At 39.3% G+C, this 121,896-nt stretch overlaps 3 protein-coding genes across 13 annotated transcripts; 2 read left to right on the top strand and 1 right to left on the bottom strand.

The window, feature by feature from the left end:
* The first annotated feature begins 9,276 nt into the window (after positions 1-9,276).
* Positions 9,277-76,577, top strand: NR2C2 (nuclear receptor subfamily 2 group C member 2). 11 transcript variants are annotated; one of them, XM_050958391.1, is made up of 18 exons: positions 12,355-12,367; positions 22,531-22,614; positions 23,942-24,041; positions 35,504-36,040; positions 36,608-36,671; positions 37,964-38,074; positions 42,315-42,515; positions 44,968-45,070; positions 46,560-46,739; positions 49,425-49,572; positions 51,348-51,441; positions 52,469-52,602; positions 54,166-54,343; positions 55,423-55,544; positions 56,023-56,162; positions 60,418-60,555; positions 62,960-63,065; positions 64,639-66,350. In XM_050958391.1, the coding sequence occupies exons 6-18, from the start codon at positions 38,003-38,005 to the stop codon at positions 64,811-64,813; spliced, it is 1,791 nt and encodes a 596-aa protein (XP_050814348.1). In that variant the 5' UTR covers positions 12,355-12,367; positions 22,531-22,614; positions 23,942-24,041; positions 35,504-36,040; positions 36,608-36,671; positions 37,964-38,002; the 3' UTR covers positions 64,814-66,350. The 11 variants fall into 11 exon arrangements, 10 of the variants coding, with proteins under 10 accessions (XP_050814345.1, XP_050814347.1, XP_050814353.1 ...); XR_007775075.1 differs by lacking the exons at positions 23,942-24,041; positions 35,504-36,040; positions 36,608-36,671 and adding exons at positions 75,923-76,037; positions 76,491-76,577 and having other exon boundaries at positions 9,277-12,367; positions 64,639-64,905; XM_050958394.1 differs by lacking the exon at positions 36,608-36,671.
* A 4,842-nt stretch (positions 76,578-81,419) lies between these two features.
* MRPS25 (mitochondrial ribosomal protein S25) lies at positions 81,420-84,371 on the top strand. The gene is made up of 4 exons (XM_050958408.1): positions 81,420-81,684; positions 81,952-82,058; positions 83,136-83,223; positions 83,955-84,371. Exons 1-4 carry the CDS (start codon positions 81,551-81,553, stop codon positions 84,145-84,147), a joined length of 522 nt encoding a protein of 173 aa, XP_050814365.1. The 5' UTR covers positions 81,420-81,550; the 3' UTR covers positions 84,148-84,371.
* A 5,814-nt stretch (positions 84,372-90,185) lies between these two features.
* RBSN (rabenosyn, RAB effector) lies at positions 90,186-112,432 on the bottom strand. The gene is made up of 12 exons (XM_050958370.1): positions 112,327-112,432; positions 110,011-110,326; positions 104,748-104,891; positions 102,701-102,801; positions 101,885-101,930; positions 101,611-101,772; positions 100,154-100,395; positions 99,051-99,121; positions 96,316-96,402; positions 93,678-93,780; positions 92,927-93,031; positions 90,186-91,383 (listed from the first exon to the last, which is right to left on the bottom strand). Exons 2-12 carry the CDS (start codon positions 110,171-110,173, stop codon positions 90,235-90,237), a joined length of 2,373 nt encoding a protein of 790 aa, XP_050814327.1. The 5' UTR covers positions 110,174-110,326; positions 112,327-112,432; the 3' UTR covers positions 90,186-90,234.
* Between the last annotated feature and the right edge of the window lie 9,464 nt (positions 112,433-121,896).

The following is a 121,896-nucleotide window of genomic DNA, read 5'->3' as shown; positions in this document are numbered from 1 at the left end:
TTGGGAGGAATAATTTGATTGCAGACATCAAGCTTCTTTTTGCCCTGCATGCAGTTTACCTGAGCAGATTTTATGAGCTGCACCTCCTTCCTAAACAGTAACGGTCTGACAAGGTGTCTGTTAATTCTCCACTGTAACCCTTATGAAATCTGTATCTTGCACTGAAAAACTAAGCCAATGTTAGTATTAATCTTTATGAAAAGGATGACAAAATACTCCATATTATGTTAGGCATCAAAATTCGCACCAATTAATATGACTTTTCAGTGGATCATAATTAGAAGGGGTGTAAGAGTGTATATGGCATATAACCTATATTAGCATAAAGGATCATAAGCAAGCAAGATTAAGAACTATACACAGAATGGTTCCTAAACCACAGATGGAGAGGATACAATACTTACTGCTGGGAAGACAAGCCTCACTGATTGGGCATCATGTGAACCTTCTATGTACTATACCTAATTCACAGTAGAGCTGGTCAGAATTTTTTTTTTTTTTTTTTTTTTTAAACAAAAACCTATTCTGATGAAAAAGATGTTTTCACAAAGCCAAAAAATTTTATGGAGACAAATTTTGACCACGTTTTCAATGAGGTTTCTTAGGTCCAGGATGATGTTAAAGAGACCTGAATTTAAACAACCACCATCACAAACACCACCACACAAAAAAAAAACCCCAACCCTGACTTCTGACACAATTGTGTTTCATGAAAACATTTAAGAAGTTTTGTTTCCATCCCACTATAGAATGAAAACAAGTTTCAAGGCCTTAAAAGTGGTCATGAAAAGGAAGTGTTTTCCAACCAGCTCTATTTCTAATATCACCACTTACGTTTTGCAAATGAGACTTTTAAAATCAGAGTTTGTAGCCCCATTCACATGTTGGTGAGTGAGTGTTGGAGCTATGCTCTGTGACGAAGATTGCTTTAGGACTTTTATTCATGGGATACATTTCTCCACTGTTTTCCTTTCACCTTTGTGTCCTTTTCTCTCTCATTAACATGCACAGACCACAAAAATGAAAATCTATTTTAAAAGAAATTGTATGGACAGCTTAAATAAAAGGATGTGTAAAGTGTTATCAGTTTATCTTACCAGTTTAAAAGGGGCCAGATCAATCAGAAAATGCACTATTGTTGTAATCAAGTTGCTAACAGACAGTGCCCTCATAATGAAAGAGCCACAGGAACTGGAAATAATTTGAACCCACACTGACACCCCCAACAGAATAAAAGTACTGCATCGTCTCAAACGAGTTTGTCATGCTGAGAGGTCATATATGCAGGTGAGTGTTGGGGTACACTGAATGGACAGTGATTAAAAAGTTGCACTGCTGGTGCTTTTGATTTATCATTTCTGTAGACAAAGGAATTTAGTTTCAAGGGATAAGAGATCATTAACAAGCACTAAACGTCTTACAAAAAAATCTTTCACGATACAAGAAGTTACAACAAAAGGGAACAATTATTTCCACTCTATAGCTTGTGGTATTTCACTTCAAAAATGCAGCTCACTGCAACATACTGACAAAGAGCAAAGATTTGTTTGGAAATAAGAACCTCACTCCCATGGCTAGCAAAGAAGATAGTAACAAGATCTACCGCCTCATCCAAAGCCTACTGAAGCCAATGGAAAAGACTCTTGGGGTAGGTCTACACTGGAATAAAAAAACCTGCATAGCATGAGCGTGGCTTGCCGAGGTTAGTTAACTCAGGCTCATAGAGTTAAAAATTGCTGTGTAGACATTTCTGCTGCGGCTGCAGCCCAGGCTCTAGAACCCTCTCCCCTCACAGGTCCAGGAGCTCCGGTTGCAGCCCAACCTCTACACAGCAATTGTACAGCCCAGCAGCCCAAGCCCAACTTAGCTGACCCAGGCCAACCATGGATATCTCCTTACTGGCCTCAATGAGAGTTGAGTCAGCGCCCTAGCATCATGTTCTCTTCCCAATAAGTTTTTTTCCTTTGTTAAGATAGCAGTTCTGAAACTGTTTAGGGTTTGCTTAATATGACTATTTAATATTTGGTTTAAAAAACAGAATTCAAATTAATATTGGATCAATTCTGTAGCAGATCTACAAGCTCCAGGAATATTGTCAACTGTTATTCCTTGTAATGAGAAGTCTTTAGTCTACCATCAACATTGCCTTTTCCTTTCCCAAATATTCTTAGAAAACAAATCAGTTTAATAAAAATAGAATTGTCCAATTGTACTATGAGTGCCACAATCCAATATTTGATACAACTGCTCCTTCCTTTTCTTCTTAAATTAGAGTGATAATTTCTGGATGTTTATGGGACTGAGACAGGAATTGCTGGGTGAAATTCTACTGTTTTATGCAGGAAGTCAGACTAGATCAGAGGGTCGCAAACTGGGGGGTCAGGACCCCTCAGGGGGTCATGGAGGGGTTGCAAGCTGTCAGCCTCCACCCCAAACCCTACTTTGCTTCCAGCAATTATAATGGTGTTAAATACACAAAAAAAAGTGTTTTTTATTTGGGGGAGGGGGTTCTCCAGACTCAGAGGCTTGCTATGTGAAAGGGGTCACCAGTACAAAAGTTTGCGAACCAGTGGACTAGATGATTACAAAGGTGGCTTCTGTCCTTAATCTATAAATCTAGAAACCCCTTGTACTGTTGTGTTTATTTTTTATAGTGCCCACAAGTATAGTAGATGCATCACAGAAGACATACAAAGACGTGATCTGTCCCTCAGAGCATCTATAATCTAAATAGAAGATAAGACACAATGAGATGACGACACAAAAGGAAGGGATGAGGGGGAAAAGGCATATAACAATAGCCCCACAAACTTTATTTTTGCATATGCACACCTTGATAATTCTTCAAAGTGTATATGTATACATACAGAGATATGTAAAGATTAACCAAAATAGTAGTATTGGCTCACTTCTTGTGTTTCTGATGACCTGTTGTTCCACACTGAGAACTGCCCCTTCAGCAGTATGAATTGAACACACTTAGGTATATCACACCACGTCAATCCATTACATACTTTTTACTGTCAAAAACACTGATCTCAGATCTACAGAAAATATACACACAGAGAAGCTACAATCATCTTCTCCTAGTAAACAAAGTTTATTTTAAAGGTGCTAGCAGACAATCAAGATAATAAATTAATTTGATCAAGTTGTCCCAGCAACTGAAATACAAATTATCTAGAGCAATCCATGCAAATTATGGACAAATCTTTTTTCAAGTCTACTCAAATAGTATTATTGGTGTAATGAAGAGGGAAAAGCAATAAAGAAATTACTGAATAGTTAGGATACTGGTGTATATATACCCATACATACACACACACACACACACACACACACACAAAAATAGAAAATGAATGCCTTTCATGAATCTATGCAAACTGAGAATGCTGGAGTTCAGTAGGAACATAAGCATTCCCCAATCATTTGCAGTCAAGACAGGTTGATGCATTTTAATTTTAAATGAAGTTTCTTAAACATTTTAAAAAACTTATTTACTTTACATACAATAATAGATTATATTATAGACTTATAGAAAGAGACCTTCTAAAAGCGTTAAAATGTATTACTGGCACACGAAACCTTAAATCAGAGTGAATAAATGAAGACTTGGCATACCACTTCTGAAAGGCTGCCGACCCCTGGTCTATAGAAAGGGTTGCCTAACACTTTTCATTATAACAGCCTGTTTTCAGTTACTTAGAGCTTTGCCCAACTTAAACTATTTAGGCTGAAATTTTCCATACTAAACATCTCCCTCATTCTAAAAAAATTGTTTTTTTGTTTTTTGGAATTTAGGAAGTTTCACAAAAAATTGTTTAGACCGTTCTGAGAAAGAGGCTAAGGAAAACTCGTATTTTGCCACGTTAAATAATCATTACAACCACTTCATGGAGGGGACATTTTGGCATCAGGCATCAGAAATGAAAGGAAGGAGACTTTTTTCTGTGTGCTTAATGTTCCTCCTGCAATGGAAAAAGAAAGCATCCTAACTCAAATGAAGAATGGTAGACACCATGGGCAGACAGTAGGACAAGCTAAAGAGTGTGTAGGCTGGAAGAACAATACAAATACAAGGGAAAACAAGAAAGAAGGGGAAAACAGGGAAAGAGGGCCTATCGCCACTAGACTAGAGCACGTTCCCCTCCAAACCTCAAAAAGAATCCAGAATTGTTAAGTCACAAAATTCCCCTGCTTTACACAAACATATTTGAAACACACTAGCGAAATGTACGTGGCATCCACCTTTAGTGCCTTGCCCACTTAAAAGATAATAGCCTACCACCACCACCATCAGTTACTCTGTTATTTCAATTGGTAGAAGTCTGTGCTGTGGCATTAAAGGTTCCAAATTTGCCGGTGACTTATACAGAGATTTATATGGTTCCACATAACAGAATTAATTTTTGCTTAACTATCTTGTTTTTTCAAAAAGTAACATTAAAAAAACTACAGTAAAAGAATGTTATGGCTGCACAGTCAGGAACTCAGAAGTCAGGAAGTGCCTCCATTAAAGTCAAATGTAAAGCCATAATTCGCCTATGAAAATGCATTGTGATAAATCTTTCATTATATGATCACATACTACTTTTTCCACATGACTCCTTGTCTCACTGAAGGCATACTTACAAATTACCCATTCAATCATCACAGTAGTTTTCAGCCTGTGGTCTGCAGACCCACACATTTAAGATTTCCAAAGGGGTCTGTACCTCCATTCAAAATTTTCTATGGGCCCACAAATGACAAAAAAAGGGTTGCAAAAATCACTGAATTAGCACAATATATCCCGTGCACTGAATGAGAAATAGGTCCTGTGGAAGAAACATTGAACAAAAGACTATCAGCAACACATATGCACGAGCGGACCAAATTAAGTTTGCAGTGCTGTATATCCCTGACTCCTGTGACACCTACTGTTGTGTAGTCACCATACCAATTGGCCATTTTGAATTTTACAAAGAACTCCAAAAAAAAAAAAAGTTCCTACAAATATTGTTGACACACTAGGTGGTATGGCTAGTTTCAAAGCATTGAAATGATATCCGCAATAAACTATTACATCACAGGTAATAAATTTTGGCTAAAAGTTGTTCCTTGTCATTGACTAACAGCCTGGAGATAATAATGGGTGTCACTTTACTTTTTACTTGAGATGTTATTGAAGCAGTACAGCAGGAGTAAGAAGGAACAATAGACAATAACGGAACACTATCAATGAGATTTATAAAATATAAAAACTCAGTACTGCATAGGATATTTGGCATAAAGTCAGCATGTTCTGAGGACAAATACAATACATATAGGACAAATATACATATACTGCACCTGTATGAGTGTCTATTTGATTAATCTTTCCTAATTACTGACAAATTCTGCAAGGATTTTTTCATTAAACAATCTCTACCTGTAAGCATTCTATTGTATGATATAGCTATGATGTACCCTAAAGTAACAATTGTCAGACTCTCTTTCTTCAGTCGTCATTAGGTCTTTAGAACTAGCTCAGCTACTGTTATTATCACATTTCAATCACCTTTTTGTTTTTTAAATATACGGTAACACAAATTGTCTCAAGTAGCAAAAAGAATGGAACTACTCTATAAAGTTTTTAATATACCACTGTGTCCAACAGAGACTAAACTTGGCTTGTAGTGAAATGTGCAATTCTACAGACGGTATCTCCAATTCCACAAGTTCTATTTGTTCAAGAGATTTAGCTCCATTCTGACAGATATTGTATTGTAACTACTGCTAGAATATTTTTTGCAAGACAACATTAAATAGTTCCTATTCAGTTTTCTTTCAACTGACTGTCCAGAACATATTCTTTATTATAATGTCTTCAGACTTGTTTAGCATGGCATATCATTTTCCACAATAAGTTTATTACATATTCATTTCCAGTACCAGTCTCATAATATTTATCTGATAAACAGAAATGGTTTAAAGATGTGTTTTGGTCTTCTGTGCCCTCAAGCAGTATTAGTAGTTCATTCAATCATTTACAAAATTCAAAGCTACATGAGAATTTGCTTCAACACATTAGCCCATTAGTCCAAGTTCAATATACTGCCTCTAATAGTTGTCCTGACCTTCGGATTTAAAATTAAATAAAAAAATTAATGAAATGTATACTCAATTGTACAATGCAGTAAGATATGACCTTATGGCCACTGTATTAATTTAAACCCTGAAACAAGAGATTTGATTAAACCGTTTCGTACCAAATACAATTATTAATTTACTTACTACAGGTCATAAAAATATTCAACTTTTAGGAAAAACATCTGCACTGTTTAAATATATGACCTCGGTTACCACAAGTGCAGCTCTTAAACAGGCAGTGCACTCAGCCACATCTTCAGGGGGAACAACCTACTATCAGTGATGTACAGATGCTCTATGGCAGTGGTCCCCAACCAGGGGTATGTGTACCCCTGGGGGTACACAGAGGTCTTCCAGGGAACACATCAACTCATCTAGATATTTGCGTAGTTTTACAACAGGCTACATAAAAAGCACTAGCAAAGTCAGTACAAAATAAAATTTCAAGCGGACCGTGATTGTTTATACTGCTCTATATACTACTATACACTGAAATGGAAGCACAATGTTTATATTCCAATTGATTTATTTTATAATTATAAAGGTAAAAATGAGAAAGTAAACAATTTTTCAGTAATAGTGTGCTGGGACACTTTTGTATTTTTGTGTCTGATTTTCTAAGCAAGTAGTTTTTAAAGTGAGGTGAAACTTGGGAGTATGCAAGACAAATCAGACTCCTGAAAGGGGTACAGCAGTCTGGAAAGGTTGAGAGCCCTTGCTGTATAGTCTCTACACTGTGTGCATCATCCATACCTAGCTCATAGTGTTGACACCCATTCAGGGCCATAGTGGGGTAAGATTTCTATACTGATACAAATATTAATTTAGCTGAGTGACACCTTGTTCTCACATTGTGGAAGATTTTTTTTTTTTTCTTACATAAACAAAAAAGTTTCTATAATCCCTTTAAGTCTCCTTAATGTAAACTATTTAGCAAAGCATCTCCAACTGATTAATATGAATTAGCAAGATTCTATTGTTTCTTTTAATGTGATACTGACATTATCAAATAATATTGTTCTTTACCTTAGTTTCAATTTTTTTCTGAAGAACAGAATTGTTTGTTGCATGTAAAGACTGAGGAGAAAATAACATTTGCTTAATATGTTGATTTGACAAATTTGTAAATAAAAAGGAATGTCCCACTGTGACATAAATCCCTTACTTATTACTTACGAGTTTATTAATTAAGACTTCCACACACCTTAGGAGTTATTTAAGAAAGAATACAATGGTGGATAAAACTTTCAATACAGTAAATATCATGAGATGGGGGTGTTTATAGCCCTGCTCGTGGACCAAAAAAAAAAAAAAAAAGTTTAATAGCATGTCTGCTAAACTGTGATCAGACCCGCAACCAGTTAATAATTCAACAATAGGATATTAGAAATCCCACCCAACATTGATCTCCGATTTAATTGGTGGAGCAAGGAACATATTTTCGTTAAATGCTTTGAAAAAAGCAATCTTTGCAGCAAAAACTATCAATAAAATCTATAATTTATAGTTTATAATTTTCATCACTGCCTCCCATTGAATAAAAGTCCATACTTAGTTGAATGACAAATACTGGAGTGAAACTTAACACCACAGACAAAACAATTTAACTCACTTTTACCAAAAGACAAAATGATTTGAGTCTTTTTTCCCTTTTCTATTGTTAGATAACAATAGCTAATAAAAAGGGTAACCAAACATTTGAATTTGCCATGGTTTACATGAAAAACAGCAAGGTGTGTGTGGGTTTTAAGATACACTCAGAGTAAAGGCTACCCATTGTACCTTCCACTGCCACTGTGAGAGTTTTCCCCAAGTAAAAGCTGCAGTTATGAGTCTGAGGTGCATGGCTTTGGTGCACTGTTAAGCATAAAAGAACAAGCAGAAGGCTTAAAGGCAGTCAGACAAGAATCTTGTGGTTTTGGTATGTATGTTCTAGGGAGCAACCTTCCTAACTACAAGGCCAAGGTGCTGACACTACAGTAAAGCAGAACACTGTTATTATTTCTGTATTACTGTAGACTTCAGGACCTGTGGTCACAGAGCAGGACTCCCTTGTGCTAGGCAGTGCAGAAACAGGAAAGTGAGGGGGGAGAGAGAGTCCCTGCACCAATTTAAGTATAGGCCAGGAGATAACATTGATATATATAAAGACCAAGGGGGAAGTAACAAGGAAACAATGACACAGTAGTAGACAGCAACACAGTACAATACAGTAAAAGAAATCAACTTGAGCTAAATCGATAAGACACTCCAACCAAAATAAAAAAGTGTCCAACATAGGGATTGCCCCAATTTAACTTAATCAGTTTCTGAGCTAATGTATTAAAATGCGTGTAATTCTCTCATGTGACAGGCCTCTAATAAAGCTTTCCCATCATAACTAAAATACTTCATACAATGAAAAAAACCCTCTCCCCTCATTAAACCCTCTTCACCCCCGGAAAAGAGACAACCCAACTTGAAGCAGTTACAAAACATTTATAAAAATGCATTAAATAAATACACATTGACAAGTTTCTGAAGACTTTACTTTTATATGTGTATTCAGAGACTAGGTCTATACACAAGATGCCTTTCTGCTATGACAGTCAAGATTTGGTAAGGAGAAGAAAGAAGTGGGTGAATAGAAATAGAGTAAACTGTTAATCCAGGAGTCTTACCTAGACACATGGTTCTAATGTGTTTTGAGGAGGTTTTGGAAGAAATTGATAAACTAAACAGTAATAAAAGTCACCAGGACCAGATGGTATTCACCCAAGAATTCTAAAGAAACTTAAATGTGAAATTGCAGGACTACTAACTGTTGTCAGTAACCCATCACTTAAATCAGCTTCTGAACCAAATGACTGGAGGATAGCTAATATGATGCCAATTTTTAAAAAGAGGGCTCCAGAGGAGACCCTGGCAATTACAGACCAGTAAACCTGACTTCAGTACCCAGCAAACTGCTTGAAAAATATAGTAAAGAACAAAACTGTCAAGACATCTAGATAAACATAATTTGTTAGGGAATACTCAACATGGTTTTTGTAAAGGGGAATCATGCCTCAGCAATCTACTAGAATTCTTTGAGGGGGTCAACAAGAATGTGGACAAGGGGGATCCAGTGGACAAAGTGTACTTAGATTTTTAGAAAGCCTTTGACAAGGTCAATCACCAAAGGCTTTTATGGAAAGTAGGCGGTCATGGGATAAGAGGGAAGGTCCTCTCAGGGATTGGTAGCTAGTTAAAATATAGGAAACAAAGGATAGGAATAAATGGTCAGTTTTCAGAATGGAGAGAAATAAATAGTGGTATCCCTCAGGGGTCTGTACTGGGACCAGTCCTGTGCATATTCATAAATGATCTGGAAAAATAGTAAACAGTGAGGTGACAAAATTTGCAGATGATACAAAACTACTCAAGATACTTAAGTCTCAGGCAGACTGCAAAGAGCTATAAAAATCTCTAATAACTGGTTGACTAGGCAACAAAATGGCCGATGAAATTCAATGTTGATAAATGCAAAATAATGCACATTGGAAAACATAATCCCAACTATACATTTAAAATGATGGGGTCGAAATTAGCTGTTACTACTCAAGAAAGAAATCTTGGAGTCACTGTGGATAGTTCGCTGAAGACATCACCTCAATGTGCAGAGGCAGTCAAAAATGTGAACAGAATGTTGGGAATCATTAAAAAAGGAATAGATAAGACGACAGAAAATATATTCCCTCTATATAAATCAATGGTATGCCCACATCTTATATACTGCATGCAGATGTGGTCACTCCATCTCAAAACAGATATATTGTACTTGAAAAAGGTTCAAAAAAGGGAAACAAAAGTGATTTGGGGTATGGAACAGCTGCCATATGAGGAGAAATTAACAAGACTGGGACATTTCAGCTTAGAAATGACATAACTGGGGGGGGGGGATATGGAAGAGGTTTATAAAGTAAATGAGGAAATGTTTACTCCTCATAACACAAGAACTAAGGGCCACCAAATGAAATTAATAGGCAGCAAGTTAAAACAAACAAAATCAAGTATTTTTCACACAATGCACAGTCAACCTGTGGAACTCCTTGCCAGAGTATGTTGTGAAGGCCAAGACTATAACAGGGTTGAAAAAAATAAATAGATAAATTCATGACGGACAGGTCCATCAATGACTATTAGCCAGGATGGGCAAGGATGGTGTCCCTTGTCTCTGTTTGCCAGAAGCTGGGAATGGGTGACAGGGCATGGATCACTTGATGATTACCTGTTCTGTTCATTCCCTCTGGAGCACATTGGCCACTTTCAGAAGTGTCATTGGCCACTTTCAGAAGACAAGATACTGGGCTAGATGGACCTTTTGTCTGACCCAGTGCGGCTGTCCTTATGTTAATCAAGAGTATTAGCCTTTCTTCACTGAAGTAAAAAACTACATGGGCCTTGTCTCCACTAAGATTTTAAAGAGATTTCTCACTGTAAATTACACTTTTTCTGGCTGGGAAGACATAGCTTTTTAAGGTTTCATGAGCAAACTATGCTGAGTAAAAGTACAGGGCATCTCCCTCTTTGACTGTTTCCACTAGTAAAAAAAAAAAAAAGTATTTTTCAATATAGAGCTCCTCATTGTAAAAGGCACACCTTTTTACTGGTGAAGACACAGCATGGAAGTACATCTACACAGTTAACTCATACCCATTTAGACATATGCTAACTAGTTAATGTTCATAGAATCATAGACTATTAGGGTGTAAGGGACCTCAGGAGATCATCTAGTCTGACCCCCTGCTCAAAGGAGGACCAGTCCCCAGAGAGAATTTTGCCCCCAATTCCTAAATGGCCCCCTCAAGGATTGAACTCACAACCCTGAGTTTAGCAGGCCAATGCGCAAACTACTGAGCTAATCCCCCCTCAAAGGAAGAACTGAATTCAAGGAGAGTCCTCAAGAGACGCCTTCTGAAGTTGTTTGGGGATATCACAAGGGACAATGTTGCCAGCAAGAGTCCAATAGCAGTGAAGCCATGACAACACAGGTTTCAGTGCAGGCCAGCTGTTTCAGTAACTAGTACCAAGCATCCCTGGTAGGCTTACACTGTCTACACTGAAGACTGTGCTGCTCCAGCTTCACTGCTACTGGTATGCCTGTTAGGGCTGGTCTACGCATAAAACGCTGCTGTGCTTCAGTGAAGACACTACCTACATAGACAGGAGGGGTTCTTCCATTGGCATAGGTAATTCACCTCCCCCCAGAGGCAGTAGCTAGATCAATGGAAGAATTTTCGCATCAACCTAGCACTGTCTACACTGGCGGTTAGTTCAAGTTTAACTGTCACTCACAGGTGTGGATTTTTCACACTCCTGAGATGCAGTTATACTGACCTAATTTCCTAGTGTAGACCAGCCCCGTAGACTAAAGGTATCTTGACTATGCCTACTCATGCTGCAGTCACACCTCTGATTGCTATGTAGGCACAACAGGAAAGCTTTGGGATGCATCCACATTGGCCTTTACAAACCCATAGCCCACCTTAAGTTCATAGGCAACCAGTTATCTCGAAGTAGAAGAGTACACACAAACCTTACAGGTTAGGAGGTAAACCATAACTGCTCACAGTACCAGTCTGGGATAAAGGGTTTCTCCTCACAGCAAGGTGCTAAGGGTGATCTTCACATCTAGGAAGTCTCCTTAGATGCTCTCCCTGCCACAACAGTAATTGGGGGAATGAATGCATCTGCCCACCCTCAACCAAACAACAAATGGGGAGGGGGACACACACAGCTTTCCACAGTCTGAGCCACCTCTCCAGCAGCATGTGTGCGCTGGAAGCATCGCATACCACACTGCGTGCCGCTCCCTCCCCGTCTCCAGCAAGGCCGGGGAGAGGCGGTAGAAGGGGGGCAGGAAAGCGCCTATTCTGCCCCCTGGTCCGGCTGGAACGTTGGTTTGCTAACGTTCCATCCAGGCGCTCAGGTAGCCCCTCCCCGCCGCTGCCGTCCCCCGGCCCCGCCCCGCGAGGAGGCTGGAGGAGGGGGCTGTGGCCGGCGTGGGGCTGGGAAGAGGAAGCGGGGAAACGCTCCCAGGCGGCAGCAGCGGCGGGCGGGGTCACGAACTCTGACCTTTCACAGGGGCACGGCACAAAACCAAAACAAACCCCCCCACTAACAAATAACACTACCCGAGCCCCTCCCCCCTCGGGCCCGTTGCCCAGCACCGCTGCCTAAAAGGCCCGGTTGGACCCGGGGCACCGTCGGGGCACGTTTGGCGCCAAAGCCTGAGGTAAACTGTTTTTTTCTAAATCAAAATACCCTGCGCCGGCTGATCTTAACGGGGCCAGGCGGCGGGATCGCGGCCAGGCCGCCCCTGGGGAAAAGAGCACGCGCGCTTTAAGCGGCTGGGGCCCGGCTTCGCCGGCGCCCTGGTTCGGATTCCGGGCGTCGGTGGTAGCGGAGAGCCGGCCGTGCCCAGGTCTGGGTGGGCTCACAGGTGGCTCCCTGAAAGGGTCTCTCGGAGCAGCTGGGCCGATCGAGTCGGAGTCCGCTCTGGAGCCGCTCAGCGGAGTCGGGCCCGCCGAGGTTCCGAGCCGGTCTAGCGTTCGTGCGAGCAACTTGCTGTCCGGGCAGGCTGGGTGGCTGCGGGAGAAGGGGTCCGGCCACGCTGTAGAGAAACCCTGGCCACACACAGGGAAGATGGAGTCTGAGCGGGCGGAGGCGGCGGCTTGAACCCGACCCTTTTACCTTTGCCACCGGGAGGGCGGAGGGGAGGGGGCGGTGGGTATTTTGCATACGGGGCCGAGACCGCCGCCATCTTACCGGCCGCTCCCCCACAGCCGTGGCCGGGCCCTTCAGAACTCGACGGAGCGCATACCGGAGGGGGGGGTTTAATGGCGGCAGCGCTGCCTGGGACTTGGCCGTCTGCCAGCACCGCCATCTTGTGTTTTTCCGCGTCCCTCGAGTGTTTTTCTTCCTAGACGGGAGGCGGGCCAAGTCGTCTAATTGGCACATCCGTTAGCCAATCGGCTCTTTGGGGCTGGGCAGTTTTGCCTCTAAAATGAGCCGATTGGTTGGGAGAGGAGGCGGGAAAGGGAGGTGTGGTTTCCGTGGGCCCAGGGTGAAGATGCGCTTTAGACGGTTCAAGTGAGGGGGCGTGGGAAGGGCTGGGATTGCGGCGCTCAGCATTGGCCTGCGGGGCGCACAAGTGTAGCGACCAACGGGAAGAGAGCTGCGCTCTGGTCCTACCTTACTAATATGCCTCTTCCCTGGGTCCTGCACTGCCAGTTATAGTCTAACTGCTCTAAGTAGTGAAGTAGCTGCTCTTGGAGTAACTGTGTTTCACTACAGGCTTTCAGCCTCGACTCCCCAGTCCAACTGAGGAGAACCCTGATGGTCTGTCCTGGATAGTTTGTGACCTGAGCATCAGGTTTGAAGCACTGATTTCTTGGGACCTGCAAGTTCAGATCCCAGCACTGTTGGACTCTGTGTCCTTCCTCCTTGAAATCACACAGCTTCACTTCCACCCAGTGGAATAAATGGAGTATTTCACCTCAGTGCTTGTAGTTTGTGTTTGTCACTGCTTTCTTCTGAGACTAAAAACTTTATTGCATTTTTGGTAGAACAAATTTTACACTAGGTTCTTGGTCAACCCTATGTCCTTTGCTGTGTAATGAGGTGACTGCTTCTTCCACCTCTGTCGAGACAGCATTAGAGTAATGTACTTTTATGCTCAGTATTTTGCAAAGCACATTTGGATCTATCACAATGAAGTGTCACACAACTGTTGACTATGAAGATAGAAGGGGTAGGGAATGAGCTATTTATTCAATATACACACTCCTTGATGACTTGTTTTATTTAGCTGTTAAAATTTTTGTAAAATACAAACGGCACTAGGAATCTCCTCTATATGATTAAAAAAACTAATAGGGAGCGGGAGGCATGAGAGAGAGATTGCATCCCATGAAACACAAGCCCAGGGGGCATTGAAGAATTTATTGCTGAATAGTGTTATCTATTTTGCTGAATAGGGTATCTGGTATTTGGGTCTTTCATATTTGTTACAAAACTAAAAAAATGTGATGAGCACACATTAATATCTGTTCCTCCTGAGCTAAAGATGTTAAATGTCCTGGTGGAAATGGCTTGTAAACGTATATGTACAAACAGCCTGGAAAAAAAATGGAGAACTAGAAGACAATTCTGAGAAATACAAATACTGTATGGTTTTAACAGAAAACCTGTCTTATTTTTGGCCTTGTTTTATATTATGTCAAGTATTTTGTGATAGTAACATGCAAAATCATTATTTGCACGTGCAACTTACCACATTATTATTCTTATTTTCTAAAACTAATGTATTTTAACATTTATGTCTTTCAACAATGACTTTTATTAATTTAGTAGCATTTACTCCAGAAGGATTTTTCTTTGTGTTGGATAAATGCGTTTTTCTGATTAGAATTTTGATACAGGTGGTCACATTTTTGGTGTCAATGTGCAAATTATTTTAAATATGACTAGCTTGTTTCTAGTAAAATAATACAGCACAATGTAGGGAAATGAGGAATTTATCCCCATTTAGCAAGTGCTGCTGACACAGTTTACCAAGTATACTATGGAAATTTTAGTGCATGGTAGCAGAATCCACATGACATTTTAGGGCGTGGCAGGTTAGTGCACTGTAGATTTATGCCCGTGCTTGCCATGCACAAGTCTTCGTGTAGATGGGTCCTAAGTATGGGTTCCAGAATTGGACGTAATGATGTTAAATAATTTACCCAAGGTCACACAATGCCAATGCCAGAGCCAGGATTATGATTTAGGAGTACCTAGTGTTCACATTCATGTTCAATTTACTAGATAATGCTGCCTAGTTTAAAAATACAGTTTTCCAACTGCACATAATCTAGAGGTTTTTTTTAAAGGAAAGCTACAGCAAAATTGACATTCAAAAATCAATTATTTCTGAAAATCTGCAACTTTTGAGTAACTAGGTAACCACACGTTCACGTATTCATGACTAGATGCAAGTATCATGCGTATGACTGTGTAAATACTTAGCTAACTGTGTGTTCACGAATCAGGCATTTGTGCTCATGCATTTGATAGACAACAATTTGTATGCATGCATAGGGCTATGTAAATATTCACCAAGCCATGTCCATGCATGAGTCTGGGATTTGTACTCGTACTTGCTAGACTCCCATTTATGTATATGCAAATAATCACATACCTATAGGCAGTACGGTCTAGTGGTAGGTCTCTGAACTTGAACTCAGCAGATCTGGTTTCTATCTTAGCTCTGCCATTGGCCTTCAGGGTGACCTTGAGCAAGTCACTTCACCTCTTGCTCTGTGCCTCTGTTTCCCCATCTATGAAATGGGGATAATGATACCATCTTTGCTTTGCTCTGTATAAAAACTAGATATTATTACTTATTTATTACTATTACTGAAACTCAGTGTCTGCCAGAAAATAACATCTTCAGTGTGCTGGCAAATCCGGTGTATCTTAAATCCTCTTTTTCTGTGACATTTTCTCTGATGGAAAACCTCATCCCATATATATCTTAACTTTTTTTTCTGACAAATCTTTAAAGTTTCATTTATAAAAGAGTCTATGATGGCTAGTTGTTCAAATTGATTGAAAAAGATCATAAGCTACGGTTAACTTAACACCATGAAACATTAATAAATGTTCTGTTCAAGTCACAAGATTTCCCTAAATTAATATTGTGAAAACAAATATCAGAACTAATGCCTTTCTAATACTTTTGTTTGAATTAACTATATCAAATGCTGCTGGACACTGTGCATATGTCAGCAACAGACTTTCAATGGATTATCAAGCGGTAACATGTATATCTTACCAACCTAGTGGAACATGTTTCCAGATGTACTTAATTGTACAGATCGGCCTGAAACAAAACCTTGGAGCTAAACTCTATCTCCATAATTAGCTACACACAATCCCAGATGCAAATCTGAATTAAAATTTCCCCTAGTTTTGGAATGTACAGATTTAGTTTCAGATTCTGTCCATTTTAGAGAAGGATTTGAGCTGCAAACTCATAGCCAAATCTGGTGTTTAGATGCAGGGTTTTGGGTTCAGCCTCTCTCTGCTTAATATTTGGTATGGAAGGAAAACATATAAACATGGATTTTAAATGTTCTTAGAAAAATCTTATCATGTCCTTGCAAGTTAAGATAAAGATGAACAAAACTGCAGCCTTCAACTAACGTATAGATCCAGAGTGGTCACTATAAAGATTATAGGATAATAAACAAAAGCCTGCATAGAGATTGACTGTGTTTAACATTATTATTATTTATTAACAATTGCTTGAATTTTTCCATTTATTTATAGAAGTCAGTATCAGCATGCACAGTTTTTAAGTTTGATCTCATTTAGTATTATCAAAGACAGTTGTCCCAGTTAGACAGTTTTATATACCATCCAATGGATTGTGTTGTCTTTTCTAATTCAAAAGAAACCCTAACAAGTGGTATAGTTCACTTGTACATAAATTGAGAAGTTAAGTTGCTCTGTGTTGAAAATAAATTAGTGTAATCTACACTGCATTCAATGATTCCAAACATGTTTTAAGATGTTCTGTAGCTATTGTAATGAGATAATATTTTGATGCCTGTCCCTTCTTTCTACTGATGACAGTATGATAAGTGGAACAGGAAAAAGAGGGTCAGGCTTCAGGAAGACTTATTGCTTACCATCTCATTGCTTCAGTTGCGGCCCCATTTTCTCTCTCTTGTTAGAAAGAGAGTTTAGCCTTCTGGCTAAGCCAAAAATACTTCACCCCTGCAGGATAATAAAAGTCCAAAGGCTTCATCTAGACTCTTCCTTGGATCAGAATCCTCCATGGATCTGTCAGTCTTCTCTCCTCCCAAAGAATAACAACACCTCGCTCAATCTTTCTCTGGGTCTAAGCCCTCCTTCAATGGATTATGTATATTCTCTTTCCAGGATCTATCAGCAATGCTGCCTGTTTGGTCTCTCAAAGGGTTTTTCATGCTCTCCTTTTGCAAGCTCCAGCTTTGGGCCTAGATTGCCACAGTTCCTTTATTCCCCTTTCAAGATATGGCTTACTTTTTGACTGTTTTGCTAAAGCAACACTCCCTCCTAAGGGTCCCTTACTCTTGTGTCTGGCTGTCTTTATAGGTCTTTTATTGGACATTGTCACTACTTTTTTCAAAAACCCATCCCACGCTTTCCCAGGTCCTTCAACTGGAGAGACTCACAGCTCTTGTCCGTTTCCTAGTCTCTCTCTCCCTCTCTCAGAAGGGAGACTCATTTTCTTTCCCTATTTGCTCCCTGTTCTGAGGAAAGGATTGTTTATACCTCATAACACTCCTTTCTGACATTCCTTACTGCAAGGTCTACCACTGCCATCGGCCTTGGAAGTTATATCCCTTCTTCCTTCCCCCAAAATTCCCCTGCTTGGGCTGAAACTGGGAACAGGGCCCAATTTTAAAAAAGGCTCCAGAGGCAGAGCTGGTAATTACAGGCCAGTCAGTCTAATTTTGGTGCCAGGCAAATTGGGTGAAACTGTAATAAAGAACATAGTTATCAGATACATAGATGAACATAATTTATTGGGGAAGAATCAACACAGCTGTCGTAAGGTGAATCATGCATCACCAATCTATTAGAATTATTTGAAGGGGTCAACAAACATGTGGACAAGGGTTATCCAGTGGATATAGTATATTTGGACTTTCAGAAAGCATTTGACAAGGTCCCTCATCAAAGACTCTTGATCAAAGTAGGCAGTCATGGGGTAAGAGGGAAGGTCTTCTCATGGATCCATAATTGGTTAAAGAATGGGAAACAAAGAGTAGAAATAAATTAGTTTCACAATGGAGACAGGTAAATAGCAGGGTTCCCCAAGGAGCTGTACTGGAGTCAGTGTTGTTCAACATATTGATAAATGATCTGGAAAAATAGGTGAACAGTGAGATGGTGTAATTTGATGATATAAAATTACTCAAGATAGTTGAGTCCAAAGCTGAGTGTGAAGAGTTACAAAGGGATCTCACAAAACTACATGACTGGACAAGAAAATTGCAGATGAAATTCAGTGTTAAGTGCAAAGTAATGCAAATTGGAAAACATAATCCCAAATATACATACAAAATGAGTGGGCCTAAATTAGCCATTACCACTGAAGAAAGAGGTCTTGGAGTCATCGTAGATAGTTCTCTGAAAACATCTGCTCAGTGTGAAACAACAGGCAAAAAAAAAGCAGAAACAGTATTAAAAAGGGATATTCAGTGGTTCTCAAACTTCTTTTTCACGGACCACTTGAAAATTGCTGAGGGTCTCGGCAGACCACTTAATGATCTTTCCAAATGTTGTTTGTACGGGTAGCTAACCATTGTAAAATGCTTTGGATAAAAGCACTATATAAAAAAAACTTACCATATATACTTGTTCATTATCCCATTTGTTTATAAGCTGACCCCCCAAGATGGTTAGGTAAAATAGCAAAAACTGTATGACCCTTGGTGACGGAGCAGGGAGCGGGGCAGATTGACCTGGGAATGTCGTCTAGTTTTCCTGGGACTGTCTGCATGGAGGCTGGGATAGCAGTGGGTGACCTCACTTGAGGGACCATACCTGAGCCTGTAACATGAGCCAGGAGGGGGGTTGGGCCAGGTGACACCTTTGCCCAGGAAACTGGGCAAAGGCTGGAGGAGGAGCGAGGGGGAGTGAGACTGCTGGAGGGAGGTTTTCAGTCTTGGGCTGGCTGGGGAATTGGAGGGAACCCCAAGGATGGGGTCTAAGCTCCCTATCCCCCAGAAGGACCTGACTAAGGGGTCCTGTTTATGCTTACAAGCTCTGGTTTGGGCTGTGTTCCTGTCATCTAATAAACCTTCTGTTCTGCTGTCTGGCTGAGAGTCACGGTGAATAGCAGGAAGCCAGGGGTGCATGGCCTTGTCTCCCCCAAACTCCGTGACACCCTTTCATAAGCCAATCTTGTATTCCAGGGGTTGGCAAACTTTGGGTCCTGGCCCATTAGGGTAAGCCTGTAGCAGGCCTGGATGTTTTGTTTACCTGCAGTGTCTGCGGGCATGGAGCCCCTCAGCTCCCAGTGGCCACAGTTTGTTGTTCCTAGCCAACGAGAGCTGTGGGAAGTGGCGCAGCTCCCATTGGCTGGGAACGTGAACTGCAGCCACAGGGAGCTGAGGGGCTCCATGCTTGCAGACGCTCCAGGTAGACAAAACGACAATGTATTAGATATTCAATTCAATGATTCCATAGAGTTTAAAATCATCAAATTTTGGTGTACACCTTTTTATAAGCCGACGTCCCCTCTTTGATGCGTCACTTTTTTACCAAAAGTATTCAGCGTATGAATGAGTATGGTAATAATAAATTTTTTTTGTTCTACAAATAAAAGCACACAACTCATATTTTAATATCTGTAGTCTTACCTTTCTAATGCAATGGATGTGCCCTCTCTCCCCTGCCGTGGCAGCTCCCAAGCTGGGTCTGGGAAGGCGGAGGGTTTCTCGCTCGCCACAACAGGCACAGAGCTGAGGCTGGGAAGAAGAGCCATCTCTCCACAGCAGCTGCAGCCCTGGAGCTGGGAAGAGTCACCACTTTCTCTGGCCTCCGCGGCCCTGCACGTCCCAAATTCCCTCCACCCCCTCTTCTCACCCCACTTCCCCCTCCCACCTACCCCCTATTCCCCGCAAGGCCACCACCTCACCTTACATGTGTGTCTTCTCCAGGGTACAGGCACCTAATCTGTGGAGCCATGCCTGCATGCACCTTAGAGGGAACTATCTGTGGACCACCTGAATGGAGCTCATGAACCACTGGTGGTCCGCGGACCACAGTTTGAGAACCTCTGGGACAGATAATAAGATAGAAAATGTCATAATGCCATTATTTAAATCCACGGTACAACCGTATCTTGAATACTGCATGCAGTTCTGGTCACCCTCTCTCAAAAAAAGTATATTAAAATTGGAAAGAGTACAGAGAAGGGTAACAAAAATGATTAGGGAGTATGGAACAGCTTCCATATGAGGAGAGATTGAAAAGACTGAGACTGTTCAGCTTAGAAAAGAGATGACTGAAGCGGGATATAATAGAGGTCTATTAAATCACAAATAGTGTGAAGAATGTGAGTTAGGAATAAGTGAATTCTAATATATATATTTTTTGAGATGGGATGACAAGAACTGCATGCAGTATTCATGGTATGAGTGTACCATGGATTTATATAGTGGCATTATGATATTCAGGAGATGCACAGATAAAGCTCTGAACACTGAAATGACTATACTCTTACAAATCACTGGTAAAGAGGAGGAGACCATTTAAAGATGGCCCCATTGAAGTCAGTGGCAAAGCTCCCATAGACTTTAATAAGTCCATGATTCCGCTTGGAATGTGTTGAAAAGGACAAACTTTAGTCAACTGTTTCAGCTGACCATTGATAGACACTGCTCACCAGGGTTTAACAATGGCTAACCAAAATGGTGCTGAATATAATTTATTCTTTTCTAAGCTTACTGCTGTACAATATTCAGCTGCTACTGTTGCAAACAACTGTCATCTATTTCATAGTATCAGCAGGTCCCAATGCCCTCATGCAATCAACACATTTTCCTTTGGCTAGTAGACTTTTGCATATATTGTAAATACAATATTAACATAACCAGTTATAATTTGGTATGTTTAAGAGGTCTGTTTCTCTTTTCATCAGGAAGTTATTTAAATCCCTGCCCCAATCCCGCCATCTGTTTACATCATCATATTGTATACCTATTATATTAGCAAGGTCCACTGGTATATAATTCAGCATTTTATTTAACAACCTAAATCATAATCATGCTACAATAAAATGATGCAACAACAATTTATAATTCATAATGTAAATACTAACATGCAGTTACAGTAAATTCTAGTGGTATCTTCTGTTGGGATAGTAATTCACTTGTCACCACTTTTCCACATAGAGGCTGGCATCTAGTTAGAGGAATTAAACTGATATAATAACCAGGAAGAGTCCACTGAAATTAAGGTCATGACTTTCTCTAAAAATGACTTAAGATGAAAAATCAGAAATGTTTATTTTCACATTCCTAGCTTCCCTGTTTTACCAGGGATTTTTACTACTCCTAGTCAATTTCATGCTTCACTAAGATGTGTTGTGATTGTCTGTGAAGACATGGTACAAAATATTACTAGAAAACTGGAACATTTTTATTCCTCCTTAAATATCCATTTGCCATTCCTCCAGTTTCTTCAAAATCGATGTGCAAAACTTAAAGCTCAAGGGGAATATTTTGACCTTTTGAATGGTTATTTAGGTTAGGGTTTGCAACCATTTTAGTAGCAAATTGGGACTAAAAATGATTACAGACAAGTAGAGAGTCTGTTTAATATGGCTATTGCAAGAAAGAGAGGAGTTGATTATCTTATCATTATCAAGCACGTTTTGCCAGAACATTGGCCAATGGCCATCATTGGCTTTCACTGGTACTTAACTTTCTAGGGCTGATCATGCAAAGTTTTTAATATAATCATTTTTAAATAGATTGTTTCAGTTGTTACCTTTTCAGAGAGGGTACAAAAGACTTCTTAATTTAAAATAGGAATGGAGAAACCAAACCATATTAAGGACCATAGTTTTAAATTTTTCTGGACATGTTTGTCTTCTGGTCATTAATCCCTTCTTTTTGTTTTACATCTTGTTTTTCTTTGTGGGTTTGTCAGAGAATTAACTTCCAGTTACATTCACCAGTCATAGGAAGTAACCCCTTTACAGAGTTTCCTTCTCACGGTTATAATGGTATCATAGTATCATTGTAAAATATAACACAGAAGTTAAAGATTGAAAAGATGCAGGCCATTTCCCTGCCAATGCAGGATTGTGACAAAAACACAGGTGATAATGGTAGTCTGGCAAAAGAGTTCAATAAGAATTTGCTCAAATACCTTCCTCTCGTAGCCACATCCTTGTCCAGCACAGCAAGACATACAAGCTTTTCATATTAAAGCTTCTATGTATTTTTGTCCTCACCTCATACTCTTGGAATTAATTAAAGCTTTTTTTAAGAACTGTGAATTCCACAAATTGGACTGATAGTTGAAGTTCAAATTTGCCCTATGTCATTTTCAAAATAGAGATCTCTTAATTGCCAGTTTTTAAATGGTGGAGTACAAATATTTTGTGGATTAATATTACAAGGTAAAATTATATTTTTTGCTTATAATTTTAGAAGATCTGGGTCTTGAAAACAGTATTCCCATATTTGCAGTGAATATGTGCACTGCTTTCTTATTTGTCAGATGTATTTGGCAGTGGTGTAAATTCTTATAAAGCTGCACTACAGATTTAATTTTAATTAATAACAGTGACAAAAAGTCTAGTTTTCTTTGCCTGATGGAAGTTGCTGGCATCTTTCCAAACAGGTTCTCTAATGATCTTGCTTCACCATGGCAACCAATATGGAGGTGCTGGCTCAGCAGATAGTGGAGACACAGCAGGTGGCTGAGGTGAGTGGCAGATGATACTACAGTAGCTGGCACACTCGATTTTGAAAGAAAAAATATATCAGTGTTTTCCATTGTTTTCAGCAGATCAGAAATGAAGCAGAAGGTAATTATAGAACAGTAATTTTACATGAGAACATGTAAGAAATGTAGCCAATATTTGTTTCAGTCACGTTACTTCATTCTAGTGGATTCCATATTAGATGTGTAAAACAAGAAATTCACCTGTGACCTACATAGAAATTTGGTTCTTTTGCCTATTTTATAATTCTCATAATTTGAAATAAAAGATATGAGAAAACCAATGCATGTGAGTGACATAGTTTAATAAATAAGAGTTTCTACTCTTTAGTTGATACAGCATTTAAATCTTGAACCATATTGTAGTACTACCTATACTACATCGTGAATATGGTGAACATGCAGTAGTGAGAATCTTGTGAATCATAGTTTAGACTTTTGTCCCAAGTATACATGTATAAAAGCACAAAAACATTTTTAAGGTAACATTAATTAATGGCCTTAGTTATGGTCACGATAACTTGGACAGTAGAAGGCTAAAATGTCTAAAACAGCTTCTCAGTACTGAAAATGCACTTTATTATGGAAATAGAAGATAACCTACGTATTTCTTTTAGTTTGCTAATTTTAATCATGTCCTTAACTGTATAGGGTTTGTGGGTGTTTTGCTTGGCTTAATATTCTTGAGAGTTACTACAGCCTATCATATAATTACATAATTAAGGAATTTTGTAAATTATCTATATGTACTCAATAGTCTATGACATCTCCATAATCAAGGCCATGTTAGAGATTTTAGTTCATAGATCTCTGACTCAGTGAACTGTAATTACACCTTGAAGATACTCAGTTTGGTGGACTAATGTGAGAGCTGCATGTCTGAGGTAAATCCACAGGCAAAAATACTTTCAGAAGAGGATTTGCAAATACATTTTTATAGCCAATAACTTTGTCCTACAAAGAAATATTGATTTGTTCATTTTAAAATATATTTTATGGCAACAGTGATTAAGCCACAATCTGGACTAAGGGCTGCAAATTACAGCAGAATCACTTTTAAGGACTGTTTAAAGAACAAACTAAAATTTCACCTTAGAATCTGACAAATAGAATTTTTTGTTTTGTTTTATTTTGCTCTTTCAGGTGTTTGTATAGCAAGTTTCACCCCAGAATTAATTTTTACAAATTAGTCCTAGAAGAGCCCCCCCAAAAAATGTGTAATGGAAAGACAGGCAAACCCTTAGTATGAATGGTGATGCTATAATCACATCTAAGGCACATAAAATATGTGACATAATTCCTCGTGCAGGAAATGCACCGTGGTAACATAATGTGATGGTTGTATCTTGCCACTGGAGAGCTCGGTCCTTCCCAAGACCATGTGAAGCTCTGTGATTTCTTCCTGGCCGGTGGGTAACTAGGGCTTCCTCTCTTTACGCTGTTCGATTCCTCCTTAAATTATATGCTTGTCTGATGCATAACACCATGATATTTTTGTTCATGGAAAAAATATTTATTAAAAAACAACATGGTCACAACATCTGTTAATTCTTCAGGAGACAACGTTGCTTTTAAATCTTGAGCCATCTTTGTTATAAATGATTGGCATACTGCTATGTGTCCTTCTAAGTCAGATATATTTTTAGTCCAGTTTAATAAATGACTAATCTTTCTGAAATATATTAGATCTGTGTATTTGTATTCATAGTAGTTTCTTGGCAAGAAGGGAAATGATTAATTGGTTTGGGGTAGTGTAAAAATTTGGCATTTGCCTTAAAAAATGAGAGCTTTCTTCATAAGCCAGATATTTCATCAAGGAAAATTGAATTGGACGAAGAGAAATATATCCATTAATCATATACTGAATCCTAAGATATGAATTTTAAGTGGTCAGTTATGAACAAGATAATTTAATGCAAATACTGGCATGTTTAGTTATATATACAGTAATTCTTCAAACTGATTGCTGCCTATGTTGCACATGGATTTACTGGGGACCTAGATGTCAAGCAGCAAACGTTAGGTTGTCCTGTAAGGAAAGAGTTAGCAGGGCTGTGTTTTTCTCTCCTGTGCAGTAATTTGTCAGGTTTTATTGTCTCTCTGAATTATTGCTCCAACATTGCCATTAACGACACTATATCCCAATACCGTTTGTATTCTGTATACTCAGAATAAGTGAAAAACATGGAATCAGTTCTTATTTTAAGAATGGTTTTCTAAAGCAGCTCCTGTGATGGTTTCATCCACTGAGTAGTTAAAAGTTCACTGCTTATCTTTTTTCCTTTCTTTAGAGCTTATTATTGCTTGTTCCGTTTCTCCAACTTTCTACTTCCAGCTAGATGAGATGGAATGACACTTTGTGTCATTACTTACACCTTGAGGTGTTATTCAGTTGGTTTTACTCAGAATTCATTAGCTTGGAGTACAGAGAACAGCTATGCCCAAGAAAGGAAATGTCAGCAGTTGTTTCACATTCTGAGCAGCTTTTGCAAGATGTCATTTACATTTTATCCTTCTTGTACAAACTACTACTACTACTTTTCTCAATATTTTATCTTGTACTCTGAGTATGCTATACACTAGTAGTGTCCAATTTGTAGCTGAGGGACCACATGAGGCTTCAACTTCAGCCCTTGAGAGCAAGTCCATTAAGAAGAAAATTTGTATGAAAGTGTGTTTTCTGAACTGTGCCCTGCAATTTTTAAATTGAGGTGTTTCAGTCAGGCCTGTCACTCTGGACTGGAGGTAGAGGGCAGTGCCTCCCATCCCTTTCCCTGAAGCCTCAGGACCAGCTCTAATGGGAGCAAAGAGCACTATGAGCAGTTGCTGATATTGTCCCTGACCCTGTTCTAACTGCTCACTAGCTGTCCTTCTGCATCACAGTAGAGGGAGAACAAGGAGTAACGGTCTCAAGTTGCAGTGGGGGAGGTTTAGATTGGATATTAGGAAAAACTTTTTCACTAGGAGGGTGGTGAAGCACTGGAATGGGTTACCTAGGGAGGTGGTAGAATCTCCTTCCTTAGAGGTTTTTAAGATCAGGCTTGACAAAGCCCTGGCTGGGATGATTTAGTTGGGAATTGGTCCTGCTTTGAGTGGGGGGTTGGACTAGATGACCTCCTGAGGTCTCTTCCAACCCTGATATTCTATGATTCTGTGATTCTATGAGGTCAGAGCAGCATTAGCTCCTCCTTTGCCTGCTTACCTGCCAAATTGTAAAATCAAAGATCTAATTTAAGCAGTAATATTTTTGAATATAGAACTTTATAACTGTTCCAATTAAATATTTACTGTAAGCTGTACATTTTGTGAGAGTAAGTTTGTAAAATATTTAAAATTCTTGTGGAACAGTTTGATATATGTAGTCTGGGTTTGCTGTAATTATTTCGTACTTTAACTTTTATAAGAATCTCTTTTGCACTAACATTGCTCATACCTAGATTATGACAAATTAAGAGAGATTGATCACTGTATTTAAGAAATACAATTACTTTTGATCTTTAGTGATGCTTATAAAGCAAAGGCTCCTCTCCTTCAATCAGAAACACTAAATGGTGTGATGAAGTGGGACTGTTCTTAATGTTTCCTCTGAATACTGTGTGGGTGCCTCAATTTTTGGCCTACACTCTGTCTCCTGGCAACTAATGGCTTGGGCCCTTCCCCCCTGCAAGGTGATGCTAAAGAGAACAAAGAGGTCAGGTGACCTCCTGGCCTGGGAAAGGAACTCAGCAGAGAAGGAGGGGCTGGAGGGGGTTTCAGTTTGGAGCTGGCTGGGGACGGGAAGTGAGTGCAGACGGGGTTGTCTGGCTCGCTGGGCCCCAAAATGGACCCGGCTGAGGGGTCCCGTTCTCTGTACCTACAAGCTCTGTTTTAGACTGTGTTCCTGTCATCTAATAAACCTCTGTTTTTACTGGCTGGCTAAGAGTCACATCTGACTGCGAAGTGGGGGTGTGTGCAGGACCCTCTGGCTTCCCCAGGACCCCGCCGGGGTAGACTCACTGTGAGAAGCACACGGAGGTGCATATACTGAATGCTCCAAAGTCAGACCCAGGAAAGTGAAGCCATGTGAGCTTCTTGCTCTGAAGACTGTCTGCTCCAAGGGAGAGAAGACTCCCCAAAGTCCTGACTGGCTTTGTGGGGAGCAGTTCCAGAGCATCACCCAGGGACTCCATGACAACTGGCATGAGCAAAAATATCTGTAGCGATTTCTGTGAAAAAGCATGAACTCAAAAATCCATTAACTGTATTGACTATTGATTTATTCTTTCAACATATTTCTCAAATAATGTTCTCATAATCAATGTAATTGTTTGCCTTTGCAATGACCTGACTGGTAATAAACTATTGAAAAACAGGATTGAAAGTTCAATGTATAAATATGTAGAGTTATAACTTTGGAAAATGAACCTTCAGTCACACTTGCAAACTGAGATAAATATATATCTAAATATATCTCTATATAGCTACATGTACATAAAATTATGGGCAACTCACATTGGTGAATTAACATATGAACTAGGTATGCAACTGTGTAACTATGAAGAAATATTGTTACTTTCAAAGGATGGAACAGTCATGAAATGAGTTTGGGCAATCTAGGTTTCTGTTTATGCAAATTTGAATACAAGTAACTAGTCTTTTTGTTGCCGACTGGTTTTTCTAGCAGTTTTCAAATATTTAAAGCGGTCAATTTTAGTTCCACATTCTAGTCATGATTACCTTATATGAACGTTCCTAATATGTAGTGGGAAGGGGACGGGGGAGAAAGATTAAAATCCTTTCTTTAGTATTTTACATTGTGTATATTGCGTGCAGATTTGGTTGTCCCATCTCAAAAAAGATACATTAGAATGGAAAAGGTACAGAGAAGAGCAGCAAAAATTATTAGGGGTATGGAACAGCTTCCGTATGAGGAGAGATGAAAAAGCCTGGGACTTTTCAGTTTGGAAAAGAGATTACTAAGAGGGGATATGATAGAGATCTATAAAATCTTGACTGCTGTGGAGAAAGAGATTATGGAAATATTTTTTACTGCTTCACATAACACATGAATTAGGGGTTACCCAATGAAATTAATAGGCAGCAGGTTTACAACAAACAAAAGAAACACTTCTTCACACAACGCAGTCTACCTGTGGAACTTGTTGCTTGGGGATGTTGTGAGGGCCAAAACAATAACAGGGTTTAAAAAAGAACTAGATAAGTTCGTGGAGGATAGGTTCATCAGTGGCTATTAGCTGGGATGGGCAGGAATGGAACACCATGCTCTGAGTGTCCCTAGACTCTGTTTGCCAGAAGCTGGGAATGGACGACAGGAGGATAGGTCACTTAATGATTGCCGGTTCTATTCATTCCCTCTGAAGCACCTGCCATCAGTCACTGTCGGAAGACAATATATACAGGGCTAGATGGACAATTGGTCTGACCCAGTATGGCCATGCTTATGTACCCAATGAATTCAATTTATGGACTCAAACATTGAAACAGGGGGTGGGAGGTACATAATTTAGTCCATCATCAGACCAGTGTAGGATTATGCCTTATTTGTAGGTTTTAATAGTGCATTGTGCAGTCTAGATTTAAATGACAAAGGTGACTTGGTAAATTAAATAATACTGATTGTGAAACAGTAATCTTGGGTATTACATATGAAAAATTAAGGTAGGTGTTTGGGGTATTCTAAACATTATTTATGTTTTGAACACATTTAATGCTTGTCTCTTTTCAAATAAGTCCTGTATAATATATATACATTTGTTGTGGACAGTAGATGTAGGAGTATTTCTCATATTCCCAAACCATGACACTTTAAATCTCATCCTCCTTTTGTTGTAAGGAAAGGAGGAATAATTGCCATACGCAGACATGTTTGTTAGTTTGAGGCTGAGGCTGCTGTTTATCTAAGTTCTCTCAACAGAGGCTAGAGTTGACATATTATCATGTCTGATAAAATCATGCATGGCTTGCTATTGTAGCTATATATCAAAAAGAAAACCAACATACTGATTAATTCTGCTTAGAAAATTTTTCTAAGTTGTGCTCAATAAGCCTTTAATGTAGTAAATTATGTACTTTTCTTACTATAACCTTCCTATTGTATTTTTTAGGAACCTGTCACCTAGGAATGCAAAAGACAAACATAGTTATGTAAAGAATTCACAGTTTCCAAGAAGTTTCCATTTTTTTTCTGTGTTAAGTTTATGAAGGAAGTTGTTGAGAGGGGAAGGCGGGTTTATCAAAAAGATGGGACTACAATTGTGATCTGAACACAGTTAGACTTGGTTGCACAGCTGGCATCCTGCTTTGAGGGCACTTTGCCCCTCATGCTGCATTTGACATTTCCAACCTTTTTACAAAGATCCAGAATGGTCTTTTCACAGCAGTGAGAAGAGAAGAATATTTTTTATCCCTATGGAGTTGGGTTGGATTCCAACTGGTGACCTACAGTTGAAAGGCATCTGCCAGTCAGACATCATAAAACTATCTACACAACACTTCCCTTAGCAAAGTAGACATGTTAAGGCCCAGTTCAACATGGTATTTAAGTATGCATCAGATTTTAAGCACATGAGTATTACAATTGACTACAGTAGAACTACTTGCATGCATAAATTTAGGCATGTATTTAAATACCTTTCTGAATCTGGACATAGATCTGTTGACTAAATATTGCTGTTGGATCTGTGTTGCAAATATGCACCTATAGTGAGTAAGGAGAAATTATTCTATAGATGTTGCCTATAATTTTTAACTTTTCCAAATAAATAATGTTACACAGTACATAAATTGTATCTTCAGTATTTTCTCGCTATTGTGAAAAGGGCCTAATTTTAACAGTAAGCTCATTTCAATACTCAGGTTAGGAGTCCTTGAAGTTGAAATGACATATTAGTTTTACTTAAAGTCAGGTAAGTCATGTATTTGTTACATAAGCTTGAGTAATGGAAATTCACTGTAATGAAATTCATTGTCATAAAACTTTTCAAAGATTTCAGCTTCCCCTCCCCAAGTGTAGTTGATATTATGAGGGGAAAATAATTTCCTCCTTGCTGATATTTAAAAAAATTATATTATTAATAGGGTGGTGTTGCATTAATTTGCCAGATTTCACTGTAGTCTGATCCAAATGTTTTGTCAGGGAATTAAAATAATCATAACTTTCTCACATGCATCATGTATTTAATATATTAAGTCTAATATGTAATAAGACTGATTACATTACATGTGTGAGGGGCACACAGGAATTTAGAGAAGCCAATGCTCCTTTAAATACATTAGCTTAATGAACTGTAAAGATAAAGATGCTCCACGGGGAACATGGTGGTTTTCCTTTTCCATTTACTGATTTGAAAATAATTCAAGAGCAGGGCAAACTCTTTTCTCAGAGAATTCTCTTTTGCTGCCTTATGGAGAGGTAGCAGGTTTGGGGACTGAGGAAGAGAAACAAGGGAGAAAGCTTTGTAACCTGGGTACATCTTCCCCCAGATGAAATTAATCGTATTATTAGACAAACTGCTTCAGCAGCTGGCAAAACAGCAGGAACACGTCGATTCTGCTTCCTTGGTTACAGGGAGTGATAGTACACTTGACCTTCAGAGAAGCAGGGTCACAGAGAGGGCATTTTTAAACAATTCTGTCTGGTTTCAGTGATTGGAATCTTCGCTAATAGAACCTGGATGCAAATTCTGTGAATAGATTGTAATTGACCTCTGTATTCTTGTTGGATTGTTTTGGCCTGAGAGGTTTGCTGAGGAAAAATGTAAAAAAGCTGCAGGAAGGATTTGACACTGTGAGTACTAGAGTCTGTACAAAATATAACTAGGGAGCACCAGGAAGCAAACAATACAAAGGTTATTGAAGCAGATTTTCTGTCTTCCTTTGAACTATGTATATTCATTAATTTTGCTTAAAGAAATCTATTTTTGAAAAGGCCTTTTATTTAGCAAATGGATTATTTTCAGAGCAAATGTTAGTTAAAATTTTAATGATTACTTTTAAATACTTATTGATTAAACACGTTTAAAATTGAGTATGTTGAAGTTTCTTACAACTTAAGGCCTGTTTTGTTTATTTTATCATCTACTGATAGACTTCTAATTAGTTGATAATTTTTCTTTTAAAATGACAAAAAATAGAAGTCCTTGATTTTTTTAAACTCATTTTCATTCTTTGCCTAATAGATTATACCTACCGTACTTAAAGTTGATGGATTAGATTTTTGCTTACAGTTTATACAGCTTCCACTGTGGCTGCTTTAAACATGTAGTACAAGTTCCACAGTGTGTGATGTCTTTTGCACTATAAATTTGAATAGTGAATGCTAGTTATGATCTCACATCTTAAAAATAAACTTAATATCAAGAAAAACTGTTATTTGTCTCAAATAAATATTCACAGACCTTTTTTGTTGAGAATATTTTTCTCATATAAGCTGAATTCTACTTACAGCCAAATATGGTAGAAAAAACATTTTTGCGTAATAGCCATATGAAGAGAAGCTGGACAGTTTCTGATAGTAACATTACTTAAATCCATTAAAAAAAGTTTTATATATTTTTAGAGTTGTATTTTTTTCAATTAAATATTTAAAACTTGTATAGTTATAACTAATTGGTTAGGGTGGTAACACAGCATTTTAGTGTTTATACATTCTAATTCTTCGTATGTGTGTGGTAATGGTTAGGGGAGAAACTAAGCTTTACTATAGGAAGCTGCTGGATCTTTTCTCAATCCTACAATTTGATTATTTCAGAAAAACTAACCTTTTGTGCTTCTGATTCTCTAGTACACATGCTGTTCTGCTGTCAACCATTAACATTTCATTGAAATGAGTGGAATGGTAAGAGGTGTCTAGTATATTCCGTAGCACAGCAAGTGTGTTCTGTAAATGCACCTGAAATGTTCAGCAGTTGAGGCATATAAAATGATCATTATTTCATATGGCATCATATAGATGAGCCTTAAGAAGCTGTACATTAATAAGGACATAAAGAGAATCCTAAAATATAAGATACACATTCAGACAGCAATTAAGTAAACAAAATATGCAATATATCGTTTATTGATACAGCATAAGCTTTTGGGACCAAATAGTGTTTTGTTTTTCAGGTTAATCAATTTAGGTGCATAAATATTTTTCAGTTTCTGAAGAAAAATGAAAATGACACATCAATACATCACTTATGCAATGGTTCTCAAAATGTGGTCCACCGGTGGTCTACAGAACCCTTATAGGTGGACACCTAGCTGATCATATTGTACTAGCTTTCTCCTTGTTGCCATCTGCTGAATTTTCTTTAAAATAGTTAAAAATAATTCCCATAAATACTCACTAATGCTGCTTTTTCATATAAACAATCCCACAGGGAAATTATGTGTTGATGGTGAATAGGTGAGATGGTCTGCTATGCACTATACAATACAGAACACGAAGACTGACCCTGCCCCAAAGAGTTTACAGGGTTCTGTTTGCATAGTGACATTATTTCATGCGTGCCTCTGCAAATCCCCATATGTCAGGGCAAGAGTAGACTCCAGGTGCTTTTGTGGTCTAAGATAATTAAAATACTTCAAAAAAGATTAGCCTTCCACAGGTGAGGATGAAACAGCTAAAAGATCCTAACAACTAAAAATTAGGTCTTTTAAAATGTGTGGATCTCAGTTAATGACTTGGCACGCAGGATAAGGAAATTACAATTAAATTAGATCTTCCAGTAGCCTTCTGATACTAACAGTTAATTGTTTGTTGGTCAGACATCTTGTTTTCAGCTATAGGATATACTATATCTGCCAGTGATTGAGAGATCCTACTAATTGTATTCGACTTCCTACAATTTTGTGCCATTGGAATCTGTGTACACCTCTACCTTGATATAACTCTGTCCTCTGGAGCCAAAAAATCTTACCACGTTGTAGGTGAAACCGCATTAAATCGAACTTGATTTGATCCGCCGTAGCACGCAGCCCCTCCTCCCCCCCAGCGCTGCTTTACCGCTTTATATCCGAATTTGTGTTCTATCGGGTGGTGTTATAACAGAGTAGAGGTGTATGTATGAAAGATAATTATGTGAGGTACTGTCTTGCTCTTTCATGATTTAGTTTATTGGATTTGACTTCCACACTACACAGTATTACCTCTCACTGCAAGCACGAAAGAGTGAACCTGCATGAGTCAGTTAATAATAATGTTTATTTTAACAGGTTTGTCTCTGAGATATTATACAGTAATGTCTGACTTGTGCCTTAAGTTCTTCTCTTTTGTTTAAATCATAGAGTAGCTAAGCTAATTCTTTGTGTTAACCACAAAAAGTCACAGAAGGTTAAGACTTTCTATACAAACTTAGTTTATGACTAGGTGCATAGTTAACTGTTCTCCAGCAATGCAAACTTTGATCAACAGGTACTTCTGAGATTGCTTGGTAAAATTTGTAAGCTTTTGGACCTGTCATCATCACTTAAATTGAATAGATTCATATATTTCAGTTTGGAAAATCAATGGTTTTATCTCTAAATAAGATCATTCAGCGAGATAGTGAATACAAGAACAAGTCCCAAAACTACAAAAATAGTGTTTAATTATTCTCTTGAAGATTTCCAGAAAAGACATTTCCACTCAGCATTGCTAATATGAAGCCATTAGGGTCAGTCATGCACTGTAAATACAGAATTACAGACTCTTACATCAGGACAATATAAATGTGTGTTTAAAGACTATTTAAGAAACCCCATAATTTATAGAATTTTATTAGAAGAAGGGACGGACTGACATATGATTCTGAGTTAATCAACACTTCAAAATGTATGTGATAATGTTTGTGACAGGTGTTATTTAATATCGGGATCGACTTAACTAAGAATCCCAAGCTTTAAATTAATTAAGATGAAAGAACAGCTATCAGAAGGGCAGAGTTGTGGCCAATTGTGCCTCAGCTGGTTTAAAATAAATAGATATGGCAGAAACTGGAATCTTCTGTAACCCTTATTTAAGTTAAGTACGAGGTACTTATTATGGTTGTCTGTCTTGTCTATTTCTATGGCCCATATCACCTTAGTATCTGAGTTCCCCAACTGAGTTCCCTAACTGACTGTTTAATTTGTAGATTAAAGGGGATTTTTAAAAATAAATTGTCATTTTGTATCATCTGTAATAATAATTTACAGTATTAGTTATTCAAATTATGCCATGTCTATAAAATATATTGTCAGTTTTTCTACAAAAAGATAAAATGAATCAATAACAATAATAATTACTCTCAAGAAAGCATGTGACTGAAAAAAGTAATCATGTTGCAGACTATTGATTTGACAGATTGTAGTGACACCTCTGGAGCTACTACATTCTGTTGCATAAATATTTATTAACTAATTAAAATTATATTAATTTATCTTGAGAAGTTGTTGCAATGTGAAATATGAAAGCAGTGGCCTCACATCTATATCAAATCTATATGTTAACGATATTTTAAGATTTTTTTGGTGAAAAATATTGTTGCACATTCATGATATGTGATTTTCTAATCAAATTTTCACCATTGTTTTAAATTTTCTGAGAATAGGCAAAGGCATTTGTCCACATCATGAATTATTGACCTGCAAAATTTAAATGTAAAATAGAGCCATTTTTAGTGAATGCAGCACAAATAAGTATATGTAATGTTTGTACTAAAATTTTCTATAATTTGAAACTAGCTAAAGGAATTTTTAAAATTTTTTACTTAAAGTATTTTAACCTGAAATATTTTACACTAACTGTAAGCCAAGGGATTCAATCCTGCAAGCCATCCAAGTGTAGAATTCCCATTGATTTCAGATGGCATCATTTGTGTGAAAGGTTTGTAGAGCCAGGTCCTGAATTATATACAGTATATATAATAGATACACAATGGCTGTGAATGTTATTTGGGTTTAAACACAAATAGGCTTGAAAATGTTTCTATAGCATCTTCCAAATAGTGAGGAATAATATACTAGGCCCAGTTCATATTTAGATGTAAATAAGCCAAGTAAGATTAAGTAAAGTGGTTTTTAAAAGGCCCCGGTGGTCCCTAGAACTGAAGCAAATCTTAACAAAAACAAACAATGTTGGATGGCTCTGGGGATTAGTAATGGCATACAGCACCTTTTATCTGTAAAAAGAACAGGAGTTCTTGTGGCACCTTAGAGACTAACAAATTTATTTCAGCATAAGCTTTCGTGGGCTACAACTCACTTCTTCAGATGCATAGAATGGAACACACAGACAGGAGATATTTATACATACAGAGAACATGAAACGGTGGAAGTATGCATACCAACAGGAAGAGTCTAATCAATTGAGATGAGCTATCATTAGCAGGAGAAAAAAAAGTTGGAAGTGATAATTGAGATGACCCATACAAGGTGTGAGGAGAACTTAACATAGGGAAATAGATTCAATTAGTGTAATGACCCAACCTAAGTTAATTGTATCTAATTTGCATATTAATTCGAGTTCAGCAGTCTCTCTTTGGAGTCTGTTTTTGAAGTTTTTTTGTTGCAAAATTGCCACCTTCAAGTCTGTCACTGAGTGGTTAGAGAGGTTGAAGTGTTCTTCCACTGGTTTTTGAATGTTATGATTCCTGATGTCAGATTTGTGTCATAACATTCAAAAACCAGTGGGAGAACTGGGTGCCACAAGTACTCCTGTTCTATTTGCGGATACAGACAAACACAGCTGCTACTCTGAAACCTTTTATCTGTAAGTTGATTGTGACTGAAAGTCATTACCATCAGATAGCCTCTTAAGTGGCCGTTGTGAAATCCATTTGGAGGCCTTTGTCTGTTTGCTTGTGGGAAAATGTCTACCTCAAATAACCAACAATCAAAATCAGTACTGATTGTTTCCTCTTGTTGGCAGTTGCATCAACAAGGGTGAAGACTGAATAGGACATGGAGACTGAACTTTCCTGTTGTGATGGTTCCTCCGAGTTGGGGTTTAATCACAATCGACACGAGTTGTACATTTGCAAATTTGCATTGCCTGTGCTGTATAAGTTCTGTGGACTAATAGAAGTCTTCAAGATTGTCAAGCCAACATCTTTCATTCACTCTTACTTCAGTTAAAGCCCTCATCCTCAAAATCTTCTATGGGACATTCTGCCACCAACATCCTAAATCCTACATATCCTTCTGAGGGTCATCTAGAGTATATCTAGAGTCTTCCAGGGATGGAGACAGCTGCACTTCATAAGCATCCATGGGGCATCCTTCAACCTCAAACAACTGTATTTAAAATCAATTTCTGCTCTGAAAATTAACTGTAAATATAGCACTTGTTATGAAACTGATCTGCTTCCTGCATGTATCCAGAGTCAGATCTGCTTACTAACGTGACAAAATGGACTTATGCTGCATTTTACACCTGTTAGTCCTGTAGCAGGGCCAATGCAGACAGGTATTGTAGAGGGAAATGGTATCTGTTTGTTTTCGCACACCAACAGAATTGTTAACTGAACTCCAATTGGAGGGTCAATTTTTACCCTCCGTTACATCTGTGAAATCCTCACTGAGGATAATAGTAATTAAATGTTTAACTAAGGAGATAAATTGGCTGCCTAATATTAATTTCTGGTGATGATATGCAGGAAGGTAGGTCTAAGTCTGCAGCACCGATAATTAGTTAAAAAAACAGCTTTTTACACTTGCATATTGAGCAAACAATAAAATTCAAACTTCACTAAGCCATTTTTATAGAATTGCTTATCCAAACACTACTGTACTGTAAATAAATGTCTAAATAACACTCACTGCAGTTGAAAATTGCTCTCACAACAGCTTGGAAAATGAGGCTGCCACTTATTCCAAGGAGGCTACATAGTTTAACTAGATATTATGAGAGACTTTGGATTGACTACATAAGATCAGGGAAATAAAAGGGGTAAATGCCAGTTTGGGCAGATTCAAGGCTATGGACTGCCCCAGAACATTCTCCTCCTTTACCCCTAAATACCTTTTTATTTAGGTCCAGGCTAAGAGTCAAGACACCTCCTGGCTCCCAAGGATATTTTGGAGCTGCATAACAAAAGGTAGGATGGAGGAATGGAATCTGAGACAGAAAGGTCTTTCTTTTCCATCTCCAACACTGGAGAGGGTGGCTTTAAAAGCATGGTCTAGTGCAGTGGTTCTTAAACGTTTGTATTGCTGACCCCTTTCACATCGCAAGCCTCTGAGTGCAACCCCTCCCCTCCTTATAAATTAAAAACCCTTTCAAATATATTTAACACCATTATAAATACTGGATGCAAAGCAGGGTTTGGGGTGGAGGCTGACAGCTTGTGACTCCCCATGTAATAACCTCGTGACCCCCTGAGGGGTCCCGACCCCAGTTTGAGAACCCTTGGTCTAGTGGATAGAGCAGTGGTCTCAAAACTCTGCACTCTGCAGGTCACTAACCTCTGTATGCCCAGTTTTCACCATCTGTAAAATAAAAGTAACAATACTTGCCTATCTCCACAGGGTTAATGTAGGATCATAGCCAATACTTTCAAACTTGTTTGCCTAAAATTAAGCATCTAAATCCATATTCAGACACCTAACTAAAAGCCTTACATTTATTAGATGCTGAGCACTCAGCCATTCCCACTGAAATCAATGGGAGAGTCAGGCACTCAGGCCTCCGGAAAGTAGGCCACTTTTAGTTAGGGGCCTGAGTATTGATTAAGGGGTCTAATTTTTGGCAAACAAGTCTGAAAATTTTGGACTTCATTGTTCATAAAACATTTTAAGATCCTCAGATGAAAGGTGATATATTAGTACAAAATATCATTACTAATATGCTGAAAAGCTTTATTTTAAAAAGAAGCAAAAAAAGATTTATCAAGTAAATAACTGGACGTTGAAAAAATATATGTTTTTTTCATTTCAGTAATAGTGACCACACTGTTTAAGTTGTATTCCTCTTCCGAGAAGCGTGATCAAGTAATATTGTACCTAGACTTGGAAAGATTAGATTTTTACTGGTAACTGTCAGTAAACATCAGTTTCACACAGTACACATACAAACCAATGAAAAAAATTTCAATTGATATTAAGAGAAACTTACTGATAGACAAAGTAAGAAAAATGCTGCTTGACAACTTAATAGTTTGATTTAAGGGTATTATTTTACATTGTATATGTTGACATATGAAGTTGACAAATTCTGTTTTAGTGGTTATACAGCTTTAACTTTTTGACTCTCAGCGTCTATTGTCATAAAATAATTGACCTGCCCACAATTTCCTGCAATCCATGATGGAGTTGTATAATGTTTAAGATAAAAAATGTCCACTATGTTATAACAGTACATGAAGTGAAATTTCTATCTTGTTATTTACAGGTACAGACTGTTCAGACATCATTATCTGAATCTCCAGTGATGACCAGCCCCTCTCAACGTATCCAAATTATCTCTACAGACTCTTCTGTAGCTTCACCACAGCGCATTCAGGTAAAATCTTTAATTTAAATAACTCAGTCAATGGGGCCCTTATTATGAGAGCAAACATCATTCAGTTATTGTCCAGTACATAGCCATGTACAATATGTTTGAAAACTATAGTGAGCTGTTGTTTTTAATGTACCAGATATCACAGAGGTCTTTTCAGTGATTAGAATTCAAAATGACCTCTACAAAATTGAGAATTGGTATGCATTTAGCAAAATGAAATTCAGTAAAGATCAAGTGCAAATTACTTCACTTAGGAAGGAAAAGTCAAATGCACAATTACAAAATGGGGAACAACTGTGATAATACTGATGAAAAGGATCTGGAGGTTATAGTGGATCACAGATTGAGTATAGTGTCAGAGGGGTAGCCGTGTTAGTCTGGATCTGTAAAAGCAGCGGAGTCCTGTGGCACCTTATAGACTAATATGCATCCGATGAAGTGGGTATTCACACACAAAAGCTCATGCTCCAATACATCTGTTAGTCTATAAGGTGCCACAGGACTCTGCTGCTTTTACAGATAGAGTATAAGTCAACAATGTGATGCACTTGAGAAAAAGGCTAATATTCTGGGAAGTATTAACAAGAGTGTTGTATGTAAGACATGGGAGGTAATTGTCCTGTTCTACTCAGCACTGGTGATGCCTCAGCTGGAGTAACACATCCAGTTCTAGGTGCTACATTTTAGGAAAGATGTGGAGAAATTGGGGAAAGTCTAGAGGAGAGCAACAAAACTGATTAAAAAGTTTAGAAACCTGACCTGTTTGGAAACATTAAAAAAAACTGGCAATTATTTAGTCTTGAGAAAAGAAGACTGGGGGGGACCTGATAACAGACTTCAAAAATGTTAAAGGCTGTTATAAAGAATACTGTGATCAGTTGCTCTCCATGACCACTGATGGAAGACAAGAAATAATGAGTTTTATCTGCAGCAAAGGATATATAGGTTAGATATTAGGAAAAACTTTTCAAGTAAAAGAGTAGTTAAGGTCTGAAATAGGCTTCCAAGAGAGGTTGTGGAATCCCCGTCTTTGCGAGTTTTTCAGAATAGATTGAACAAACAGTCTAGGTCTGGGATGGTCTGGGTTTACTTGGTCCTGCCCCATTGCAGAGCATAGTACTTGATGTCTTCTTAAGGTCCCTTCCAGCCCTACATTTCTAGAATCTGTGATTCTGTGATTGTCATTTGTAGATAGGCACTGAGAGTTGTCCTGTGTGTGTGTGTGTGTGTGTGTGTGTGCGTGTGTGTGTGTGTGTGTGTGTGTGTGTATATATTTTGCCTATATTTTCCCTCTAAATCTAGGAAAGGAAAATTTATGCCTCTTCACTGTCTTAGGGTACGTCTACACTACCTGCCAGGTCGGCGGGTAGTGATCGATCTATCTGGGATCGATTTATTGCGTATAGTGTAGATGCGATATAATCAATCCCCGATCACTCTGCCGTCGACTCTGGAATTCCACTGCGGCGAGAGGCGGAAGCGGAGTTAATGGGGGAGCGGCAGCGATCAACTCGCCGCCGTCCTCACGGCCAGGTAAATTGACCTAAGATACACCGACTTCAGCTCTGAAGTAGTGTATCTTAGGTTGACCTTCCTCCCCAGTGTAGACCTAGCCTTACTCTCTAGATTCTGTCACTATGGAAGGATTCTCCTTTGCAGACACATTTCTGGTTAAGTAACAATAGCAAGAAACCATTTTTACCTAGCAGATCTACAATATTAGCATATATCTCACCACCTCAACATGTTTGACTGAAGAATACTAGGACATTCTGAAGCTCATAGTGCAGCTCCTCCTAGCATAACTTTAGTTATGGCCCACATGGGCAGAACAATTAATCTTGTTCCTCATATTTCTACTGCTTCTAAAGGAACCACCAGTCCATGCTGTGGGAGAATACTGGAATGGGAAAAGAACAATTCCCATCTCTGTGGAGCAGCAAGATAGCCCAGAGATTTTTTGCCTAGTGAGCTCCTTAATTATCATAATTGGCTGTTCCATATGCTTAGATTTTTTTTAATGGTGATGATAATATGTTTATTCAATAAAGATTATGTGTTCTGAGATACGAAACTTTATTCACACAAGTGGTCAGATTAGCATAGAAGCCTTAACTGTAAATTAACTACACACACACAAAATATTTTGAAATTGGTATTTATTTTTAACCAAAATAGAAGAAATCTCAGCTATAGTCATGAGGTGGAATGCTTTTCATTTTCTGTCTCTAGTATTGTGTGCACAACGCAAAAAGATAAGCCTGAGCGCTTAAATTCATAACTCTGCTAGACACTAAAAATGATGGACTCAACAGAGACACTGGATTTATGGTTTATTACAACAGTCTCTAGCCCACTAACCTCCTCTTTTTGTCCTATGGCTGCAGAGATGTTAACGGGCCACTCTACCTGTAATGGTCCCTTAGAAAATGTGCTAACTACTTATGCTAAACAATCTGTTCCACCTTGCATTTAGCTGTGACACTCAGAGTACTTTCACAGACCCAAAGAAGAGTTTTGTTTGCTCGAAAACTTGTCTCTCTCACCAGCAAAAGTTGGTCCAATAAAAAGATATTACCTGACTCACCTTGCCTCTCTGTCTCTAGTATTGACCAGAAGAGGCTAGTTTCACAGTTTACTAATACGTTTCCCTTTTTCAGAATGGATGAGTTTGACCTCATAGAGTTTTCCAAAGTATTTTTACTTTCACTTTTAATTCTTTAAGTGAGGAAACTTTATTATGATGTCAGATTAGATTTTCTATGTATGTGTACTGGATATGTGCTTGGTCATACATAACCTTGTACAATATGTTACATATTTTTCACTTAGGTGAACATAAGAACCTTGGCCATTATATTTCATTGGTATTCATTTTATACTATCTGGATCACATAAGAACATAAGAATGGCCCTACTGGGTCAGACCAAAGGTCCATCTAGCCCATTATCCTGTCTTCCGCCAGTGGCCAGTGCCAGGTGCCCCAGAGGGAATGTCTAGAACAGATAATCATCAAGTGATCCATCCCCTGTTGCTCATTCCCAGCTTCTGGCAAACAGGCCAGAAACACTGTTCCTGCCCATCCTGGCTAATAGCCATTGATGGACCTATCGTCCATGAATTTATCTAGTTCTTTTTTGAACTCTGTTATGGTCTTGACCTTCACAACATCCTCTGACAAGGAGCTCCACAGGTTGACTGTGCATTGTTTGAAGAAATACTTCCTTTTATTTGTTTTAAACCTGCTGCCTATTAATTTAATTTGGTGACCCCTAGTTCGTGTGTTATGAGAAGTAGTAAACAACACTTCCTTATCTATTTTTTCTACACCAGTCATGATTTTATAGACCTCAATCAGATCTCCCCTTAGCCATCTCTTTTCCAAACTGAAAAGTCCCAGTCTTATTAATCTCTCCTCATACGGAAGTCATTCCATACCCCTAATCATTTTTGTTACCTTTTTCTGAACCTTTTCCAAGTCCAATATATCTTTTTTGAGATGGGATGACCACATCTGCACACAATATTTATATGGATGGATTTATATGGAGGCAACATAATATTTTCTGGCTTATTATCTATCCCTTTCTTAATTATTCCCAGCATTCTATTTGGTTTTTTGACTGCTGCTGCACATTGACTGGATGTTTTCAGAGAACTATCCACAATGACACCAAGATCTCTTTCTTGAGTGGTAACAGCTAATTTAGACCCCATCATTTTATATGTATAGTTGGGATTATGGTATCCAGTGTGCATTACTTTGCATTTATCAACATTAAATTTCATCTGCCATTTTGTTGCTCAGTCACCCACTTTTGAGAAATCCTTTTGTAGCTCTTTACAGTCTGCCTGGGTCTTAACTATCTAAGTAATTTTGTATCATCTGCAAATTTTGCCACCTCACTGTTTACATATTAGAGAGATTCCTTCTTGACCTGTTTAATGTGATTTACCATAGTCCAGCTACTTCCTCACCTTTCATATCACCAATGCTTCCCATTCCACAAGTACCATTCTCTGCAGAAGCACTATGTATACAAAAAGGCCTGATTCCACTGCCTTGCACTTTGTGTCATCATTTACACTTATTTTGCACAAGTATAAATGACTATATAAGTTGCAAGGCAGTGAAGAGCCATTATCAGGTAATAAGATATAATTCTGAGATAGAACCAAAGATTTTAGAATGTTAAATCTTATATTATGCCTTATAAAATCCTTCAACATTTGTTGCAGATTGTGACAGATCAGCAAACAGGACAGAAAATCCAGATAGTTACAGCAGTGGACTCATCAGTGTCTCCGAAGCAACAGTTTATCTTGACCAGTCCAGATGGAACTGGAACAGGAAAGGTGATATTGGCAGCACCTGAAACATCTAATGCCAAGCAACTTATCTTTACTACCACTGACAACATTGTACCAGGCAGAATTCAGGTAAATACAATAATTAAAACAGGCTATCATCCGTCAATTATTGATTTAAATAGATTTAATTGTATGGTTTCAGAGTAGCAACCGTGTTAGTCTGTATCCACAAAAAGAACAGGAGTACTTGTGGCACCTTAGAGACTTATGCTCAAATAAATTTGTTATTGCTCTAAAGTACTCCTGTTCTTTTTATTTAATTGTATAATTGCTCTAACCTCCTAGAAATTTTGATAGTTTTCTAAAAGCTAAACTTTCTGTGTATGTAATTTTGAAGCTGAAAACCTGTTTTGAATCATAATTTTATTTAGTGTCTGTATTTAATGGGATGATCTGGGCATTAAAATACAGACAGACCCATAAAAGAAACAAAAATAATCATATTATATTCAGCACAAAAACAGTGGAAACATTGTACCAAAATAAACAACAATTCCTAGGAGTTAACATGAACTATAAGTGAATATTTAAAGATGAGACCTTGTTTCTTTCCAGTACTACAATGGTCTGCAACATATTATAATACACTGATTCTATGCCCCAGTTAATAAAAGCCAATAAAAGCAAGCACTGTGCTAGTATAACCTGAGTCCTGTATGTGGTTGGAAGTTTAAATTTTTTAAATTAATAAACATAATTAATTTAAAGCTGTTTTTTAAATGTTTTTTAAAAACTTTGTCAGAGAGATTAATTTTGTCAGGATTAACTTCTTTGTTGATACCATGAAAAAATTATGAGTTTATTGGATTATACTCTCTCACTTCCCTCCTTCCACTCTCTCTTCCTTTCCCCTCTCTTCCCTTTTCTTCTCTCTTAGGTTTAATCCTGCCTCTGATTTATTGGTATGGAAAGGGTTAAGGATGGACTATTTTCATCCTGTAGTTTGAACTGAACAGAATTTTATATTATTGCATTATTTAACTTCCTTTCATATAGCACTTTGTCTTGCCAAGCATTCTTGTTTATATGTTCGCATCATTGAATGATATCCACAAAGTTCTAAAACAGTGGTGGGCAACCTGTGCACATCACATTAGGTCTATTTCATTCACACTCCTTTTAGAGCAGTGGTGGGCAACCTGCGGCCCGCACGCAGCCCGTCAGGGTAATCCACTGGCAGGCCATGAGACAGTTTGTTTACATTGACCATCCGCAGGCACAGCCACCCGCAGCTCCCAGTGACCGTGGTTCACCATTCTTGGCCAATGGGAGCTGCGAGAAGTAGTGCAAGCCACAGGGACATGCTGGCTGCCATTTTCCGCAGCTCTCATTGACCGGGAACGGCAAACTGTGGCTACTGGAAGCTGCAGGTGGCTGTGCCTGCGGACGGTCAATGTAAACAAACTGTCTCACCTCCTTCCAGCGGATTACCCTGACGAGCCGCGTGCGGGCCGCAGGTTGCCCACCACTGCTCTAAAAGGAGTGTGAATGAAATAGAGCTAATGTGAGGTGCACAAAACATTGTGGACCAAGTCTTCAGCTACTGTAAACCAGCATAGCTCCATTGAAGTCAATAAAGAAATGCTGATTTATGCCAACTGACGATCTGGCCCTCTATTTTTATAGGAACTACAAATCTAGTGGATATATTTTGTTTATGGTGCCTAAAAAGAGGAGTAATAACTTTAAAACAAAACTGAACAGGCTTATATTTTCAGAAGGCTGTGTTCCCTTTTGTGAGCAAAATTTGTGTCCACAAAATTTGTACCTTCTTTTTTTTTGTACTTACACTTTATTGCAGGTATAAGTATTAGCAGTTAGATGTTTAGCTATCTGATTTACAGTGCCAAGTGACCAGTTAGCTATCCAAATGATAATATTTGCTCCTGAGGTGAAGTACATTGTCACACAGTGATCTACCTATGTGAATGGCATCAGAGGCTCAAATTCAGTGAAACAGGAGGAGCAGAAAAAAACACAGATATTATTTTATAATATATAAATTCCTTTTTCTGATTTAGTTTAATCCACTTTGGAAGTTGATTAAGATAAACTGGAAAAAGGCACTCTTATTCCAGAATAAAATTATCTTTATGGGGAAGTTATTTCAGTATAGCTATTACACTTAAATTTCTTCATTCTGCAATAACTTTTCTATGTAGACAAGCCCCCGGTCTTTGAAGGCTAAAGCAGAAGGTCTCTGCTTAAGATGAGCCCCAATCAGGAATAAATCTTTCAGTTCTGGATCAGGCCTCTGCCTAAGCTAAACTCTCAGACTGGACTCTCTCTTTTCAAACTGCAACAGGCCTCTGCCTAAACCAGGCTTCCAGACTAAATTTATAAAGGTATTTAGGTGCCTAATGGGATTTACAAAAGATTTACAACTTCTATTGCAAGTGCTAACCTGCAAGAGTTAGCAACGCTTAGCCAATCAGTTGATCTGAATATGAAATCTCTTTAGAGCTTGATTTGATGTGATATATCAAAGCAACACCTTAACTGTTCTGGCATTTTGTTTTAGATTGTGACAGACTCTGCTTCAGTGGAACGTTTGTTGGGTAAAGCTGATGTCCAGCGACCACAAGTAGTAGAATATTGTGTTGTTTGTGGAGATAAAGCGTCAGGTAAGCAAATATACTCTTGTAACAGACATGTTACTAGTAAAGATGGAGTGACGATGTGTTTATGTATAGTGAGAATAGCAATTGAGACTCGGTCAAAAGAGGATGAATTTACAGTACAGAAATGTGTTGGCTATAATCGCCTATGGCTGGTATACTTGTGGTTTGAACATAATTATGAACAAGTAAGTTAAATGACATGATACTTGACCTCAATTATGGCAAGCTGTGCTTGGTATCACACTAGTTAAACCCTCCTTGAACCAATACTAGTCTGAACTCCAGTACTGCCAAGAAAACGTTCACTTTTGACCCACTAGCAACAACACAATGTGAGGAGTGCAAGTGTCAGGGAGCCAGCTGCAGCATGGTCTGTGTCTTAGCAACACACTAGACACAGCTGATCTTAGTGGAGTAGGGGAGGGGAGAAGCTGCATGATTGATTGCGCTTCTTGATTGGTGGAGGGGAGTAGCTACCTATTATTTAACACAGCAACAGAGCTTGCTGGGTGCTCAACATGTTCCATGTCCATAGTTGTGCATGTTCCTGCTTCCTACCCAGCCTGCTCTTGTGACTGCTTCAGCCCCTGCCCTTCTGCATCCGTGGCACCCCTGGCTTCCTGACCACAACTCTGGCTCACCCATGGGCTCTAGCATTCAGCTTTTGATTCCTGTCACTGACCATCAGCTCTGCTCTTAACTATGGCCTCAGTGAATCCTGTAATCCTCCTGATCCTTGACTCCAGCTTGGCTCCAGTCTAACCTCCAGGTCTGCCTACCTTCATGGCTCCAAACATTAGGCCTGACCACACACTCCTGTCCCTGAGAGTAAGTTTGGGGTCCAGTGCTCTTTCATTTCCTGGGCAAGCTTGAGCTGAGAGTACAGTGCAGGGAGTTTGCTCAACTGGTCAGTGAGCACTTTCCATCCATTCAACACACTAAATGAGGTGGGGTCCTGTGAAAAAAGTAGTATGTGATCATGTAATTAAAGGCAGTATCATAATGCATATGCAAAAGGGTCTGAATTAATGTCGCCTAGACAACATTTATTCTGGAATTTCCTATGTTTTGAGTGATTGACTTGCAATTCTAATGTTAATGTTGTTTTTGCATGTAATATCCTTTATATATTTTGTATCCATGCATGTGACTTCATTAGCAATTATGTAGCTACACTGATCGACTCCAAGAGGAACCATTAGTCCTGGGCTGAAGTGGGTGTTCCTATTATGCATACTCTTCGTGGATGGTGGGAAATGGGCTGATCCTGGAGGATCTCCTGAAAGAAACGCAAAACAAAACTATGACATCAGACTAGAATAGTGCTTTCACCATCAGTGCCTGCAGATATGAGGAATAACCAGGAATATAAAACAAATCAAGGTGTGATTTGTCAATAGGCTCTTCCTGCTATAAATAAAATGTCGGTATTAAAAATATAAATCATTTCCTTGTGGTAACAGAGCTGCACATGCATTCCCTTTTCCTTTAGGTCGTCACTATGGCGCTGTCAGTTGCGAGGGATGCAAAGGTTTCTTTAAAAGGAGTGTAAGGAAGAATTTGACCTACAGTTGTCGTAGCAACCAGGACTGTATCATCAATAAACACCATCGGAATCGTTGCCAGTTTTGTAGGCTTAAGAAGTGCCTAGAGATGGGCATGAAAATGGAATGTGAGTGTTCATTACCCAAACTGATACTTTGTCTACCAAGTAATAAATATGTAGATGATCGGTACAGTTAAATGTATTTTCAGTTTTCTATCTCTGTCCATGTGAAACACCAAGTTCTAAGATATCCGCAATACTCTCTTGAATACAGATCAAGAAGTATCTTTGTTAAGAGTTTTTGTCATCCCAAATGTCTGCTTCACATTTTTCTTTTCTAAACCTGTTATTTGGTTACTTTTGTAGAGGAAGTTCAAGCTACAGCGATGAATAATTTGAAATCAATCTCTTACGTGTGATATTATATCACATCCCCTAAGAAGGGATCTATAGAGCCTCACTTTTAGTGCATTTGACAACTACAGTGTTTGTAATGGAGAATGACACTCCTATTTTCTGCCTGTGGCACATGTTTCTGTAGTTTCCTGTGAGTTGTAATGTTTTGGTCTAGTTTTGGTTGTTGGGTTTAGTGTGTGAATGTTGAGTGGTGTTGATGGCTTGTGATATATAGGAGGTCAGACTAGATGATGTACTGGTCCCTTCTGAAACTCTCTGGCCTCATTTTAGAATAACTTCTTCTGTATGGATAGATTTGTTTTGCTGTCAGATTTGAGGTTTATTTCTCCTGTTATAGAATAATGTACCATAAATTGCACTTGGGGCAGATTTCCCATTAAATAAGGCATATTATGTTCTGTGAGATGAGGTGCAATGTTCTCTATCTTTGTGGCATACTATTGCGTAACACTGTACTTACCCCAAATTTGTTTTATTAAAAGAAAAGACATAAAGCTACATTTTATATTCATTGCAAATCTTATTCCAATACCTTCTTTACAAGCTTGGGATTATTTTATTGTGAATATTAAATTATTTAACTCTAAAGTACCTGGAGTCAAAGGCTGTCATCAAAGAGTATACAATGCAGCTTAAGAGGGAGGTACAAAGATGTCTTTAAGACATCTTTGTGTTCTCTTGGTCCTGGGCTAGTTGTGTGCCAGTCTCCCCCTTCATGTAAATTAGAACAGTCTGAAAACTGCTCTGAATTTCTCTGCCTGCCAGTGGGCCTAAAAGGCTGTTACACCATCTGGGATCTCTGGGGCACAGAGAAGCACCAGCCACTGCCTTATCACTGGCAATGCCCTCTATCACTGGCAATGCCAGACATTGGTGGCAGAGAAGCTATTATGCTAGCTATACACCATAACAGGATCCTTCTACCTTGGGATGGGCCTCCCATGGCCAGCTGTGCCAGCTATAGGGCTCTTTTGAGCTGGCAGTTTAAAATGTCCCAATGCCACTTTTAGTGGCAAACTGCAGATGCTGCTGCATTTCTAGAGGTTGATCCAGGGTCCATTACAATCAGTTGAAAAGATTCCCATTGATTTCAGTGAACTGTGGATCAGGCTTCTGGTTAATAAATGTGAATTATTTGCACTAGCAATCATTTGAACTTAATCCAATGTTAATAAACAATACAGCAAATCCTTTCTATACAAGGTACAGTATTTATGTCATGTTCATAACCTAGTTTCTGGGCCTTATGATTGCTAACAAACGTTAGGATAATTTTCTCTCCGTCCCCAGTCAGTGGGGAATTTTTTTTTTATTTCTAAATTTTATTTTTGTTAAGGTGGGAAGGCTGGGTGGAGGAAAGTTAGATTCATGAGGCCACGAAGAAGAACTGCTTTATAGCTGATTGCTGTATGAATGTATGATTGGTACAATAATACTAGAGTAATGCTCTGTACTTATATAATGCTTTATATTTCATATTGTGCACTATCTGTATGTATAGTGTTGTACAAACATTACTAATTCTCACAACACCCTTGCGAAGAATATTAGTTTTAATATCCCAATTTTTGAGAAAATGTTTCAAGTGAGCACCATGTAGTTAAATGACTTGCCCAAAGCCACACTGCAAATTAGTGGCAGGAGTTCCTGGCTGCCAGTCCCATGCATAGTCCACTCAACTATGATGACCCAATATTACAGGGGAATAATTTTCATTTTCTTTAAAATCACAACATTAATGTTGTTTTCTGATTCTTTTGCTTGAGAGTCATCCATATCCCTTTTAGAACCTTGAACAATAAGCCTTTTTCCCTGCACTTTAAAAGGGGGGTATTTTTAATCCTGGAGAGATTTTTTTTAGGAGCCCACTAGACCATCTTAACTGGCTAGATGTGTGCATTATCTTTAAATCATTTACAGATCCACTGTGCCTAGACAGTAAATGTTTTTCTGCCATATAGCAGTGCAAACATTTCCTCTTAGTCTGCCTACTATGAATTTTAGCACTGATTTTTTAAATAAAATGTTCAAGGAATATCATTGGTCTAAAATCTACATATTCCTTTCCTCAAAATCGTAGTGTGAAAACGTTTCTTCCTGAATGCTTACTTGGTTAAATGCAGTGCAGTAGCAAGCTCTGACCCCAATCCCACAAAACACTTAAGACTATGATTAGTCCCATTGATTTCTTATTTAATAAACATGTGATTAAGTGCATTGCAACATGGGGGCCTATGTCTCTTCAGTTATCATACTGAATTTCCAATATTGCATTGAACTGAAATGAACCAACACATTTCATGCAAACTGAAATCCTGCTTTAAGATTTTCCTTTACTTTAGTTTTTGGATGAATTATTTCCTTTCAAATCTGTATATTTCTATTCTGATGAAGCTGTTCAGAGTGAAAGAAAGCCCTTTGATGTGCAACGGGAGAAACCAACCAACTGTGCAGCTTCAACTGAAAAAATCTATATCAGGAAAGACCTAAGAAGCCCTCTCATAGCAACACCAACATTTGTAGCAGATAAAGATGGTGCCCGGTAAGTTTTTAGGTGTAAAATGGGTCTGTTTAAGATGCCTTTAGACAAGAGTCTTGTGGAGTCAGTTTTATAACCAATGGACTCCAGGGCGATGTAGGAACAGGCCCCAAAAGTATGGCCTCTTTTTAATTCTAGAATGGAAGTTTCCTTCTTACATGATGGTGGTTATTCTTTGAGGGTTCAGATATCTCCAAACAAATAGGCATGGAAATACATTTGGATACAATAGTAATGAATACTATATAGCCTAACATAGATAGAAAATAGCTATCTAGCTTAAAGGCCGTATTTTCAAAAGTAGACACAATTGTATGCACAATTTTTTCTGGTATAAGTTTTGTGTGTTCTAGAGAACAATTAATATGTGCAGATAGTATTTGCAATAAGAATTGAGGCATTTAGGAGTCTGAATATTTGATGCACATATGCAATGACTTCAAAAAAAAATGCCATAGCAGTTTGGAAGGCTGGACTGGAAACTCCTTTGAAAATTTGCTGCTAAATATTTTCATTTGTGTTATGTGTGAAATTAAGTGTCTGATAAATACTGCGGTCAAACACATTTTGCTCTTTTATATTTTTTTTTGTGGCACATGCAAGATATGTTCTCCTTCACAACTCTAATAACCACATTATAATCAATAGGTATTATTGTTAATATCATGTATTTGTTATTTATATAGAACCATACATTTCCATGACATAACACAGTTGAATAATGCATGACAAGTTCCTGCCTCAGGGAGTTTACCATTTCAGTGCCAGGCCCTGAGATGATAAACTCCCTGAGGCCTGAATCTGTCATGCATTATTCATCTATATCAGGGGTCGGCAACCTTTCAGAAGTGGTAGGCAGAGTCTTTATTCATTCACGCTAATTTAAGGTTTCGTGTGCCATTAATACATTTTAAGGTTCTTAGAAGGTCTCTTTCTATAAGTCTATAATATATAACTAAATTATTGTTGTATGTAAAGTAAATAAGGTTTTTAAAATGTTTAAGAAGCTTCATTTAACATTAAATAAAATGCAGAGCCCTCCAGACCAGTGGCCAGGACCCAGGCAGTGTGAGTGCCACTGAAAATCAGCTCGCATGCTGCCTTCGGCACCCGTGCCATAGGTTGCCTACCCCTGATCTATATTGTGCCATGCAAACCTATCATGCTATATAAATAACATACATCATAATTATACTTATTGACTACAAAGCACTTCACAGATCAAGCCCTAAGTTAGGTATGGAAAAGGGAGAAAGAACATTAGACAAGGGGCATGGAAAGAGAAGGACAAAATTTAAGTAAAATTGGGATATGTGGTTTTATGTAAACATTGTTCTTTCTTTACCTCACTTCTTCATCTGATGTGTCTTTGCCCTGTCTCACTTGGAATGCCATTTACTTGGGGCATGATCCTCTGGAAGGTTCCATGCAAATTTACATAGCTAATAATGGCATACTGGTTGTAATAAAGAAGACAACACCTGCCAGCATGACAGAAGAAATCAAATCGAAAAACTAATGAGAGGGAAATTAGGTTGAGAAATCACCAGCACTTTAGCAAAAGAAAGAAAGGCATTCATTTGCAGTGGCAAAATCACCAGCCCTCCAGTTAAAGTGCAGTTTCTTCCAGGACACAAATTTTTGGAAATAGTTTTCAGCAGGACCAAATTCTGATGGATAAATTCTCAACATCACAAAACGGAGAACCCAATAAGAGTAATCCTCATTATACTGCACTGAAATAGGTTCACTCTTAGATTCTTTATATGTCTGAACAGGTCAACAGGTCTTCTTGATCCAGGAATGCTTGTGAATATTCAGCAGCCATTGATACGGGATGATGGTACAGTCCTGCTAGCTACAGACTCCAAGGTAATATTCCATTCATTTTATTACAAATCTTACATTTTATTTACTAAATTATTTTGGGTATATTTTTAAAAAGAAATCTTTCTGACACCTTTGCAGTCACCAAAGGTCCTTACCTCGGCCAAACGGTTGCTGTCCTACTGCAAAAGGGTAGAGGGCATTAGAAATTGGAGAGACCTCCACAGTGCCACAAGTGGAAAGGAGGGCGGGTCTAGTGGCTCTGTCTGTGGAGATTCACTCATGGATTATTGTCCCCTGAGGAGGAAGATGGAATGGGGAGGTTGCTGCAGGCAGCCCTGAGGTTGTTGTTGCCTTTCTGTAACATGTAGTGTGAGGTGATAATACCACTGTGTGCTGAAACAAATCCTGTATTTTGGGGGAGAGAGAATGGATGATCTAGAACAGTGGTTCTCACACTAGAGCCGCCACTTGTTCAGGGAAAGCTGATCGCGACTCCCACTAGCCGCAGTTTGCCACTCCAGTCCAGTGGGGGCTGCAGGAAGCCGTGCAGGCCGAGGGAAGTGATGGCCGCCCTTCCTGCAGCCCCCATTGGCCTGGAGCAGCAAACCGCAGCCAGTGGGAACCGCAATCGGCTGAACCTGCGGACACGGCAGGTAAACAAACCAGCCCAGCCCTCCAGGGGCTTTCCCTGAACAAGCGGTGGCCCTAGTTTGGGAACCACTGATCTAGAAGATCTTTTCCATCTTCAACATACCTGATTTAGGGGGACATACTTTTTTTCCCCAGATATAATTATGCGTGAATTTAGGTTGATAACCCTGTAGTTGATCCATCACAAAAAAACACCCCAAAAGTCAGGAGAGAAGGTTTTGGAGAATTTAATGATCATCCTTAGCCAAATGTCAACCACCGTCCTTCACTGAGGATATTCAGGAGGAAGTGAAACCTATGTGAGAACAGAAGAAGGAGATACAGAGGATTTAATAATTATGAAGTGATTACATTACATACAGCATTTCACCTAACTATATATAATTTTGATCCATTAATATGGTTTCTTTCTTTGTAGGCTGAGACAAGTCAGGGTGCTTTAGGAACACTGGCAAATGTTGTAACATCCCTTGCCAGCCTCAGTGAGTCACTTAATAATGGAGGTACTTCTGAAATCCAACAAGAGGATCAATCTGCAAGCGAGATCACTCGGTATGAATTTACTTTGGCAGCTTATTTGGAAGGTGAACCTATACATTATAGGTTCATGCCACACTAGTAATGACCTTTTTAACTCACTGTATAATTTTGTTAATTGTCCATGTTTGGCTGCTGCTATTGACCTGAACTTCTGCTACTCTGAAGAACTCTTTTCATTCATTTTACTGTTATAGATGCTCTCCCCTATTTAGTAACAAATGCAGTATAATAAAGCAGGGCTGTATTTGATATTTAATAAGTTACAGGAAAAGATAACTGGTTTGTGACACACAAATATCTTTCCTTCAAAAATGCTGAAAATCGATAACAGTTTTGTGTTATTTCCGTTTTTTACTTTGAGTGTGCATGTTTTTTTAGTGTTTGTGAAAGTAAGGAAATAATAGCTACAGTGCTGTGTCAAGTATAGTACAGGCAGATGGTGCGCAAGCTTCTCCCACACAATTGTCATGAACTTCAGTCCTGGCCTTTAATGTCTCCAGATTTACTCTTAAATTTTCCCTAAGACAAGACTGACAATGTGATTTGTAATGTGGAAAAAATTGGGATTAGGTTGACATCAACAAACCTTGTCTTTTATGGCAATCCAAGGCAGAATTTGAAGCCCAGATCTCCAAAGTTATCTCAATTTCTTGTTTATTTCAAAATCAGGAAACGGAAGTAAAATCTTGCAGCTCCATTTTTTTAATTGTTTTTTCCCTCAGAAATGGTAATATGTAATGCTAATGTATGAAAACAGGAAAAAGTTGGATTTTAAAGTAGTTCTATCCCTTCTTTTCCATATAGGTTCCTAGGTTAAAATTTTTAAAAATAAAAGCTATCTTTAGACTCCTAAATAAGCTAACTGATTTTTAAAAGTGCAGAGCACCTGGCTGCTTCTGCGGATACCAACTTTATACTTTTTAAATCTGGGTCCCAAGGAATAAATAGTTAATGTGTAAACTGATTGCTTGGAAAATAGTTGCATAACAGCATTATGAAATACCATAATGTGAATATGAGTATGAAATGGGCTCAATTCTCCTCAAAGTCTGAGCTCCGGTCATTATGGGAGTGGAGTTGTGGGGTAACCTCAAGGAGCTGGTTGCATTTCCCTGATTTTGCACTGGCCCAGCTGCAGTTTTAGTTAGAAAGAAGCCTAGGGACTGCTTAAATATATGCCATTCCCATAACATCCCCAAGAGACCTTATGCCAGTGGAGGATCCTTGTAATGAAACCTCAAGGTAAGAAAGAGGAAGGTGGGTGAGCAGTGCAGGAGCCACCGTTACTAGAATAAGAAAGAGCAGCTGGGGCAGGGCTTATGCCAGGGGAGAATTCCTCTCTGCAAGGGAATTTTCCATTAGACATATATGGCCAGAACCTACCTGGCCCCTTCACACTGCCTGAGCAGAGCAAAAGAACAGTGTATTGGAGAATCTGGCCCAGAATCTGTGCCAAAAAAGTTTCTGGCTTATATTCTAGATGGAAAAACTTGTAGTGTTTGATTTGCCCTCTACTCCAAATTTGTTAATGGTTATAACGAAATAAACTTGTATTGTTTCTTCATTTATTTGCAGGGCATTTGATACTTTAGCTAAAGCACTTAATACCACAGATGGCACAGTAGCTCAGAACTTGGCAGATGGGATGGATCCTACAGGAGGAGGGAATATTCACGTAATCAGCAGAGATCAGTCAACACCAATCATTGAAGTGGAAGGACCCCTGCTTACAGATACACATGTCACATTTAAGGTGGATGCTTCATCAAATATCTTTTGGCAAAGACATAACCTGGAATAATTTTAGTATTGTGTTTTTCTTTATCGTTGTAGTTTACCATAGTCAGTATTGTCTAGTATACTAGCTATTGTTGTTAAGGACATAATAAAATATTTCCACATTTCCCTTGCACTTTGTATCCTGGAGCACTGCATATGCACTGTCCTTGGGACCTGTCAGTTGACAGTGGGATGATGTTTGTTTTAGATTTACATACAGTACTACTGTGAATCACTTATAGTGTTAAATATAACAAATACTATCAAATGTGTAATTCATATACATTGTTACTAAATATTTTGAACTCTCGACTTTGGTTGGTTGAGGCATCCTCACATCAAGGATGTTGAAATTTGGGCCATTTTTTAAGGATTACAACTATGTTCTTGATGGTCATTATTTGGCGAACTGTTGTTATGGAATTGCAGACAGGATTGCACCTAGAAGCAGCTGTATCTTCAAGTGAATTTGAGCAAGCACATCTTTTAGATATGTTGTATGGGAGAAACCAGTAAGGATGTTCCTTCTTGCTGGCAAAGTGCATCAAGATAGCGAAATAAGCAATGTAAAGGAAAGCTAATCTGTGTACTTCAAGTAAAATTGTGTTTTTTGCAAGTGTAGATTCATATGGCATGGCTTTTCCATAATAATATAGATTTAAATAAGTTGTAATTTTAAAGAATTGCACTTAGTTTAAGATCTGATTCTCGTCCATTTTATAGTAATTGTGAAGCTAACGATGCTGCACACAGTAATGAAAATTCAGGGATAAGTGTTGTTGAATTAATATTAAAGTACTTTTACAGTAATCATCCCATTTGGTTTCCCATATTATTCCTTTCACACCTCTCCATTCCCAGCCTGTTCTTCTTACCACTACTACTGAGTTATGTGCTGAAGTTTTACTAATCTAACTCCATGATAAATGGCAATTTTCAGCAAAAGTTTCTGAATGCAGATTGCATGTTTTTATTCAAGTTTATTTCGTTCATAATAAACATTGATTTATGTCTGACCTGTACAGATGATACTGTACTCTTATTTCCGTGCAGCTAACAATGCCTAGTCCAATGCCAGAGTACCTTAATGTACATTACATCTGTGAGTCAGCATCACGACTGCTTTTCCTCTCAATGCACTGGGCTAGATCCATCCCTGCTTTTCAAGCACTTGGGTAAGTGAATATTTTTCTATTAAGTCATTATTTAAGTATTAAGCTGAACATTTTGCAACTGGGTTGATTTTTAAAAGATAAAGTTAATTAATTAGTTTATAATAAATTGTTTAAAATGTATAGAGACTATATAGCATTTTTCTACATTTTGAAGAATATGAAAAACAAGATGACTGACTTGGCATTATAGTGGGTCATGAGCCTGTATTGTGAAATTGAGTCAAAAGCAAGCGACTTATTTTTGGACATATAACTTGGCATAGATCGTTTCTCATAGCCAATGCATCCAGCCCCAAGCACTTTTGTTGATGTTTTTTACTAATTTCTGTTATTTGTCAATATCTGCGTGTTACTACGGTGACTAGAATATACTGTCATTATAATTTATAACCATAATTTTACACGTCAGACCTATAGGATAATACCAACATGAGTTTAATACTTGCTAGAATTGTTTGTTTGATTTGTGTCTTTATAGACAGGACTGTAACACAAGCCTAGTTCGTGCCTGCTGGAATGAGCTATTTACCTTAGGCCTAGCACAGTGTGCCCAGGTGATGAGTCTATCTACTATCCTAGCAGCTATCGTCAACCACCTGCAGAACAGCATACAGGAAGGTACGTGTTAGGTCATGCTAGGTATTAGGTGCATGTTAGGCAGGCATGTGCTACTTTCAGCAGTAAAGAGTTAAAAACTTGTGTCTGTACATTTTTTTTTCACAAAGTATATTCCAAGGAGGAACAGGTATTGTTCCCCCTGAGATCCAAACACAGAAGGAAGGAACCCTCCAGTATTCCTCAACAGGATGTATGAGTCAATCTTACCGACTTCACAAAGAACTCTCCATAGTTCTAGGCTACATCTACACTACAGCTGGAATCCAAGCTCTGAGATCGATCCACCGGCGGTTGATTTAGTGGGTCTAGTGAAGACATGCCAAATCGACAGCAGATCACTCTCCAGTCAACCCCTGTACTCTACCCCAGATGATCGGCCGGACCGGAGAGTTTCTCCTGTCAACCCCCTGCAGTGTAGACCCCGCAATAACTCGACCTAAGATATGTCGACTCCAGCTGCGTTATTCATGTAGGTGGAGTTGCATAGTGTAGGTCAACTTACCGTGGTAGTAAAGACATAGCTCTAGAGATCAATGCATGGGGTGGGGCCCAGGCTAGAGGGGACACACACAGTATCTCTCCTTCCTCCCTTTTATCCATCTGAAAGTCTACAAAAAAAGCTGATGCATCTCGAAGCAACATTAACTTTTCTGTGAACTGCTCTTATGGAGAGTTCCAAACAGAGTCCCCATTCGGGGTCCCTGGCAGTGCAGAGGCAGAACAGGAGTCCAGGAAGCTTAGAAGGGCACTGGAGTGTGCTAATACAGGGTTTTAGCATAGATAGTCTTCTGTGTCCAGCAGATTTCTCAAGATATGGGCTGAAATCCTGCCCACCCAACAGAAGAATTCAAAGGAAGCACTGTAGAGTGCACACCATAGAATTTTCCTCCCATCCTAGAATTTCATGTGGGTATTTTTCTTTGCTGGAGGTGATAAAACATTCTCTCTCTCTCTCTCTCACACACACACAGCACAAGTTGTTTACAGTTACACTTTTGAAATAGTTGCTGACCATCACTGCACAATAATTACTGCAAGTATATCACACTACCAAAATATAAATATTTAATTAATGGCTGTGTCACAAAGTTATATAAAAAAGCTCAAAACAAACTGCCTCTTGCATCATTAAGAAGATAGGTATCTTTTTTGATTGGTGTTAACCTGCTAATTTTTATCTCTAGAATGGAGGATGATCTGGTACAACTGGCTTTTTTTACAGGGAGGATTATGCAAATTAATATGATTGATATGAGTAACTTTTTCTTTTTTTATAAATGCGGGAAATTATTTTGTCTGTAGAAAAAAAAATCAGTAGTGACAGCCTGAAGTCTGCAAATACAATTTATCTTTACTTACAGAAGTAGAAGAACCAGACGTATATGTAGCCAGAAAATTACAGAATACTACATATGTCATGAAACTAGCAAGGATTAGTACCAGGATGAAGGTACAAAGATAAATACATTTTTAAAATCTACATAGACTGAGTAAATACCAAACCATGAAAACAGTTTAAATTTCCAGGTGACTGTAAAAAATAGTCACAGTTAAGGATAGGCAAACCTCAAATGATTTACCCTCATTAATAATCATAATTTTTCTTGGAAGGATTCTTCCATGGTGTGGATAGCCTTTAGATACAATGGAACTGATCTAATTCCACTGTTAATGTGAGGGCAACACACAAAGGGGTCAGGATTCTGTGTACTCTATATTAGATCCCAGCACATCATGGGGTTTTGAGGGGATGATGGAGAAGCAAAACCAAAGGATCTGTGACTATGTTCACTGGACATTTTTTTTTTCCCTTCCCTCCCTCACATCCATGAGGAGGATACAGGAGCTGCAGAGGTCAACTGCAGTTGCAGCTCTGAAGTAGCTGCTGTAAATTAGAGCAGCTCCTGAGGCTGTTCTAATATATTCCAGGAGCCATTCTTGCCACCAGCCAGTTCAGAATCTAGGCAGTAAAAAACTGTATTAAAGCCACCTTTGCCACTCCTCTCTGTGGGCTGTGCCTTCCATGGGTGCCTCTTGGAAGCTGAGCACAGAATCTGCATATGATTTTTAAATTCTGTCAATTTAATTTCTTAATAATAAAATGACAGCCATAGCTTACAAACTCTACTGCAGCAGCTCTACTGCAGTGGTTCTCAAGCAGGGGTCCCGGGCCCCCTGGGAGGGCACAAGCAAGTTTCTGGGGGTCCTCCAAGCAGGGCCAGCATTAGACTTGCTGGGGCCCAGGGCAGAAAACTTAGCTTTACCAGGGCCCTGTGCCATGGGGCCCCAGGCAATTGCCCTGCTTGCTACCCCACTACCACCGGCCCTGGCTTTTATATGCAGAAAACCAGTTGTTGTGGCACAGGTGGGCCATGAAGTTTTTATATCATGTTGTGGGGGCCTCAGAAAGAAAAAGGTTGAGAACCCTTGCTTTAGTGCACAGGGAGAGGGGCATGATGTGAAGAGGCAATGGAGGGGGGCTTGAATACCCTGCATTCCCTGAAGAGTGTGCCCTTCAGGTTTTCTCTGCATCTGAGAGTGGAGTGGGGCTTAAAGATGAAGGATTAGGTTACTGCCCTGCAAAGGGTTGGAGGTTACAGCAGCTCCAGGAGCCATAAAGTGGCATTATCATTCCAGAGCCTGAGTGAAAAGAATTTCATTGTCAGCCCTGACCCTTCCAGACCTCCTCAGTACCTAGCCTTGTTACTTGGGATTTGCACTGAGAAGAGGATTTGGCTCTATATAAGGTCATGTTGTGTCATTTCAAGGTTCTGACATAAGGGTATCAAGTTAAGTTTTTTACTATTATTTTAAAATGGTGAAGACAAAACACTAGAAATTTATCTAGGAAGATTATGAGTATTGTAACCATTCTGGGAAAGTCTAGAATTCCAGCTGTTTTCCCTGTGTACTTTTCCACTATTGTTTCCTATACATTTAAAAAATAAAAATGTGATAGCACCTGCATCACCCTGAATAATCACAATACAAGAATCAAAGTTTATCTATCTTAGAAATTTTATTATATTTTCATTCTCGTTTTCAAGACATTATGTGAAAATGTCTAGGTTTTTCTTTTCAATTTTTTTATTGTGGTTGCATAAAATATATACAGTAATCCTAAATTACATAAAAAATCCATTTTAGGACATCCAGGACTAAGCAAATCTATGCAGCCATTAGCAGTACAGATGATGGTAATAATACTTAAGTTATAATTATATGAAATATAAGTATTAGAAGTCATACATGGAGTAACGTTATTTTAATTTGTATTTTTTCTTCTGAAAAGTTTGATACGTGGTAGGTTTCTTGATCTGACTTAATTTGATGACGTTAATTAATGGAAATCGTGTCCAGATAGCTGTCTTAATATAATCTTATGTTTCTATCTGTCATATTTCTTTGACTGGTCTTCAAATATGCAGCCAGGGGAGGAGGAAAAGGAAAAGTGTTTCTCATTTTCTTATCAAAGTAGGAGTCTTTTCTTCCCTTTTTAGCTAACGCTTTCTGAAACAAAGTGCCCCTCATATATCTCCTCTTAGGGCTCAACTAAAACTATGGAACTTTAGAAAATTCATAATTGGTGTAGCACTTTTAAACATTTTTAAACAGAAAGGAGATGAAGCCAACACAAAGGACATGGTAATATGAAAGGCTGAGGGATCAACCTGTGTTACAGAGTTAATTGTACTCCACAAGAGGGGGAAAGGGTACATACTACAGTGAACAAACAGTTTATTTCTAAAGGAATAGATATCGAAAAAGGTGGCACGGTCATATTGCATTAGCCTTTCACTTCTGGACAGCCAGACTGACTCCCGATTGGGTCACAAGTTACAATAAGGTAATTCAATAGTCTGCACCTAATCTCTCACTTTTGTCCACCTCCTCAGAGCCCCAGTTTAATTTAAAGCACCATTCAGCACATTCTGCTTAGGAGAGGCCTATCACTGGAATAACATGAGTGTTGCTGGTTAGGGTTTAGATATATTGGCAGATCTTTGTGGAAAGATATTGCTTTATGTTTGCCAGTACTGGGCCTGACTCCAATTCATTAGTCCTCAGTCCTCACTTCCATGAGTATTAATTCATGCACAATATATTTTTATATGGTTAAAAAAAGTTTATCGTACAATTCAGAAGGTTTAAAATTTCATTTGATCTATTCCTATAAAGGGGATGGGTGTTGGTTTCATTAATTTTTCAAATGTATTTGAACTCTCTTAAGAGAGTGTGTAATGTCTGTTTGTAGATAAGCTTTCCGGAGACAGAATAAAGCAAGTCATGGAACACATCTGGAAACTTCAGGAGTTCTGTAACAGCATGGCCAAGCTTGATATTGATGGATATGAATATGCATACCTTAAAGCTATAGTCCTCTTTAGCCCTGGTAAGGCATTTGGCAACATTATAATGACCTTCCTGTGTTTCTAACTGCAGTTCAGATGCGGAACTTACAAAATATTAATCTTTTGGCACCAGGAGATTTTAAAGAGAACCAAATATCCAGTGACGAAGAGACTGTTCTACTGAGTTGTTCATAAAATAATCTCACAGCACCATAAGACTTTAGCATCAATATCCCCTTTTAAAAAATAACTTTTGGGGCACCAAATGTAATTGATTTAAGACTCCAGAAATTCCACATATTTTATACATACTTACATACATTTAAAGGCCAGATTCTCAGTCCCCCAGCTCTTTACCAAGCTGCTTTGTGATACTCTGACAGCACAAAGCCTGAAAGCTGCTCTAATAGTGCAGCTGGGGATTATCTTGTGTAAGGGGATCCCTGAGTTGCATAAAGCTGTGCTATCAGTTTCCAATCCCTCCTCTGTGGATCGGTCATGTCAGGATTGGGAGTAGGCATGTGTGACAGATGACTGGGAATTTGTCACATTTCGTTTAATATGGAATATAATTAATGGTAAGAATGGTATGGGGAAATATATCCTCTGGCTATAATGTGAGTTGAAAGTCTACTATGGTTTAGATACATCCTCCAATAAACACAATATCCCTCACCCCACCAATTTATTAATAAGGACAATGAGCATAAGAGCTGATAATTAAAAAATATATAATGGACATTGTTTATGAGATCTGAGGATTTCCTCAGAGAGGACACCTTTGTCGGGTATCCATAGGCATATCAAAGTACAAAGTTATGATCAGGCAGGGAAAGAGAAGTTAAACGTTCCTGGGACATTGAAATGGTAGATAAGAAGTGCTGACAGGCTGAGTGAGAAGGAAGCTCTTTCTTAGAAATGTAGGGTGTTTACTTTTATTTCCACTCTAACTAATTCTAACTACCTCACTGAGTTTTACAAAGTATTCAGAGTAGGGATGTCATACAAGCCTTTTCTTTTGCTTTAATATTTTCTCTATGTACTCTTAATAAATCTTGTTTTAATTAGATTAATTTATAGTCTTGGCCTGTTGCTTTGGGGACTTTCTCACAGACTGTGCCTTGGGTTTTTCTGTAGTTATAGTAATACTTAGCTCTTATCTATGAGCTTTTCATGAGCAGATCTCAAAGTTCTTTACAAGGAGGTAAGTTTCATTATCCCCATTTTACAGATGTGGAAATTGCGCCACAGGCAAGTGAAGTGACTTGCCCAAGGTCACCCAACAGGCTGTTGGCAGAGCAGAAATAGAACCTAGGTCTCTTGAGTCCTAGTTCAGTCTCTCTCCACTAGGCCACACTGTAAGAGATGCTTCTAGCTGATGAGGGAGGAGAAAGACTCCAGGCATAGGCCTGCTCTAGTCCTTTTTAAGAGAGCAAGAAGGAACATGACACTTGTGGCCCTATGAGCCTATCACTGAAGAAGTTTTTGTATAGCCACATGTATGGCATTTTTTGCCCTTCTGATCATTTGACTGCTCAGTGAGGAGCTGAAAGCATCTGGAATAGTGACAACACAAACCGGTGGAGGTTTGGAAGTCAAAATCTTGAAAGCAAGAAATTGATTACTCTGCCTAGGGAGTAGCAAAGAATCCTGTGGCACCTTATAGACTAACAGACATTTTGGAGCATGAGCTTTCGTGGGTGATGCATCTGAAGAAGTGGGTATTCACCCACGAAAGCTCATGCTCCAAAACGTCTGTTAGTCTATGAGGTGCCACAGGATTCTTTGCTGCTTTTAAAGATCCAGACTAACACGGCTACCCCTCTGATACTCTGCCTAGGGAGTTCAAACAGAGGGAAACCCATTTGAAATGAGAAGGAGCAGAAACAAATGATTATGCCCTCAAAAGCTGTCCACTCTGTAGCCTGATTGGACCCATTGATAGCAGGTGTGCACTCAGAATTTATGTGCTTCCAGTTCTGTGGGCACAGCCAGCTGCAGAAGGAAAAATGAATGCACTAATTCTAAAGCCAGGAATGAAATTTTAGCCAAATACACATATTACAGGACCAACAGTGAGCAGAAAGTACAATTACAACATCAACCTATATATTAATGAGCAATGTCTGTTCATATTACACACAACTCATAAAAAAATCATATTAGTTAAGCATGTGTATATAAATGATAATATTATGCATTGTGTCTAATACATTAATTTGCAAATAATTCATTTAATAACATATATACCAGTGTCTTTGAAAATAATGTACATAATCTCAGAATGATTTATTGAGATTTAATGAGGTACTTACTGCAACTATCATATCAACATGGTACCCAAGAGGAAGAGTTAAATGAAATTAAGTGGAAGATTCTTTGTAAGTACTCATGTCTTATTTTATGGTGAAACCATAGACATTTGGAAATGTTTTCTTTCTTTAGATCACCCTGGTCTGACAAGTTCAAGCCAAATAGAAAAATTCCAAGAGAAGGCACAGATGGAGTTGCAAGACTATGTCCAAAAAACCTATCCGGAAGATACTTATAGGTATTTATTTTTGATACCCTGAATAATTCCGTGAGCAATGGTTGCAGCATAAAGACATAAGAATGTTGTTAAATTTAGTTTTGTGGGGACTCAGATAAAAGATTGAGGCCCATTATAAAAGCAGACAGGTTTAGTTTAAACAGGGCAAGGAGCAGGATTGACTGTCTGCAATTTTTTTAATTTTATAGAGACTGGTGTAGGTATGTGGGAGGGAGTGTTGGAGTAGGTTATTATTTTTAAGTTAGAAGAGCCAAATAGTCTGAGACCATAAAAGGGCTGAACCAATTCCTGTCCTTTTAAAGTTTAACAGATTATGTATGGGAAATTTCATGCATCTGCAAACTACCAACATGAAAACCAAGATTTATATGGGGAATACTAACTAAGCCCCTTAAGCTTGTAATTAGAAGAAATTGTACCTACCTATGTTTTTGGTTTTTTCCTCCATTTTTTAATTTCCAGGGACATTTGTCTGAAATGTTAGTTGCACAGCATTTTGTTTGTTTCCTAATTAGTTTGGCTTTATCCCTGTGAAGTGAATTGCGCCACTGAAAAATAAAAATCTTCTCCCATGCAGTGATACTTCTTAATAAAGAATGAGGGAAGGGAAATTCATAAAGGGCCGAATTTCCCAAAGACTGGCCTCCATTTTTGTGAGGGCAGTTGGCACCCTCCTGTTCACTTGTGGGTGAATTCAGAATACTTGCACTTCTAAATAATTGACTGCAGGCATAAATCAGGTAGAGGAGAGTATTCAAATTTATGGCTACAAAAAGGGATGCCAGACTTCAATCCCTTTACAAATGTATCTGTGTTAGCAGAATTGGTTCTACACAGAATGTTTTCCACAGCTAGCCATGAACCATCAATAGGTCTCTTGTTTTATTACTAGAGGGCTCTGGTGTTATATACTTTAAATAATTTCATCAAGAAACTTAATTTATTTTGATTTTTTTTGTCATGTGATCCTGCTATTTAAACAGGGTAGATATGCTACAGAATTACTGTAAAGTAAAACTGCTTTTAAAATGTCAGTGGTGGTATAAGGTTAGCTTCTGTATATTTTAGTCACTGTCTGTACACATTAACAAAACATGGGTTTGGGACTAGCATAAGAGGGAGCAACAGACCCTTCAAAATTCCCCTTTCTTTTCAGATATTTCTGCTTCCTTTTTTATACATACTCATGCCTCTCTTGCTATCTGGTTTTTCATTAACAAGTTGCTAGGCAACTGAGAGTGATGCGGTATAGATTATTTAAACTAATTAAGCATTTTGCTCTTAAAAATGTGAAAGTGTCCTCATTACTCAGTATGAGACATTGTCCTTAGCTATAAAACACTGGGAATTTCAAAGGCAGTAGACTTAAAGAACTGTGCATTTTTCATTTAATTTGCAAAGTGGAAGAATAAGCATAGACATTCTTTTCAGAAAAGCTAAATTAACATAAATTGCCTTTCTTCTCACCCATGAGTTTCTTTAATAATAAAAGCAGGCCCAGCTCTTTAGCAGCACAGTAGTTTAGATTTATTTGCATTATACCTTTTCATAATCTCCTGAACTTCTTTTCCAGGTTAGCCCGGATTCTTGTTCGCCTGCCAGCACTTAGACTGATGAGCTCTAGTATTACAGAGGAACTTTTTTTTACTGGCCTCATAGGAAATGTTCCGATTGACAGCATAATCCCATACATCCTCAAAATGGAAACAGCAGAGTATAATGGTCAAATAACTGGCACATCTGCATAGTCGGAACAATGCATCTTGATGGATCAAAGTAATTTTAGTTAAACAAGTAACTACACAATTAAGAGAAATAAGTTGAAAAAAATGACTTTTTGGTATGTACAAATATTTCCAACATGTTACCTGTTTCCTACCAGACTGCTTCTTGACTATTTATTTCCAGTGACAAAGTATAAAAAGCTATTAAAACACCTCCAACTAGGACCCTTTTCTGCCACAAGGAGTGTTTTGATGCCTTTCATTCAAAAGGCTGTAGATTACTGAACATACTTTTAACATGCTTTGTATTTAGAAATTATCAATGGGCAAAAATAGAGTTTTATAATGTCAGAGATTAGTATTAAAAATTACTAAAAGAAGAACAGTATGTATATATTTAAATTTTTCCTTGGAATTAATATCTAATAATTACCAGGGTATAATGATGATAGCACTTTCTAAGCACTTCTTGTCAAAGCGATAATGTCATCAACATTTTACTTATGAGCAGGGCAAATGGAAAATTGCATATGTTTTTGGTCAAAATGCTAGTAATTTCTGTGAAGGCTATAGGAGACAATCATTTATACTACAAAAAATTGCTATTAATAATGTTATGCATTTAATGGTAAAGTGGAAATTTAAACCAAATTTCTACACTATTAGCACTAAACTCTGCTAAATTAGTGAAAATGAGGTTTATTTGACATAATCATAATAACTATAGTATAATTAGCAGCATTAATAAATGCTACAAAAATTGCCCAAATTGGAAGGCAGAATACCAATTTCTTGCCATAGTAATAATGAAACTTTCAGATTCCTGAAAGTTTCAATTCCCGCCTGGCATAGATGTTTACACAGTTATGATAGATGTTATTCCAACAGGATGACTTTTGGTTGTGGGGGAAATCAATCATGGGGGAAAGCAGTCATTAACTGGCAGGGATGCAATCCTTTCAGATAAAGTCATGCACTCCTAGGCTCTGTGTATACTTTTTATATTTCCAAATTCATTCCTTCTGTCTGCAGCCCTAAATGACCCTCACCATCCTAGGATTCAAAGGGGATGATTGTGACTTCGTTAGAGCCCATAATGCTGCTGTCAGCTAAGGGATAAGTGCAGAATATGAGATTCTCTTCCTTTCCCAGGACTGAGCATCCTGTCTTTGCAGTGCTCCCTACCCTGTTCTGACCCAGTTCTAAATTGGAGTGTCAGCTGGGTTTTTTATATTCATTCATGTGCAGTTACAGTTAATGATGATTGTTTGGAGTTAGAATACTAACAATCTTTGTTTTTATCTTGGGTTGTAACCTATCAAGTTGTTTTATAGGATTCACCTGTTCTTGATAATATTGCATTTATTTTAGTATAATTTATTAATATTAACACTGAATATTTTAAACAATCAAAATTCATAAAAAAGGATTTTGTCAGAAGAGTTATAGCTGCATTAAGCTGATTCTTGCTTTTTACATACATTCATTAATTACTTTAATGAATTTACATGGCAGTGTCATTTTCTACTTGTGTGTGATAAAAATATAAATAATGAATTCAGCACTTTTTTGTTTCTGGTGTTGGTATTGATTTAGAAACATTCCAACAGGATAGTTTTTTGTCTCTAAGGGGTCTGAACTATAGCCAAGGATTTTGAGCAACTCCTTGCTAATGTTTTAGTAAGTCCTGTCTTGGTACAATTCACCCTTATTGTAAGGCTCTCATTTGTAACACTCATTCTGATAACTAAGGCTATGTAATTTTAGCTCCTAAGTACATTAAACTCAAATAGAATCTCCATCTTTATAAAGTTCAGAAATCTTGGTTCTCAAGAACAGTGGTATAGACAGAGTACAATGTAAAGGCAGACATCTGCAATACTGCAACATCTTCTTCCTAGGCTTTTATTATCGTAAATTAAGTTTGTCATTTCTTTAAAAGTGACAAGAGGCCCTATATTTTGAACGTCCTTAGGCCAACTGGAATGCAGACCTTAGCCTTAGCCTAGGGTTGTGTCAGCACTTCTGATATAAAACCCCTGTTTTAATGGTTTACTACTTGGCCTTAGAAATTAGTTGTGGCCTGAATTTTAATATACAAGGTACTTGCCTTGGAAACAGAATTTCAAAGAAAAGTTATGGCCATTTTTGTGCAAAAGTGAATGTTAAAGGTTTACTGTTTTGCTTGTTTATTTAAAAATATAGAGTGCACATTGAACGGTTTTTTTGGGGGGGGAGCTAATGGCAAAAGATTAGCAGGTGATATTTAATGACTTGTATAGTGAAAATAATTAAAACAGTCAAATAAGCATTTTAGAGGAGTGTGAAATATTCATAAACAAAAAGTATAGTAAACCACCAGAAATCAACATTTTTCCAAATTTTATTATAAACTTGAGACCGTTTTCATGAAAAATGTTGTTGGACATGTACATTTCTCAAGTAAAGGGTCTCATTTGCTGGTAAAAATGAGCCGAGGCTTGACTAAAAATGGCTTCTCTGTTGAAAATGTGCAAAAATTGTTTGTTTGTTTTTTCATTGTGAAAATAGCCATTTTGAAAAAGGAAACCCACATAAAACTAAGCTGTGGAGTAAAATCACATGAAACTGCTAACATTTATGCATAAAATTTCATAAATCAAAAATGATGAATTTTCCACAGCTCTGTTAACATATATAGAATGCATCCTACAAACATAGGACTATACTGTTTGTCCCTTATTCTGCAAGTAGTTTCATGGACTTCAGGAAGACTGTATGTAGAGTAAAATGCTACTGGGTGTGAGTATGGGTATTGCAATCGAGCCCATACTTAGGATTTATTTTTTTAAAGTGTAAATGTACTTAATGGATAGAGTGAAGCAGTTCCATAATTACACTTTTATTTTAAAACCCTCAAATTACCACCTTTAAACTTTGAAGACTCTGTTCTTGTAGCATCATTGACATGGTTTGTCAGAGCCGAGCTAACGTAGCCCCCATGTCATTAATAAAAAAGAATGTTTTCTATAATCATATGTTGTTTTGATTTTAACACAATCAGTTTAGATGGTAGAAATTTGGACAGCAGATGGTGGATCCCACAGTTTAGGAAATATTCAGGGTCTCAGCTATTTGAATACAAGTTATAGATAATAGGATAGGTGTGGATAATAAGCTTCATGCTTCTTTTTCACATGCTGCTCAAGAGCTACCATTAACACTGAGCCAATGAATTGGTATGCTGGAAAGAGAGAGATGCTGTAAAAGAGGCACTTAAAATATTATTGTCCTATTTAAAATTATGGGCTAATCTCCATTGTGGTATGGCTTTTTTGCACCAAACCACTGAGGTCATCTAGCTGTGGAGCCATCTTAACTGGCTCCAGAAGGACCATCCTAATATAAGGCTGATCTGCCAGAGGGATGGAGCTGATTTAGGGGTTCTTGTGCCATTCCAGCCGCCTGTGGCTGGGATAGCAAGGGAAAAAGGCATAGCTGGGGAAAATGGAGCATGACCAAGTTGCTCCTGCGTTATGCTAATCATTGGCTGTCTTTTCAGTTCCTTGTGGCCATTGCAACTCACGTGCTGTTTCAACATAGCACAGGGGGAATGGCCTGCACACAGCAGCTCCCAAGATCATAAGAGTGCAAAGGTGAGCTTTCCGTCATCTTTGCACACCACTGACCAACACTCTTCACAGTTAGGCTGCCACATACGACCTGATCCCATATGTCCAAATAGTAATTTCCTTGCCTATGTTACTAATAATGCATGTGATTCTTAAAACTGAAAGCGTATTGCAGGTGTAAATTATTTTCTGCCATTTATTGGCTTGTTTGTGTACCCTCTCTATTTCTTAAGGATTGGACAATGAGAATAGATTAGCCTGGTTCACTTTGGTTTCTAGTTAGTTTCTCCTCTCTGAGCACAAGACTGCACTTTTGTATTGTAAATATAGATTGGGAATATTTTTGTTTGTTTTTCTTTTGAAATAACAACAACAGAATTATTGGAAATATTTGTGTTGGTCTTAAACTTGGTAAAAACTTACTTTTACAAACCTAATTGTGTGGCCAGATTTGATCTGACAAAATGAGGAGCCAAAGTACCATAGCCTGATAGTAATTCTAGAAAACCTTGCATCCAAGTAAAGTTCCTGCTAGTGCCTCAGAATTAACCCTTCTTCAAAACCTGCTGAAATCTCATTGTGCTGCTTTTAAAAGAGTATTTAACTCAATAGAAGTGTCATGGTGAATCAAGCTTAACCATCCGTATATAGCAGTAAGATTTAGTTCATACAAAAACTGAAATTCTGTGTTGGCTGAAATTGTTTGGAATGCAATAAGTGTTGATAACTCCCAAGTCTGTTGACTATCAGGGTATGATGTGAGGCCTGTTTTCCCATTCTTTCAAGAAAGATGTGAGTTTGGAGTTCGTATGTGAGTATGAAGGAATGGTTATTGACAGTTATGAAGGGTTAATTTGGGTACGCAACATTTGGGCTATTTTTATAAGATTTGTAATTGTTTTTACTGTATATGCACCTAAAACAAACAGGCATATTTTAAAAATCTAAATAAAAGTAATTCTCCTTACTCACACTGACTTGTCAAACTGCAAACAGGATTAAGATTAGATTATTTTCCTTTCACTTCCACTATTTGTAAATTAGAAATCACCCTTGGAAGCCAATGGTGTTACTCTGATGTAAAACTGGTGCAAGGGAAAGGAGAATCAGAGTCCAAATCTTTAGATGGGGGACACAGACCGAGATTTTCACTCATCTTAAAACTGTTAGAATGTAGACAATGTTTAGATTATAAAGGCCCCATGCAGCAGAAAACTGACTGCTGGCCAATGGAAGTTTTGGCTGGCTGTGTAGTCACATTTTTGGCAAGACTCATCATTGACCTACAGCCCCCTTGCACTGTAATTCCTGACACAAATGGACTGTAGGGCAGGCATAAAGTCCGCTAATGAATAGCATTGGCTCAATGCGGATTCTGCGCCAGGAATCGAGCTGGGTTTGCTCTGCCCCCCATAGAAGCCTTTGGCACTGTATATATTCTGGGGTATATTGGGGTAGGAGGAGGCTTGGCCAGAGCACCCCTTTGCTCTGATGATTTCCCAGTGTTGCAAAACCCATAAGGGTCCTAAGCTGCACAAGGGGCTAACCAATCCCTAGCATGTCCTTATTATGAGATGTTTTTTCTTTGGTAGAGGTTGTGTATGCTGAAAACTGCACCCTTTTCATTGTCAGGTGTATCGAATGGGGTTGTTGAAATGATGTTAGGATACACTGAACATTTTCAGAATATTCTCCCACCTCAACCTCTATATGGGAAGGAGTGGTAATTAGGATCTTTCCCTGACCTACTGACATTTTTAATCAGGGAAGAATTTTAAAAGCATTACCTAGCTTAAAGAACTGACTGACAATGCCCCTGTGAATGGATTTCAGCCAGGAAGAGGGAGGCCTGTCTGTCTAAAGAGTCACCTATAGCAAGTGGAGATCAGAAAAGCCCTTCTGCAGTAGCAAAAGGGATGGGGCACCCAATCCATATCAGACAATTCAGGAGTTAGCATTGTTATGTGTACACACACGCTTCAAGCAAACCTTTTAACACGCTAGATTCTCAGAACTGTGCTGACATCACTGCTATTCTCACTTACATTTAAGGCACCATTGACATAAACAAGAAATTAACAGATATCATAGTTCCAATCATGGCCTCAGCTGCTCACTGCTGGTATTGTGGGATGTCTGCCCATACACAGGGAGACAGCTAAATACATGCCATAACAATACTGCCCCAAGGCTTAAAATGCAGGTTTATCAGCAAGTATTTGCAGGTTCAAATCTCCCTATAGGTAAAGGATTTTCTTTTTAATTTTGTTTTATTTTCCTTAATTTGATTTGACATTTTTCTCTTTCAATCCTTGTCTGGAAAATTTTAAAAAGTGTGGGTTTGTTTTTCCTTCCTCCTCTCTTACCCCTGAAAAAGCAGAGAGTTGAGAAGAAAAGCAACAAGTAGCCTCAGGTACATCTCCGAATTTAGTTCTAGGAGTGCACCAGACCCACCTGATAGCATCAGCACTGCAGCTATCCTGGTTGGCTCCCTGTGTAAGCATAGACTTACTATGATAGTAGCAGAGAACATCTGCGGTCGCAGTACATCTTTGTACACAGATAGAGCCAGGAAAAGAAGCTATGTTGGCTTCTACTTCATACAAAACGGGGGAGGGAGAAGGTCAGAGTTACCAGATACAGAAAGATAAACTGAGTAATAATAGAAATGTTACTTTCAAATTTGCAAGAGGGCCTTATAAAGATCGAGGAGTGAAAAATCAAAAACTAGTTAAAAAATGTGTTTGACGCTCCCCCTTTAATTCTGAAATTGCTGTGTCAATTGAAAGGTGTCTTTTATAGGACTGTCAAGCCCCTTAGAAATAAGGCTACATTTATTTTTATTTTTTTTTACTAAGGATGCCCTAATCCCCTTTTTAGCCTGTGTGATATAAACCCACCTTAATGGTTATCAGTATTAAATGTGAAATTGTTTTGTAAACATTTAAAATGTTTGCCTTAATGAAGATGGAAGTTAAAATGGAATACACATACAAAATTTTTAAAAAGTCAAATATATTGGAATTGGAAAGCACTATTGCCTATGATTTCCTTATTGTAGGGCTCTCTATTTATTGTGAAATCTGTACTATATTTATCATAGAAAATATCCATGTCAATACATCACAGTGTTCCATATTTCCCAATATCTAACTTACTATTTGGGTTATGTGAGGGCTTTGAAAATGATTACTGTGATCTTTAAATTCATGCTTTTCCTCCCCCATTTTTTTTTAATATAGTTTTTTTAAATATTTCTTTGTGCCTTCTACCATTGTATATTTCTGCATGTTTAGTAATAGAGCTCATTTGTGTAGCTAATGCATATGTACATAGCTGTATGTATGTGTGTTTGAATGTATTCATGTCTAGCTCTGTGTAATATATTATGTACAGTGTATATAAAGCGTGTATGTATATGTACATATATGTAGCCATGTATTCATACATTTTTATATGTTAAAAGAAAGTTTATGATTGGGTTGCTAATCAGGGCCTTCCTAATTTTAATTTCTTGGTCCAGACTTGGCCCTGCCATAAGCAGGATCATCTCCCTTAACTTCAGTAGAGTTCTACCTGTTTCTAAACCAAGGCTGAATTTGACACTTTGTCCTCAGTGCTTTTTAAAAAAATCTGTCATTTGAGGTTTTCACATTATTTTCTCAGCCTTTTCTGATGGCTGGTAGGAGCCATCCAATTGAGAGTTAGTAGAATCTACAATTCCCAAGGGAAAACATAAAATAAAAATAGTAAATATTCCTCTATATTCTTGATAGACACAGAGGGGCTTTTTCTAGCCCTCTGAGAGAGGTCTATTTGTAAAGTTTTAAAGTGATTTCTTTAAGTCTCCATTAGTGGCTAATTAGAAGAAAGGCTGCCATATATCTTTGAACTATACCCCATAGAATAAAGTAAAAGGCAGAATGCAATGTCATTTCTAAAATCTTCAACAAGACCATAACAGTCATGTCATACGGTTTAAGACCAGAAGGGATCACCAGATCATCTAGTCTGACCTCCTGTATATCACAGGCCAACAACATCACCCCAGCACCCGCACACTAAATCCAACAACTGAAATTAGACCAAAGTATTACAGCCCACAGAAAACTAAACTATCATGTACCATAGGCAAAGAGTAGTAGGGAGTAAGGTGCACAAGTGCCTGAGGCCCCTGCAGTGGCAGGGAAATGATTTAGTGAGATATACCCAGATAATCCTGGCAAGCGATGTGCATCTGCATGCCACAGAAGGAGGCAAAGGAACCCAGAGGTCACTGCCAGTCTGTCCTGGGGGGAAATTCCTTCCTGATCCCACATATGGCAATCAATTAGACCCCGAGCACCTGAGACAGAGATGATCAGTGCCTCCTCAGAGCCCTGACCCACCCTGCCCAATGTCCCATCTCCAGCCATGGCCATCCCAGATGCTTCAGAGGAAAGACATTAAAAAAGCCATCCAGAATACATTGTGGGAGGAAATCCTCTCCTGGTCTCTACAGGTGGGTAGCTGAAATCCTGAAGCATGAGATTTTAGGAACATGAGACATAAACTGGAAATGAGCTCCAGGGCTACTGAGGCCTGCCCCCTACCGTCAGAAGCAACCCTGAAGCTGCACTCAACAATTTGTCCAGTTCTCTCTTAAAACAAATTAAGTTGTTTGCCCCCACAACTCATATTGGAAGGATGTTCCAGAGCCTCACCCCACTGATGGTTAGAAACTTTCTTCTAATTTCTAGCCCGAATTTGTTCAGGGCCAGTTTATGTCCATTTTTTCTAGTGCCAACATTGTTCATGAGCTTAAATAGGTCTTCACCGCCCGCCCCCCTGCCAGTATTAACTGCCTTAATGTATTTATGGGAAGTAATCATATCCCCTCTCAACATTATTTTTGCCAGACTAAACAGGCCATGCTTTTCCAATCTTTTCCCATAAGAGGGGCCCTCCATTCCTCTGATCATCCTAGTAGCTCTTCTCTGTATCAGTTTGAAATTATAATTAATCATTTTTTAACCCGGGTGACCAGAATTGTACACAGTATTCCAAAGGAGGCCTTACCAGTGCCTTGTACAATAGCATAAATACGTCTCTATTTCTACTGGAAATGCTTCGCCTGATACATCCTAGGATTGCATTTGCCTTTTGCACAGCAATATCACATTGGTGGCTCATAGTCATCCTGTGATCAGCCCACACACTCATGTGTCACACTTCCTCTGTTGCTTACAACTGTTGAGCTCTTAGCTTGTTGCAGAAATTCTTATCATTAGTCATCCCTAGGTACATGACATTGCATTTTGTATTATTGAATTTCATCCCATTTCTGTCACTCCAGTCCTCCAGGTCATCCGTATCTTCCTGTACAATATTCCGATCCTCCTCTGCATTGACAATGCCTCCCATCTTTGGGGTGTAAAATGTCCATCTTTTTAATAATCAGTATGCTAAATTATCCAATTATATGGAAATTTAAATTAGAGTAAGCCCCAGAATTAGACTACACTCCTCTACACTGTATTCCTTGTTTCTATCGCAGAAGGGCTGAGCGGAGTGTGCTGAAACAGTCCCCTCACATGCTCTATTTCTATAAAAATAGAGATCAGTGGAAACCAGACTGAAGAAAATGATCAGTCAGAGATAGGTAAGAGAACAAAATTGTCCATATGAGATTCAGTTTTTAATGTTTTCTTCAATAGTGTAAAAAATAAAACAACTTCAGTTAGCTATGCAAGTAACATCCAGTTATGGAAATTAAATGCTCAGAAAAGTGAACTATTATTACTGATAAAGACATGAGAGGCACTGAACTTTGTCACAAAGAATTTCTGACATTCATTTTGTTCTGAGGTTAATGTAATTATTTTTGCACAAGACTTTTTATGTAAATCCAAGTTAGCTGAAAGGAAAATTAACAAGATCTAAAGACCTTTCAGTAACTTAAGTGGTTAAAATATTCTCCCTTAGAATAATTTTGTACGTATCCTGGGCCCAAATCTTTGAGCACTCCATGTGCTCAACTCCCATTGCCATCTGAAGTCAAGGGGAACGCCTCACATGCATAAGCTTTTGCAGGATCAGGGCCTTGGATGTAAAGTCTTTGCTGTAAAGAATACTAAGAATGTGTTCCTTTTTGCCATACTGTTTAATAAACATATGTAGACTTTGTTTCAGATATTGACTCTGTTAAACACCCATCTTTTTAACATTTCAAGCCCAATTTTTGAGGCCTTCTGCATGTAAAATGCCCATTTAAATCAATGGGAGAATTTCTTGCATAAGTTGGCCCTCCTTTGGTGTCATGACAATCATAAGGTTTGAATATTCTTGCTTTTCTGTTGCAAATAGAATGGCAACCTTAATGTCTTTAAATGCTTTTTTATTTCAATAAAATGTTTTAAGGTTAAGAAATGGATTGGGGTGTTGATCAGCATTGCAGCCATTTCAAAGAATAATAATTAAACTGTGAATTCAAAAAATAATGCCCATATTCTAAGACTGAAGGGTTATGGAACTCACAAGTTTGAATTTTTTCTCTTTTCAAAGACAAAATGTGCTTAAATATAAATATAGATGAAATATGTTATGTACTATCTTGCAGGAACTACAAGGTGTGAAATCAGCTTCCTGTAGTGTTCAGAGACAGCCGAATTCTGAGAAGCGCTGAGCAGCTTCAATTCCCATTGCAGGTGCTCTGCACCTCTCAGTAATTGGCTCATTGCACATAAAAATCTGTTCCTAGAAACATCTATTACTGCTAAAGCAAGTACAGATCCATTTAAAGAGTTTGTTTTTCACTGTAGATTTTAAAAAGGGGAATTAATAGATTTCAAGTTAGAGGTGGGGCAATGCTTTAGAAAAGTATGTTATTTATAGAGCATATTTGTTTTTTTATCATCCATGAAATTAAGTTCAAGGTCTGGAATTTTTTCCTATAATCCATCTGTTCTTTAAAATATATTGTAAGCCAGTGTTCAAACACTTTTATAATTGAAAAATTGCACATTTTTCATTGTGTAATTGTATGTATTTGGCATACCTATGAGCTATGAGCTCTTACAAAAATACTCCCTCTGTTACAAAAGGAATTGTCTACTATAGTTCCTTGGGATATTTTTTGTAACCCTCTCTTCTTCATTGTTTAGAAAACTGTTGTTTATGCCATTACATTAATTTCAGGTTTAAAACCTGTTAAAGCTGTTGCTTTCTCACAGCTTCTTTGTGAAATCAGCTTTGTACATGTGATGGCATTTAAAAATAATAGCATGAGTTTTTTAATCTGAATTTTATATCTAATAAGTGTCTTCAGTTGTTATGAAGAGAAATTTGCATTGTTGTGTTTGTATATAGAGTATTGCAGTGCATGAATTAGCTTATGCATTTTATTAAATGCTGTTTAAATGTGGCATTATATTGTTGTGGCTTAATACTACTACCGAAATGAGGTTTATACTATTAAAGTGAATTACAAACCTAAATGTATCTTTGATTTTTACAAATGCTTTATTTTTTTCTTGAATCACAGGTGATCATTTCACATCCATGCCAAAATTTCAGTTTTACCTGCTTCCCTGTTGTCACGCACAGGAGTGGCTCACAACCATGAGTGATAACCTTAGGGCAGACACTCCAAACTGCTGGTATGTTTTATATAATTAGATTTCACCAACCCAGTAACAAATGTGAGCTCCTAGATCACTGTAACAGTCTTATCAGAGAGTCACAGACAGTCCCCTTAGACTCTCTAGTCTATCTTGCTACTCAGTGGTCACTTACACCAAAAATCACAAAATATTCAGGTTGCTTCCAGTCCCAAGAGACCAGTCACTTATCACAGTTCAATTTGTGCCTTACATCTCACACCAAAGACAATGCCTGTAACCACACCCTGCAATAAACTAGCTAAAGGTTTATTAACTAGTTGAAAGAAATCAGAGAGTTATTTACAGGTTAAAGCAAGCCAGCATATAGGCACAAATTAGTTTGTCTATGATTTGAAAGCTGACAGAGATGTAGTTATCTGTCAGCATTGAATGTCCTTTTAGGATTGTAATCCAGCTCAACCCTGGGAATCTCTCCTTTTTGTTTCTTAGCTGCAGCCCTTGTGAGAGTCCAAACAGCAAAGTGATGAAAAACCTTCATGTTAGCTATTATTCTTTTCCTCTTCCCGCATTCACACCAATGAGATGATGCCTTCTAAACATACTTCTCCAGGGGTGGATGGGACAATCAACGAAGTTTTTGTCCTGCAATGGCCCACTTATATTTTGATAGTCCTCCTGGATGGGTGAGGGAAGCCACTCTTCTCATCTGAATTCATAAGTTCAGAGCGGACATTTTTACAATTGTAAAACAAACTTTTATATTTATTTGTAGCATGCAATACAGACATTACAAGTAAGATTAATGGACGCGGCAACTTAGAAACATTTCATAGAGTCTAAACTCTAAATATATTCTTATAAGACTAATACCTGTTTTGAACAAAACTAACACACAGGTGAGCTGGTCTGGTTTCTAACTATGGGTTTGTCTGTTCTTAGCTAACACTTATGGCCTTGGCCAGGCTGTCACTTATCTTATCAGCGTCATGCCTGTCTTCAGAAAGAAACAATTGATAGTTTCTCCCCATTGGATAAAAGTATCCTTTTGGAGTGGTCATTTAAACTAGTCTAATAAAAAGGCCCAAATCCTCTTCACCTTACTCGTGCCTATGAGCAAGTTGAGCAAAATTTGACACTAAAGATATTCATCTTTCTGTGGCTTCTCAGAGTTCCCATCTGAAAACATATGAGATTATTTATTGAGAGTTATATTTAACCTTAGGAACATAAGAATTGGCATTCTGGGTCAGACCAATGGTCTACCTAGCCCAGTATCATGTCTTCACGCAGTGGCCAATGCCAGATGCTGCAGAGGGAATAAATAGAACAGGGCAATTATCAAGTGAGCCCTGTCATACACTCCCAGCTTCTGGCAGTTGAAGGTTTAGAGACACTCAGAGCATGAGCTAGCATCCCTTACCATATTGGCTAATAGCCATTGATGGACCTATCTTCCATGCAATTATCTAATTCTTTTGGCTGTCACAACATCCCCTGCTAATGAGTTGTATGAAGAATTACTTCCTTTTGTTTGTTTTAAACCTGCTGCCTATTAATTTCATTGGGTGAGCGCTGGTTCTTGTCTTATGTGGAGGGGTAAATGACACTTCCTTACTCACCTTCTCCCTATCATTCATTATTTTATGGACCTCTACCATATCCCCCCTTAGTTGTCTCTTTTTCTAAGATGCATAGTTCCAGTCTTTTTAATCTCTCCTTGTATGGAAGCTATTCTATACCCCAATCATTTTTGTTGCCCTTCTCTGTACTTTTTCCAATTCTAATGTATCTTCTTTTGAGATGGGACAACCAGAAATGCATGCAGCAGTCAAGGTGTTGCTGTACCATGGATTCAGATAGTGGCATCATGATATTTTCTGTCTTATTACCTATCCCTTTGTTAGTGATTCCTAATATTGTGTTAGCTTTTTGACTGCTGCTGCACATTGAGCAGATGTTTTCAGAGAACTATCCACAAAGACTCCAAGGTTTTTCTTGGGCTTGCAAGTATAATTCGTCCCTCACTTTTATGAGCACAAAATTCATTTTTCGTATTTGACAGAGGTGTATGTTTTGCCACTAACAAAAATAAATGTCAGATATTTCAAAAAAGAACAAATTCAACAAGCTGCCTTTGAGCCTTTTGTGGCCATATGAATGCAAGGGAGAAATTAAATGCAAAATCTGGACTCTTGCATGTATTCAAAATCCAATTTGCATCAATAGGACATTATTATGAAGGGGACACACAAGTGAATGATAGAAAACAGCAAAAACTGACATTTTTTTCAAACTGAACAGCAACCTCACTTTCCTCTTGATCCATATACCCAGTGCCCTCTTCGACTCTCTTCTCTCCAAATTCCCTTCTCTTTAACACCTGTCACTTCTGCCTATGTTGGCTTTCATACTATGGTATCTATGTCCTCCTTACAAATTCTGAGTCAACATATTTTTTAATATATTCAAATTTCTCCCCTTTTGTAATATAACCATTGCTTAAATCCTTGTCTGAAACCTGATCCATCTCTTGCCTTGATTGTTACTTTTTACTGAGTGGTCTCACTGCTTCCAGAATAATTTCCCTATTCCCCTGCTCCAACCAAGTTAACTCCTCCATTGATCTTTCCTTTGGCTTCCCATAAAATTCAAGCTCTTCGGCCTCATTTACAAGGCCCTACCTAATCTTGATTTTACATTTATCTCAGCTTTCATTTCTCTTTAATTCTCTCTAGTTTTCCCTTACTCCTGCCTCTATCATCTCATCCTTTCCCATTCAACTGCATGCCTTTTGTCATGGTATGCATGGGACACTGTACTTGACTTTAGCTGCAAACTGGCTTTTCTTTCCTTCAGATTTCTCTTCCAACTTTCTTAAAGCTATATCTCCTCATAAATAATTCCGCATCCTTCCTCTCCTGTGCTGTGATCCCAAGTCTTGTATTTGCCTTATTTACATTGTAAGCAGAGAATTAGTCCAATCATTGCAAAATATTGTGTATGTATCAGTGTTCTCTGCTTTCTTCCTCTAAGCCTAAACCAACTTGTCCATAATGGATTAGCGTAATAGCAAATTTAGTTGCTCATAACCGCTATTGACATATAGAAAGGGATTTGACTTTATATAGCATCTTTCATGCTAACATCTCAAAACACTTCAAAAAATAGCAGGACAGACATAGGCTGGTTGTGAGGTGCTTATAGTCTGTGGGGTAATCAATATGCAGTGGACCTTCAGCTCCATGTCTGTTTCTTCATATGGCAGTGGAGCTGTTTCCTTTCTCTTTTTCAATATCTGACAAAGACAGGGACATGGATATAAGGCAGGTTTTTAGTTCAGGCTCAGTCTGTGAATTGCTGATTGATCTGGGGAAGTCAATAACCACTTCCTTAGTTGAAAGCATCTGCCCAGCCATTTATAAAATGGGTCTCAATCTCAGGTGATTCTTGCAGACTTTACTCTGTTTATACAAACCCAAATAGCAGCAGAAGCTAGAAACTCCATCATCTATCTTATGCTGACCAAGATATTGCTTCCTTTCTTCCAAGGTAGATCTAGCCACAGTCATCTGTACCTTTGTTATTCAAAGCTGGACTGCTATGTTGAGGGCAACTCAGAAGCTTCAGGTTGTGAAAAATATTGCTACTGCTCACTTTATGTATGGTCCTGCTTGTTTGTCCTACTCACAACTTCTGTGCTAAACTCTTCACTGACTAGCAATCCACACAGCAGACATTCAAGGTGCTGGTCTCTTTATCTAAAGCCCTTGAAGGTTTAAGTTCTCATAATTTCCCATGTTGAACTGGAATTTTTCAGCTATCTGGCCCAAGTATAAAGTTCATGGGAACAGAGGTCAGGGTGTTCTCACTATCATGCCCTTTCAGTTGGAGTTTGCTAGAAATAGACTGTTGGCCACATTTAGCACATAATAAACTTGTTCATTTCAGCTTTCCCCTATTGCAGGCTCTGGAATCTCTTGGCACTTCGCCTGATGGCAGGGTTTTCCCAGCTCTGTTTTCCAAGGTTAATGCTCAGTGCTAGGTAGAAGTAGGAAGTACATGCTCCTCAGTTGGGAAAATTACTGTTACTCTAAACCATGCAAAGGGAACATAGACTGTAATAGCATGTAAATGCTTGTAATCCTAGTGGTAGCACAGTCACTGCAGGCAAAGGTGGGAGCTTGGGTCTTCAACAGTAGCCCACACCCAATTATGGAAATGTTCCTGGATCAGGGTATCAATCCTCAAGTTCATATTGTGTAAATAACATTGAATAAAATCCCTTTCCACACCAATTTTGACAGTTAAATTACTAGACATTAGTAATACTTCAAAATGGTTGGACAAAAAGTGCTACATAACTGCAAAGTGTGTTATGAACAGGTAGATCACAACCACACAAGCTAAGCAAGTAGAGAAATGGGCACAGAGTAGCTGTGGTTTCAACAGTTCATACACCTAATTAGTAAGTAGCAGAGAGAGGAATTGAACCCAGAAGTCCTGACTTTAATCATAGTATACTGCTTTAATCACAGATCACCTCCCCATAAACAAGTGTGTTGACTACATACATGCATAACCTGATCTCAGCGTTAACTACATACATGCATAACCTGTCACTGATTTATGCTGTTGGCTTCTAAAACAAGGTCTTGATGTTTCAGTGGTTTTCACTGATTATAGTCACCTTTCTTCAACCCACTGCTAGTAATAATTACTGAACCCTAACAACCATACTAGTAAATCAGTATTGCCAAGTCCAGCTTTTCCAAAATCATGAGTCAAGCACACACAGACACTAGTCCTGCCAATAGCTCAAAAGTAACAAGATTTGTTTAAAATCATAAATTGTAGGCTCTTTATTTGCCTTCGGATTTCTGAGCACTTAGATGCACAAATTTCATTTTCAAGCTTTTATTCACACCCAAGAGGACTAAAGCTTACTTTAAAAAAAGGGAAAAAACAAAAGGAAGAAACAAAGCAGAAGTTTCATGGAATCTCTTCACTCCCGCAGCTGGGGAACGCTGCTGCCCAAGTACCAGGCTGGATAATGTTTTCTTCAATATTTTTAAGGCCACCAACTCAACTTCCTCCTGGGGTTAACTCAATGGAGCCCCACCTGGTGACCTAAGCAATACTGATGAGAGGAGATGTTAATACGAACAGGCAGCTGAATCAATCCCACAGCAAACAGTTAAGCAGCACTATCCGGTCACCACACTAAGCAAACAGATGCATTAGGAGAGCCAGTGAGGAGACTCAGACTGCAGCCTTCTCCTAGGCTGCCCGCTCTCTACCCACCATCCCTCCAATTCTTTTATTCTTCCTCCCTCCCTCTCGCCCGGTCCCCGCATTATTTCCCTTCTCTCCCACACACACTGTTCCTCTTCCTACCATTGCACCTGCAAATCGCGTAGCCTGGGGCAGCCAAACTACGTCTCCCGTAGCGCTCTGCGACAGGGGCGGAGAGCACGTGTTTCCTCCCGCTTCCCGCCGGGCCCTGCAGCTTAATTTTCCCCGTACGTGCTGTGCCCCCGCCAGCCGCAGCCATGCCGATGAAGGGCCGGTTCCCCATCCGCAGGACCCTGCAGTACCTGGCCCAGGGGGAGATCGTCTTCAAGAGCGCGGTGAAGGTGATGACTGTGAACTACAACACCAGGGGGGAGCTGAGCGAGGGGGCCAGGTGAGTGCAGCGGCGGGGACCTCGCCACCCCGCTCCGGGGAGAGGAGGCTGCGGGTAGCCCACCGCCGGCCCTGGGGTGGGGACCAAGTGCGTGCAGCCCGGGGGGTTTCAGAGCTAACCACCCCCCTAATCCCTGGGGCACCGCGCCCTGGCTGTGAATTGCACTGTCTTTGCGGGGGGGCAGGTGTTGCTGCCGGCCTCAGAAGGGCTGTGTGCGTTTACACTGACTTGCTCGCTAAAAGAGACTCTGGCTCTTTCCCCTCCTAGGAAATTTGTGTTTTTCAACATCCCTCAGATTCAGTACAAAAACCCCTGGGTCCAGATCATGATGTTTAAGAACATGACCCCTTCGCCCTTTCTCAGGTTCTATTTAGGTAAGTGCCTTTATCTTGGAGTGCTGGGCACCCCTTCCCCTGCCCCCCAAATTGACGGAGCAGATTCTCCTCTCCATAAGCTACTGGGTGCCCTGGCTGCCTTAGATGGGGGTGCCACTGCCAAGGACTTCTTATGGTAGGGTAACTGCAGCCTCACCCTTTAAAAGGGCCGAGAGAGCCAAGACCTGAGGCACCTTATACAACTAGCGGGTGCTCTAACAGACTTGCTGGCTCACCCCTTGTGCTGATATTTAGAAGAAGTTCTAAGGTGTTTCCTGTTCACTGCACTTCAGTGTCACTGTTTTAAGCTGTAGGGGTTTGTTCTGCAGAACAGTAACAGTCTACTACAAGGGTAATCTTAGGCCTTGGCTACACTGGCACTTTACAGCGCTGCAACTTTCTCGCTCGGGGTGTGGAAAAAAACACCCCCCTGAGCACTGCAAGATACAGCGCTGTAAAGCGCCAGTGTAAACAGTGCTGCAGCGCAAACTAAACCCCATGAGGATGTGGAGTACGTGCAGCGCTGGGAGAGCTCTCCCCCAGCGCTGGCGCTGCGACCACACTCGCCCTTCAGAGCGCTGCCATACCCTTAATAAGGACCTCCCATCGTACATACACTGCATCTGTAAAGCTGTCTAGTGGCTCTCTTTCACGAGCCCATAGGAATAGGTGGGATTGATGGATTAGGGCTGTGGCTTCCCACATTGCTTTCTGGTCATGAGATCCATTTATAGGGAAGCAGTGTGGCCTAATGGATAGTGCATTAGATTGGGATTTGGAGGACCTGGGTTCTGTTCCTAGCTCTGCCCTATCTGTAAAAAGGAATAATGTTTACAACAAATTGCGTTTTACCTGCTAACACCCACCCTAAGACACCTTTTACAGTGTAGCTTGTACCCTTGAGAGCTGCATACAAAAGTGAGGTTACTGACCAAGGAACAGGTAGCACATTGTACTGCTTGGGACAGTCTTACTGGTGCTTTACACCTTCAAATATTTACTCTGTCTAATGCAAAATGGTAGACACCTCTGGGTAGTCACCTGCTGATACCTATTCTGTACCTCTTTCCTCTACAGACAGCGGTGAGCAAGTCTTGGTTGATGTGGAAGATAAAAGCAACAAAGAGATAGTAGAGCACGTTAAAAAAATCTTGGGTAAAAGCGAGTAAGTAAACATACTTCACAACCTGAGAAGTCATTGTCTCCTCTCTGATAGAACTGTAATGTCACAGCATTGGCTGATGGGTTGAAAGTGGACAGGGCCTCTTAAACCAGGAGGTTTAGAACAATGGTTCTCAACCTTTCCTGACTACTATGCCCCTTTCAAGAGTCTGGTTTGTCTTGTGTACCCCCAAGTTTCACCTCACTTAAACTTACAAAATCAGACATAAAAATACAAAAAGTGTCACAGCACACTATTACTGAAAAATGCTGACTCTCATTTGTAACCATATTATAAAATCAATTGGAATATTAATATGGTACTTACATTTCAGTATATAGTACACAGAGCAGTATAAACAAATCGTCTATGAAATATTTGTATTCGTTTCGCTAGTGCTTTTTATGTAGCCTGTTGTAAAACTAGGCAAATATGTAGATGAGTTGATGTACCAACTGGTTTAGAAGAAAGGGGACCTGATCTCCCCCCCTGTGGCTGAGAGAAATGTGCTATTGACAAAGTAAAGCTGCTCCAGGCTAAGTGGATGGGAATTCTTTCTACAAGTCAGTCCTAGAAAGGTTGTTTGGCTGCTAGCAGCCATTACTATGTGAGATGCTGCCCTTTGGTGTATGAAAAAAAAATGCATCACCATTCTTTTTAGGCGGGGGGGGGGGCAGGTGGAGGAGAGGAAGAAATACAGCCTTCTTAACAGCTAATTGTTTTTCCTCTTCCAGGGAAACACTACAAAAAGAGGAGCAAGAGAAAAAGCAGCTCTCTCATCCTGCAACCTTTGGATCCAAAAAATATCACCTGCGTGAATGTATGTGTGAAATTGAAGGCCAGATTCCCTGCCCTGGTCTAGTACCGCTGCCTAAAGAGATGACTGGCAAATATAAAGCTGCCATGAAAGAAAAAGCCACATCCTGATTTAACAGATCAGACAGTTCTGCTGACATTCAAAGTGCAGACAGACATAGGATACAAGGTGCTTCATAGCCTCTCCCTACACGCCAAAAAAAACTGGTCCATGTTATTAGATGAAAGTCCTTGATTCACAAGAGGTCTTTTTGTAGATATGGTTGGACCCATTAATGTTGGTTACTCAGACAAGTAGAAGAAAATATTTTTAAATAAATCTTTTTAAAACTTCAGCTTATTCTATTTTTCGGTAAATTCTCCTGTCCAGCAAAGCTTCCTCTCGGCCTTGTATGCTGAGTTGCTTATATAAGAGGGAGTGCCCTGTGTCAGGTTCATCTGCCTTTAATCAAAGAACTATACTTCTGAGTAGGCACTGTAACTTAAGGGTGACATGCCCAATAGTTCTGCCTCAATTTCCCCAACTGTAAAATGGGACTATAACCTTATAAACATCTACTTGTCCCTGGTAATAGTTCCACAAAGAAGCGGAACCAAAAGAAGCCGGCTCTTGTAATTCACTTTGAGGGGAGGAGAAGTGAATTGATGACATGCGATGGAGCTTACATGTAATGGGAGAAGGGAGCACAGGATGCTGTGAAAGAGAAGGTTCAACATATGGAAGACAGGAGACATTCCAGAAGATTGGAAAAGGTCAAATATAGTGCCCATCTATAAAAAGGGAAATAAGGACAACCTGGGGAATTACAGCCCAGTCAGTTTAACTTCTATACCTGGAAAGATAATGGAGCAATAATTAAGCAATCAGTTTGCAAACACCTAGAAGATAAGGTGATAAAAGCATGGATTTGTCAAGAACAAATAGTGTCAAACCAACCTGACAGCTTTCTTGACAGAGTAACAAGCCTTGTGGTTGGGGGGGAAGTAGTAGATGTAGTACACTATCCGGTGGTCTAGGGACATTTACACAGAGCACATCACCAGCCACCGCCAATACCAAGAGTGAGCCGGCGTGGCTCTGTGCACCCACGGGGGGGAGGAGGTCTATAAACCCCCCCTACTGAACCATATCCCCTAAGCCCTAAACCTGCCGAACTAGATTCCACCATGCGAGGGTCATCCTGTCCCCATTACCCGGCCTGCTTACTTATACCCATAACTGCGTGTAACCCACTGTATGAGCGATGTACCCTCCCTGCTTCCTTACTGCTTCTTGATCTAACCCACCATACACCCCGCATTGGGGGAACCTTACAGACTGTATATGTTATGTGCTAACCAATTCCCAAATACCAGCATCCCCCTATACTCTGTATGTTGCCCCCAATGACCAACAAGTGACGCTTTGAACTCTTTGTGTCATCTTTATTTAAATATTCTCTAATAAACTTTTATATCTTGCCTTTAGTAAGGCTTTTGATATGTCTTGCATGACCTTCGCATAAACAAACTAGAGAAAAACAACCTAGATGGCGCTACTATAAGGTAGGTGCATAACTGGCTGGAAAATCATTCCCAGAGAGTAGTTATCAGTGGTTCAGTCATGCTGGAAAGACATAATGAGTGGGGTCCTGCAGGGATTGGTTCTGTTCAATATCTTCATTAATGATTTAGATAATGGCGTAGAGAGTAAATTTACAAAGTTTGTGGATGATACCAAGCTGGGAGGGATTGCAAGCACTTTGGAGGATAGGATTAAAATTCAAAATGATCTGGTCAAACTGGAGAAATGGTCTGAAGTAAATAAGATGAAATTCAATAAGGACAAATGCAAAGTACTCCACTTAGGAAGGAACAATCAGTTCTGCTCTACTCTGTGCTGATTAAGCCTCAACTGGAGTATGGGGTCCAGTTCTGGACACCACATTTCAGGAAAGATGTGGACAAACTGGAGAGATTCCAGGGAAGAGCAATAAAAATGATGAAAGGTCTAGAAACCATGACCTAGAAGGGAAGATTGAAAAACAATAGGTTTAGTCTGGAAAGAGAAGATGAGGGGACATGAGAACAGTTTAAGTACATAAAAGGTTGTTACAAGGAGGAGGGAGAAAAATTATTTTTCTTAACCTCTGAGTTTAGGATAAGAAGCAATGGGCTTAAATTGCAGCAAGGGAGGTTTAGGTTGGACATTAGGAAAAACATCCTGTCAGAGTGGTTAAGCAGTGGTATAAACTGCCTAGGGAGGTTGTGGAATCTCCATCATTGGGGATTTTTTAAGAGCAGGTTGGTCAAAAGCTGTCAGGGATGGTCTAAATAATACTTAGTCCTGCCTTGAGTGCAGGGGACTGAACTAGATGACCCTTGAGGTCCCTTCAAGTTCTGTGATTCTATGTGAAAGGCAAGGAGTAGCAGAAACAGACTTGAGACTATTGAAATAAAACAAGTTACACTGCAGGTAACTAAATACAGGGAACCTTGCAAAATTATCATGTGCCTAACCGCCCAATCTACTTTTCCCTACTCCCAGGGTGAAACTAATATCTGCTTACTAAACTAAGTAGCCTTAGGATGGATCTTCAAACTTTAGTCAAGCAGGGTGGGTGAGGGAGGTGTATTTTACCTTGTCCACCCAGATACCACCACTTTGGGTTGAGAAAATACAGTTCCCATATCAGCTGATGAGTTCCTACACGTATAAGAGGTGCTCAGTAGCTACTGGTAGTACCCAGCGTGTTAACAAACAAGTCTGATTTTTTTAAATGGGTCCAAGATGTGCTCTGGTATTGTCAGCAACAGTGTTGCAAGAAATGAAATGCAGATTAATACAGGCCAGTTTTAAAAGATTAAACCTATTCAGGGGTGAAAGTAATAAATTTTTACCAGTATGGGGCCGGCTCCAGCCCCTGGAAGGGGTCAGCCTCCCCCAGCCAGCCCATCCACACTGCCTGGCCCCTGCCACTCAGGGCTCCGGCGATTTAAAAGGGTCTGGGGCTCTGGCAGCCTCGGGCTCTTTTAAATCGTTGGCCCTGGAGCAGCTGCCACCCCCATCGGCGGCCCTGACAGTAGGGTCCCCACCGGCAGGGCCACCGACATGGAAGGGGCAGTAACATGAAAGCGCCGCCGCAGCACTTTAATGTGGGCTGTATACAGGCCAGTACCAGCCCACTTTCACTCCGGAATCTGTTCCCTGAAGTCTCCTACATAAAACTAAAAGATTGAGCTATATCTAGACGCCACCAATCAGTTTTCACCAAACTTGTATCAACACCCATGTCCTGCTGAATGTTGCTGCATGACAACATAACCCACAAGCAGTAATTTATCTTGGTTTCAATGTGCTGTGAAGTGAAAGCATCATTCAGTTTGACTAGTCAGGACAAGAGAGGAAAGGGGGAAAAAGTGTGAAGCTGCACATCTTAATTTAAAGCAGTTTGATATGCCTCCCCAAAAAAAATGGCTGTAATGGCACTACATTAAAGTTCCCCTGTTACTGCACACTTAACGTTGGCCCGTCAGATCCTATTGGACTCTAGACCAACATTTAAAAGTATTTTCCAGCTACTGCACACACAGACCCCAGAATAAACATGTTATTTTATTTCTTTACAAATTTTCAGTATAGAGTAGTGCATGCAAGTTTATTAACAAATGTCAATGCTAGTTATTTGACAATAAGATGTCTTCATTCTGCTTTATGTCATCAGCAGTCCACATACAGATACAAGGTTTTCACTTTGGAGATCACCTTTCCTGTATAGAGTTCTAGACTATCACATTAACATCGATTGAGCTCATGAGGTACACTAGCATCTTATCTGCTTGTAAAAATACATTGTTACATGTACGATACATATACTTTAGTGTATTAGACTGTAAAACACAAACAATGCAGGATATTTGCAACAAAGGAACACACTTTCTCCCCTCGCCTCCCAATGTAAAAAGCTGAAGCCACTGAACCATTTTTTACTCTTGAGAGCAAAATAAATTTTGGATTGCGGCCGAGAAGCCAGTTCTGATTTGGTACAGGAAACAGTTTTGCCTTAAATGAATAACTGCTAAATTGTTATGCTTTTAAAATGTAAACAGTTCCATGCTTTGACTAATCTCAGAGCTACAGGGACATGCATCTCACCTGCCTTAATTAATCTGGTGCTAGCACCTCTTGTAGTGCATTTTTCAAGAGGTGCCATGATACACCTCCTCACAACCTGAGGTTCCTGATATTTCTGCAAGACCATTAGTCCCGGTGGATTTTACCCAGTGGACAGCACAGGTAAAGGGCTCGATGAGCTCTGATTAGGGAGAGTCTTATGGTATTAATATTCAAGGATCTTCTTTTAAATAATACAACCAGTAAATGCTTAGCTTGCAGCAGCAAGCTCTGGGTGCTACTAGCCATTTAAAAAGGAAACACGGGACCTTCCACATGTGACTGCTTTAAATCACAACTGATTTATCTAATCAGTTACTACTTAAAGTCACTAAAGGAAATTTTATATATGGGAAGGTATGCATTATGCCCTGTGCTTTTACTCAGAATGAAACAAAGCTTAAAGAGCCTACTCTTGACTTTCAGGCAGTAATGTTACTTATCCTCTTGAGATTTAAGAAAATGGCATAAGTAAATTATTTAGGCAAAACTACAAAGATTGTTCTGTCACATAAGAGTTTGCATTTTCATATTCACTGATCAATAAAATTTGCATGCTAGTGCTAGCATGGTCTGTTTTAACCATTTGCTCTATTTCATCTAAAATTACACACACAGTTAGGCCAAAACTTTCAAACATAGGTGCCTAAAGCTAAGCACCTAAATCTAGATTTAGAAAACAAGGCGGCTTGATTTTTCAGAGATGCAGGCACATTGAAGCAAATTCTGGTACCCAAATCAAGATTTAGGTGACCAACTTTGAGCACTCACACTTCAAAAGCGATGGCCTTCATTCATGTGGATCCTAGAAAAGGCTCATACTTGGAGCTTAAAACACATCCAACCTTTGATTACATCAATGAATCAAATTTTATGTAAGGCAGAGTCACGATCTTTTAAAGGAAGTGCATCAAGTAGTAAACTGAGGTGCTGAAGGGCATTATACAGACACAAACTTCATCCTTCAACTTTTTCACAAAATTCCAGTTTAGTGGCTTTTCAGCTTTTCCATTGCAAACAAAATTTCTGTTCCCTAAGTGCTATGTAAACAGGGTTCCAGTCTCACAAATAACACATACATGATCATTCTGTCACCCAGAGTTTACAAAGGAATGTGCAGGTTCCAAAAAAAGAATTAGAAATTGGATGGTTTTCCCTAATATTTGATTTTGCAGTGGTACTGCCACTTCCTTCCTGGAAAGAGGGAGTTAAGATGTTTATTTTTATAAAAACAATTCAGCTCTGAACACAGCTCAGACCCCTCTACTTTTATTCTGCAATTTATGGCCAGTACAATGGCAGCAGCTTTAAAAAAAAAGTATGGGGAAATGAAATGGCAGCATGCAAGGCTTTTTAATTAAAAAAAATTCCCAAACACCACCTATGAGATCACAGTTATCAAATTTGTTTTTAAATCCCTAAAAATCCCTTTACATATTTGCATTGCACAAATTGCCCTGTAGCTTTTATATTCTGCAGCTCAAAGAATCATAGCAGCCTGCTTTTTAACAGTACTTTCTCAGAGCACTGTAAGGCAGTTGAACTAGCCTATAACAACTTGCACTATGTCATTTTCATGGGAAACATCTGATGCACAAAATTTTTAGAAAAGAATGTTGGTCACTTATTAATGGAAGTCCAGTTTTAAAGGCTGACCTTTACTATTGCGACAAAACTAAAGGAAGAAGGAAAGATGGCAGACTGATGTCTGCATCATCGCAGATATTTTTGAATCATCTATTTCCCTATTAGCACTTTCCCATTTTGCCCAGAAATAAGCATGTGATGATAATCAACAATTTAAAAAATGTTGCTGTGACAAAGTTCATATTATTAAACATCTTTGAGAATAATATCATAGTATTAGAATAATCAGTTTTGTTCTCCAAATCCGAATAGTAGTGGAAACACCTAAATGAAAGTGCATTGCACAAAATTCAAGATTCTTCTCATCATTCCCTCTTGTAACCTGTGCTCCTTATTTTAAATGCATTTAAATGCATTAACAGTGGACTATAAAGTAATTTTTACGTGGACATATTGCTTCAGCACTTGGATTTCTCTTTCTGCTTTGCTAATGTGCGCTTAAGTTCCTTTAAGTTCTCTGTCAGTACCTCCACCTCATCCATCCGTCCGCTATGTTTGGCATCAAAAATATAAGCCTTGATATTATCAATCTGTTGGAGGAGGAGTTCTTCTTCTATAACGTCCTCTCCTGAGGTTTCATTATCATCAACTTCAAACGGATTGGTAGAAGACAACCCTTCAGATTGTTTACCAGAATTCTCATCATTCACAGACTTTTGAAATGAATTTCCATTATCTTCAAAGGGATTTGGAGCACAAACAGTTGCCCCATTTGTTTGCTGATCTTCCTCATCATCTTCAAATGGATTATATTCTTTTTTATCACTGTGCCGGGCTTTGGCGGGCAAAGAATCCACCTGAGAACTGTCTCCAGCCAATGTATTAGTAGGGACGTCTTCTACTGGACTAGTATCTGCCTCATCTTCAAAAGGGTTTAGCAACACTGTCTGATTTGGGTCTGTCTCCCTGATGTACTGTGGGGCTTCTCTGGGTTTGATTGGGAAGACTGAATTCTCTTTAGTTACCTGTTTCTGGACAGCATCTGGAGATGGTGTTTTAGAACTTGGACTGCTTTTGATCTGAGTGGTATCTAAATCCAAAGACTGCGCTATCTGGTTTAGGTTTTCTTTTCCAGATTCATGCTGGTGCTGCTTCACTTCTCTGAAGTCTAGAGAACGTGTCCTTGAGTGTTGAGACACTGCTTTGTGTTGCTCCCTTTCCCACTCCTTCTCACGAAGGACCTGAAGCTGCTCCCTCTGCATCTCTTCCTCCTCTGCCTGCCTTTTAGAAAGCTCAATAGCTTTCAGAGTCTGCTGCTGATCATATTCATCTTGAAGCTGTCGCAGGTTCTCTTGCAACATACGGACCTCGTCTAACCGATTAGCTGCCTTTGCTTGCTTAATAAAGGATGTAATATTGTCAATCTGCTGAAGAAGTGGGTCAGCTATTTCCCTTTGGCGAGGTAAGCTGGATGTAGGTAGCCAACCTTCAGCTTTCTTTACTGAGACTCTTTTTGGATAAGGAACCTCACCATTGGGTGCAGCCGTGGATCGGGAAACCAAATCTTTCTGCTTTTCCTCCTGTCTTCTTTGCGTTTCAAGTGTTGCCTAGCAGAGACAAGATTTAAAGGAGACCCATTAGCTTAAACTCCCATTTTTGCCTGATATTTTTGTACCTATATGGTTCCAACACCTGAGATTATTATAACTGAAAAGAGTCACTTCTTTGGTTATTTTGTGCAGTTGTCAGCATTTGTATCAGGTCAGTTTCCCTTTTACTGAAAAAGCTCAAACATCAAAGCAGCAAGAAAACCCGATTTTAAAAAATTCAGTGTGCACTATTCGAAGGTTGTTCCGTCAGAAATGAAATATTTGTTTAAAGTAATTTTTAGAAGTTGACAGTGTCCATTTCAGAACAGGACGATATGCACAAGTCTCTCAAAAGGAGGATTACTGCACTATTTTGTTTTGTGACTCAGAGTATTTAGATTATAGGAACAACATAACAGATTTTTTACCCATTTCTACTACAACAGGAGGAATATACAGGGCTCAAATAAGATATTAATGTGAAGTGGCTTGTCTTGGTGTCACCCTTGTGTTCTGCATTGATCAAACAAGACAAGACTCAGAGCCCCAATTTAAAATCTACACATATTAATTTCCACCCAAAAACTAAGATCCGGTTGCTACAAATCTTCTGTACTGTAGTTATGCCTGGGGCAGTATTTTTATTATGCAGAATACACTATTCCTCAAACAGTAATAGCCTGTTAGTAGAGGGGGTTAAAATACCTCTTACCATCCTTAAAAACAACCCATAGTTCAGTTATATGAGGTATTTGCAATGAGTTCAGAAGGCCAATTACATGGAGATACTTCTGAATCATACAACCATGTGCCCACCCAAACTCACAGCATGAGCACATCCCAGAGAGAAGCAATCATCACACTTCAGAAGATGCCTGAGTTCCTAACAATAACTGGATGGTTTTTTCCTTGAGTTTATTAGTAGTTTCACAAATCCCACCAGAGCTGCCTACATAAACCCTCTCCTGCGCTACACTAGTAGTAGTGTTATATATCAAGTATACAACTGTCATCCTCTTCACTGAAGCATGTGTGCACTTACTGAAAAATGTGCCTGATGAGACTGTGCAAAGAGCAATCCTAACTTGATCTGGGTATTAAACTGACCAAGCCTATCTGTAACAGACGCTCTTGTAATGGAATATCACATAGTATTAATTTAAAGGGGTCATAAATATAATGAAACCTACAGAAATCTTATAACAATATACACTAAATCTTAGAACAGAGGGGAAATGTGTCCTCCCTCAGGGAAATGCACTAATTGAAGAAAAGGATTCTCATTCCTTCCTCTACTCCTACCCCAAGACATACCCAGCCCAGCCCCCTCTTTGCTAATGATTCCTTTCTCCTCACAAGACATGCCCTCTCTCCCTCCAGGGAATACCACAACCTCATTCCACAGGGCCAATTCCTGACAGGCTAAATGAGACACAAAGTTCAGTGCTGCAAACAGTTACGTACAAGGAGGCACAATGGAGTACTAAATGAGTAACTACATATACGTGAGTGACTGCACGAATAGGCCCTAACACAGCTAAAGCTAAATCCACATCTTCACCTGTCTTTCCATGTGCAGTTTTCTATCAATCTCTTGTTTTCTTTTCTCTTTCAGTTCTTCATACTTGTCTTTGGTTGGCAGGGACATCAGACCCAACAATTTTTCCTAGAGAAGAGTATAAATAGTAAAATAACACTGCTAACAAACTTCAGGTTTTTAGCCTACTCAAAAACAGAAACTCAGTAAAAACAGTAAGGTGATCTAGTGCCTTAGTGAGATCCAGCTTCTCAACTAGCACAAACCAATGTTCAACAGAAAAAAAAGTTTCCCTGCAGCAACTTAATGCTCAGGAAAATAATGAAAGCACATCTAGGTAAGAATATACACTATTCTGAAATAATCGGTCTGTGGAGCACACGTTTTAGTCTAATATCTCCTCAGAATTAATGAAAAAGTCTGAAAAGTTTAACTTAACTAATTTTTTTTATTTTGTTTCTATATATTGATACTTAAAATATTAATAAGCAAAAATTGGTGAAACTAGATGTGCAGAGTATGCTGTCATTTCAAGAAGGGCATTTAAACACATTGCACAAGCATACAGTACTAGGTCTCCAATACAAGTTATCTTCATGCCAAGGGAAAGCCTTAAAAGGCTCATCAGGTCAGACTGCAGGATATTCACCATTTAAATAGCCTGAAAAGTTATTCTTCTCCAATAAGTAATTTGAGTCTAGTCATGGTTCCAATTTTTGCTTTTGAAGAGAACACAGTAGAAGATTCACATACGTACAACTCAGGCTTTGTTTACCTGTACAAAAAGGGTAGCTGAGTATCTAATCATTCTCTGAAGTTGTAGAGTTTTGGGATGAGGTTGAGGCTCTTCATTCAAGCCTAGAGTCAAAATCTTCTTACTGAATCAGAATACGCATACAGTGAATTAGTACAAAAATCAGGGCCCAGAGTAAGAAAAATTCAAAACAAGATCCAGGTGTCAGAGAGAAACACTGTCAACCTATATTCATATAGAAGCATGATTTTTGTTAATATATTACGATTAGGGCTGTCAAGCAGTTAAAAAAAATTATCACATTGTTAAACAATAATATATTAGCATTTATTTAAATATTTTAGGATGTTTTCCACATTTTCAAATTTCACAGTACTCATTTATTTTTTATTACAAATATTTGTGCTATAAAAAACAAAGGAAATAGTATTTTTAAATTTACCTCAGACAAGAACTGCAATAGAATTTCTTTATCATGAAAGGTTTCAGAGTGGGAGCCGTGTTAGTCTGTATCAGCAAAAAGAACAGGAGTACTTGTGACATCTTAAGAGACTAACATTTATTTGAGCATAAGCTTTCGTGGGCTAAAACCCATTTCATCGGATGCATACAGTGGAAAATACAGTTACAGTTAGTATGGCAGCACCCATTTTTTCATGTCCTCTCTGTATATATATCTTCCTATTGTATTTTTCACTGCATGCATCCGATGAAGTGGGTTTTAGCCCACGAAAGCTTATGCTCAAATAAATTTGTTAGTCTCTAATGTGCTACAAGTACTCCTCATTCTTTTTATCATGAAAGTTGAACTTACAAATGTAGAATTATGTACAAAAAACCCACAACTGTATTTAAAAATAAAACAATGTAAAACTTTAGAGCCTACAAGTCCACTCAGTCCTACTTCTTGTTCAGTCACTCAGACAAACAAGTTTGTTTACATTTGTAGGAGATAATGCTGCTCACTTCCTGTTTACAATGTCACCTGAAAGTGAGAACAGGTGTTCACATGCACTGTTGTAGCCCGCGTTGCAAGATATTTACATGCCAGATGAGCTAAAGATTCATAAGTCCCTTCATGCTTCAACCACCGTTCTAGAAGACATACATCCATGCTGAGGGATTCTGCTCGTAACGATCCAAAGCAGCGCAGACCGACGCATGTTCACTTTCATCATCTGAGTCAGATGCCACCAGCAGAAAGTTGATTTTCTTTTTTGATGGTTCGGGTTCTGTAGATTCCACATTGGAGTGTTTCTCTTTTAAGAATTCTGAAAGCATGCGCCACACCTCGTCCTTCTCAGATTTTGGAAGGCACTTCAGATTCTTAAACCTTGGGTCAAGTGCTAATGCGATCTCTAGAAATCTCACATCGGTACCTTCTTTGCGTTTTGTCAAATCTGCAGTGAAAGTGTTCTTAAAATGAACAACATGCTGGGTCATCATCAGAGACTGCTTTAACATGAAATAAATGGCAGAATTCAGGTAAAGCAGAAGGAGACATACTATTCTTCCCCAAGGAGTTCAGTCACAAATTTAATTAATGCATTATTTTTTTAACGAGCATCATCAGCATGGAAGCATGTCCTCTGGAATGGTGGCTGAAGCACAAAGGGGCATATGAATGTTTAGCATATCTGGCAATGCCAGCTACAAAAGTGCCACACAAACGCATGTTCTCACTTTCAGGTGACAGTTATACAAAGCCAGCAGCATTATCTCCAGTAAATGTAAACAAACTTGTTTGTCTTAGCGATTGCCTGAACAAGAAGTAGGACTGAGTGGACTTGCAGGCTCTAAAGTTTTACATTGTTTTGAGTGCAGTTATGTAACAACAACAAAATCTACATTTGTAAGTTGCACTTGCATGGTAAAGAGATTGTATTATGATATTGTATGAGGTGAATTGAAAAATACTATTTCTTTTATTTTTACAGTGTAAATATTTGTAATAAAAATAATATTAAGTGAGCACTGTACACTTTGTATTCCGTGTTGTAATTGAAATCAATATATTTGAAAACGTAGAAAACCATCCACAAATATTTAATACATTTCAATTGGTATTCTAATGTTTAAAGTGAGATTAAAATTGCTATTACTTTTTTTAAAATCATGATTAATTTTTTTTAGTTAATGGTGTGAGTTAACTGTGATTGATCGACAGCCCTAATTACTAATACCTAAGATTCCTGAAAAATATTGTTCAATTTGCTTAATTCATGCGTTTGGCAGCACTTTATGTATAGTCACTTCCATTATAGCTAATTTCCCATGTGAGTGGATCTCATACAGTAAGAGGGGAAACAAATATTCTTACAAATTAGCAAGTGAGCCTGTAAAACTACAAAATATTGACAGAGAGGACAGGAATACTATCTATTTAAACTTGTTTTTGAAAGTTGAGAATGAAGTTGACTGTATCCTTTTATGTAGACAGCGGTGCTGTGCACATAGCAGATTCATGACCTAGCATGACTGCTTTTTTGGTTTGTTTTTTCATATTCTCACTCATACTCTATTAGAAGAGATGATTTTTCGTTTTTCTATGTTTGATAAAATTAATTACAGTACATTTCAATTTCAGATAATGTCTGTCTAGGTTAGCCCATCCACTAAATAGTTACAGAAATCTCTCTCTCAACTGTTTGTTCCTTACCTTAAAGCATCTATTAACTCATACACTTTCTGTACCTCCACCCTCAGGTCATTAGCATGTTCAAGATTGTAGGTTGTCTCCCCAGCACTAAGAAAGAAAGAAAACATATCCTCATTTACACTAAGTTATGTCCTGCCAGAAATCTATACAATAGTAAAAATTAACAGGAGGCCTTTTAATATTTCTTATCTCTTCTGTCAGATAAAAGGTCTACTGCAGCCAATAAGATTTCAGGGTGAATGTTATATGTTAAATTCATAAGTGAAAACAAATTTCTTATTTGCAAAAGGGAAGACGATGGTTAATTTGTGAATGCTAACGTTTCACAAAAGTTTACTATATGATTTTATGAACTCATGTACAGTACCTATATTTTAATACAGCAGTTCTTCTTCTGCCTGTATCTTTGTGTGTAATGTCTTGTGAATTTAGCGTGTGTGTGTGCGCGTGCACGTACAGTTAATGGCATATTTGTTTATTTTGTTAAACTGAAGTAACACAGTGATACCAAAGCTATCCTCTCCTTGAGTTGGTCAGAAATCAGGACAATTATCAATCAGCATGAAGAAACGATAAACGTAAATTGACCATAGTTTCCTAGCATTTTGCTTTTTATATTTATTGAACAAAATATAATCAGTAAGGATTTGTAAGAATGAAGGGTCCCGCCACTCATTTTCATATCATGCACATTCTCTCTCCTGCCCCACCCCCCAAAAAATGACTACACAATTCTGAATTAATTTTATATCAAATGATCCAACATAACACAAATCTCATAGACATTTCAAACAGCATCTAAAAAACCAACCAGAATCAAGGAAAGGATGAGTCTGTTAATTCTGAGATATGCTTTGGTAATTTAGGACATTTACATTTAGCTTCAGCAATTGAGCTGTGTACTTAACATTTTGCTGTAATGAAATCTCAAACAACATACTGCCCATTTTCTTCCCTGTAGACCTTGTATTAAAAAAGCACATAGCTTTTTAAAAAGATGCATGCAAATGCTAACATGCCTTTTTTAATAATTCAATCTCAAAATAACTGTCATTGCAACACATCTGACATTTCATTTAGTGATGGACATAGTACTACAGACTGTACTGTGGTATCATATCGCACTTCACTAATCCACACCCCTATAAAATTTAGTCTTGCACCAATTTTCTGTTCAGATGTAATAGCGAACTGAGGTAGTGAGATCTCATTACTGAAACTCATTTTTTTAAATTAGACTTAAATGTTTAGTTTGTATATTAGTATAAATAATTAAATTTGTATCACTCTGTTTGGAAAGTGCCTACAATATTTTGGGTGCTATTGCCACATAATAATAAAGCATAACTCTACTTACCACAATAAACAAACTGAGCACACAGTGATGTGGTAGCCTTGAATGTCAGAGTTTGTGAATTTATAAGCTAATTTGCAAAAATTCTAGGATCCAAAATGGGTCTCCCAGTCATTTGCCCAAGTTAGTGAGGTCTGATTAAATGTAAAGTATAGCATATGTGCCACCAGAGAATACAAATATAGCCTTGTGAGGAATCTACGCATGACAACAGATACACAAAATAAGTCAATCTGAATGAGAGAATATGTCCCAAGAGGAGCTCCTGGAAGTGCCTATTAGTATGACAAATTAATTCATTTGGCTTTTGGAATTTTATAGTAGTAAGTAGGGAGAGGGTGATTATAATCATCACACTCTGTAGTTCTATACAGCCTTCCCCCGAGGATCTCAATGCTCTTCACAAAGATAAAGACAATAGAGTCAAAAAGATGACTTCCTGTGTAGCAGCACTGTATCTGGGGGCAAAACCATGAAATGCTCACCCAGTTATCTGCACTAACGATCCTCCAAAATCTTCAGAGCAGCTCAAGATAACATACTAGACCAGATAACATGAGTTCAAATCATTGAAGGGGGAAACCTACTTAATACTCCACTTTGCCCTTTCATTGGAATAATCTCCCTGAATCCATTTGTAATGCAGCTTCCTTCTCTTCCTTCAGAACCCAACTTAAAACGTTTGTTTTTGGCTCAATTTCCAGTGCTGACCCAATGCTTTGTAAATAAAAAATGCACTGTCATTCCCTGAACCCTTTGTTACTCAATTAAATAACTCAGGTCCTAATACTGACTATACACTGTGTAGACCTCCTCTTACACAGTAGCGAATCTCTTCCTTTGCTACAGCTAGCCTAGAGTCAAAGCCCTTTGGGACAGAGTCTATTGTACTTGTCTGTAAAGTATTATGCAGACTTCTCAGATGAAATTCTCATCACTGACTTAAATAGGGCCAGAATTTTACTTATACTGCATAATAAACATTCACCAATTCAAACCCTCTACCTAACACCCTCTCCTCATTTCCACAAACATGTTACAGTTTAAAACATGTATCTCTTCAGGCCACCTAGATGAGATATTTATATTTAGCTTCAGACATTTCAGACTGTCATCTGAAATCTTACCAGAATTGAGCCAAAGATGAAACCTGTCAGCTCTAAGATATGCTTTAATAATTTAGGACATTCACATTTACCAGTTTAGCTTCAGCCACTGAGCTGTCTCTAACATATGGCTATAACAAAATCTCTGTGTCTAATGTTTGGCTGTCCTCAAATCTAAATAGAGAACAGGTTGCCAGTTTTAATTACTGTAGACTTTGTATTAAAAACAGCTTTTACGGGGAAAAACACATGCAAGAAAAATCACACAGGCTTACTTTAATGATTCTGCCATCTTTATGTATTCCGGAGCCTTCTGGTCAACCTTCTCCATGCAAAGTCGGAGTTTCTTGTTTAATCAATCAATAAAAATCAAGAGATTACAATGCAGTTCTCCTATATTAGTTATACACATACTCTCCTCACACAAAAAAACAGACATTTGGACAGCATAAACCTTTCATATGGGGCATGTGCACACGCATGTAAGAGTTTAGTGCTGATGAATGCTGTCAAATTGATTACCTAGGACAATGAGGTCCTCTATTTATCCACACAACAAATTCAGCATGTGCAGTAGCACAGCAAGTTCCCCTACACTGCCCCACTACTGAACGACGTTCAGAGACCATTTCTAGGGCTGAGGGGATATATCTGTTGTCAAGACTTCTTCAATCCTTGGCCTCTCTACTGAGATTGCTGACAAGAGGACCAATTAGTGCTAACATGTGATACTGACATCTAGTTCAGTTCCCCGTGGCTAAAACCCATCAATCCATTTCACAGACACCACCAAAGAGCCATCAGATTATGACTTTCAGTCACTATTGGCTTGGATTGTGTTTGAACCCATAACCTCGAAGTGAAAATCTCCAGTTATATATAGCCTATTACTAATTTCCTGAGACATCCTGTCCAACTGCCCTCCAGCCCCCATACAAGAAACAGTTAAAAGCAAACAGCATAGATTGTGTACACTCCATTAATGTAGTGCAGACACATAAATATGCACATACACACTTCTTTTAAAATGCATTTTATGAGCAACCCAGCTGCGGAAAAGCAGAATTTGGGAGTCACCTCAGAACTATTGTCTCCAGATGACTAGAGATAAAACAGGTCACAAAGTGAGATGCTTCTTCATCAGGCTAGGGAGAAGGAACCAATTATTATACAGCCCTACATACATATATATCCCAGCTAGTGGACAGACACCACCATCCTGTATTCCATTTTCCTGGAGTGGTGAACAATGAATGGTCCACAGATAAGGGAAGTCAGATGAGGGAGATAAGGCGGGGACCAAGTGTGAGTGTTGCCTACATATAGTTCCATGCCATCCTCCACACCCACCCTGAACAAGTAACAGGTTTTATTTTACCTCATAGAGTTTCACAATATCCGGTGTGTATTCACTCTCATCAATCTGTTGCTCTCTTTTGAGAAGGGTGTCTTTACAGTGCCTACAGCAGCGGATTCTGTCATCGTCCTTCTCATCCAGAACTGAGCTCACGCTGCTTACACTGCTAATGCTGCCACGACGGGAGCCATGGATACTATTAGGTGAGGAGCTTGGACTGGTATGAGAGGTTAGGGCCTCTTTGCTGGCACTGGTGAGTTTGCCTGGAAACCACACACACAAACAAAATGATTCTATAATACCCAGAAGGCCAGAGGTTCTCAAACTGGGGGTCGGGACCCCTCAGGGGGTCACAAGGTTATGTGGGGGGTCACAAGCTGCCAGCCTCCACCCCATGCCCTGCTTCACCTCCAGCATCTAAAATAGTGTTAAATATAAAAAAAAATGTTTTTAATGTATAAGGGGGGGGTCGCACTCAGAGGCTTGCTGTGTGAAAGGGATTACCAGTATAAGTTTGAGAACCACTGCAGAAGGCAATGAATATTTCCAGTCTCTCTTTGGGACTGGATAGACAGACATGTTCTTTAAATTTCAGAGAGGAAAATACCTTGTTAGGAAAGCAGGAACCAGCTATTGGGATGTCCTACACCCCTTTGTAAGCAAGCAATTTATTAGATTAGCAAGCAGCTAATCAGATAGATGAGGACCTTATGTTGTAAGACTCGCATATACAATTAACAATTACCAAGATTATTTTTATATTAATAATTAGCCAGCATTATGGGGCATCACAGCTCCTCTCTGGAACTATATGACATGTGCCTGAAGACACAGAGGAGAATAAATTAAAATGACTGTATGATCAAGACCAATGTTAATCAAGTAATTTTGTGAACTAATCCACATTTAATTCATAAAAGGGAGGATAGTATTTTTCCTCACAGTAGGGCTAGTGAGTTCATTACATACTTGATAGCTGACCACTTCATAGCACTATCCATCTGTCTTCTTCCCACTGCTCTCTTAAATAGTCATTAGTGCTAGCAGACCACCGTATAAGGGCTGCAACAACAATTTGTCTTGGTTAGTCAAAGCTACCAGGTGCTACGGCTGCTAGGAGAAGGCATAGTGTAGCTGTCAGAGCACATTGCTAGGAACCAAGAGATCTGAATTCTAGTTCTGTTTACCTGGGTCTAATACTTATGTAGCCTGCAGTAAGGCTGAATTCATTAATGTTTATAAAGCACTCTGAGCTCCTTGGAAAGATGCTACAGAAATGAAAAATACCAACATTAAAAAATTCAACTGCATCACACTGGGAAATCCTGGGAACTGGGTACACCAACTGGCGAATCATAGACAAGAACCTTTGATGAAAACAGACAGAAGCAGCTCAGATGGAAAAAGCTGAACACCTTCAGTTGATGTTCTCAACGAGAGGACGACAGGAGTAACTCACATCTGCCCACTGTACTCACTCGCCAACGGAAGGCTGACAAGCTCCATACACTTCTTGCACATGATAGACCCACAAAGGCGGCAGTGGTGACGTCTGTTCCGAATGCTGAACTTGTTGCCACAGTCTGGGCAGAATGGTACATCCTGATCATTGACCCAAGGCACAACAGACTTCTCTATAGCTGTTCATGGGGAAACACACAAAAACCACCTCACCTTAGAACCACCATGAAATCCATTTATCAGCTGGTGTGAAACATCAGCAAAGTTAGTTTGATGTAAGCTTGTACCAACCTCTTATTTTAGCTGACTCTGTATTTGTTCTGTCAAATGACGTAAGCTGGTAAAGGACACACAAAGGAGTTAATCAGGTCAATTGCATGCCTCTCATAAGATAATATTTACAAGCCTCAAGAATGGCATTTTTAACAGCTTGGACCTCTCACCCTTGACAGCATTCTCTTATGTACTAAAAAAGTAATCTGTCCTGTACAGCAATCTTCCTGTACTTTCCCAGAATTTCTACAGCAACGCTAATGTAAACAGCACATGATACAGGTAAGCCAGGTGCCTAACCTGAGCAGCTCACACTAACTTCGATGAATACAACAGATTGCTTACAATACCTTGCATATTTTTTCCTAGAGCACCCATCATCACTGTATCTACAAAAAGATACAAGTAAAGTAGACCTACGAGACAGGGTCCACAATAGAATATAAATAATAAAAGATTTGGTGCAAAAATATGAAGCAGACAGTATGAGGGAGGGGCCTAACACTGCAAAACTAGAAGAAAATAGTAAAGGGATGGTGCCTGGCCCACTGAGAAGTAGAAGTTCTTAGAAGTGTAAGGGGCAACATGGAATAAGGGCATTAACTCAAACTGCAAATGGAGCTCTTAGTACAGGACCAGGCCAAGCACAGGGCACCCAAGAAAATGAGAGCCAAAAAGGAGAATGTATGGGGGATAAAATATTTATGGTTAAACCTTCAACATTTCTGAAACAAATTGAGCATTGCACAATTTGTGCACATTACAGATTCAAACAAGATTTTACATCAAGTCTTCTAAACACTTGCAGGAATAATCAAGTAGTAACAAATTTACCTTCTCTAACCTGATTATTAATTTATTGACTTCAACAACATAATGATCAATCCTAGCTGCTCGGTGTTTCTTGAAATCAGAAAGATGGCTCCTCATGGCACCTGGTCAGAAAAGACAAATTAAGAAAGTCTCCAGATTCAGTCATATGACCTTGTAAATGTCAGTTTAAAGGAAACTTTAATCTCTTTTCACTGTTTGCTACTTAGGTTCAAATGAAAATTTAAAGACTGATTGGAATCCTGTATTTTAACAGCTTTGCTTTGAGTATAATTGTAGATTAAACCTCTGATCTGCAGGCTGGCTTTAGCGATAAACAAAACACATTATTTCAACCAATAAAAATTACAAGCATTATCTTAAGACAGCAAAAGCAAAAAACAAAAAACAAAAAAAAAAAACCCTTGCTATTACTTTCTTGATCCCTCAATTACCAGTCAACAACAGCTTACTAAATGTAAGAGTTACTTCCTTTTTATTCGTTGACTACCACTGGAATTGGGACTAAAGCTGTCAAACAGATATTAAAAATGCAACTGCAATTCCTCTTTCAGATTTCTAATTTCCTTTTTTTCTCTTCGAGTATTTTAAAATCTGACTGCCAAATACATAAAAGAAATCAAAACTGCTTAATCACTTCAAGAAAAGTGCAATTCAACACTGCTCAAGATGCTTCTTCTGGTTCATATTTTATTCTCAGATATATGGAAATCATGGAGTAATGATTTTTTTCCTGCAGCACAATTGATGGAGTAAGAAATCAATGCTGAGGTTACAGTACAAATATTTGTTTATAATATATAACAGCATCTGTCACTTCACCTCCTCATACTAGTGCAAGCCAATAATCACATATAAAATGTAGCTCTCTCTTGCTGCTGATTAGTAAAACACTAAAAGCCTAACTGAACAATACAATACACCACGAAGCTCACCCACTTAGGCTTTGGCAGACCAAAGGGACTGAATTCCAGAGGTGTAGGTCTGCCACCAGTCCTGTGGGATTTCATCCCAGGACCCAACAGCAAAAATGCCCCTGAAAACTGTAACCATAACAACAGGATACAGGGTATATTAAAAGTAGACAGAGGTACACAAAAGACACCCTTGAACTTTAAAGAAGTCTTGATATGGACCTAAACTTTGCCAAGCAGGCCTGTCTCTAACAACGCACCCCCTACCCCCTACCCCCACCCCCAACTCAAACCCAAGCAATACAGAAATATTGAGAAAATCAGAACCTGAATCCATACTTAAGTGACTCAGGGATATAAAAAGAACAGAAGTAGTTGTGGCACCTTAGAGACTAACAAATTTATTTCAGCATAAGCTTTCGTGAGCTACAGCTCACTTCTTCGGATGCATAGAATGGAACACACAGACAGGAGATATTTATACATACAGAGAACATGAAACGGTGGAAGTATGCATACCAACAGGAAGAGTCTAATCAATTGAGATGAGGTATCATCAGCAGGAGAAAAAAAAACTTTTGAAGTGATAATTGAGATGACCCACAGAAGGTGTGAGGAGAACTTAACATAGGGAAATAGATTCAATTAGTGTAATGACCCAACCATTCCCAGTCTCTGTTTAAGCCTAACTTAATTGTATCTAATTTGCATATTAATTCGAGTTCAGCAGTCTCTCTTTGGAGTCTGTTTTTGAAGTTTTTTTGTTGCAAAATTGCGATCTTCAAGTCTGTCACTGAGTGGTTAGAGAGACTGAAGTGTTCTCCTACTGGTTTTTGAATGTTATGATTCCTGATGTCAGATTTGTGTCCATCTATTCTTTTGCGCAGAGACTGTCCAGTTTGGCCAATGTACATGGCAGAGGGGCACTGCTGGCACATGGACATAAAGTAACACATCTATTTTCTAAAATGTTACCCAAGAGCCCGTGTGTAGATACAAGGCATCAGCTCTCTACAGTGGACCAAATTCTATGTAGACTTACAATCTGTGCAACTCCACAGAAATCAATTGGATTGTACTGAGTGTAAGTTAACAGAAAATCTGTCCTACTACACATGGGTCTCCTGTTTTCTTACCCAGTTCTTGGGGCTCCCACATGTACGGATCTACTCCACCATAGCTGAAGGACTCGTATCGCTCCTGAGCCCCAGTATCAGTTCGGTCATCTCCTTCTCGTTTCAATAGCTTCTTCTTTGCTTTTTTGGCCTTTTGGACTAGATCTGAAAAACAGATCAAATAATAAGCAGTCAGTCCCTGAACACTTGTCATTTGAAGCCACTATAAACTTCATCTGCTCATTTAGCATAATCCAATTTCCTTTAAAACAATATTTTTCCTCCTTCATAAAAATAAGTTGGCCTGGTGTCTAGAACCAAAAAGCATCCACATACATATGTCAGACAGTGGTGAGGCTGGACATAAGGAGATGTTTAGCATTCACATCTCCTGTTGACAAACTGGAGTTACAGGTGCTCAGCACCAGCGTTTTATGCCAGAAAATTATGCGAAGAAATTAATCTAAAATAGTGAACTGTTGACTGACGCATCATTGCAGGGGTCCAATCCTGCAGGGTGCTGCACACCTTTCAAGTGCTGAGCACCTCTCAATTCCCAGTAATTTCTCTGGGAGCTGAGGTTACTCAACACTTCACAGGATTGAGCTCCAAGAAAGGGAACCCTGTCCACAGTCAATTTACCAACTCCACCCTAAGGAAAGCCACAAAACAATGATCAGCAAATGCCTTATTATCTTCATTAAGCATTATACAGGACTGTCGCATCTTACGCACATTTAACGTGTGATTTCAGCTTTACGTGGTCCGCAAAAAGAAAAAAAACAAAACCAAAAAAGAGAAAAACAGCAATTTTAATACTGTACCTGTAGTGTGGGCGATTCCGCCCACCATTCAACTCAACGTAATTTTGACTATATGCGGGTTTCGCTTTACGCGCTAGCCGCAGAAGGGAACCCCCGCGTAAGATGAGACTCACCTGTAGTGAACATATTTTAAATATTAATGCTCTGTACCAGACTACCTCACATGAGATGAGTATTACTGAGAGAGGGGCATGGTCTAGTGGACCAAACAAAGGACTGGGAGTCTGAAACTCCTGAGTCTTCATCCCTGTTGCCACACTTGCCCCTGAGATATTGGCCAAGGCATTTTAGTATTCTGTTTCAGCTTCCCCCTCTGCAGAGATATGGGAATACTTAGCTACTGACTCATGGGGCTGTTATGAGAATTAATCAGCTGAATGCAAAGAGCTCTGAAGTTGAAAAGCACAGTAAGTACTATGATAATACTGGTCAAATTCTCTTACTTGGCTCAACCTGGTGGGAATATTAATGTGCCAGTTAAACCATCTTCCTAATTATCAGCAGCTCACAGGAATACAGTGTACCCTGACAAAGACTTATTTTTCAAGCAATCTGTGAAATTAAAACACTGGACAAAGTACTAGATAGGAGAACATTTTAAAAACATAACACAAGTCTGATTCATTTAGCAGCTATCAGAGGGCAGGTAAGCAGCCTGTTCTGAGGAAGTTACTTTTCACAAGCACCAGCTCACATCTGCAGTGAATTAGCTGCAGACCCTCCCATGTATACTGTTTTAAACAGAATAAGTGTCACATTTATCCACCAGTTAACAATAATTATATTTTGCTCTTCTAAAGCACCTTGCTTCCAAGGATCTCAAAGCACTTTATACAGATATTAAGACTCACAACAGCTGTGGGCTGAGGTCACAGGTATGATTAGTCCCATTTGACAGATGGTTAAATTGAAGCACAGAGGATTAGTTTCACATAGGCTCACAGAATCAGTTGCAGAGTTAATAACATAGCCCAGAAGTCCTGACACCCAAGACTTTCCTCTAGAAAAACTGGGGGGCTACTAGGGGTTTATACTGTTTTTATGACAACTCTTGACAGACAGGAGCCAACCTTAACTTTCCAACCACCACCTATGCTATAGGAGGAATTATAATCATTAGTCCACCCAATTAAATAAGAAAATTACTATGAGCATATTACAGATGTGCATTAGTAGCAATTCTATAATTAAGGTTATGTTGATACTTTCACTTAAAATTAGGAGTAAAATCCCTGTTTCATATTTTAATGATGAGACAGTCTCCAGTTTATCACCATTACTGTTCAGAAAACAAAGTGAACTTTTCTATGACATTTTCTGGACAGAATATTTGATAACTATGAAGTGAAAGAGAAAACTAAGAAATTACAGTTTCGAATTTTAGCCCCAAGCATTTTGTTGTTTTGTTTTAGCAGTTTGGTTTTTTGTTTTGTTTGCAGAGCACAGGGAGGAGCTCATTCTAACTGCACAACCACAGCCACTCCAAACTACACACATCTGCACTATCACATCTTAGCGACGGGCCACTTTTGAAATTTAAAAATGATACAAAATAAAGATTATTTCCCTTGATTAAGTCATCCAGAATAATTTAAGCATCAGCCAGAGCCAACATGTGGCCAATATCAATGTTTATTAATTCTGTTTATAAAGATGTTTGAAACCCTCAGGTGAAAGGCTCTATAATAAGTCCCAAGTTAATAGGGTAACCAGGGCAGTCTTAGACTTGCTGGGGCCTAGGGCCGAAGCCTGAGCCCCATCACACAGGGCAGAAGCTTAAGCCTGAGGGCTTCAGCCCTGGGTGGCAAGGCTCAAGTTACAGGTCCCTTGCCTGGGGCTGAAGTTCTTGGGCTTTGACCACCCTGCCCGGGGTGGTGGGGCTGTCTTTGCCTGGCCCTCCCCCATGGTGCTTGGGTGGACTCAGGCCCTCCTGGGGTTATGTAGTAATTTCTGTTGTCATAAAGAGACTGTGGTGCAATGAAGTTTGAGAACCTCTGCCTTAGTGGATCACAGTTCTTTATAGGTCTTTTAAAACAACAGTACACTAGAGGGCACTTTTTAAATGCTGGAATCAGGTCAGGAGCACTAAAGTGGTTATTAAATTATTATTTGTATTACCAAAGCCCCAGGAACCATAGTCATGGACCAGGACAACATCATGATAGGTGCTGTACAATCACATTAGCATCTTAGTGTTTGCTACTCTGATACCTTCATAGAGTGACAACCCAAATCTGCACATGCAAACAGTGGGGAGGGAAATCTGTGAAAATTATTTTATTCAAGGAAACAGAGACAAAGGGTTAGACTATGATAATTCAGTGATGTTGGTTCTTGAATGCTTTTTGCTAGCAGATATATTAAACAGTTTCAATATGATCATAGATGGGCCTGAGTTAGCACCACCAGCAGCTCTTCTACGGCCACTATTTATTTCTTTGTCTGTGAAGGGAGGGAAACTTAGTTTCTCTTTGGCTAGATTTAACCTTCAGGTCATAAGTTTGGTAGCTTCACCACCAGCATAACTGATGTACACCACCCTACAGAAACAGCCTTGATTTACACCAGCTTACGTAAATAGCCTTTGTTACATTTGTTGTATAAAGCCTTTGTTAAAGGCTTTCCAGCCTCTTGTGCTGTGAATTTCCAGTGAAGTCCATGTTTAAAAATATCTATTTACTATTAAGCTAATATCTGACAGTTTCTAAAGAATACTGTAGGATACAAATCTGTCACAAATAATAAATGAAAAGTGAACAGTGACATTATAATGCACTTCAATAGTTGCCACACAGTATTTACTAAAGATAGTACCGTGCAATCACATAATTTTTCTATCATTTGTCATAAAAAGTTTAACACGTATATTAATGTGTCATAGGATCTCACAGGTAAGGCAAAACATTTCTCACAGAGGTCATGTAAGCCATGGAATCTGTGACTTCCCAAGACCTCCATGACTTCAGCGTGTCAGCTGGGAGCTGCGGGGTACTCTGGGGACTTTGAGAGTGGGACAGAAACAAGAAAAAGTATGAATTCCTCATGACTATCAGAGATAAGGCTCTTTCACACCCACTTCATTTCCCCCCCACAATAAAAACAAATACAAGTTTAAATTTAGAAAAACACAGTACATTAACACAGGCCCATGTAAAAGCATACATAAATGATCGTCTTATCCACCCGCATTTAGGACACTTTTGAACTCAGCAAGAAATCACTTAGAAATATTTCTGACGTGAAGTCTGAATACTACTCCCCCACTTAATATAAAAGCAATTTTGTTGTTTTCTATGTTAGGGTGAGTTTTACTGGATATGGCTTGACATGAATAACTATGACAAGTAGACAGATAAAACAACATCCTTAAAAATGCAAATTAAAGAAATTTTTGAAAAAGTGAGACATTACATTTTCAATTAAAGAGACACTACTGAGGTAGCAGAACCCAAAAGGCAGGTGTTTAGTTTAAAAACAAAAAACAGTTAGGAAAAACCTAACACAAGTTCTCTTTTTCTTAAACCAGTGAAAAGAATATTGTTGTTTTGGTTTAATATTCCAGTGTGGGGCTTGCAATTCCAATACTACAGCATTGTGCTGGTGCAGGAGAACCCCCAGAGCGAAACGGACCAGTCAACTCTAATTGTCCAAAATAGGTGAATGGCTAAAAGCAAATGAGCAGCTGAAGTGGTGAAAAGTAAATTAGATTTATAAAACTGAATTTTAATAATCTAACATGGTCTAAGAGTAACATAAGCAATGTTTTTAAATAAAAAATATGGTTTGAATATACAGCTTTTAATCTCAATGTATCCTTTTGAGCTGCACTGTCAATTATAGTTAAAAATGATAAAAATTCAAAATTAAGGAAAAACAATTAAGCGACTTTCCAGAAACACACTCAAAAGACTATTTCTGCACATTTTACTCTACACATAAAATGAAAGTATATATGAACAAAAAGCTAAGAACAATCTTTTATCATCACAAAAATGTAAAAGTATGATTATCTAAACAGCACAGAAATCCAGTATAAATATAGTCAAGGCACTCAGCAATTAAGGAGTGTAATAGACAAGTTCAAGGCATCCACATGGTAGTCAGCTGACAAATCCACAGTCAATTTTTGACATTATGCCCAGTGAAGTTACAAGGATAACCGCTAACTAGGTGTGTAAAATTAAGCATCTGAAAATCAAGCCACTTATTTAGGTGCCTAACGTTAGGCAACCAAGGTGGAAAACATTGTTGAAGCTTTCTGTTGGAAACTGTACAGTAATTATCTTCGGCCTAAATCCATTTACACATAAACCAACCCTACTTCTAACTCATTTTAATCAATATTTTAGGGAAGTGAAACTTATAGATGAGACACTTTTAGGAGTCTGTAGTACAACAAACATTTTTCACTGTATGGAATTTTACAGAGCAGAAGTTAAAGCTGCTGTCATGACTCTTACTTCTGAGTTGTCCTTTGACATCTCTGTCCTCACTTGAATGTTCTTCTTCATAGTGAGACTGAAGCTGATAGAAAGACTGCAGATCCTTCAGGCACAGTGGACACAGAAAACCCTCTCTCACTTCCACAGGGTCATCAAATGGAGGAGGGTAGTTTGATGCCATGGTGTTTTGTTCACTCCTGGGAGACTGTTGTCCTCCGAGTCTTAGCAGCAGTGGAACAGCAATATGCTGTTCAGCAACATTATGTCTGATGAAACAACTGAGCTAATGAAGAGAAAGTGCCATCGTCCCTTGTAGCTTGTGCAAAACAGCACTCTGAAAGAGATCCACAGAGCAGTTTTAAACAGGACGAACAGTTTAACTCAGTAACTCTCTCTGATCTTTTAATAATCCAGTTATAGCCTAGAACACTGCTTCACAGAAGACTGAAGGGACTAAATCAGTGGCTCTCAACCTTTCCAGACTACTGTACCCCTTTCAGGACTCTGATTTGTCTTGCATACCCCCAAGTTTCACCTTGCTTACAAACTCAGACATAAAAATACAAAAGTGTCACAACAGTCATTGTCTATATGAAATTTTAGTTTGCCCTGACTTTGCTAGTGCTCTTTATGTAGCTTACTGTAAAACTAGGCAAATATCTAAATGAGTTGATATACCACCTGGAAGAGCTCTGCATACCCCTAGGGGTACACATACTTCTGGTTGAGAACCATTGAACTAAATCACTACTTCACTTCTTCATATCACACAGAACCCTCAAGTATTCTGTGGTTGGAAAAAGTGGACCCTTCCTTCAGGCAATACTTTGGTGCAACACACAAGTTTCTCATAAGCTCCTTCACTTGGGAAGAAAACTTCTATGAAGAATGATAAGGAATGCTAAAGGAAATAAAATTACGTGAGCGTGGCCAGAATGCTTGGGATGCTGGAAGCATTCTGGTAAATATTTTTTGCAATATCAAATGTGACAGATGGCAATTTCCTGGATACACTATAACGAATTAAGTTAAATCTTAATTAAGTTTAATATCTTTGGGATCCATTTTATTAAAAATGCAATTATTTATGTGTTGTGATTGTATAATTGTATGTAAATTTTCTAGGAAAGTGACTAATGTAAAGAACTGTTTGGGACAATTGACATGAAGTGGGTTTCCTAGGATGTACTTAAGAGGCTGTTCAGCACTGAAATACCCTGAGAAGGGACAGAGACATGTGTCTCCACCCAAAAGAGGTGTCAGCCAGGTGTTTGGAGCCTGAGAGCGGGGTGCTTTTGCTGGATCACAGAAGGGAAATATACCTGCTGTTGCCCTGAACTGTGACACCAAGCCAGACAATGTACTGAACAGCCGAGGAGCACAGTGAAGGATCTATATTGGGAAAAAGAACAGTTCAGAAAGGTAGGTACATCTAAATGGAAGCCTGGTTGAGGGTCTGCTCCCAGGAAGGAGGCAGATCTGGTCCACCATGTATTTGTAGTATAACTTCCTGGCCTGCTTCACTGTGTTCAAGAAAGGGCTAATCTATTATTCTTTATCTGATTTCAACTCCTTCCTACTGGGTAATTTAGTTTCTGTTTATGTCCCCGCCTGTACATTACATTGCTTTGTCCCAGATATTGTTATGCCATTAGCTGGCTCCCAGCTGTTAGAATTTCTTCCTAATGCTCTCATCACCTCCTATCCCGGATAGTCACATCTTGATACATGAGAAAGTTGCTTTAAAACTATTGTCTCACTTGTATAGAACACCTTTCATTCCCAGAACGATGTACGAATCCAAACACCACAACAGGCTTGAAATGCAGCCACCTCTAGGGTGGATCGGTCAACAGCACAGAGTTTGTGAAAGGAAGTGAGGAACGCCACACCGAACTGGGTGCGTGATGGGAATTTAAAGTGGCCATGCAGCTACCCAAACTGGAACGGCCGGACTGTCATGAAACGCGCCAGGAACAGGTGACCGCCTGCGAGACCTGCAGCCCCCGCCCTGGGGAGCGGGTTCAGCCCTGACTCACCGGCACCGGGGCGCTCCCCGCCGCGCATCGGCAACAACGTCAGCACCCCCCGGCACTGCCCACAGCTCAGCCCGCGGGGTTCCCTCCTACCCCGATGCTCTGGGGCCCGGCAGCCGTTACTCGGCCCCGCCCACTCCCGCGAGCGAGGAGCCCCCCCCCGTGGTACCAAGGGCGCAGGGCAGAGGCGCGCGCCCCAACCGGGCTGCGGACAGGGGCTCAGCCCCGCCTGACAGGGAGCCCAGCCCGGCGGCTGGGAGCTGGGGGGACTCGGAGCCCACCCCGGGGCGGGTCTCACCTCGGCTCCCAGGCGGGGCAGCGGCAGCTGGCGGCTCCCGACTGCGCGGGACTGAAGGAGCCGCGGCCCAGCCGCGCCTGGCTGCGCTAGGGGCTGAGGCCCGGGATCCGGGCAGGGCGAGCGCCGAGCCAGCGAGGAGGGAGTGAGGCGGGTTCATCCGGGACATCGGGGCGGGGTCCGGCCGAGGAGCCGCTGCCGAGCGCCGAGTCATGGATCGAGGAGGAGTAAATGCTGGGAGAGGGGGAGGCTTTCCGCAGACCAGAGCCAGGGCAGCGAGTCCCCTGGGCTATGAGCAGGGGCAGGCTAGGGAGAGACGGGGAGCCTTGGAGTTGTGATCCTTTTGAAAGTGGCAATTTCAGACCCCTGTCTCCAGTAGTGACCCTGGGGAAGGGCAGGGGTGGTTGATTTCTGGTTTCCAAGCCTTTAGGATACACTCCAGTCACGTTTTCATGCTTTTCTCTGTAACCCTGAGGGCTGGGGACGTACTGTTCTTATTTAAATAAGAGCTGAGATTTTTCTCGTAATCAATTGTCTTCACAAGCTGGGGATGTAAGGAGAACATTGTATACCGCAAGGCTTGTGATAAAATTGTGAGAGTTGGCAACATAACTCCCAGAGCTGGGGTACTACGCAAAATACTACGTATCGCAAGAGTGGAGATAAAATTGCGAGCGTTGGCAGTACTGTGTCTTGTTCAGCCCCCTTCCCCCTTTGGAGTAGCTTTGATGCCCATGGTGGTGAGGATGGGAGTGTGAGATAGAGATTCCCACCTGAAATATCCTATAACCTAGGTATAGTTGGCAGGAGATCATAAATTCTAGACTTACCTCTTCCACTGATTGCAGGTAATAATTCTGCAATTCACAGCCTTATCACTGAGCATACTGGAAACAACCAAGGTTGCTAACATAACAGATCCAAGTCTAATACTCTGAGCCACTCTGTCATTCTGGGGATTGGTCCTGCTTTGAGCAGGGGGTTGGACTAGATGACCTCCTGAGGTCCCTTCCAACCTTGATATTCTATGATTCAAAGAAAGTATGTCAAAGTGAAATGCTTGACTGTGTGGTCCACTAGACCACACACTACTCCCAGAGCCAGTAGTAAAACCCAGGAGTCCCAGTACCAAATTTTCATTGCTCCCTCACAAATGGTTGTGTAAACTACAGGCAAGGTGTGTGTCATGTCACTTTTCTGATACCAGTTACCACCTTTTCTCAAGTGGAAGAGGTCTGCTGTGGATCTGAAGTTCCTGGCTTCTAACTGCTAATACATGTGTGGAAAAATAGTACATGATCATGTAAACCTGCGTCTGTCTTGTATGTTTTTAAGTTGTAAAGTCTATAGGGTAGGGACTGGCTGCTACTCTGTTTGTACAGTACCAAGCCTAATAGGGCCTCATTCATGGTTGGTCCTTAGTAGGGTGACCAGATGTCCCAATTTTGTAGGGACTGTCCTGATTTTTAGGTCTTTTTCTTGTACAGGCTCCTATTATCCCCCACCCCATCCCGATTTTTCACACTTGCTGTCTGGTCACCCTAATCCTTAGGCACTACAGTAATAAGCATGAATTATTCTTCTATCAATTTAGCTACTGCCTCTTGAGTGGGTGGATTTACTACAGTGAAGGAAAATCCCCTTCTATTACTGTAGTAAGTGTCTATAGTGCAGTGGAGTAGCTGCAGCACTGGAGTTGTGCCACTGAACAGTGTCCGCCTCTACCACATGAATCCCTCACTGGGAATGGATTGTGGTAGTGGCCCTTAGGGACTACATAGCAGCATGCTTCCAAAGAGGGCCCTGGCCTCTGTCCATGTCCTAGTGTGCCAGAGCACTATCAGCAGCACCCTGAGCACTAACAGTGCTGTAGCCAGAAAAAGATTGCAGTCCCAACTAGAGGCTATTATACACTTTCTGTTGGGGAATTGTGAACACCTGGATGGTAATCAGTGGGTTAATGAAGTGATGAGAGGATATAAGGCGGAGGAACACAAAGCAACTAGGGACTCAGAGGGTAAAGTGCTGAAGGTGGGATATATGGGTCTCCTTGCTGTAAGCCTACATTACAATGAGATAATTTGTAAGAAAAGAATAAATATGCACTTTGGTGAAAGGATAATATGATGTGTGTTTGTGACCATGAGATTGTGGCAAATGGCCAGGCAGTAGGATACATGTGGTAGTGACAGATATCCTGTGAGACACAGATCTCAAGCCATCTATAGGTTTAGGGCAATGGCTCTCAAATGTTTTTTACTGGTGACCCCTTTTGCATATCAAGCCTCTGAGTGTGACCCCCTCCCATACATAAAAAATGTTAATTTATTTAATACCATTATAAATGCTGGAGGCAAAACAGGCTTTAGGATGGAGGCTGACAGCTTGTGATCCCCCATGTAATAACCTTGTGACCCCTTGAGGGGTCCCAACCCCCAAATTGAGAACCCCTGGTTTAGGGGCTGAATGTATTGCCCTTCTGGCAAATACCATCTCATTATCTGGCTCCTTCCCCTTTCCCAATGAATGTTTCACAAGAACTTGAAAAGGAAAGATGTGTGGAGTACAGGGGCATTTTCAGTGGTCCACATGGGGCCCAAAATCAGTGCAAATGGTAAGCAGCATCTTTTGTGTCACTGAACTTAGCCCATTTTGCTGTTGGACAACTACAATCTTACAAAAGCCTAAAGCAGGGGTCAGCAACCTTTCAGAAGTGGTGTGCCTGAGTTTTCATTTAGTCACTCTAATTTAAGGTTTCGTGTGCCAGTAATACACGTTAACATTTTTAGAAGGTCTCTTTCTAGAAGTCTATAATATATAACTAAACTATTGTTGTATGTAAAGTAAATAAGGTTTTTAAAATGTTTAAGAAGCTTCATTTAAAATTAAATTAAAATACAGAGCCTCCCAGACCTCTGGCCAGGATCTGGGCAGTGTGAGTGCCACTGAAAATCAGCTTGCGTGCTGCCTTCAGCGCGTGTGCCATAGGTTGCCTACCCCGGCCTAAAGGAAAATTAAAGGCTCAGAACTGATCTGATTTAGCTGCAGGACTACCTGAATGTTATAAATAACCAAACTAATTGAATTTTTAAATATCTACTTTCTTGTATCCATGACTCTCCCCTTTTCAAAACAATGCAATCTTGGTTCAATTACGTACAGAAAATCAAACTGCCATGAAAATGAATGCAGAATCCTAGTTACGGTCACTTTCCTGTTTAGCATGGAAAGTGCAATCTCAAAACCCATTTGCTCTGAAAAGCAGAGAAGAGATTTTTATGGTGCTGTAAAAGAAAGAATTGTTCCAGTCAGATACTGCTTCCTCATGCTGTTAGCATATTTTATTGTATATAATGAACTTTTAGCTGATTTTTAAAAGGATGTTTGATTTTTTTTTAATGCTAAGAGGGCACACTGATCAAAAACTCTTAAGAACCTGACCAGTTTTTTTAAAAAAATTTTACTGCTTTTATTTTAAAACATAAGAAAAAGCCTCAGCCCATATGGACTGGAAAGAGGGAAATAGTAAATTGCTGCACTGAAGCAAGACATGACAATTAATTTAAGTATAACATAACAAATTTGGAGGACATCCAACTTCACTGCTTATCGGTTTTTCATCCTGTATAGCTGCTTATCTATTTATCTAAGGATTTTTAGGCTGCTCTTTACCCAGATGTCTAGGGGCCATATGTAAGGGAAAGGAAGAAATTAAAAGAATGAGAATGAAAATGCAGGTCCAGTTTCAGGATCAAACCTAGATGAGTAAATATCTGATTTTATTACTATGACCTTTTCCCCACCTCTCCCTTTCCCTGACAGTTGTTTACTGACCTCACTTATTGTTTCACATCTGTAATTAGCATCTTTCTCTGCAAACAATGAGGTATGTTAGTCAACAGCCTGCGCATTTGCAAATTTGAGCTCTAAGGCCTCAGTCCTGTGACTTGTTCACCTGGCAAGGGTCAGCCTGTACCGATCAATTTAGAGGGTAGAGACATTAGATTGTAACCTTTCTGGGGCAGGAAGCATGCCTTTACTTGTTTCTGTAAGGCCCTGGGATGGGGGTGTCCACTACACACAGGGCAAAGCTTGTAAATTAGGGTAATTAACCTGTTAGACTGTCTCTGGGGAAGAGCTGGGGACTGAAGGGCTGATTGGAGATGGAACCCACCTGGAGAGGAATAGGAGGGACTAGTACAAAGTAAGTTGTCAGTAGAAAGGTGATTACATTAAGAAAGTCTGTAGCCACCTTTTGTGCATTAGAGGGAATCCACAGAAAGAGTAAGACCCTGCGAGCCTAACCCTGAGGGAAGGGCATACCCACAGAGAGAAGGATGGAGAAGAAAGCCTATAGGAAGCAGCCTGGGGGAGAGCAGCAAGGCTGGGGACTGAGCAGACCTTGACTGTGTGTTAGGATCACTGGGCTGGAATCTGGAGTGGTGGGTAGGCCTGGGTTCTTCTACTAGCCCCTGGTGGAGTGGTATTGTCTTGACAACAGGAACAGTGAGACTCTATACTCCAGAAGGAGAAGTCACACAGTGACCTGGCCATAGCTCCTGGAGCGAGAGTGGGACTTCAGAGTGAGAGAGAAGACAACGGGGGAAGAGTCTGCAAGTGAAGGTGTCGGACCTGAAAGAGAGAATTCCCAGAATAGCTGGGAAGAGGTGCTACTGATGGTGAGCGAGTACCCTGACAAGCACCTATCCCACTTCGGGGCACACAAACAGTAATAGAAAACCCACGAAGAGGTAGAATGATGGCCTTCTGACAGACCAGTGCCATGCTGGAATAAGCCAATGGTGTTGTGCCTCTGCCAGAGATAATTTTACCTCACAAGTGGCATCTCAGTCCAGTAAATCCTAGCTTCCTATCTACATGTTAAATATTCCAGTGAAGTAGACAAAGTGGATTTGATTATCACTCTCCCAGGGGAGAGATCTTGGTATTATCTAAATTTATATTAGGCAGCACAAGGCATTTATGCAGACAGTGAGTCACTGGGTGAGGAAAATGACAGTCTGTGTAAAGGCAGTCCTTTTTTCATTGTTACAACAGAAATTGTTTGTTCCCGCAGTAATAGCTACAGGGCACAGACCTCACTTAAGTTAGCATCACTCTGATTAAAGTCACCACGATACACTAACAATCATGTGAACAAGAGATGGGCTCAGGATGCAAGAATTTGGATCCAGTTTTGGAATTAGATGTTTGGTGGGGTTTGGATCTGGCACGTTGGTTCTCATAACTGGATACTCAGACTGGATTTGCCATTGTCAAGTTCTTCGTGGGTAGGGACATACCAGCTGGGAATCTGACCCTCACTGTCCATTTTGATTCCACTCTGGCTAGCTATGTCTGGGATGATGCTCAGTTATGCTGAAGTAAATTTGAATTCCCACAGATGCCAGCTGCATCATTTAGACTTTTCATCTCCCTCCCCAGAGTACTTGATATTAATTGTGGAACTGTTTTCTTTTTTCATGGTGTACAAAAAAAATTCTTTAATGGCTTGTGTCTTCTATGGATATATTGAGGCTCAATTTGCTGTTTTAAAGCTATTGGAATAAACTGCGTAGTATATGTGTGTGGCCATCATCTACTGGATGGCAGCAGAACTTCTCAGCGGTGTGTTATAGGCCCTCTATTTCTAACAGCTAATCTAATGGTACATAGCAATAGCTTTAGCATAAATGGTATGGGGCCTATATTTCTGACACAGGAGGATCTGAGTTCTGTCTGTATAACACAGAAGCAATGCAGCAGAACATGACAGCAATCCTCAAGTCCTAGGTGTCCATGAATTTGTTTGTCCGCTGTATTTATTCTATGATATAAACATAGACATTCCAGAATACTAGGAACAGTATCCTGAAGCATGACTCGAGTGCTTGATACGAGTTGGAAGCAAAGGGGAGGGGGTGAAAAGTTGATTTTTAAGTCACTTTTATGTTCTGACTTTGGGCTGCTCTACCCTGGAGTCGGACTAGTCCCCAGGTACAAATTAAAGCAATGCGGAGGCTGATCTAAGTAGTAGTGGCAGCTTGGGATCACCAGGATGCAGAGAGGGAATGGTGGCTCTATGCCATCCAAGTGTCCCCCTGTTCTAGGGGGGAACCTCCTTCGTCTGGGTTAGCTAGCTCTAGGACAGGCAGCTTTGTGCTGGTGGAGGGGTGCTAAGCTGCCTTGCTGCACTGGGAACTCTCAGGTGGAATCAAAGTGCTGATTCTCAGTTATAACCCTGTTACCCAACTGTTTTGCTTGGCCCAGGCCATGCTAGCTGTATGTCTGAGCCAGTGAAAGACTCATCACTCATAGAAAGAGGTGGCTCAAAATAACTGACCAAGGGGGGCTAGAATTTCTGGAAGGGCTTAAAGAGCTCTAGGATGGCTCAAGAGCTGTGATCTGAACAATCTGTGAGTGAAGTTTGAATGTGAAGAGAAAAGTAGAGAAGAGTGAAAGAACTTGGGAATGTGGGAGAAGAGAGAAAATATTGGAGGGCAGAACTAGGGATGTTTTCTGTGGAATTAAAAGTCAATGTAACCTATCAGGAGTAGAATTTTAAATTAACATGGGTGTATACATGGAAGTAGGTGACAAAAATGCAGAGGCTGCCTATGATATGATTTGTAAATGCCACCAGATGGCGGAATAGGCACATCTAAAATAGCCTAATGCCTGGTGCACAACTACATAGAGAAGGTTTCACTGCATGTTGTTTTGCTTGACTGTTAACGTTAGCTTTTATTATTTACTGAGTACGTGAGATAACTTGGCTTGTCTAGTTAGAGCACCAGGCTCAAAACCATCCTTGCAGTCTAGTCCTTTTACTATAGGTTTTCCAGAGGATGTGAAAATCAGAGAGCAGCAAATGGTTTGCTTTAACTCCTATCCTTCTCCAGTACTTTACCAACAGGTAAATCAACTGCTGGCAACATTAAATACTTTAAAAGGCTTATTGTAAAAAGTAGTCAGGATGGTTAGATTAAAAAGATAATAGATGATTCATGGGATTGTTTAAAATCTGCTATAAATGGGGCCGGGAACTAATTACACAGGTTTATGATGGGCGTGGTACAGATCAGGAACTAACTGTATTGACAAAGCATGTACAGAGCCCAGAAATGGAATAGCTGGACTGTTGCTGACCAGGACTGCAGTACATACCCAGAGGCAACTGTGCATGACAGCTATCTGCATTATCCCCAGCTTAAGCCTGTGTAATCAGTTCCCTGCTTCTTCAGGCATCCAATTCACTGCAAACATTCAAACCAAACCCATCCTCTGGGAAGGAGCATGCTGTGTCTCCCAGTCTCAAATCAAAGATTTTTCAAAGAACTGGTCTCTACTATGTATGGCTTACTAGCTAAAGCGCCAGTTTTTATGTTTTCCACCAGTATAACTGAGATTATGAGAGAATCTCTTAATGAATCTGTTTGAATTAGAGATAAAAAGCCACAATGTGTCAGTCATTCTAGACAGAAATTTTTCTTTTCCTAGTAGTTTTAAAATTAAAGTCTGTTAGTGTGCATGTCATTGAACTTCTGTCCTGATTTTGGAGTCTTTCATCAAGTACACAGACTCCTTTACAGGAGTGGTTCTCAATCAGGGTACATGTACCTCTGGAGATATGCAGGGGTGTTCTAGGGGATACATCATCCTATTTGCATATTTGCCTAGTTTTACAACAGGCTAAATAAAAAGCACTAGCAAAGTCAGTAGAAACTAAAACTTCATGCAGACAATGACCTGTTCATACTGCTCTATAAATGATATACTGAAATGAAAGTATAATATTTATATTCCAATTGATTTATTGTATAATTATATGGTTAAAAATGAGTAAGTATGTAATATTTCCGTAATAGTGTGCTGTGACACTTGTATTTTTAGGTCTGATTTTGTAAGCAAGTAGTTTTTAAGTGAGATTAAACTTGGGAGTATGCAAGATGAATCAAATTCCTGAAAGGGGTACAATAGTCTGGAAAAGTTGAGCCACTGTTTTACATGACTGTTGATACTGGTCCTGTAACTACAAAGATATATTATACTGAGAATTGTATAGGTAACAGCTAGTATAAAATTGGTAGGCCAGATTCAGTTGGGGGTCTATCACACCACTTTATAGATCACAAGTGTAAATTCTGGCTCTATTTACACTTGCGTAACTCTATTACAGTCAGTGGAGATTGACTGGTGTAAATGAGAATAGAATTTGGCTGCCTTGCACTTGTTCAGACTCACTAACACTCAATGGTTTCAGTAGACCCAAGAGCGTAGGGCTGACCATGCCTATGACTAAGTTTTTTGCTGGCATAGGTATTTCAGATAGGGTGTGTGTGTATTAAATACACCTCACTTACATAACTATGTCTGCAAAACCCTCAGGGTCAAAGTTGTTTGTATGCTGCATCTCCACTAGGGGGCTTTGCAGATACCAGCAAAGGCTTTGTAGTTTAGAAAAGCCCTGAGTTAGCATAAGGGAGCCCAGGGCCGCTTCGGGGGGAGGGAGGCAAGTGGGGGCCCAGGGGCCCCCATGAGAGTTTTTCGGGGCCTCTGGAGCGAGGTTCTTCACTCACTCCAGGACCCCCGGAGCTTCTTCCGCTCCCGGTCTTCACCGGCGGGGGGTCCTTCTGCTCTGGGGCCGAATTACCGCCAAAGCGGGACCTGCCGCCGAAGTGCACCCGGCTCTGACAGGTAGACAAACTGACATAAAGAGAAACTTTCTGAAAGGGAATTAGTCATTGCAGTATCCCCATGTGGAAGGTGGATAGATACCTGGCTGGCAATCAGGTGTGCCAGTAGGCTGCTTTATTGTTTATGATCTGTTTTCTCTGGAATGTTTTAGTTCTAAATAACTAATACTGGGCTTCCAAGAGGCTGTTTGGTCAGTAATTACCACTATCATTACTTTCAGAGGGAACAGAATAGCAGTGTCTGCACATAAATCTAATCCTGGTTGTTACATAGGGGACCTCAACTCAGGGCCCAGTCTGAGAGACAGAGAATCATGTGCTTCCACCAAGAGACATGTGGCTGCTAGAGAGGATTGAGACTGAGGGGTCAGAGGTGCAGTTAGTCTGGTAATTGTGACACAAACACACTAGAAATATATCGCACCTAGGTTTAGTCATGTTATTTGCCTTGTTTTAATATTCTCTGTGGCATTTAGGATGCTAAATTACACAGAATCTAATCCCATTAAAAGAGAGTTAAGATTTAAAGTGGAGATGCTCCTTGATGATGATCTGTGTAGCTTGCAAGTGCCTTTTAACGCATGCTCAAACTGGAGCTAGTTATTGTAAACATTTTTATACAAAGCAAAAGGGTCTGATTGCTCGGCGTGGGAAGGACTCCATAATTCTTCTGCTGTTTGAAGAGTCATCTGTCAAAAGTGACAGCATGATGGTTTGTAGGAGCTGCAACTAAAAAATTTGTCAAACTTCGTTCGAATGATTTGCCTATTAACTGCTTCAGTGTTGTCTAACATTCCCGGCATTGGGGCAAAGTAACTTACCTGGCTCACATCTTTGTGCGAGCTGACCCTTCCCATGCTGCTAGAAGAATCAGGTT

The sequence above is a fragment of the Gopherus flavomarginatus genome, chromosome 6 (genome assembly GCF_025201925.1).
Source record: "Gopherus flavomarginatus isolate rGopFla2 chromosome 6, rGopFla2.mat.asm, whole genome shotgun sequence".
Lineage (NCBI taxonomy): Eukaryota > Metazoa > Chordata > Testudines > Testudinidae > Gopherus > Gopherus flavomarginatus.
Note: the sequence above shows the minus strand (reverse complement) of the source record. Positions and strands in the feature narration are given on the sequence as shown.

Bases quoted from the DNA above. Each gene is read 5' to 3' on its own strand.
- NR2C2 (XM_050958388.1), top strand. From the start codon at position 22,555: ATGGCAACCAATATGGAGGTGCTGGCTCAGCAGATAGTGGAGACACAG. The intron at 22,615-37,963 runs GTGAGTGGCAGA...TGTTATTTACAG, and splicing joins AGACACAGCAGGTGGCTGAG to GTACAGACTGTTCAGACATC. The intron at 56,163-60,417 runs GTACGTGTTAGG...GTCTGTTTGTAG, and splicing joins GCAGAACAGCATACAGGAAG to ATAAGCTTTCCGGAGACAGA.
- MRPS25 (XM_050958408.1), top strand. From the start codon at position 81,551: ATGCCGATGAAGGGCCGGTTCCCCATCCGCAGGACCCTGCAGTACCTG. The intron at 81,685-81,951 runs GTGAGTGCAGCG...TTCCCCTCCTAG, and splicing joins GAGCTGAGCGAGGGGGCCAG to GAAATTTGTGTTTTTCAACA. The intron at 82,059-83,135 runs GTAAGTGCCTTT...TTTCCTCTACAG, and splicing joins CTTTCTCAGGTTCTATTTAG to ACAGCGGTGAGCAAGTCTTG.
- RBSN (XM_050958370.1), bottom strand. From the start codon at position 110,173: ATGGCATCAAACTACCCTCCTCCATTTGATGACCCTGTGGAAGTGAGA. The intron at 100,396-101,610 runs GTGAGTACAGTG...TGTGGTTTCCAG, and splicing joins TGTCAGCCTTCCGTTGGCGA to GCAAACTCACCAGTGCCAGC. The intron at 91,384-92,926 runs GTGAAGATGTGG...TGTCTCTGCTAG, and splicing joins AACTGCACATGGAAAGACAG to GCAACACTTGAAACGCAAAG.